The sequence below is a fragment of the Scomber japonicus genome, chromosome 4 (assembly GCF_027409825.1).
Source record: "Scomber japonicus isolate fScoJap1 chromosome 4, fScoJap1.pri, whole genome shotgun sequence".
In the NCBI taxonomy this organism is placed as follows: domain Eukaryota; kingdom Metazoa; phylum Chordata; class Actinopteri; order Scombriformes; family Scombridae; genus Scomber; species Scomber japonicus.
Window position 1 is genome coordinate 5343554 of NC_070581.1, and position 144179 is coordinate 5487732.

The 144179-nt window shown below is 38.5% G+C and overlaps 4 protein-coding genes across 4 annotated transcripts; 1 reads left to right on the forward strand and 3 right to left on the reverse strand.

The window, feature by feature from the left end:
• The first annotated feature begins 10435 nt into the window (after nucleotides 1–10435).
• Nucleotides 10436–54087, forward strand: plagl2 (pleiomorphic adenoma gene-like 2). Its single transcript, XM_053318146.1, is given in 5 exon segments — nucleotides 10436–10707; nucleotides 50070–50843; nucleotides 52234–52979; nucleotides 53087–53115; nucleotides 53117–54087. Coding segments are annotated over 4 exon segments (1725 nt in total). The 5' UTR covers nucleotides 10436–10707; nucleotides 50070–50496; the 3' UTR covers nucleotides 53720–54087.
• Nucleotides 54088–67601: 13514 nt separating this feature from the next.
• Nucleotides 67602–79149, reverse strand: tm9sf4 (transmembrane 9 superfamily protein member 4). Its single transcript, XM_053318143.1, has 18 exons — nucleotides 79044–79149; nucleotides 77837–77936; nucleotides 77545–77701; nucleotides 77315–77459; nucleotides 77097–77220; nucleotides 76903–77024; nucleotides 75513–75624; nucleotides 75327–75397; nucleotides 74807–74939; nucleotides 73867–73948; nucleotides 73670–73745; nucleotides 73472–73555; nucleotides 71858–72033; nucleotides 71706–71769; nucleotides 71373–71492; nucleotides 70201–70290; nucleotides 68015–69189; nucleotides 67602–67954 (listed from the first exon to the last, which is right to left on the reverse strand). The coding sequence occupies exons 3-17, from the start codon at nucleotides 77649–77651 to the stop codon at nucleotides 69040–69042; spliced, it is 1656 nt and encodes a 551-aa protein (XP_053174118.1). The 5' UTR covers nucleotides 77652–77701; nucleotides 77837–77936; nucleotides 79044–79149; the 3' UTR covers nucleotides 67602–67954; nucleotides 68015–69039.
• Nucleotides 79150–87353: 8204 nt separating this feature from the next.
• On the reverse strand, nucleotides 87354–112082 carry hck (HCK proto-oncogene, Src family tyrosine kinase). The gene is made up of 13 exons (XM_053318142.1): nucleotides 111838–112082; nucleotides 102537–102676; nucleotides 99979–100012; nucleotides 99351–99444; nucleotides 99014–99109; nucleotides 98614–98717; nucleotides 96691–96840; nucleotides 92198–92350; nucleotides 91933–92115; nucleotides 91169–91245; nucleotides 89240–89393; nucleotides 88731–88862; nucleotides 87354–87706 (listed from the first exon to the last, which is right to left on the reverse strand). The coding sequence occupies exons 2-13, from the start codon at nucleotides 102666–102668 to the stop codon at nucleotides 87504–87506; spliced, it is 1512 nt and encodes a 503-aa protein (XP_053174117.1). The 5' UTR covers nucleotides 102669–102676; nucleotides 111838–112082; the 3' UTR covers nucleotides 87354–87503.
• A 5178-nt stretch (nucleotides 112083–117260) lies between these two features.
• Nucleotides 117261–126295, reverse strand: rbbp8l (retinoblastoma binding protein 8-like). The gene is given in 13 exon segments (XM_053317308.1): nucleotides 117261–117295; nucleotides 118535–118679; nucleotides 120217–120281; nucleotides 120379–121244; nucleotides 121952–122031; nucleotides 122528–122589; nucleotides 122681–122855; nucleotides 123056–123058; nucleotides 123109–123179; nucleotides 123343–123455; nucleotides 123953–124048; nucleotides 126089–126131; nucleotides 126229–126295. Coding segments are annotated over 13 exon segments (1821 nt in total).
• Nucleotides 126296–144179: the final 17884 nt, after the last annotated feature.

Consider the following 144179-nt stretch of genomic DNA (forward strand, 5'->3'; position numbering starts at 1 on the left):
GAATGATGTAAATGTATTAAATGGTAAATGGACTGTATTTATATAGCACTTTTCTAGTCGTTATGACGACTCAAAGCGCTTTTACATTGCATCTCATTCACCCATTCACACACATTCATACACTGATGACAGGGGCTACGATGCAGGGTGCCAACCTGCTCATCAGGAGGAAACTAACCATTCATTCACATTCATACACCGTTGGCACAGCAACGGGAGCAATTTGGGGTTAAGCATCTTGCCCAAGGACACATGGATATGTGGACTGGAGGAGCTGGGAATCAAACTGCCAATCTTCCAATTGGTGGATGACCGCTCTACCTCCTGAACCACAGCCGCCTGTGTGTTTGATTATGGTTATTCCCATAAAAAGTTCAATTTTATATTGTTCAAACATTCAACTGTAGGAACAAGAAGAAAAACATATTTCTGAGACGGTAGGGCTTTAACTATTTCTCTATGTCAATATTGTAATAGTGATTAAATAAGCTGTGATTAAAGTTATAGTGAGGGTGCTATTTACTGGAAGTTATTGGAAGTTATAATCAATGTGTTGATAATTCGGTCAAGGATATGTAAACAGGCAACTTTTTGTTTACAACTTTGTCATCTTAAGTGATGATAACATGTCAGTGTTGTGTTCACAGCTGCCCCCGATCAGTTACTACAGATTGAAGCCTCACGCTCATCAGGACTGCGTGGGTGCGGTTTGATCTCCTTTCATTCAGCCCCACATTGTGTTCATAATAACCAATCAGAAATAATGAGCGACAGATCTGTCCTGTGGATGTGATTTCCGAGAAGTTTCACATTAATCAGAAGAATATGTAAGTCAGCTATAACAAAGACTTGCACAGCTATGTCAATCTCATACACGCATACTACTGCTTTTCTTTTCACTATTTATAAAGGATGTTGCAAGTTTGGTAGCTAGTTATGTAGGAAGATGATTCATTAACATACAAATCTCTGATCAGTTGACTGTTTCTCTCTTCATTGGCCACACACACACACACACAGACACACACTGTCACCTTTTCTTACTGAGCTTCCTAATTTTATACCAATGACAGGACAAAACAGTAAAATAACCCAAACTGTTCTAACTTTGTCAGAAAATGCTAGGTTCATCACTAATAGACAGAATTTGAAACTAATTGAAAAAATAGATCTCCTTTAAGGTTTGAATAACCATAACTAAAATAATCCTATAATAAGTTATACAGGGATACAAACGCTGCATTTGAATTCTAAACCTTCATGAAGACATTATTGATTTCTACACAAACACTCTTTCAAATCATGCGAGTCATTTTATGACTTTTCATCAGTGTTTCAATTCAAACTGAGACACACACAGTTGAAAAACTTGACACAACTTAAGTAAAATGAGGATGTGAGAACAAAAGTTCTTTTTTTTTTGACTGTAGAGTGTTACATTTGTTTTCTGCAACCTGGCAGCAGGAAAACAACTCTTACTACTGCCTCATAAGTTCATTACGATTAAGGCTTTTAATTAAATGCATTATACACACTTTAATGAAACTGATGTTATATGTACTTGAGACACTGAACTAACCAAAAGATGAGTAATGATGGATGTTAGGACGCACTAAAAACACAATCAGCGAATGACTGAAACATCCTATCGTTTGCTTATTCTCTCCTGGTGGTCGGACAAAGTACACATCCCAAAAAAAGAGGGGGAAAAAAGCATTTAAACCTTCCTGCTTTTCCTCAGATTCCCTAGAAATCAGATGGACCCAATCAGCACTTTGTCTAGTGATACGAGGATCTCCCAGAGCTCTCTGTCATTATGCGCTTCTTCATTAGATGCTCACATGTGCGCTCAACATGCCCAAACCCAATGTACTGGGTAGGCATGGCAACATGTGGAACTTTTGGGTGCGGTCTCCCCAAAAACCTTTTGTTACTTTTATTTCAAATCTTGCCGACTTGCTCTGCCAGCACCCGCCTTGTTTTGGCTGAATCGGCTGATAATGGCTTAAATATGTGACGTTTAACATATCATTATCTACTGTGTGAGAGGCTGAGTGACACCTCTGATGAGATCTGGGTGTAATTTGTTGTTCGTTATGACTCCAAAGGCGGCGCAATCAACAGCAGGGATAGTGATGATCAGGATCTAACAGATAACATGTGCTCTAAACACACAGAGAATTAGGGACTTTTTTTTTCAGTTTCATTTCTCTGTGTTTAGCTTGTTTTCTACTCTCCTTTTTTTTTGCTACTGAGAGGATAGTTAATCCCTCCACATCCTCCAGTTCAGCCAACCCAGTCTAACGTATTCTCTCTTTGTGTTCAATCACTCTCGTTTTTCTTTTCTTTTCTTTTTTCTTTTTTCTTCTTCTTCGATGCTCGACAGCTGGCTGCTCTTTCCCTCTTTTTCCTGTGTCGTTTCGCTTATGTGTCTGCTCCTCCCCCCATCCCTTGAACACACACTGTTTTTCATTGTTAGAGATGACAGCAATGATAACAATGCAAAAGAACCACAACTCACACACACACACACACACACACACACACACACACACACACACACACACACAGGCCCCGGAGTATGAGAAACGAGAGCAGAAAGAGAAAGAGAGAGAGAGAGAGAGACTTCCTTCAGGTGAACAGATGATATGGATCACAACAAGAGACTGAAACATAAAGTTGTGCACAAACTTGAAGTTGTAGTAAATATGAAAGTGAACCAACAGTTGTTAACATATAGGATAAGATACCTTTAGTTGTGTATGTATCTCTGACTCACTGTCCTGTGTTCTAACAATTTCATTTCCCTTTTTGAAGCTATAAGTTCCTCACACACACACACACACACACACACACACACACACACACACGCTCCACTTTGAGAAGCTGCAGAGGAAGATGTTGACGTTTGCACATCATTATAACATCTACATATGCATGTGTGTCACTCGCATAACCCCCCCCACCCCCCTTCCCTCCCTCCTTCACCCCCCTTCCCCTCCATCCCCCATTTTTCCCCCCCTTCTCCGTTCTTAACCTTTTTTTTCCTCTTTCTTACTCGCTGCTGATGCAGAATAACAGGCCTATCACGCTCTGCCTGTGGCCTTTCAGAAGAGGGAAATAAGGTAGTCAACCTCAAACAACCCGCCTCCTGTTGACCTTTCTGTGTTGTTACTGACAACCTTGCTTTCAATTGTGGAGCTGGAGGCTGCCGCTATAGTCTGCCTCTGGTGTCACTTAGATTCAGCATGCAAAGAAACACGTTAAGTTAATGCTGTGTTCTAAAAATGCTTGATTCTAACATAAAAATAATGTTAAAATAGTTCATGTGGCGCAATACAATTTGATCCCTTTAAATGTTTCGTTTTAGGCATGATGAGATGTGCCAAACTAACCAAACTCTGTTCACAAAATGCTTATTTTTATCTCTAGTTTTCCTCTTGCTCTGCCTTTCTAATCATCTTAAAAACTCATCCAACATAAATGCAACATCTTATTTCTGCTTTGAAGATGTATCTAGATTTAGTGTTACGAAAAGTGGAGAAAACTACAAACTAAGTAACTAAACTCTGCTGACAAAATGCTGCCTTTTATTTTTTATTTTTAGTCATCCTCCTCAGTCAGCCCACGCAGGAACTCTGTTTGGCAGCAGTGCAATGCCTTAGTGACGCAGATTAAAACTGAATCGAACATAAAAGTAACAAGTAGGTAATAAAAAACTCATTTTGGCTACGGAAATGTATTTAGATTTAGTCTCAAACTGTAACAAAACTCTGGAGAAAAAAAGCCTTGTTTTGTGTCTAGTTTCAACCTTAGGGAACAGTGTGTCAATGTGGATAATAACTGAATCTCATTTCTGTTTTAAAGATTTTTATTTATTTATTTAGAGGTATTTAGAAAACTTGCCAAAACTAACTTAACTCTAGATTAGTTGTCCTCCTCAGCTATAGGCCAGAATCCCTCTTTAATGGATTCAATCTAAAAGTAAGATGTAGTTAACAAAACTCATTTTGCCTGCAAAGATTTATACAGATTTAATGCTATTAATACAACTATCCAAAACCATAAGGAAACTTTACAAAAAACCCATTTTTATTTCTAGTCCTCTCATATGGATCCAACATTTGACAACAGTGTATCAATGTAGATAATAACTGAATCTAACACATAGGCTTAGTAACAAATCTCAAATTATTGTTTTTAATTTAGAGCTATTTAGACACTTGTGAAATCTAACGAAATTCTGCTGTGTACTAACCTAAGAATAACAAGTCAGTAACAAAACTCATTTTTTAGCTGTGAACATTTATTTGGATTCAGAGGTGTTAATAAAACTATCCAAAACTGTAACAAAAAAATGCCTCTGCTTAGTTCTAGTTTTCCTCTCATAAAGGAAACATTTGGGAACAGTGTGTCAGTGTGAATAATAACCGAATCTTACATATATACATAACTCTCATTTCTGCTCTGGAGATGTATTTAAATTTAGAGGTATGTAAAAACTTGTCAAAACAAATTCAACTCTGAGCTAATTTTGGCTGTGAACATTTATTTGGTTTCATAAAACTATTTAAAACTACAACAAAAAATGCCTCTTTTTTATTTCTAGCATCCTCTATTTGGACAACAGTGACTTGATGTGAATAATAATTGAATGCAACATAAAAAAACCAAACTGTGTTGACAACATGTTTTACTTTTGGTTTTCCTCTCAGCCAGGATCCCCCTTTTTTTCTTTCTTTTTTTTGGCAGCTGTGTGCCTGTGTGACGTAGAGGTGCAGCAGGACTTGATGTTCCACCCATCCTCCTTATCAACCTGCTGCAGACCTGTGATGCGGGGCTGGCTGAGACCCGATACCCCCCCACCTCATCACAGGAGCGCCGGTCCCAGCTGAGACACACAGTCCCACCTCGAACCCAGAAGTTATCACACGCCAGATGCTCAGTGGTGACATCATAAGCACAGGAAGTGATCACACGCCAAGAGCCACGCCACTGTCTTCCAGGTATTTGTGTGTTGTGTAACATTTGTGTTTTGAGTGATAATCACATTGATTTTAAGGGTGTGAAAGTTGAACACTCATGGTTGAATAATTTCTAGATACTAAAAAAAAAAAAAAAAAAAAAAAACACATAAAAAGAGTATATTTACACCCCCAAAAATCAACTCTTAAAGGGCTAGTTCACAAATATTCAAGGCTGTCTTAAAAAAATGAAATAATCTTTAAAACGTTAGTGTTTTTAGTACCAAAGTTCCTCTTTTTGTTACTATACTTCCACCACAGCTCAACAGAGAAACACTAAGAGGGAATTAGATGCTAAATGTGTCAGATATCACTTGATATGACTCAGACTGCTGAAGCTGAATAGAAGCTGATCATCTACTTTTAAATGACTGTGTGGACACATTGTGGATTTTGTCCTCCGTCATTTAACACTGAAAGCACATTTAACCGTCATATACTGTTCCTTATCTGACCTTCACCCTCATAATTAGCCACATTTCAGAACCACAAGTCCATAAAAGGACCTTATCAGTAACAGATCAGATTCAGAGAGCAGAGAGATTTTATTCTTTAGTTTTTATTCTTTTTGTTTATGGAGGTCCTAGTATTAGTGTTTTTTTTTTTTAAATAAATAAGAATCAAGTACTCTACAAAAATGTGTATCAGCTGCACAAAAATGGTTTTAAAAAGTTGAAATATTTCCAATTCTGTATATTCTGGGTCACACTGGGATAAGTCAAAAAGAATAAAAGTGTTTAGGGTGTCTTACCACTCTAAAATGTAACCCTGAACAGTACAAGGCTTAAAGGGGAAAACTTCTTTCACTGCTCATCTGGACACCTGACTGTCAATCTTTCCTTTCTCATCCTAGGAACCAAATGTAGTCTCATCCTACAACTCAGGCTCATTAAAACATCTATAATAAAAAACATTTTTTAAAAGCTGACCCAAACAAAACCCAGCATGAAAATCACATATGTCCACACCAGGCGTCAGTGCCTCATCTGTGTGTGTGCCACTGACTGGTCTCTCTCGCTCTCTCTCTCTCTCTTTGTGTCCCCTTCACCCCCACCCCGACCCCCCCAAAACCTTTCTAAGCTGTTTATCGCCGAACTCTGCTAATGTAAACCGCCCATCTGTTTTAAACAAAACACATAAAAAAACACACACACACACACACACACACACACAGTCATTTCCCACCACACTATACACCCCGAAAAAGAAGAGATTGCTGGGTATTCTGGTGGCAAGGAAATACACTCCAGATGTGAACAAATTATCCCTCGTACTAATTGCCATTGTGTTCGCTGATGCTGATTTTGGATCACTTAGGTTTGTGTAGATGGGGCGGAGGGAGCGCACGCCAGATTGTGTGTGTGTGTGTGTGTGTGTGTGAGATGATGATGATGATGATGATGATGATGATGATGATGGTGTTAAAAGAAGAAGTAAAAGGGGAAAAGGTGAATTGGGATGACACTAAAAGAACTATCATGGATCTAACTACTGTGCACAGCCATAAGCAGACAGCTGTTTCTCCTCAATGGCTGATGAAGGCTTTATTTAAGGGAGCCCATCACTTTCTTCTGTCCTGTCATCAGAACTTCAGAAAGGCTGGCTTCCTTGTCCCTGGCAGTGCATCTAATCAGGACTGATTAGGTGTGTGGTATCCAGAGACATGCAGGGGAGTGGCCGCCATGCTGTTGTGCTTTGGGTTTCTGCCATCGCTTCCTATAGGCGTTTCGGTGCCACGGCATGATGTGGCGTTTCATAAGATAGTTAAAAATCACTCCGCCGCTCACCCGAAAATAACAGACAACCACACAGCTGTAATCAACCTGACTGCGGTGGCAGCGACCACACTGCAATCCAAATAAACAAACAAGGGCATAATGAAAGAAAGTCTCTCTTCTTTATGCTGGGAAGTCACTGCACCTCATCCATCTTCAACCTTCCTGTCTCGCTATCATCTATTCTGAGTCCACTTACTGTTTATTTTACAGCATCCTCAGATGAAAGGTTGCAATGAGAAAAAGAGCAGAACCAGAGAGTGATGACTTCCTACATACTTATCATAGCATTAAAAATGTCCTGATATCCATCCATAATTGTTTTTATGATTAAACGATTAAAGGCTTCATATAGAATATCAGAATATAGTATTTCACAGTGTAAAGTGATGTCTTTAAATGCCTTATTTTGTCCGACCAATGGTCCAAAACTCAAAGATATTCAGTTTATTATGATTAAAAATAGAGTTCTCTGATTGAAGAAGCTGATATCAGATAATACATTGCGTTTTTTAACAGTATAATTACTTGAATAAACCATTCATTGACTATCAAAATAGTTGCAGATGAACATGTATTGATTCTAATCATAGTATAACTGTATTAATGACAATGTAATAATGCAATGCAGGCCTCAGTCAACAGCTCCAGTAAACTGACAGGACTGAGAAGTGAAGAAGCTTTTTCATATTTTATTATATTATATAAAACTTGATCACTCTTAACTTCTCTGTGATGTCATATCTTGTCACATGATCATTTTCTATAAAAAAAAAAACTATCAGACACCCAACTTCATCTCCTTCTTTTGATTTCCTCTTAATTTCTTAATTTATTTCTAGATAAATAATTATTTCTTTTGATTTTCTAACATTCAAAAAGTTTTAAATTGTTCATTTGTTTTCCTTTAAAACTAGTTTGATGTCACAACCTTCATATTGGTAGTTTTCAGAGATGATCTGCTACAAAAGATTAAAAAGGTATCAGTAATGAACTTGTGATGTGTTAATATATGCATCAAATATTAGTCTTAATTCTGATTGGAAATGCATTGACATAATTTGCAGCAGTTGAATGAAATGTTTGAGAAGCTTTCCTGTTATAAAGTATAAAGTCTCATATTCAGATGTCTTTTACCTGAATGAGTAATGATGGTTTATTTCTTTAAAATTACATCATGATGTCATTTGAACATTTTATCCTGGGCCTGTTCATCAAGCTACACTTTCCAACTTGAAACATTTCATTGTAAACAGCTGATTCATTCTTTTAATAATTAAGACTTGTTATAGAACATTAAAGAAGGTGCCTTTATAGATCTAATTTTGATGAGTAAGTCACTTACAAAAAAAAAGGTTTTGTAAGCAAACAATTAATCTAACTGTTTATATTCATAATTTCCCACGTTTCATGTGTTTAATCTGAAATTATTGCCATTTTTCATTCGGGATACTTTCATAAATTATTTTTTACTTGAAGATAAAAACTTGATTGACTTTTTAAAGCGCAATCATGATCATAAACGCCTCCCTGCTCTTCATGAACCAATTATGACTTTATGAAGTTTAAATGCTTTAACACTCGAGCTAATGAAGTCTCATTCATTTTCTGCGCATCATATTTTTCATTGGAGTTATTTTGCATTTAAACCGCACTGCGACTTCACAATAAACCCTCACATTTAAAACTAAAGTCCGACCAGTGCAGGATGAAAATAATACCTGTAGATTTTACCTCTCAAATGATGACTGTCCTCACACTTTGATGTGTGTTTAATTCGCAGCTTGTTTGATATAAAGCTTCTCTATCATCTCCACACATTGTGTTCACCACTGTGCAGCGACAGGTAAAGCCTGACGTGCTTTTAGAGGCATTTCCCGTGAACAACAGGCATTTTCTATCCCCGCTTCTCTTTATTGAACACGCCAAAAGGCTTTTGGTGCTTTCACGCTCGGTCGGAAAAGTCGCAATTATGAGATCAGGAGTGATTACCAAGCGAAGTATTAATAAATATAAGCGGATTTCTGCATTGTACACTGCTGAATCTTTATTTTGAAATCAGGCATCAGCTAAATTATTACTTTTTAAACTCAGTTTTGATGATAATTCAATTAAAACACCTAAAATCCTGGCGCTCTAGTTCTATGCATGATTCAGGTTATTTATAAATGAGTCAACATGCACATAAATAAATATGTGTTGTTAATGTCCATCAGAGTGTAACATTTGAATGCACAGACAGGATGTATTGTTTTTATATCTGCATCATTATAACATATGCGCAGACGAGCAGCCCTTGAAGGCAGCATTATTGAAGACTCTTGCTCCCCCACCCCCCATACTCACTCTCTGCACAAACACGTTCACCCTGCGGGCTTGGTGGGGCTGTTTGAAGCCTGTGGAGGGGCTGGGAAGAGGTGCCGGGGGGTTAGGGTGATGAGGAAACGAGTTGATGTGCCCTGGAAGTAATTCTTTCACCCCCCCCCCCCTCCCCTCCTCTCCTACACCCCCCCCCCCCCTCCTCCCCAACCCCACTACCCCATCCCCTCTACAAAATACGCAAGGTGGGAGAAATGGGACCACCACCACCACTAGCACCGGCAGCCTTTAACACGTGGGGGGACCCGGGACGAGCATCCACATTCCTGCCGATGGGCTGAAAAAAATCCTGCTTTTTTTTTTTTCATCTCTTCTTCTCCATGTTGTCACTTGCTGACGCTTAAAAAAAACAGTATGACATTTAAGAAATAATTAAAAAATAATAGAAGGCATGATTCAAGGAAACGTTTTATATTATGTTATTAAGATGTATTTTTTGATGATTTAAAGGTTGATATTTTTTGTTTATTTTTTGATGATTTTTTAAAATTAAGTAATTTTTATATGCATAGGAAAAAACTCCAATGTAACCCAAATAAACGCGAGTGTAAGGAAGTGATAAATGATGACACATTTTGTTACTATGAGAATGAATTTCCCCCCGTTTTTCTAAAAGTTTATAAAGTTGTGATGACGCATGCAAGGCTGATTCCTGATGAGATGAAACGTTTCTTTGGTTTTTTGGTAAGTGAGTCAGTTAGTATTTCAAATGAAAGAATCCTCTCAAGTTACAACTAGAACAACCCATAAGTTTAAACAGTTATTAATATGAAATAACTGTAGTCTAGATGTTTTCTAGTTTCCATTCGGTTTCAAGGACAAATAATAATAGTTCAACTCGGGTTAAAACTAACGAAAATAATCCAGTACGAATTTAACCGAAGTGACGCGATTTTATTTTGTAGGGTTGCGATCATTTCATATTTAATAACTGCAATATAACTTAAAAGTAGTAAGAAGTATTTTAAGATTAAGTTTGGATACAGGCAACACTATGAAATGTATTTTCATAGTAGGTATTATTAGATGGTAATATGTCATGTGTCAAGCTTTGGCTCTCTTACAGCAAATATTTATTATTATGATATTTAAATATAGTTTTTATGAGATGAAATAATAGAATGCGTGTGCAGGTGTATGAAATGAATCAGTTGCTTGTGACTGGGAGGACTGGATACTAAAAAAAAACAAAAAAAACCCAAAAAACAAAAAACAGTAAGCTGTCCCTGGTTGGAAAAAAAAAAAAAAAAAAAAAGTTTGTGAAAGTGGCCTGACGTCACACTCCCACAATGCTTACCGCCCCATAACTCCGCTGCAGCCTGAGGAGAGCCAGACACACTCTCAGGCCCCGAATTTAGAAAAATTATTGAAAAAAATCGGGAAAAATAATAAAAGGACAGATCGAAGGGAGAAAAGAGCGGAGAGCGGTGGCGTGGGTTCTCCCACGGTGGGTTTCTGGTCCGGTCCGGGATGGAAGGTTACCGGGGCTCCATGTGAAATTGACTAATGCGGTGCTGGAAACTTTTTTGGTGGGTAAACTGCTCGTTTTTTTCTCTCCTGTAAGACCTCATAATGTGGCTGCACGTCCTCATGTGTGCATGTGTGCCTTTTTAAATCGCCTTTAGGAGCTTTCTATGAAACTGTGTGCTCCTGCTCACTGACACATCGATGTGCGCAACAGTTGAATTGTTATGAACGTGTTGTTACTATCGCGCAATCGGACTTTGCGTAATTTTGCGTATTTTTTTTCCTCTTTTTTTGCGGGCGCGTGGAAGGATTTTGAGGGGTATTTAATTTTTAATGAGTCGATCGCCTCCTCTCACTCCCGAGGCTTTTTTTTCCTATTTTTTCCCCCTGCTCGATAAATATGTAGCTAATGCGAGTGTGTGAAGTTGTTAAACACGGTGCACTTTGTCCAGCGGCCCCCTCGCTGTTGACGTTTTTGATGTTCTTTGCAAACTTTCAAGCGATATGACGAGTTTTGGAAGCAATTTCCGAATATTTATCAAGTGTGGCATGCTACTGCAGAGGAGAGGGAAATAGAGGGAAGGTCCCACGGTGTGTGTTAGTCTACCAAAGAAAAAAAAAAAAAAAAAAAAAAAAGTTGCTGTTAATATGGAAGCTGTGCATCATACACTTAGATTGTTTAAATGAGGCGTTTTTATGATTGATACTGCTGAATGTGGCAACACCTTGAAGCCATCGCTGCTGACTGCATGTGCATTTGTCTCCTGTTGTTTAGTTATCTTACTAATGTGATGTTTGTGGCTGATCGGATGTTTTGTGTGTGTGTGTGAGTGAGAGAGAGAGAGAGAGAGAGAGAGCGAGCGAGAGAGCTTTTCCTTGGAAGCGGGTAAATAACAACCCCAAGACCCCCACCAAAACGGGGGGGTTGGGGTCAGAATGTGGGGGTTCGGTTTATGCACTTGTTATTGATAGCTGACTTGGCTGCAGGGACTTTTTTTAAAAAAAAACACATGTATAGTCAGTCTGGACTGTGGAAATAAACTCAAAACACAAGTTATGAAGTTACAAAAACTAACACAATATCAGCATAACAAACTGTAAAAAAAAACAAAAAAAACTGCTTCAACTTGGACTAATCATGAGTTTGCTGTTTGTGTACTTTCACTATAATATTCCTGTAATATCCAGATGTTATTATCTAAATGAATACAAGCATATTATAGTTTCCCTGTTAAACATAGAGCACACACTCTGAATGCACTCAGTGATGTTTGGATGTTGTCATTACATCAGCTTTAAGCGGACATCCTGTGGTTGTACAGGAGCTACACATGTACATATAGATCTCCACAACCTGACAGAAGAGACTCCACCTGTGCTGGGCTGATGGTAGAAATGATGTCCAACATTAGCACCACCTGTCATTCCACTGGTGTACATTTTGTGAGATGTTGAAGTAAGAAAATCTTGTTACATGCCTGGTTCGAACATATAAATAGGGCGATTATCTAATTATCTGAATCATTTGTGAGGATAAAAGAGATGATTTGTGTACATAAAAAGAAGTAAATCATCACCTGAAGGCTGCAGTTATTAATACAGCTCCACCACTAAAACTAACTACTACTTAAAGCCTTTAAAGTTCCTCACTACCTCCAAAATATTGATGTTAAAGTTGCCTAATGTGGAGATTAGATAATAGTGTGTAAAGTGAGTTTAGGTGGGTTGTTCCAGCCGCTTCACCCCTGCAGCGACCACCACCATCACCACCACCACCACCACACAATTACTGCTGCAGCAGGTCAAAGACGAGCATGTTCCATCAAGGCCTCCAGGCTACATAATAAGGAAATGGAAGTGAGTTTGTCACGAGACAATGCTTTTGTTGCTTGCCAGTCGCCAGTGGTGCAAGTTGAGACCCATGTGTCGATGATGTGTTGATACTCTCTCGCTTCTAAGGGCCGCTGCGAAGGAGCGACGGGGCCGCTCTCCACCGGGGGGGGGGGGGGGGTTCGGCTTCACATTTGGAGCATTAAAGCGAGGTTGTTGTTGTTATTGTGGTGCACCTGTTTTTGGCTTTTTTTTTTAGATGCAGTGACAGACCTACATAGCTTGTCTAATTTGTATTAATAGTCCTGTCAAGCTATAAAAGATCAGAGGTGAATTATGAACTCTATGTGAGCTATAATTGGTGGAAAAAAATCTATAAAAGAACTTTAAAAAAAACAAACAATCCATACATATGATTTCTTTTAACCTCTCACAAACTTTCATCATTCATCCTTTATCTGTTTGTGATTACGCACAGAATTAAAATCACACAGTGCCGCCTCCTTTGCTTATAAATATTTCTTTTTCACAGTCATAAACCGCTGATGATTTGTGTTATTTCGGTGCCCGAGCATTCTTCGCTGCTCTGCTGTCCAAAATATTTTCTGTCGGCTCCACTCAGCCAGCTTCTTCTCATTAACTTCCATGCATTGCCTTACATTACTTCCATGCCCCTGTGGTTGGAGGCAGCACGTTTCATGTTTGCCTTTGTGATTGAGTGAATGTGTTTGCCCGTGAGAGCTCGTGCACATGACCGTTTTGGGAGATGTGCGCTCAGATGCATGTGTGTGTCTGTGTGTGTGTGTGTGTGTGTGTGTGTGTGTGTGTGTGTGTGTTTTTGGGAGCGTGCGTGGTAGATGCGAGCGTGCACGCGTGAGCCTGGTGTGAGCTTGTATATGTGTGTAAGACAGAGAGAGAGAGTGAGCGAGAAAGAGAGAGAGAGCTGTTTTGGGGCTGGAGGGAGGTCTTCTCTCTTCTGAAAATCCCCCACAATTCTTTGCACCTCTGTGGGCAGCAGCGGCAGTGGTGGTGGTGGTGGTGGCAGCAGAGACGGTGGCGGCAGCAGCAGCAACAGCAGGCTGATTTCCATGAGAAAAGAGCATCAGTTGGGTTAATGGGAGGGACAGCCCTCTGAGGGGACAAATGGTAGTTAATAACCAGGGAAGAATCGGAAAAGCTCTGATCCCTTTCTTTGTACTTCTTCACCTTCTACAGACAGGGATGGGATGGGTTGGAGAGGAGGGGGGGGGGTTTGCAGAGGAGATGGGTGAGGGAACAAGGGACACTGGGTTCATGCTCTAATGGATGTTTTTTTGCTGAAGGGCTACAAGAAGATTGTACTATTTATTATTTTCTTAGGACAGCGGGAGAAAAAAAACGGGCGAGCTGAGAGCCTGAGAACGAGGGGAACGGAGCGCAGGACATTGCAGAGGGAGGCAGCAAATATATATGTGTGTGTGTGTACGCGAGGGCTGCAAGTTTGTGTATTTGTGCTTTGTGTGTAGTCACGAGTGTTTACATGCATGTGTGTTCAGCTTCATGGGGACGAGGAGGCAAAGATTTATTTATTTATTTATTGGTGAAAATGTGAGGTTTCACACAGTAGCCGGTCATTCTGTTTACCCTAAGAGAGGGCTGGATTCATAAACTGTTTGTGTGGGATGGAAGTGTGAGAGAAGTTAGGCAAGGATACTGAGATTTGAACAGCAACATTTCAACATCCAGCCTTTACAAAAATGACTATGATTTGTCATCAAACCTTGGGATGGACCAAAATGTGTCATCAGTATTGAAACAAGTATTGAAAACTGTCAAAAACAGAAAGCAGGTATAGAACGTCAGATTTGTAGTCTTGTTTACTCAGATAGTTACTCTTTTAAATAATATTTGATGTAGCTGAAGTTCTTGTTTGATATTTACCATCCTTTGCGAGTTCTTTTGTGAAATGAAAAAATGAGTTTTGTAGACATTTCTTCTAATTAATCATAGTAAATGATCAGAAAGTATTGCTTTGGTGCCAGTACCAAATTTCGAATATCAAAAGATTCCTCTGATATCCAGCTCTATTCCCTCATAGATTGGTTTATTCAATTGTGAGGCTACATGTACCTAAGGAGTTAACATGGATAGATGTTGATTTGTAATTGAAGTAATTTTCATATATATTATAACTGTTTTAGAGTATTGTATACACTTCTAGTATACTGCTGTTCAAAATGTGTCTGTTTGTAGCTTGGCCTGTGGTGTTACCGCTTCAAAGCATAGAAAACTTAATACTGTTGATGTGGGGTGTGAATGAGTACCAACATGAATGAACCATAACATTCTATTATACACAGATGTTAAGTATTGTAATCGTGAGTCAAGTAAACTAAAAGCTGCATTTAATACATAACAGAGAGCTTTTGAAAAATTGAGCGTCCTAAAATAAAGTGGATCAATCCTATTAGATGGTAATTTATGCCCTTTCTCCTTTTCCTTGGAGTATTTTGAATTTTGATAGGTCATTAAGCTCTTTGAAATGTGTAATTACAAAGTTGAACTTATTAAAGGTAAATGTTGCGTATTTAACTGAATGTTTAAATCATAGGAGGAAGTAGTAGTCTCTCAGAGTGTTTGAAGGTTGCTTATTAGTGCTTTAGAGCGTAACCAGCCATGAAACAATAAAAGAATTAGTGTATTTCTGTCATTCATGGGCTTTTTCTCTCTCAGAGAAAGCTTTCCATCGCTGTCTTTTCTCACCAGCACTGTCTCTGTCGCTTATTCTCAATTCATTCGCTTGCTCTCTCTCTTTTTCTCATTTTTTTTAAAACAAGTCTATACTGTTATCAAATGAAGAGAGGTGTCCTCCCTTGTATCTTTAATGGCAGGGTTGTACAGTTGACATGCAGTCGAAGAGCCCAGAAGGCTCACTGACTCACTGCTTGTTTATTCAGAGTGTATTATTATTGATGTCCACATTTCACGAAATTTGACACTGCACTTCCTCGGGTCCCCAGCAATACAATTGCCAAGTGTAAAGTAGATCAAATGAACGAGTCTTGAGATGAAAAAGACCCGCATACATACAGATGGAGAGAGTTTCCTTGCCTTATAGTTAGAAATGTGCGCTGCCCATTCAAAATGTGCCTGTTTGGAACATACAATTTCTCAAGAACCATGTATGTATGTATCAACTGACTAGCATATCAATTAAAATGATGAGGAAGTAATAAATTAAAGGGTAAGTAGTTCTGCAGTAAGTCCTACATTCCAAGTTTTGTTCACAGTCTACAGTACAATTGTAGAGCTTAAATCTTAAAAGTTTTTCAAGTCATTAACACTGCGGATGTAATTCCAACTCTGACCATAATGTGGATTTCAATGGCGCTGTCCTTATTTCTGCTTGTTGTTTGTCTGCAAATTAGCATTGTTTATAATGACAAAATACTTCACACTGCCCTTTCTTGGGTCCCCAGTAATACATCTGGCAGCTATGAAGTAGCTCAGATGAAAGGTTTTTGAGATATGTGAGGGACATACATACATCCATTCATACATACAGAAAGACAGATGTTGATTCCATGCTTTAAATAGAGATATGCTATCAACAAATTTGTTGTTTCACAAAAAGCAAAACTATGCAACTTCTAATAACAAATTATTAGTTGAATTCATTTGCAATAAAACAAACTCCAGCTCAGTTCAGTACACCCAGGGGTTTTTGCTACATTCTCACCTTACAGCTCACGGTAAGCACGAAAAACCACTGCGTAACTGGCACTAACGAATCAGTTAGCTGAAACTATGACTCTTCTTAACTTGTGTTACTGTCACACTATATTTAAGCATTTACAATTATCCCAATATTTCTAAATTATAAGTTGAATTTCTCATTAATTGCACTCAGGTTTTTCTGCTACTTTCTTAAGTGGCCGGGTATAACCTCTAGCATAAGGTGGCTAATGTTGGGTGGGTCGTGTCTAGATGGCAATCCTAGATTTTGTGAGGCTTCAAAATATTCTTGTCTTGCCAAGTTTGATGTACATCAGCATTTGTAAGATGACAATGGTGTGACAGCGCTGGGGTCAATTGCTGGTTAGATTTAGGCAGAAAAACCACTATTGGTTAAAGTTGCTACTTCCTTAAAGTTAGACAACCTTTGTTGTCATGGGAACAGTAAACACCACAACAATAGTAGTGACAGTTTTTTAAAAGGTGTGGTTGAAAGCGTGAAACAGTTGGAGAGGGGAAGTGAATAGTGGGCTCCTGCAGCAAAGTCCCATCATTTTACTTTATGCAAGTTAGGTACAAATCTTATGAGAGTTTTGTAAATGTAGGGGTCCCAACTAGACATGACTGAATTACTGACTGAGTGATTTTAGGACTCGTTAGCATGAAAGTTCACTCTTAATTTTGGAAATGTTATTTGACCATTAACTTGAGGCCCAAAACTATCTTTTTCAGTTGCATCTCCCAGTCTCAGCAGAAATCTATCTCTATATGGAAATCTATATCTGTTTCATTTGAAAGTTAGCCATTAGCTTGTAATGAAGGGAAAGGAAAGGCAACACAGTTTCATTGTTTCCATCTACATAACAGCTGATCATACTATGCTATACTCAACATTTTCATGTCACTCCTTCACATTAAATTAACTGTTTTGTTTTGTGTAAAGGATGAAGTGTGCTTGCTGCAAAAACACACATAAAACATCACTCTACCTTCTTTATTGCAAATACTGCTCTATGTACATTTACTACATTTAGTTGGCAGCCATGACAGAGAGAAGAATGATGCTTTACTGTGTAATAGACTGATTGAAAACAGACATATGCATGTGCAGTGCAGCATACATACACATACTCACATACACAAAAATATTTACAAGGCTAATTAAAGTAAAAAAAAAAAGAACCTTCACATTTTCATTTTTTATTATGCATAGGCACAAAAGTTAATAATACAGGCACACATGCTCTCATTTACTCACACTCTCGCAGAGGCTTTTTGGACCAGCGCACATTCTGACGGGTCCTGCAGTATGCCGGTCAGAAATAGTAAGAGGATGCTAGATGCTTGAACCACATACTGCCACTTTTCCTTGTGGATCTTTTTCTAGGAAGAGTGGGGCAGCTGTGGCTTTTCAGAACCTAGATCCATCCATCAACCAGCACCCATGGTTTACACCACACAACACACACAACACGCACACACCCTCTTTCCTCTCTCTCTTTTCGCTTCCCCTCCTCCCTCCTCCCTCCATTTCCATGTATCTTAATTTCTTTCCGACTTCTCTTTTCTTCTCTCTCTCACACTCCAGTCCATCCATCCCTCTATGTTTTGCCCTTCATCCATCCTTCTCTCCCAGACTGAGTTTACAGCCCCCAGGCCACTTCCGCCAGGCTGTCTGCAACAGATTTATTAATAGGCTTTTCTCTCTCAGCAGTAAACACAGCATTGGTTTAGGGGGTCGTCTCTCAGACACTAGACTTGTGCTTAACCTTAGGCACTGACTGACTTGGGAATAGAGGAAAGTATGTTGGTTTCTGAGATGATCCACAGCCGATTAAGTCGTAACGGGAATGCTGGAAACAAACACATGTAGGAAACAGAAATGACATGGAGTTGAAGAGCTAATAGGATTTATAGATTTGGTGATTTTTCAGGTTTGAACCTGGTGACACGAGAAGACGGGGTGCCATGTCACAAAGGTCATTTGGTGGATTTGATTACATACCCGCCATGCAGTGTTGACCTCGTCTGTAATATACCTCAGTAATTGACAAAACAGTTTTGCCGCATGGCCCACTCGGTAGCTGATCGGGAGCTTTCGATCATATCACATGATTTTCATCAGCAGATGGAGCTTCTGGGTTTTAATGGAATTATAGATGCTCAAATTTCCATTTTTTTCTGAGCACTTTAAGGACTCAGCTTACAAATTGAGATTTAAAAACCTTGAAAACTGACAAAACAATCGTAATCACCCCCTTTAGTTACTGTTGATTTTAGTAAGACAAAATCAGGCTATTTATTTGCCTGTTGTTATAGAATGAGAACGCTTTTAAATCTCGTATCTACGCTGTTGATAGCTATGGTGCTGTGCTAAAAGACTGAGGCTGAAGCTTCTTGTTTAGCTGCATGTTTAGCCTTTGGTTAGGGTTATGTTGTTATGTTGTTGTGTTAAGAGCTTTTAGGTTGAGCACTAACCATTGTGTTTGGTGAAAGCACCTCAAGTAACATTAGCTGTGTATGCTGGAGCATAAAATGACCCAACACCAATAAAAAGCAGGATACAGCAGCTAACGTTACCGTAAACTGTGATATAGTATTGTGAAGTTTTTAACTTTGAACTCACAAAATGGCCTTGGAAGTGTTAGCTTTAGGTGTTAAGCTACTTAGCTGGGCATACTAATATTTGTAGCTTAAATTAGAGCAGATAAACACACTGTTTAAGCCAGCCTTTAAGTTTTTGCTCTTATATTTTTGGTTTTGAAAGGCCAATTATTTATATATAAAGTATGGCTCTTTCTATAGCCCCATATATGCTAATTGAGCATGTGGAGATATCTAAAGCTTTACATTAGCTTCAGTATTAGTGTTGCTAAACTGTGGTTGATTGTGTGATACAGTAGAAAAGTCCAGAATCACCATTAAATAGACTTTATGTTTCCAAGGTCTACCTCAGTAATAGTTCTAAATTAAAAATTTCAGCTAAAGGAGAAACCATTTGCAGACTTTCTACCGTGATTTGGAAAGTCAATGTGATAAAATCCAAATTAAAACAAAATATGATTATCCAGTCTTGATATGATTTCATGTAGAAATAAACTTGCTGTCATTCCCTGTACAGGAATTTTGTTGAACTGTCCCAGCTCACACGATCATTCCCAACGATGGAAATCCTTCAAGTTGATTCATGTCCAAGTAGAGGGAAAATGAAAGCATTTTCAAATAGAACCTCTGTGTCAGTGTTTGCCAAGTTGATTTTAAGTGAGCCCTTTAAGAAGTAGTAGAGCAACTGGTCAAGTATCTGCAACACCAGCCAAATGAAACATGATCTCCACCTCCACTGGCCTGTCACCATGCTGGATTGAATGGTCAGAAAAAAGGACAGTACATACCTTGAACTATATACTGACATCCTCGTGGTTTAGTATAGGTGAAGCGTGTATCAGGCCGTAGATATAGAAGATTACACTTTTGAGGAATGACTATATGTTGATTTAATGATTGTGGAGATTGATGTTGAATTGAAGGCTTTTTGTTAAGAATTGTGTGTCAGGATTGGATTTACTCCTAAAGAATGAAAGCAGGATAAATGTTTGATGAGATAGTTTTCGCAAAATTTAGGAGTACATTAAACTGGTTTAAAAAAGAACTATTTCCCTGTTTTTAGTGCTGTTTTGTGTATAGAACAGGATAGCTTATAAGTTATTCTTTCTGCTTGTATACAGCTTCTTAACTTTGCCTTTAGGGCTGAAACTTGTAATTGTTTTCATTATTGATTGATCTATTGATAGTTTTTTCAATTATAGAAACGATCATTTAGTGTATAAAATGTAAGATAATAGAGAAAAACACTGATCAGTGCCTCAAAGATATCCAGTTTACAGTTTACAGTAAAATAAAATACTGAAAAGCAGCAAATCCTCTAATTGGAGAAGCTGGAATCTACAAAAAAATTGTTCTTAAATAATGCTTTTAATGATTTAACTGAAGATTGGGTGTTTCAGCTGCAATGTAGGGCTGAACAATATTGGACAAATATATATATTATAAATATATATACATATATCAAAATGATTATGGTGTGATGTTTGCAGGGAACTGTACCGAACAAAGATGGGCTTTTTTTGTTTGTAGAATATGAAGTGTAGGCCTGAACATCTCTGCAGCACCACAATATTTCATTTCCAATAGTATTTGGTTACACATTTCACTTTTAACAAATATTGTGGCTCATGTGATTTGAAAATTGCAGTAGGCCATATTGTGATTTCAATATAATTTTGATGAACTGTTCAGCCCTAATCTAATTTATTATTATGTATTATTTATATTATGTATTATGAACTATTCTGTTCTTGTCAATCAAAGCTTATAGGCACATATGCTGCATATAATCACCCTCACAGGAAGAAATAAAATTGTATTGAATATAATTGAATATTGTAATTGAAGTTTATAATTCATAAAGTGAAATAAAACAGCAATTCTCAGAAAACATTTTCAAGCCTATGTGACAGTGAACTAGAGCATATGTAGGCAGATGTTTTGATGCTACAGCTTGCGGTAGAGACAGTTTCACAGGAAGCTGTGTCATACAGAGAACTTTGACTGATTCAAATGGAACATGATCATGTGACTAAGACTGCAGCTACTGGTTATTTTCACCATAGATTCATCTGCTGATTGCTTTCTCATTTAATGGATTAATCATTTTGTCTTTTAAAAAATATTTCAAAATAAAACGAAAGCCCAAGTTGATGTATGAAGATTGTTTAAATAATTGTTAGTACTGCAAAATAAAAAGTGAGTTAGTTAATCTATAGATAATAAATTGCTGACAATTATGATGCATTAATTGTTGAATCCAGGTATGAAAATACCAAAGCAGGGTGGTTTAATCTCCCTAATAATTATAATTGACTTTTCTTAAATGTTTAAATGCTATTTATAGAATCCTTTAGACTCTGAGAATTCATAAAACATCTTCACAATGTGTAATAAAGATTATTAGTTGCAGCTTTAATCAAATATATGTTTAATAGTCTGGTTGACAAGGTGACAGAAAACCTTTCCTGTTTTTATACTAGACATAAATCTTTCTGGCAGTTGGATCTTAGCAGGTGACAATTTTGGACTCTTTTTCTAAATGTTGGAAAGTCGAGATCAAGCACGAGAACTGGGATTCTCAAATCTCTGTACTCTAAAGTTGTAATTTATGTCTTTTCATTTCCTCTCTGTTACCACAAAACTGTATCCAGATTTAGTCTCAATTCAGGGTTTTTTTTTTGTTGGCCTTTAAGCAGCAATGTTTTCTTGTTTGTAACTAGGGAAGAGATTTGTTAAAACTGTCAAAAAAAGTGTCAAAAAAGAGCAAGAACCCCTACACTCAATCTGCATAATAAAAATGTATTAATAGAGGTGTTGTGCTGGTGGAACACACTGGTACACATGCAGAAAAAGGGCCGATGCATGTCAAAGTGTTGTTGAGATTTAACACGTGACTCAGCACAGAGCTATGTGTGTGTGTGTGTGTGTGTGTGTGTGTGTGTTTCACCGGTACAGTAATAGCTAGAATATGGACCCGGAGATGCCGATTTATGAGTCAGCGAATGAGATGAAACCTGATCCATGTGGAGAGAAAGAGACTCATACACACACACATACACACACACACACGCACGCACACAAATACAGTAGATGACTGCGGTGCTGAAGTTAAAAAAAAAGGGAGCGGGGTAAAAGCGGGAGAAAGCAGAGTGTAGCCTCAGTGTCTGATGACACATCCCTTCTTCCTTCCTCTGAAGTGATTTTTAATAACGCGTCCGTCACCCCGCCCTGCTCAACAATCCTCTACTCACCAAATAATGCCAAGCAAAACCTCCAACTCTCTTGGTAGACAAAGAAATGTATCCGCAGCTCACACTGAGTGAAATGGACTGAGGAGGAGCAGGAACGATGGGGAGTTACAATTTGGTTTATATATATGGGGATGGATTTGAAAATGACTGAAAATGAGTTGACTGATTAATTGAATAATTGGCTTCTTGGTGCAGCTGTTCCAGTGAAACAGTGTCGTTTTTACCAATCAGTTCTCCTTTAAAGTGACAGAACATTACATTTGAGTTGAATTCATCCTCTGACTTGTTTGAGCTTCACTGTGCAGAATGATGCATGTGCAGAAACGTTTCTTTGTACTCACCTTCAATCTGATTGTACCTTTGGAGCATTATTTGTGACATCACTACTAGTTGGGAACAATCATGGTCAACTTATTGGCCTACAAGTGTGATGTGGGAACTTGAAGCCTTCAGTGCAAACACTGAAAATAGACTTAACAGTGAAGTAGGAGACATCTTGTGTCCAGCTGTTAAACTTATGAAATTAGAAATATTCACATATTGATTTATTCTAGATTTATCAACAAGGTAGAAGGAGTAGATGTCATTTAAATAAGAATTTCTAACTAGCTAAATTCATTTTTTAATGAAAAAAACCCATTAGAAATCGTGTTTTATTTATTATTACACATTTGTTTTAGGGACTGTATCTTACATACAAGATATTCCTGCTTACAGCGTATCACATTATTCACAATCACTATCAACAATGATAGCTTTAGTTTGTCCTACCTAATTTTAAGTTGTCTATCTAACGCCACAAATTTAAACCCATGTTGTGTTTGAACTTTCACTAACTTCCCCATGCGTATGAAAACCACTGAGCTTCCTAAAAGCTGTATTAATAGACACAGATTAACATACATGGTGAGCAATTTCATGTATTAGTAAAAGGACAGAATATTAAACAACAATATAATATGAAGTTAATACAAGTAAAATGTCCTTTTCAGCTTCTCTACAAAAACAAAAAAGTCTACTTTTTCTACACTGATTTTGATTGGTGTATATTCTCATTTCTCATTCAGGCAAATCCTATTATAATTTAGATCCACTGGATTATCATTCTGATAAGTAATACAATTAATATGTAGATATCACATGTGTAGGTTAGTTTTGTATCTTTTTTAAAAGTGTAATTTTAATGTCCACTTAATCCACTTGGAGCCTTCAGTTGTGTCTCCTGGCCTTCATCAGCTAGTGGAGTTTTTTTTTTTTTTTTTTTTAGCAGAAATGACTCAAATGAGCTGATTTCTGCTTTCAGTGTTTCAGTCTTTGTGTTTTATATCATTGTACTGGATTTATTTTGTGTTTGGTGACTAGTATTTGGACAAAATATGACCTCACAAGACAAAAGCTTAGGATTCTAGTTTCTTTACATATATTTATTTATTTCTTATATATGACATTAAATAAATTAAGTGTAACTTTATTATATTTTCCAATTCCAGGAGAGCTTAGTGTGCTTAGCTGGACTGATTAGCACCACAGAGCTCTTTTTCTTTATCCTTTATCACCTGTTAGCTTCTTTGGTGTCGTCACTTGTTTATCAACCTACATCCACCCTCTGCTCCTCTCCCCCTCCTTGCCCACCCTTTAAAGCTGTGTTTTGATCAGTTGCTGAGCTCCTCACCCCCCCACCCCCCACCCCTGCACTGCATCCCCACCCCTCCATCTCCCCTCTTTTCTCAAGCATACTTCTCTTTCTCATTATTTCCTTCAAGTATACTCCTCTGTGCCATTCTTTTCTCCCAGCTTTGAATTTTCTCCCTTCCCTTCTCCACTCTCCCTCTCTCTCTCTCTCTTTTTCTCTATCTGTCTCTCTCTCTCTGCCCCCCCCCCCCTCCCACAGCCACTTACCAAATTTAACCCCTCACCCACTCCAATGCATTCCATCAGCTTCATAAACACACACGTGGTACCAAACATGTAACGGTACTTCCTCCTCTCTCCTCCTCTTTCCTCACATCTCTGCATCTATTCTCTCTCTCTCTCTCTCTCTCCCTCTCTCTCTTTCCGTCTTTCCGTCTTTCCGCCCAAAGTCTCGGTGAACAACAACAACAAGTTGGAAAAATGAAAGTGGGGTGACAACTGCGAGTCCCCTTTCTGCGTCCCCTCCAGGGCCAGTGTGAAGTTTTCAGTTTGATTGAAGGCCTCTTTTCTGTGGTGTGCGGTGTGAAAGCTGTCCTAATTGAATGATAAAGTGCCCCGAGATGGAGTCCAGTGAATAGCCAACAATGGCCAGCCTGTGTGTGGTAGAGGGATTTTGGTTCACATCCAGCCTCTGCCTCTCTACTCCGAGAGGGGGCCTATTATAACACTCTCTGCTGGACTCGGTCACGTGACGCTGCCTCACTCCCTGCTACTCACCCCCCTCCTACCCCTTCTGCCTCCCCCTCCTCCCCTCCCCCTGTGTGGCCTGGCCAATCCAGTCACATCATTGCCCTCCTCTTCTCTCTGCAGGTTTGGTTGGATGGTCTCGTTTTTCCAGCGAATGACTTTTAGTAGCGGCTATCTGTGTGTGTGTTTGTGTGTGTGTGTGTGTGTGTGTGTGCATATGTATCTATTAAGTCAAAATGCTCTCAGTACTATTGAGTCCATCCACTGCTCTCTAGACACCACAGGGACATGGGAAGATGTACAAAAATTATAAGAAAAGAAACATTTCTGAAGTTTTAAATGTAAAATAAATCAGCAGGTTTCAAATCAAATCTGTGAAAGAATCTATGTTTACCTTTTTAGTTTCTGACCAATAAAAATTAAGCATTGCGCACTTCCTGGTTACAGAGAATTGAGCTGTGTTTTTTTTCTCCACAGGTTGTTTCATTGGAATAGTTTTTAGAGGTGTGAAGAAGTTGAAGTAATCAATATTTAAGAAAAAATGAAAAAGAAAATGTTATACAAGTGCATTTGCAGCCCTTTGAAAATTGTGTGTGTGGTTTCATGCAACATGTATTTGTATGGATAGATAGATGTACTTTATGCATCCCAAACTGGTAGATTCTTGTGTAACAGCAGGTTATCCAGGCATTGCGGGACATTCATATCTGTAGTAAAATAAACACAACAAATAACAACAATAAAATAAAATAGCTCAAGTGTGCAAAGAATTTTTCAAAGTGCAACAAGGTAGAGTAGGAGTAAAAAGATATGCAAATTCAACATGTGCAAAGTTATTGAAGTAGAAAAACAGGGTGGAGTTGGGCTGAGACAAACCTGAGAGAGCTTTTGAGTCTTCTGTTAGAGTGAGGTGTTGTAGGTGTTGTAGGTGTTGTGCAATGTTCAGCTGATCCAGTCTTTTATAGAAATTGCTCTGGTGTGTCCAGTAGGTGGTGGAGAGGGTGGTCAGGTTCAGCGTCTTCTTCTCCACTACAATTTCAAAGGTGTCTGGTTGGCAGCCAACTGTGAAGCCGACCTTCTTAATCCGTTCATAAAGTCTGTTGGTATTGCTGGCTCCAATTCTGCCTCCCCAGCAGACAACAGCAGAGTTCACTTTAGTGGCCACAGCAGACTGGTGGGAGATTATCAACATCTTTCAACATCAGGATCTCAGCTTCCTCAGGAAACACAGTCTGCTCATCCTCTTCTTATATACAGCTTTGATTTTGCTTCCGGTCCAGTCTGTTGTCAATGTGGACGCCCAGGTACTTGCGTTCCTCCACCAACATCCTCTCCTAGAATACACAGGGGTTGTGTTGCAGTCCTCTTCCTTCTGAAGCTGATCACCATCTCTCTGGTCTTGACCACGTTCAGAAGCAGATGACTTCTTGCAGACCGAACACCCAACCAGTACAGAGTCATCATCAGAGAACTTTAAAAAGTGGCACGACTTTAAAACTTCAGAGGGTCCAGCAATGATTTCTACCTGTGGTCTCACTTGGGCCAGTGCCAACCTCTCAGCACTTTTAATGACATGAGATGTGAGGACAACTGGTCAATAGTGGTTGAGGCTAGATCATCGTCTTCTCGGAAACAAGAACCAGCCAAGATAACTTTCACAGCACTGGTACCTTCTCCTGGTTCAGTAGGAGGTTGAAGAAGTATCGCAGGTCCTCAGAGCCCAGCCGATACCGTCAAAGTCTGCAGTTAGGTGTCTCTGTTAGGTGGGGAGGGGTTTGGGACCAAGGAGTTTGGCACCAACAGGGACTGAAAGGGTGAAAGCGTTGGGGGCATTGGGGTGTGTGGTGAAGGAGACAGCTGAGGACCGTGAACTGAACCAGTTGCAGAAGGGGTTCAGGGGTTCATTTTCCCCTTTCAGGCTGCCGACTGGTTCTGGTTCCTTCATTGCAGTCTACATATCCCAGCTGTCTTGCTAGAGTTTGGCTTCTAGCTTCCTGCTGTAGCAGTCCTTGCAATCTTTCATCTTCACCCTCACCTTCATGCTATACACTCTTCAGTTCTTCCCTGATCTGAAAGCTTTCTTCTTCTTTTTAAGATGTACTTTCAGGTCACTGTTGATCCAGGGCTTAGAGTGTTCACAGAATTTGATGTATTCTGTGATGCAGTCTCTCCTCCCTGTGTGGCTCACAAAGCACATCCCTGTCTGTAGACTCAACGAGGTCCTGCAGTGCCTCATTAGCCTCCTGAGTACGCCTCCTCACAGTCCTTGTGGATACAGGCTGCCGTTGGACAAGAAGAGCATAAGCCCCATTTCCAACTAAAGTTCCAGGTACTTTGGAACTAATCTCAGGGACTAAACTTGGAACAGTAAAATCCCTGTAGTGCAGTCCTGTTTGCATTTACACCACATTTGAGAAGCCAGGTATATCATGCATATTAGACCCATGTGAATTTTAAAAATAATGATATTAACATACAATGAAACAACAACACAGACTTGTCATGTTCTTTGTATTTACTGCTGAATTAGTTGGATGTAATGCATGAATGAGAAGGTAAAATGCAGAGTAGGAAAGTGAAACAGAAACTAAGAGCGTCTGTCTCCAAAATAAATCATCCGATGAGAGTTTGATGGTTATATATGTCTGCTTTAGAACGTAACTGCTGTGAAATATTTCAGTTATTCTCTGGCTTTGCTCTCTCTATTGTTGTTCCTTCTCCTTGATCGACCACTGGCCATGCTATCTCTCTGTCTTGCTTGTGCTCTATCTCTTTTTTCTCTTGTTCCTTTCTAAAATGAGTCGAGAAGCTGACAACAATGCCTTACTTTAGTTTTAACACGAACAAGAAATGTCCTCCCATTGTACCTAACATGGCCCTAAATTGATACTAGAGTATTTCCTTGTTTAATGAATACAGAAAAGCCTAACCCTAGTACTAACCCCTGAGTGGGGACTTTTTAGGGAGTAAAAACATTTACCAGAAACTTCTTTAGAGCTTGGTCACTCTGGTGGAAACACAGGTAGTGGTTCCTCTAAATGTTCTTAGTACCTGGGGAAAGTTTCTGAGATTGAAACATGGCTATGCTTTGGTGTGATCACATCTGCCGAAGGGGGGCTGATGTGTAGACAGCAATAACAATGGCGGACTAGAACTCCCTTTTGCAAGTAATAAGGATGCATAGGTGACGTATAGGTGCAAAGTATGAGAGGAGCGGATCCCAAAGGACAGAATGGAATGGAGATCCATACAAATAGCGGCCACACCTGATTTATCACCGCAGACTGACCACTGCAACAGAGGAAAACGCGTCTGAAATTTCACATCTGAGCAAAGCAGGAGTCAAATCTGCAGCACTATTTTATCAGGCTCAGAGAGAGAGAGAGAGAGAAACTGTAGAAACTGTGAGTGAGACACAGACAGAGAGAGAGGAACGCAAAGTAAAAGATGTATTATAAAACTGTACTGGAGCTCTCCACTCAGCACCAAAGCCTCTTACATTTCAGAACATTTGACTTTCTTTTTCCTGTCCAATGTGATATGAATAAAGCAGCCTTGAATATATATGTGTATATATATTTGAATTTTAAACATTTTATTATTAATCTCTTACATTGATCTTTGTAACTCAAAGTCCAGAAACCTTTCCAGATGTGTGCAACACACATCAAAACAGCCTGGCATTAGATGGTTCCTAGTTGACCCTCATGCAAATCAGATGTAACTGGGCTAATTTACATCTGTAGTTTTAGTAAAAGTAAAAATTGCAAAGATGTAAACTTGTTTTCACCTGTTGGTTATTTGAAACTTCAGTTTTACAAATATCTGCCGTGATTTTTTTTTTCTTGCATATTCTTTCTTCAGTCATCTTCAGTAACCTCTAAAAATAAGAGATATGTTTACTTCATATAAGATGGGTTCAATAGAGGTGTGATGTGTTGCATATTAAGACAGTAGTCTGTCAAGTTTGATTTAAGAATGAACCCAAAAGGCAACTTAAGAACTCTTTGAATCTCTTGGATCAGTCAGTGCTGATTTAACAGGATTCATCTGCTGCTTGGTTGTTGTTCTGAAGAAGTAAAGATGGAAGGTTGATCTCCCATCCTTCCCAGCTAGATGGCAGTATGGCTACCAAGTATCCAATCAATACTTGTAGTGATTTATAACAAGGGTCATTCTTACAGTATGTTCATGATATAGCAGTGGTTTACCGAGCAGTTGGGTGGGTGGGTTTTAGTCCTGGCAGGGAGTGGTGCATAGTAGGCACAGAGGGGGCCGAAGATGGGTGTGTAACGAGGAGCAGCGGTACGGATGCTGGACAATCTGTTAACTATTTTACCCTCCATCTGAAACCTAAACCTTTCTCTGAGAAGGACGGACCACCCTCTGGCATCCCAGTCATTCAAATGAGTGTGTGTTTTTATCTCTGGGGGCTGGAAGAAAGGAGGAAGGGAAGCACTGTGTTAAAATGTGTTAATGAATAACTCCTGAGCTCAACACTCCTTCTGCAGGGACTCCCCGTCAATTCTTTCTCAATACTCCCTCCCAACAAAAACCTCCTTTCTTTCATTCCTTCTTTCTTTCTTTCCACAGTATGTGTTACACCTGTTAGGTTTGCTCTCATCTTATTTGCGTTCTTGCTGAGAATTAGAAGAAAAGATCAATAATATAGCATGTTTGTAGTTATACAGCCAGCAACCATTTAGCTTATCTTAGCTTAAAGATTGGAAGCAATAGGAAACACCTAACCTCTGTCCACATGTTTTTACATTTACGCAAACAAGATAAAGCGTGTTAATGAGTTAGCTTTAAAGGTGGATTTTGTTAGCTTTGGGCATAACCAGGGTAAATTTTCTCCCCCTGTTTCCCGTCGTCATGGTAAACTAAGCTAACCGGACGTTGCTTCATATTTATTGATCTTTTCATCTAATTAACATGTAAGCACTAAGTATTGGATAAGTGAAACATTTTTATTTTATTGTGTTTGTACTTCAGCATCTTGGATTTGCAATATTGTAGTAACTCTGAGATTATAAATGAAAGTGCAGATGTTTAGCTTTAGTTTGGCAGTGTTTATAGCCACATCAGATACCCCTCGTAAGAATCATACCCCCCCCCCCCACCCCCCCTCAATTTAAAGGGGACAAGTTCAAAAAAACTACAATAATCATTATGTTTAATATTTGGTTGTAAATCATTTGCAGTGTATGGCTAACATCTTGCTTTGTTTACTGGGTTGCTGATGACACTTATATTTTTGCTTTGTATTTTTGCTGTTGTAGTTCTGTCTTTATAGTACTCTTCTATCTACACCCACAGTATATCCTGGAGACTGTTTCTAATCTGTCGCTGACAGTTGTCAAGTTATTTACCCATCTACATATTGTTCTGTCGTCCTTTATGCTTGTCCTCCATTGTGAGATTTTTTGCGGTTGCTGATCCCGCTGTTGTTTCTTAAAATATACCAAGCAGTTTGGTTTGACTTCAATGTTTCAGATTTTTTTTGGTTTCTCAGCCATGTAATGGTCTGCATTACTGACACTGAAAACTATTTAGGTCCTACATTGAAAAATATCAAAACACTCAACAAAAAATTCTAGTGTCACATTAAAAACCTTTTACTGGTTTTACCAATCATCCATTACAGGATTTATACATGCTTAAACTGTATAATTACCAATGGGAGACATGACTTTTGTCTTTAATCGCACAAGCTGTCCTTAATCAACTGGTGTGAAGTTAGGATTGTGTCCCTGAAAGTGACACACACTCACACGCACTACGCTTCATTTTGACTCAATCTGACACACATCGGCCTTCTGCCTGAAATTCTCACTTGAGCACAAATATCTTGTAATTGTTTTTGGACTCTTTAAAAAAAAATGTAATTATGTATTCACATCTTCAGTAGGAACAGATGGGCTTGGTGCTGAGTGCAACAGACTAAATACTGAGAGACAGATAAACATATGATTGGTTTCAGTCTTTTAATAGGATTTGTGACAGTAAGAAAACTGCAGAATATCTTCGGCCTTATCCTTTCAAAGTAAGAGTTTGCATTGCATTGTCGTGTGCTGGCATACAAAACCAACACAAGGGGAAAAAACCTGTCACCGTCAAATAATTAGAGACTCTCCAAAAGAAACACTTTTTATTTTCCACAATTCTACATCTTGGTCACGTATTAATTATATTTATACAAAACAGCCAACCATTTTAATAGTTGTATCTTCTTTACTATAAAGATTTAGTGCTTTTCTTAGTTTTCTGTGATAGTAATTGAAATTTGTTGGCATTTTCTAGCAAAACAAACTGTATGAACCAGCAGCTATTAGGGCTGTGGGAAAATACAATGGCCATAATTCATTCTTCACTGACATTTACAGTTAAACAAGTTGATCAGGAAGATAATGGACACATAAATCAGAATGATAATTGTTAGTTGCAGCCCTAATAGATACCTGTACAGCAGCCTCAGGGATACATATTGTTCACATACTCTAGGCTATATTTTTGGAGCCTCCACTTCCCTTGTGTCTCAGACTAAGTGGCAACAACATAAAAGAATAGTTCCAAATTACATACTGTAAGTTGCTAATTCAAAAGTAACAAGAGAGGCTGAAAGATGAAACTTTTTCCTCTTTGTACTTGAACTCAATTGCCCCCACACGTACATCTTCTCACTTTTTCTGCCTCTTTCGCTCTGTTCCTGTCAGCTGCTTTCTTTCTCTTTCCATCTCACCCGTGTTATGTTGTGTTCTCTCTCTCTCTCTCTCTCTCTCTCTCTCTCTCTCTCTTTGTCTCTCTCTCTGTCTCTCTGCATGGCTGTCATCCGCCTGAAGGTGCCTGCAGCCTCCGATTCTCAGAATGTGATCAAGTTTCAAAAAAATTCAAGGAATGCAAACTGCCCACTGCCCATTTTTCAAGGCCCTGTTTATGCAAGAATGTTATTTTTACAAGTCTCTACCTTTAACCCCCCACCACCTCCACACCCCCCCTCCTTACAAACACACACACACACACACACACACACACACACACACACACACACACACTGCTTTCCTCAGTTCCCCTACCATTACCCTGAACATCCTTTAAAAATACACATGGAAAATGGCTAGGAAGGGAGTGTGGGTGGTGGTGGGGTGGGGTGGGGGCAGTCACCTAACAAGAAACAAAACAGAGGAAAATTAGCAATAGAATGCAAGGGGGTAAAGAAAGGAGGGAAAAAAAGTGGAAAAGGCTGTGTGGATCTATTGAAACCTGTAGATTTCTGTAAACAAAAGCCCGTCGAACAATGCCTGTTGTTTTAAGCGGAGCTGACGTTGCCAAACTTAGAGATTGTTTGTTGCTGACCCCATCTGAATCAGAGAGTGCCAGTGGCAGCCGGGGGAAACAAAAGTGTCCCAACGGCTGGATGGAATGGCTCAGACCACAGCCTGCATGTGTTTCAATCAGAGGCACGAAATAATCTCTGTGTTGGAATCTGTGTATCAGTCCTCTTATAGACACATTGTTTGTTTTTTTATAGCTTTAAGACACTCAGTGACTATTGTATTTGACAGTATTGATCTCAATTTTTATTCAGTATGCAGAAGAATGGAATGATTCCTTCACATCCAGATTTATGTAAAGTGCCAACGTTCACTGACAATACAGAAAGTAGAGCAGAAATGATTTGTTGAATAATCACTTAGTCAACAGACAGAAAACTAACTGGCAATGATTTCAATCATTTATTAGCTGTTTTAGTTATTTTTCAAGGAAATGCTGAACTTTAGCTGCTTTCTTTGTCTTATGAGATGGTAAACTAAATATACGGAAGACAAAATAAGCCACAGTAACAAGTTACCTCGCCTCTTGGAAATTGTGTGAAAAATGATACATTGAGAAAATATAAAATGAATCAATAATGGAATAATAATAATGAAATAATAATAATTTTAATAATATAATAATAACTTTATTTATATAACACATTTCATACATAAAATGCAGCTTAAAGTGCTTTATATTTGAAGCAGTAAAACAAGCGCAAACAAATACAGCAAGTTAAAACCAACAGCATAAGTTAAAAAATACATTCAAATAAATAAGAAGGGATCAAAGTTAAATAGTTTTTTTTATATTAATCTTAGTAAGTGGTAGACAGATGTGTAGCACAGACTTTTGTGCAGGGGACTGGAGTTTACATCCTATCACAGACCTGTAATTAACATTTTCCCTTTGAGTAACTAACCTTAACCAAGTGTTTCAGTTTTGTAACCCTAACCATGCATTAACTATAGTTTATTGGCCATAACCACATTTTTTCTATCATTTTGATCATACAGTAGTTGCCATACACATATATTGGAGGAAATGAGACTTCTAAAAATGTTGAACATAAAAAAGATTGAGATTGAATATAATCTGGGGTTGTAGAGTCATTCGATATGGAAGTTTCTGTGTGGTGACAGGGTTGAATTCATAGCATTAAACAGAGACTCAACCATGGCAAATGCAGACCTACTGACTTCAAACTTCTCCACTATTATTATGGCACCAACCTAGATGTGCAGCTAGTACAATCGTAAAACAAACTGGATAAACTGTGGTTCCATCTTGAAATGAACTGAAAATCTAATTTCACATATTTATTGAGCTATATACACCAGTACAGTTCATCAGTTTGATGTTACATTATAACATATTACATAGATCCAGGACATTCCTAAGAATTCTTTAGTATGACTTTGGTATCGTTTTCAAAATAAATGAAACTGCAGCTAACTAAAAAATGGGAGAGCAACAACACAGAGGTTTGGTTCATTGGTGGCTCCACATTGCTTGTAGGTGTGAATGTGAGATGAATGGTTGTCTGCCTCGGTACTTTACGTTGGCCTTTTGATTGACCTGTCCATGGTATACCTGGACTATTGTCCAATGTCGGCTCAGATTGGGTCCAGCTCCCTTGCGAACCTAGAGGATAAACAGCAAAGAAAAATGGGTGGATGGATTTTCAAGTTCAACAATATAGTCCTCTGTGAGCAGTTTATTTTCAAGCTCTGTTATATTGTGTTGATGAGCGTCTTATTTAACCACCTGAGGCCTGTACTACGAAGCTGGATTTTCTCTTATCGAGGTAACTTCAGGGTTAACCCTGGGTTTTCCGTACTACGAAGCTGGTTCACTTCTTACCGGGGTAAATCACCATGGTAACTTATGCTGAACGGCTAACCTGCTCCGGAGCAGGTTATGTTCTGGATAAGAGATCAATGAGTACAAAAGCACCACCTCCTGACCAATCAGCTCTCTTAGAAAATGACCTGCCCATTCTTAGAAGATCCTGTCAACACTGGTGCGCGGGAGGAGCGCTTAGGAGAGAATGAGTTTTTAGGGAATGCAATTTTTTAATTGGCCAAAATATATATTAAAAAAACAATCCTTGAGGCACATGAGGGATATTATTCTGTATATTATACAGTTGGTTTGACATCCTGAGATCAAAGTGTCAGGGAGCATAATAACTGTATTTATTTATTGTAATTGTAAAAAATTGACGAAAATATATATTTGTAAAATAATCCTTGTGGCACATGAGGGATATTAGTCTGTATGTTATACAGTTGGTTTGACATCATTCACTCAAATGGTTGAAACGCATAATAGGTTTGTATTTTGAATGTTGAATATTAAACTAACTTAATGTCTCTTATGAAAGGAAGGGCACTGAGGAAGCGATCTGCCCCAAACGTCTGTGCCGTAATAAAGTGACATTGAGTGATCAGAGTACTGTCCGTTTATATTGTCTGATAAATTAATATTGTATGATCTCATGAATTTACACATTAACAGAGTCTGCAATTTTCTGCCAGCATTCCTTCCTGGCTTTTGCTGCAGCAACAGTGTTGCTTTTGGCCTGGATGATGTTTGAATTCTTCATATTGTTGAAGAATAATTGTCTGCTCCTCCATGGTAAAGTAGGCTGCTCTGCAGGGTTTCTGCATGTTTGTGATTGGTCAGATACTGCAAACACCTCCCCTTTATGTGAGCGTGAAGTGATCCAGATTGGAAAACCCTGGGTTCAATTACCGAGTTGATAACCAGCTTCGTAGTACCGCTTATCCTGGACTGCGAATGTCTGGGTAAATCAACCCAGGTAACGGAGAGATATCCTGGGTATGTTAATCCAGCTTCGTAGTACAGGCCTCTGCTCATGCATACTGCCTGTTAGCGTTTCAGTTTTTTATCCAGAGCGTCAACTCTTCATACCACTGATTACTGAGGTGTGTTGGTAGCGGTTTGGAGATGTAGAAGCTTGTATATCTTGTTTTCTAAATCATCAAACCTTCTTTTTGTCCCAGCTGGCATGTCAGCCTTTAACGTTAGGCATTAGCCATTTTTAGCTTAGCCATTTTTTTATTAGATTGATAGTTGTGATTGGCCCAAACCGGACTAGGTGGTGTTGAAAAGATTTGTCTGGTTTCCATGGTAGCACTTTCCTATAGCTGCTGTGTGTTGTGTAGTATGTTTTAGCCTCTTTTAGCCAATTGTTTTGGTTTTACAAGCTGGTAAACATAGTGGAGTATGTAGCAGCTGAAGAGCTAGATATTTCTTCTGGAGTTGGTGGAGACCAAAACAAAGCTTAAAGGAGGGTGAATATCTTATACTTAAATGGATGTTTGGCTGGAAGCATGACTCACAATGAATGTTAATGTCAATGCGCTAGAAAAAAATGGAAACCAATGGAAAGAAGCAGTTTGGGCATAAGGAAATATATCACATTTAAAGTGAACTGATCCATGGCCCTTGTTATCTATCCATCCTCAGATTAGTGTGTGAACAATCTTGACTTAGTGTTTCCACCTTTGTGTGTGTGTGTGTGTTAATTGGGTTCCAGCTGTGATAACTTGAGTTAATGATATTGAATGCTGGTTCTTTCTAAATGAGCACATGAGTGAAAACAGGGGGAGTGTTTACAGTTTTGGGGAATGGGCCTGTCTTTTGGTAGATGGCGTCAAGATTTGGAGTATATAGCTAACAGGACCAGTTATAGTGTGTAAGTGACTTTTTAGTTCTTTTTTTTAAAGTGTAGGTGGTAGTATTTAGTCTAATCTACTCTAGTTTGTTGAGAGATATGTTCATAATAACAGGTTTTCTGATGTTGGACTTATTATTACATCAGAAATAAATCTCTTATGGGTATAAGTTAGAAGGCAGCGGTTGTAAAAAGAGTGCATGTTTGCAGTGTCCGCAAAGGTTCTGCTCTTTTCACATGACGGAGAGACATAGAGAGAGAGAGAGGAAGCAAGAGAGAGAGAGAGAGAGAGAGGGAGGGAGGGCGATTGGCGTGACGCCCGCTGGCACTGTGCCCACATCTCCGGCTGCTGTGGAGCTCCGTGTCATGGCCAGGACTCCCTGCCAGAAGGGCTTTCCCCAGAATCACCCCTGCACACACACACACACACACACATACAAACACACACACATGCACTCACTGACTCCTTCACACACACAAAAAAAAACACATGCGCACACTTGCCGTACACCCAGTCAGGCTGCCCATGTGTTTAGTGTCAACATTTTGATAAAGCTCTGCCAAGCAAACAGTATATCCTGTGCTAATGGTCTTAATGGTCTGACTTGGCAGTTTTTCTGCTGCTTACCAATAAAGAGAATGAAGTGTTGCTTTAACTGCTTTTAATGTAAACATAATAAATATCCGAAGGCCTACAGGCGTTTTTAGGGAACAGATGCACTCCGTTAGTGTGACCGGTTAAAATATCACTTATCGTTTTTAAAAAGCAAAACATTTCTGTCAATTGGAGAAGTTTTTGACTTCATGTTAGAATAATTTATATCTTTTTATATAACATAGAGCACGGTCTATATGTTTAGTTGCTATAATTCCCGTTATCTGGTTTTCATTTGTTATTGTGTGTTCTTTTCTTCTTTTGTTTTAGTGTAAGCCCATTTGGGCTGGACACTTCTGGTGCAAGACACCTTAATAAAAAAATCAATCAATCAAATCAATCATACAGTATCTCACAGAAGTGAGTACACCCCTCACATTTTTGCAAATATTTTATTATATCTTTTCATGGGACAACACTATAGAAATGAAACTTTGATACAATTTAACAGTAAATCTATAAGCTATACAAGCTGTACATGCATATCAAAGTTTCATTTCTATAGTGTAGTCCCATGAAAAGATATAATAAAATATTTGCAAAAAAGTGAGGGGTGTACTCACTTTTGTGAGATACTGTATATAATATATCATTTATATAAACATGAAGACTTTCTTGTTACATGTATGCTCTACCTACAGTGGTGAAAATGAACCGTGCTGTACTTGTAAAGAATGTAACAGTAGAGATATATTTTCAGGGTATTATACACTAATAGAAACATACTCCTGAATATTCCATTTCTGCCAAGTGTGTTCCACTAGATGCCACTAAATTCTACACACTGGACTTTTTAAAGACATGTTTTAGATGTATATCAATATATATATAGGCTACTCTACTTAGAATAATTATTTTTGTCTAATATGGTCTTTCCAAAAAAGTCATTCAAATATCTCATGAAAATCCTTAAAATTACATTTACTCCCTCTATCTCCGTCATTAAATATTCTAGAATATATGAATATGCAAAGTTCATTGTAATTGTATGAACATTGGAGGCGTCAGGTTCCTACATCACACTTATGGAAGTTAAATACTGGACCACAATTGGCTCCTAACTAGTTGTGATGTCACAAATCATGCTTGTAGGTACACACCTTAAACTGTACTTTTTAAGTGAGAACAGTTCTTCAGCAGATGAACCAGAAAACACTTTTCTAGTTTCAAACAGCACATATGTCATCCTTCACAGTGAAGTTTAAACAACTGTAGGAACAAAAACACTACTTTACTACTTTTGAGTGGAGGAGGACTTTAAGTGTAGTTTTTAAGGTTGTTGTACTTTTACCCAAGTCAAATTCTGAATGCATTTCACAAGTAACTGTAATATTGTAACTTCTGTAACTAACTACTACCTTAAAAAGATCATTTCACATTTGTGTTGAAATGTTTCACATATGAACTAAAATGTCATTGTCATTTGTTGATGACGTGTAGCTTACAGTTAACATGATCAGACATAGTTTTAAAAATGTGATAAAATCATGTAGTCAGCTTTACATGCAAACTTTTACATGTGAAAAATTACAATCTCACATGTGAACTGAATCAATAACATTATAATTTAATATACGACAATTTAAATATATATATTTTAAATCATCATATGCATGCAAACCAATACATGTGACTTTTTTTTTGGACAATTTTACATGTGAACTAAAACATCACTCATAAAAAACCGTGACTTGGTAAACTCATGTTTGTGAATAATTTAATAAAAATACATTTGTAAGATACATGTACATGCAAGCAGAACAAATGCATAAATGTTACACACACATACACATGCGCACACACACACACACACACACACACACACACACACACACACACACACACACATCCTTCCTCATTGTTTCTCAGAGAATGCTCAGGCTCACATGTTGATAGGTGGTTAGTACAACAACCCCCAACTGTTCTCTGCACAAATTAGCATTGAGAAATACATCCAGCCCTGTTGCTCTTTGTTTGTGGAGCCAGTTAATTTTCTAATTAGTCTCCACCAAACCCCAACCATCGTTAACTCACGCATGTGTGTTACCCAGATGTCTCTCTCTCTGATCCAATGGCACCAGCCTGGGCTCAGAGAGAGAGAGTGAGAGAGAGAGAGAGAGAGAGAGAGAGAGAGATATTGATGATAATAATGACAGTTGTGTTGTCGATGATGATGATGATGATGATGATGATGACTATCACTATTATCTACTAACATGACATTACGCTTTGATGTGGGGATATGTGTGCCAGCTTTACACACACACACACACACACGCTGGAAGACTTGAAACTTGGACTGCTTATTTTGATAGGTGCTTCCCCAAAACGCGTGCCGTCTGTGGCGACCGCAGCAGGAGACGGAGGAAGGGAATCGACTAGAGAAAAGAGGGAAAAGATGAGGCTCCCTTAACGAGCGCGAGGCTGATTTCGGGGTGTTTGGACTGGCAAGCACGGGGGCAGAGAGATGAGGGAGGAGCGAGGGATGGAGGGTTGAGGAGATGAAGGAGTAGAGGAGGAGGAGGAGGAAGTCAGAACAAGTGTGAGATGAAAGAGGATTCAGTAAAACAATAGGACGTTATTATATGTATTTTTAGGGAGTTAAATTGATGTATTTCATGGCTAATTATCAACAGCAGAAATGAGTGACCGTTTAGTGATTTAAGACGGCCATCTTTTTATAACATCCAGCAGCCTGTTATGTTTGTCTTCCAGTGGGAAAGTGGAAACTAGGCTAATTGCTAGTTCGCCTCGCTCACTAATGTTTACACTGAATCCCACCAGAAGTTGCTTTTCAACTGTGTCTGAGTCATTGGCAGCTCCCCGCAAACACTCGGAAAGTCAACCCAGCTGCTAGGGGGCGCTATATGTCCTCATTCATTAGCATTTCAGTGCCATTTAAGGTTTTCGTCTTTTTTCGTGCTGTTAAATGTTACATCTGACTTTGTGCAGGCTTGTGAGTTCATGTAGGAAGTATAGGCAAAGACTTGTTTATGTGTCTTTTTGTGGACTTGTGTGTGTGTGTGTGTGTGTGTGTGTCTGAGAATGTGCATGACCCGCAGTCACACTAACAGACACATTCCCAGTGTCAAATAGGCAGCGTGGACTCAGTGTCACCCCCCCAACAACCTGGCTGACCCCTACATCCTCCTCACCAGCTCACCACAGCACACACACACACACACACACACACACACACACACACACACACACACACACACACACTGGGCTGGATATGTTAGCAGAGCCTTAGGACAGAATACAATAGTTAATGTGTCTCCAGCATACCTTCAGTGTTTTTTTATGTCACAGTACAAACATTAGTGTGTATAAGACTAACAAGCCTTTAGCAACACTGTCAATTTGTTCCTCTGTTCTGCTGCAAGATGAATGATCGATGCTTATTGGCTGTGACTTCACAATCTGTATAGATCATGTTGTTTTGGTGATTTGAAGTTTAGCCCGAAGCATTACTACTTCTTTGCACTGGATGATCTGTTGATAAAATGTTCCTTATTTCTCATGATAACTACAGTTCTTGTCAGTCAGGTAGTCAGTTATGTGTCATGTTATTTAATGTGTCATGCACATATTAGTGGTCAGCCCACATGGAACCAGAAATACAGTAGCAATGGTGATACATGTGCCAGCCACGAACATAGCTACTTACATAGCATTTTCATTGAGCATAAAATAGAATAAAAACAGCAAGAAAGATACAAAATCTAAATAGTGCAAACACTGGTTGGTGGATTGATATTGCAAAATGTGACACAGTGCAATGGAAACAGATTTAAATGTCCACAATGTGTTGTTTTATAGTGTGAAGTAGGGCTGGGCAATTCATCGAAAAATAATAGAAACCGCATTTAGAAACTCTAATTGACTTAATCTTGCTCATGTCAATTAATGGTGGTGTTCACTGTTGCCATGACAATAAAGGTTGCATATCTTTAAGGAATTTGAAAACTTGTCTCCAGTGATCCTTTGAACCCAAACCATGATCTTTACATCGTTCTAATCAAGTAAACTAGACATTAACCACAGCTTCACACCTTAAAACATCTTTATTTTCACTCCCTAAAGATACTCATGTGCCAAAATATCACAAAATATGGTGTGAATGCAGCAGTGTAAAATATAAAACAAAAAGAAACTGTAAATACATAATTGTTCATCAAGGGTGGAGACAATCGTTCATTAATTGTAATCAAGGTTAAAAGTTCAATTAATCGTGATTTAGAGTTTTGCCATAATCTCCTAGCTCTAGTTTGAGGTATGGCTGTTATTGTTTATTTGTCATATTTTCATTCTTCTGAAATAGTTCAAAGACCTCTGATTGGACAGTTAAAGCAATCAGCTGTTTGTCTTGATATTAACATAACAGCAATGGATAAAAACCTGCATTCATTCTCATTTTTCTTTTATTGACATTGATTTAAATTCAGGCAAGGAAAGGCAACTCAGTGTGCTTTACATAAAAACTAAATGATTAAACTGTAACAATTGGAAACATTAAAACATACTTAATTATAATAAAAAGAAAACAAAGTATAGGAAAATAGAAAGAAAGAAAACAAAGACTAAAGTTAGACTAAAATAGAGCATAAAATATGAGAGGGTAGGATAAAATAATGATTTACAACAACCATAAATGAGGATTTCACTAAAAGATGAACCCTTAAATCAACATATAATACACTGGTTCACACAAAATATCCCAGTTAAACATCACAAATCTCTTCTAAAGTCAAATAAGAAAAGATAAGGTAGAGAAGAGATATTCCTTTATTTGTCACACAGTGGGGAAATGTACAGTGTTACAGCAGAAAGTGGATAGTAAAAAATAGAAGGAGCATCAATATAAAGAAATAAATAAGTAAGTACACAAGCAATAGTAACATTATGTACAAAAGTAATATAGGTGTTGTCAGAATGATGATATACCTGAATCTGATATTGATATTTCTTAATCTTATTATGTTCCTAAGCATTATTGCTGCCTTTAGTTTGTAGGTTATCATCACAGTGTCAGTTAAGGGAAGCTGAGCTCTTTTTTCACTGGCTCAGAACAGCAGGGTGAAGTCAGGAGAAGGAGGCAGCGCAGCAGTGAAGGTGTTCCATGGTGACAGTTAGATGAGCCCTGCCCCCCCCCCCCCCTTCTCCCCCCACTCAGACCACAGCCTGGGCTATCTTTAGCCAGGACACCAGGGCAGCCACGCTTCACTGTACGGCCACATCCCGACCCGATGCGGCCAGGACTAACTGCCGGGACGGGTGAGGGTTTTTGGCGTAGCAGGGCCAAGCTGATGCAGGGGAGGGGGGGGGGGGGGGGGGGGGGTGACTCTTCCTCTCACCCTCCTCCACCCACCCCCCATGTTCAGAGCTGCACCCTGGGTCAGAAAAACACAAGCAGGAGAGGAACTGAAACCTGGGGCGAGGAGGTGGTGGGAGGAAGGATGGAGTGACAGAGACACAGAGAGAGAGAGAGAGAGGTTGAACACTGTTGAAATAGTGAAAGGGTTTGAGCTGTGTTTTAGTGTGCAGACCTCTCACTCTGCACCATATTTAATGCTTTTTTTCTCATTCTAAAATCAGATTTCAGTTGACAGATCTTTAACTCAATATGGAATCTATTATATTAGCTAAATATGAATATTATTGGTCTCTATCAACATGTGATTAGTTAAAGGTGTTTCTTTGTGGACAGATCAGATCCTATTATAGAAGAATAGTCTGCTAAACTCCTGATAGTGACCTGGAAACAAACACTAACAGACAGAGTTAGGGGTTTGAGAGGGATGGATTTATGTGATGCACCTTTCACCCGATCAAACTGAATTACTGTGGAAGCTAAAATGTTGCTCTGGATTCATACATGGCTTCCTGGTGGTCGCTGTTTCCTGTATCACTTAACTGTCAACTTGTCTTCATTTTCTATTTGAATTTTTTGATCTTGATTTTTGTTTTTTTGGGATCAATGGTCTATAAAACATCAGTAAATAATAAAAAGAACAGCTGTTAATATGGCTCAGAGATGATTAGTTCTGTCTAAATCCAAAGATTTGTAAAACAAAAAGCTAATTCTTACATTTGAGTGTTGTGATGGATTCTCAAAATTGTTGTCAATTATCTGTCTTGGAGTGGTGGAAGAAGTATTCAAATTTACTTCAGCAAAAGTACCAATACAAAGTAAACATTCTCAATTACAAGTAAAATCCTGCATGAAAGATCCTACTTCAGCAGAAGTACATAAGTATTATCAGAAACATGTACTTAAAAGTAAAAGTACTGCAGTATTATGAGTGATGTAGTATGCAGTATTACAGTAAAAGTACTGCAGTATTATGAGTGATGTAGTATGCAGTATTACAGTAAAAGTACTGCAGTATTATGAGTGATGTAGTATGCAGTATTACAGTAAAAGTAGTGATATATTATTATATATGACATCATTAGATTATTAATAGTGAAGCATCAGTGTTAGTGCAGCATGTTACTGTTGTAGCTGCTGGAGGTGGAGCTAGTTTATACTACTTTATATACAGTTAGCTAGTTTACACTACTTTATATACAGTTAGCTAGTTTACACTACTTTATATACAGTTAACTAGTTTACACTACTTTATGTACAGTTAGCTAGTTTATACTACTTTATATACAGTTAGCTAGTTTATACTACTTTACATACAGTTAGCTAGTTTAAACTACTTTATATACAGTTAGCTAGTTTACACTACTTTATATACAGTTAGCTAGTTTACACTACTTTATATACAGTTAGCTAGTTTAAACTACTTTATATACAGTTAGCTAGTTTATACTACTTTATATACAGTTAGCTAGTTTATACTACTTTATATACAGTTAGCTAGTTTATACTACTTTATATACAGTTAGCTAGTTTACACTACTTTATATACAGTTAGCTAGTTTATACTACTTTATATACAGTTAGCTAGTTTAGTCCAGTGGTTCCCAACCTAGGGGTGGGGCCCCTCCAAAGGGTCAGCAGATAGGACTTTTTCTCTAATCTTTTCATTTTTGCTGAAATATTGGATCATTTGAACATTTATTGAAATGAAAGCATGTGAGAAGTTTAGAGGGAAAAATCAGTATTTGGTGGAGCTGTTAACAACTCATAGACATCTGAAATGTGAGCCGACTACACAGTGCTTTTTGGTTTCATCTTTAACAATATGTTGTATTTTAAAAGCTTCTTATATTATCCATTGTGTCAAATCTTCATGTGAAAAGTAACTAAAGCTGTAAGTAAAAAGTAAAAGTAAAAAGTACAATATTTCCCTCTGAGATGTAGAAAGTAGCATCACATGGAAATACTACAGTAAAGAACTTAAATACAGTACTTAGTTTATTTACTCATTTGCTCTAAATGCTTTCCTCTCCAAAAAAAAAAATGCTCACAATGATAACACGGTTTATCGTGCAGGTTAAGTATGATGAAGTAAATTGTGAGTTAATGTAGCAGAAAAAGTTTCATGTTTCAAATCTGCTGCAAATGTTTCTCTGACTTGTTGCATAGCAGTGAGCTGATGGCGGCCATGCTGCCTTCATCCTGCTGGTCAATGTGTTTAGTAAAGCATGACCTGCCAACCCCCAACCCCCTCCACCCCCTGCCCTCCTTTCCCACTCTCTCTCTCTCTCTCTCTCTCTCTGGAGTCACTTGACTGGTGCAAAGACCCCTGACTTCACCACTGCAAATGAGTCTCATTTTTCCCTCCCTTTTTTTCGTCATCCTTTTATCCTTTATCCCTCTGCGGTTTACCTCGCTTCTGTCCCGCACTAAACTACCCCACCCCCACCCCCAACCCCCCTCTTCACTCTCCGTTCCCCTGGTGTCCCTATCTTTGACTCGCTGGTTTTACTGGAACTTTCTCCCACACTAATCTAACTGCTTCTATCACTCCTTCTTTCCGTTCGAAGAACACTCCCTCTCTCCAGGTCCATCTTAAAATCTTAAATGTGCAAATTTTTTATGTTTAACATGCCAGAAATGAGATAGTTATATTATTTGAATTAATGTTATCATTTAAAATGATGCTGCTGTTGTGCTAAATATACTTCATATGTATTTTTAAGCTTTTTCAATGATAGAAACATGATGAAATCCCGTCAGGTGTATGCCAACAATTTATTTTCTTCTTTTTTTGTGTGATGATTATGTAAAACAGCTGATGCCAAAAAACAAAGTAAACGTCACCTTATATAAAAACTAAGAAATAATCGCCACACTTATCTATTAAAAATGATCTTTAATGCTTTCCATACATGACATTGAACGTCTCTTCAGCGTTTTAACTCATATGTTTGTGCAACATGTTCATCCCCCCAGAGCACTCCCCCCCCCCCGTCAAAGACTGCGGCTGTTGTCACCTAAGCTCCGGATGGTGAACTCACTTTCTATATTTAGGGTGTACATATAGTTTGGTCAGGAGGCTTCTGTTGCCGCAGGGTCCTGCCATCCAAACGGTTCCTGCAGCTGAGGCCGTTAAGTCTTGGTCTGGTCTGGCCCGGCCCAGTTTGGCCTCCGCCAGCTTCCATCAGCACCACAAAAAGCATCCGACGACTTCTTTAAAATTTATTTTTAACCCTCGAACCCCCCTCTCTCACATGTTACCCTGCGTTGCCGTGGCGAGGCGTGGAAGGGGTTAATACCAGTCACTCAGCATGCGGGAGCCGTAGCAGGCGGGCAGGCAGGCAGTGCAGAGGCTGACCTCTGACCCCGCAGGAAAGGAATGTGGAAGCTCTTTCATCCAGGACAGAAACCAAAGACACCCGGGCGGTTGGAAAAAGCGGCGGTTCAATTCTGCTTTCAGCGTTTTTTGATTAGGGGAAGTAAGCAAGAGGTTCCATGTGAAATGTGCCGTGGAGTATTTGTCGTAGAGGCGTCAGCCATTTTGGAATGAAGTTCCATCCTGCACTTGCGTGTTTTGTTACTTTGTGATCGCTGGAGTGAGGGTGAAGTGTGATTAGTGGTTGGAAATGGCTGCAGTTGGGCTGTTTGTGCTGGTGGAGCTCTGACCTGTAACCCACGACTACCAACACACTGTATGTTTGTAGTTATGTTATAAACACTCACATTACTTCAACTATTATCACAATAGAATTAACAGCAGTACTTATATAAAGACCCTTTAAACGAGAGGATATGAAGTACTTTTTCAATAACTCCATGTTATAGTGTTATAGTTCATTTCTGTCTTTTATATCATTTAGAAATGAAGCAGGATCAGTGAGTGTTGTTTATTGACTGTGGTCATCCAGTAAACAAGCAGAGGTCTCTCATCTAATAGGACAGCTGTGAATATTCATACAAAGAAAAATATTCACATAAATAGGAGTTCTGTCCTATTCTGTCAACTCCAGTTTCCACCATGAGCGGAAAAAGTCTGATCAACATCACCGAAAACTTAACAGCGAGCATTTTGTTGTCCCGTATCACCTGATGAAGACAGAAATTCCAAGCATGTGTAGCCAGCATCCAATTTCTCTTCTTCCTCTTCTTCAAAGTGGCGAGGAGAAGAATGTGGCTACTTTTACATGTTGTGCAGACCGCTGGGAAAGATACGATAGAGAGAAGAGAGTCCATTTTCACTTTTTAAGTACTGGAACACGAATAGAAATTGTGGATTTTTTAAAGGATTAAGTGGAATTTAAAGCTGATTTAATAGAAATACAAATATTAACAATTCTATTTGGCTCTTGAAACAAAACGATGTTTTAATAACTGACCATTACCGGTAATCATTTTAGTGAAACATGTTTTGAGTAATTGCACTTCTTACCCTTCAGTTTTATTAGCAATACATGGAGGCCTTTCATCTGAATCCTTAACCTTTACATACTGTTTATATTCTACACCCTTGCAGTATGTTTGACCCAGTCTAAGAATCCCCTCATAAAAAGTGTTGTACCACATTTTAAGCACAGGTCTATTTAGAATGTATCATTAGCTGATCTGACTGATCAATAAATGTGATTAAACCTTGATTCATGTTTCAGAGAGCAGAGAGAGTGTATTATTTAACTTTTACACCACTAAACATCTGCTATCACACAATATCATGTCCTATTTGACCTAAGACATGAAAATATAACATAGCAATAATGATGTAAATGTATTTAATGTAAAGGTAAAATGAGCAGAACTTTATGGAAGTCATCAGTCTTCACTGCTACATCATAAAAATACATCCTTATTAAAACTATTAACTATTCATTTCACTAAAACACATGTCAACAGATACGGCTCAAATGTGACCCAGCACAGCCTCAATGGACAAACATTTGAGTAAAATAACATTTGGGGTGTTTTTACAGCTGTCAAATGTCAAACAGTATGTAAGAATTAAATATATCTGTATTTATGACACTTTATGATCTCAGGTCCGTTATAGCATCAGTATGTTATCAGTATAATACCGTATAAATGAGTTATTGAAGATGTTCACCGTTCACCTCGTGCAGACATCTTTCTGTGAGACCAGCGTTTGAACATCTGGAGCTCATACTGTATATCACAGTGGATCGTAGCTACAGACTGATGCTGATGGATTTACTGTACAAACAACAGAGAGGGTTGACAGTCAGTGAGTGAGCCATGTGGAGCAGGAGCATGCGAGGGGAAAGCTCAGCCACATTTTCATTGGTTGATTGATGCATATTGAGGAACATGCAGAAGTGTTCCTTTAGATAGAAGAAACATGTCAAAAAACTACTGTGTCAAATCTTCATCTGAAAAATAACTAAAGCTGTCAAATAAATGTAGTAGAGTAGAAAGTACAATATTTCCCTCTGAGATGTAGTACGTAGCATCACATGGAAATACTACAATAAAGTACAAGTACCTCAAAATTGTAGCTACTTAAGTACAGTAGAGTAAATGTACTCAGTTACTTTCCATCATTGCTAACTAATCTAAACCTTAACTAACCTTTGTGATCTTGATACTTTGTCTTTGCTCGGTGAAAGGTAGAAAATAACAGGTATAAATGTAGTTTTGACTTTTCAAAGTTTGTAAAAGGAAAAACCGAAGTGCTGGGGTCTAAATGTGGCTAATTTTTAGCTGAACGTTTTTTCTATTCCTCTTCATGATTGGATTTAAATACTGTGTCGTTTAGCTATTTTGGAAATCAACCGAAGATATCAGTTAATTTACAAAATGAACAGAGAAAGCTAGGGAGAAAAAACGTTCACTTGATGTAGCTCTCTTGTGTAGGTTAGCTATTAAGTTAGCTATTACGTTAGCTGTTAAGTTTGCTATTAAGTTAGCTGTTAAGTTAGCTATTACGTTAGCTATTAAGTTAGCTGTTAAGTTATCTGCTATTAGTAGTTAGCTGTTAATTTGCAATGTTTACATGCTGTTTGACAGGAATTATACATTTCTATGTCAGTAACCTCATTTTTTTGTATGGTAAAATATATGTCAAATATAGTAAGCTACTGTACTGCAATATTTTGCCATTGATAAAAACATGATTTTGGAAAGGAAAACGTGTTTTTAGCAGGTACAAGTGATTTATGAGGAATGATTAGAAGAAATGATAGTTATGTGCAGTATGTGTATATTCATATTATAAATGTCTGCTGCACTGAAGACATGTAGCTGTAGGAAAAGCACAGGTGTAAATAATAAAAATTAATGTTAGCTGAATTCCTTTTAGCTGCTTCAGTTTCAGAGTTCACTGTCACATTTTTTATGACTTACTGTGACCCTGGAATAGAACAGACAACTCCGAATGTCACAGTGTAATATAAATATAAAAGCTTTTCAATGAAAATGTGAACACAATTACTCTTTTTTTTAAATTGTTTTGCAGATTGTAGTTAATTAAAATACTTACATTCTATTATGAATATCAGTATTTCACATTAAAAGTCAGGTACAAGCCAATCAATGTATTTGTCCCAGTATGAAACTTGCTTTCAGGAATTAACACCACTCTCAAACATACAATATAAGTTATTAGCTTTAAAATGACATATAAAGCACAGTAGCATTGTTGGGCCAGGTGGTATTTGTTAAATCAAATAAGTGTAATATGTATTTTATATGATATTTCAAAATGTGCTGTATTGAATATGAATAAAGAGGCATTTAGTGTGGTGTAATGGTCAGAGATGGAGGGTAACTGAGTTTATAGGGTTTTGTATACATAACACAAGCATATAGATACTGCATAGGTCATTTAGGTTTGCTCATTTGATTGTTCAGACCTGAGGGCATCCGTGTGGGAACTCAGCGCTCCACATGATCTGTCATAGTGTGTCCTTTGTGTTGGAGCTCTATATGGTTTATTTCTATAACTTGACGGTGGTGTGGATTCTCTTCATTGTACTGTATCTGACTGTCTGTGTGCGCGCGCCTTTGTGAGTGCGTTTGAGCATGCCGGGGAGGGTGTGTACATGATGTTGCATTCGGCGTGACCAGAACTGTGTGTGTGTTGTATGTGCTGTTGTGTGTGTGTGTGTTTGTGTGTGTGTGTGTGTGTATGTGTGTGTGTGTGTGTGTATGTGTGTGTGTGTGTGTGTGTGTGGAGGAGAGAGGCAGGGCGACACGGCATGGTTCAGGCCAGGAATGTGCGATGTGGGTAGGCTGTACAATAGAGCCGGGCTCCCTGAGGGTGGTCAATGGGACGGGTGTCACCCCCCTGCACCCTCCCCGCTGGGTGATGACCACCACACAACGCTACAGCTGTCAGGTCCTCTTAACCACCACTGTAAACACACATACATTATGAGAACAAACACACATGTATGCAGAAGTACACACTTTGACAATCGTGGACATGCATGTGTATTACATGAACACACACACACACATATGAAACTCATATATAGATGTTTTCACCACATGTACAAACCAGTGGATACTTCAATGTATATGTCTGTGTGTAAACATGTAAATATAAGAAGCATCTCACAGCTTCTTCCTGCATTTCTTAACTCATTGACCTCTCACACAGAAAGGATGCCATTACATTTGGAGTTATGTGTTTGTGTGTGTGTCTGTGTGTGTGTCTGTGCATTCTGTCACATATACCCACATGTGTTTGTGGTACTTATACGCACTCTGGGTTCACGTGACTGACTCGGAGCCGCGCTGACATTCAGTGTTGTGTCCGCTCAACCTTGGACTTAGCTGGTGTGTTAGTGAGCAGGGGTCGCTGAGGTCATTCAGGGTAAATAAGGGAAGAGGGCGAGTTCAAGCACAAGTTAAAGTAGTTCCTGCTATATTTTCATTAAAGGATTTTAAACTCTGAGCTAATTTTTCAAGGTTTCGGGGGGGTGACAGTTTTCACTGCTGTTGTCGGGAATTTGTTGATTTAGGGTGACAGGTAGTTCTAGGAAGGCCTGAGTTTGTGGTGTAAACACCCCCCCCCCCCCATCATCCGCCCACCCAACTCTCCTCCCTCTACCCTGGGGGTTGTGTGTGTTTCTGTGTTTTCCCAAGGATTACTGGAGCCTTATCCAGTTTCATAACAAGTACATACATGTACACACGTCCACACACACATACACAAGGCTGGCTTTGTGCAGCATGCTGTCACCTGAAGACATGTATGATGAGGGATGAGGCTGGATGATTATGCTTAGTCTTCAACATGAAGGATCTTACAAAGGAAAGTGGTGCTATGCTGTTTCTGCAACTCAGAATCATCATTCACATAACAGTTTTTTTTGCCAATCAACTGCTGTCATATCAGTCAGACTTGTTGGTCAGCGCCCCCTAGTGACCTCACAGGAAACTTGCTTTTGAAGTGGAATTTGCAAATGACACATTATGATTCAAGTCAAGCCAGTTGAATTATGGGTTGTGGATGTTTCATTTTCAATTTGGGGTTTGGGGTTATTTGTGTACATTATTGCATTGTCTTACGAAGCACAATGGAGTCACATTTATGTCAACTTACCTTCATGTGTCTAATGTCTGCTCTCTCCTTGCAGGACAGTAAAGATGCAGAGCAGTATTTCCCACTCACCGCCAACCATAGCTGTTGGGACTGGGTGAGGAGGTGGAGAGATAAAGAGAGAGAAGGAGAGGAGCGACTGAAGCAGAGAGTGAGAGACGGAAAGTGCAACATATGTGAAGAAGTACAAGTTGGATTTTAATAAACAGGTAAAAAAACAAAAAAAAATGAAGTGTTCAACGTCGCTTAAAAAACTTTTGAACAGTTTGAAATAAAGTTTTTGTATCTCACCACAGACTTTGGTTCACCTCGATGTGTCTGCTCAACCACTGGCCCTTCCTGTGAGTTGTTGGTCACCTTCTTATTTTGACAAACCCCCCCTGCCCCCGCCACTTTCCACGTTGAGCCTGCAAGGCAGGGGAGCCACGAGTGGATTTTCATGGCAGCGGCACTCTAGGGCTGCCATGGCAGCTGCTGCCGCCGATGCCTCACACCGTATTACCGCACTGACGCCGGAGGAAGAGGGACGACGGACTGCCGCCAAGCTGTTTGGAAGCGCCGCCCCGCTACCACGGACAGAGAGAGAGAGAGAGCGAGAGAAGGGGAAAGAGAGAGAGAGGGAGAGGGAAGAAGAAGGAGGAGCAGAAGAGGTAGGGAGAGTGAGCGGGAACGAGTGTTTGGTGTGCGGGGCCCTGTTCGCCTCACAGGAGAAGCTCCGGCTCCACGCCTTGAGTCACACAGGAGAGAAACCCTTCCACTGCTCGCAGCCACACTGTCCCAAGGCCTTCAGCTCCAAATACAAACTCTTCAGGTACTGAGCATTAATCATGTTACTCAGTTCAGATCCTTTAAATACAACATAGGTTATTCTCAAAATTCTCTTTAAATAATCTCTAATCTGTATTCTAATAATGGATCACATGAGCCATGATGAACCCACCTCTGCATCTCCCCTCAGCTCTATGAAGCTTTTTAGCATCTTCAGCTCATTGTTTTGGTTTTATGGTCCCCAACTTTACTATTTTGGTTTAGTCTCACTGCTCTCATAGTGTTATTTTTGGCCACAGCAGGCAGTAGTTTCCAGCCAAAAAGCTCAGAAAACCCCACTATACACTATCTGCTCAGCAACAAACAGTAAACAGACACAGTCAGTGACTAGCTGGTGAACATTGTGGAGCATTTAACAGCTAAAAAGCCAGATATTTCCCTAAGGAGTTGGTAGAGCAAAAACTGAGCTAAAAGAGAGTGAATATTGGACTTACATTCATCAATTGGCCAAAAACACAACTCCAAATGTGCTCCCAGTTGCTTTGTGTCTGAAGTAAACCTATCAGCTATATCAGCTTGTAAGTATATGTCATTGTGTTCACAGCTTGTTGTATTGCCCTGAAGTGGCCAAAAATGAATGCTTATGTTGCTCTGTGTGTCCTGTAAACAAGTAACTGTTTGCTAACACATTAACCAGCTTTATAAGGTGATAAAATGTCAATCTTGTTTCACCCAAATGGTAAAAAAATGACTCGGACTAATTAATATATGAGGATTTTTGGTATGTGGTTCAAAAACCCATTAAATGCAACTGACTAGGGCTGGGTATCATTTAAAAATTCGATACAAGTACCAATCCAAGTACCCTTAAATTGATACTGATACTAACTGAGTACTTCATTTAATACCCATCACACATTTAGTGCACTTGCTTTTATCTGGTGTAACAGGTGTAGTGTAGCCACACTTTACAGTGTTTAGGTGGCATCTTAAATGTGCTTACTCAAATTCACCACGACTTCACCACCACAGGCGGGTTGTAGCTGCTGTGGCCAATCACGTCGCATTAAGAAGAATGCTTGTGTTGATTGGCTGTGAACAAGTCCATACAAATAGTCATATTTTCTAACTCTGGGTGTAAAAAGGATTGATTGCAGGTATCGTTGGACACAGATGTTTCGATACTACTTGGTATCAATTTTCTTTGGACGATACTTTAAATCAAGTACTGATACACAGCCCTACTACTGACTGTAAACTACTCCTACTCATTTATGTGTATATGAACACAAGGAGTTTGAGAGGAAGGAATTCATGTCTCATGTTAGCATGCGTCGTACTGACAAACCAATTAACAAATCTGACAATGATACAAGGAATGTGTCATAAAAACTCTTCCGTTCACACTCTTTCTCTCACATTTTCCTTTGCAGGCATATGGCCACACACTCTCCACAGAAGACCCATCAGTGCTCATTCTGTGAGAAAATGTTCCACCGCAAAGACCACCTGAAGAACCACCTGCAGACCCATGACCCCAACAAGGAGGCCTTCAAGTGTGAAGAGTGTGGGAAGCACTACAACACCAAGCTGGGATATAAGCGCCACGTGGCCATGCACTCTGCCACGGCGGGGGATCTCACCTGTAAAGTGTGCATGCAGAGCTACGAGAGCACGCCTATTCTCCTGGAGCACCTCAAGAGCCACTCGGGGAAGTCCTCTGGAGGAGCCAAGGAGAAGAAGCACCCGTGCGACCACTGCGACCGCCGTTTCTACACACGGAAGGATGTGAGACGACACATGGTGGTCCACACGGGCCGAAAGGACTTCCTGTGCCAGTACTGTGCCCAGCGCTTTGGCAGGAAGGACCACCTGACCCGCCATGTGAAGAAGAGCCACTCACAGGAGCTGCTGAAGATCAAGACGGAGCCTCCTGACATGCTAGGTCTTTTAGCTTCGGGGTCACCACCTTGCTCTGTGAAGGAGGAGCTTAGCCCCATGATGTGTGGCATGGGTCCCAACAAAGACCCCATGATGGGTAAACCCTTCCCCAGTGGTGCCCCTTTTCCCATGGGCATGTACAACCCCCACCACCTTCAGGCCATGTCTAATTCTGGGGTGGGTCATCCACACCCGTCCCTGATGCCCAGCTCCCTGTCTGCAGCTATGGGCATGGGCTGTCACATGGAATCCCCTGGACCTATCCACCCACACTCCCATCACCACCACCACCACCACCACCATCACCACCACCACCATTCCCCTCCGCTGCCCCCGCACCACCAGCCTCCGGCTCCCCAGCAGCAGCACCAGCCCCAGCAAGCCCCCAAATACCAGCTGGGATCTACCTCATACCTGCTGGACAAGCCCTTGAAAGTGGAGATGGAGAGCTTCCTCATGGATCTGCAGAGCGGCTTGCCAGGCCCAGTTCCCTCTGTGGAGCCCCACGCTGCTGCTTCGCCCCCCAAGGATGGACTGGAGCCCACCTCGGGCCTGGCGGATGAGCTTTGTGGGGATCACCTCCTGTCCAAGAGCCCTGCGGTGATCGCTGAGTCTCTGTGTGCTGCTAACATGGACTTCTCCCACCTGCTGGGCTTCCTCCCCCTCAACCTGCCTCCCTACAGCGCCCCCATGAGCACGGGAGGACTGGTGATGGGCTACCCCTCATCCGCAACCCCCTCCTCTTCTTCCTCCTCATCTTCCTCATCTCTCCACGCTGCCGAGCCCCATGCCGCAGCAGTCGCCGCGGCAGCAGCTGCCGTCGCCACGGCACCTCTTACCTCTTTGCAACCGCAACCTCAGGAGCAGCAGAGCTCCAGCGGGGGTCTGGGCCTTGGACCCCTGCACCCCCTCCCACCAGTGTTCAGCTCCAGCCTTAGTACCACCACACTGCCTCGCTTCCACCAGGCCTTCCAGTGAGAGAGCCAGCCCCTCGGCCCAGCCTCAGCTCAGCCTGGATATTTCGGGCTGCGGTTCTTTACAGGGCCTGATCAAACAGTTGGAGAATTAGATTAAATAAATACACAAATGAACACATTGAAGCCTTAAATGAAAGCGCACAAAAGCTTTTGATTGAGCCTTAAAAGGAAGTTAAAACCCCTTTGAGCAAAAGGAAAAGGTGAGAAAAGAAGTTGAAACAGCTTTTATTTGGGCTTTCTTTCCTCTATCCTATAGTTATAATGATGTATTAACCCATCTTTTTTTTTTTTTTTAAATTTCCATTTACCCTTTTTATCCCCCCTTCCATTCCCTATTTAGTAGTATAGAGGGCAGGATCAGTAGGCCAAAAGGCGTGGTACTGCATACTTTCTAAAGTAATAATATGAAAAAAAAAAATCAAAGATACATTTTTTTAGTGAAGATTATCTGTCTTGTTGTGACCCAGAAAAAAATATAGTTTGAAGTGGATATTTTGTTTTACTTTTATTTTTTCTTTTCCAAATGTAAGAAAGTGATAGAATGCGTCTCATCTTGAGTTTTCGACCCACCCCCTCCCCCCACCCTCTGATAACCCAACCTGTCGTCATTAGTGATGGAGAGGAGAGAGAGACCAGTGAAGGAATGAAGAGAGAGTGAGTTAACTCTAAAAAAATTCCTTCTCTTAGGCGGCTGGGCCAGAGCCACAAAAAGCAAAAGCGACCCCTGCGTTTAAAAAACAAAGAAGTGCTCTTTTATTCATATAAGAAAAGCTAAAAAAAAATTAAGTTGGATATCCCCTTTTATTTTCTTATCAGCTGTAACTGATGTGCTCCTAGAGTTAGGTCAGTTTTAATGAGAATAAATGATAAAACACTCTTATCAGGACTGATTAGAGTCACACAAACATGGCCGAAGAAAGAAAGAAATGTGAAAAACGATGTAATATCACAAAACCTTTCCACAAGAGAAGCACTTTTTTGTTTTCTTTTTTAGCAGAAGGCACTTCACCTTTTAAGAACCTCCTCCAGAAACATTGAATTTTCTTCCCTTTTTGAAGGTTTTCACGGCTTTCTCCTAACTCACCGCTCCTCCTAAGACCCACCTGGGTTTTTTTTTGTTTCCTTTCGCGAGGGACTCTCCTTCCTCCAATATGTTTTCCCTTCTAACAGTTATCCTTTAAAAAAACATAAAAAAGTTCCTGTGAGAATGATATATATTGCAGCTGCTTCTTCCGCTGCCTGACATATCTAAAAAAAATCTATATTTTTTGGAATGAAATACAAACACATCTTTTACGCAGTCTTTTTAAAAAAAAAGATGTATCATCATTAGTAATGATGAACCCTGACATATGTGAATGGCAAAAAAGAAAAAAACAAAAGATTTACAGTGACAAATGAGGAAAAAAAAATGTGTTAAAAGAATGTTATTGCAGTGTACGAAATATCTCAAAATGAATATTATAATTGCTTTTATCTCAGTAAGGTGTATTCTAGGTAGACGTATTAAAACTAAGTGATGATGTTTTTTTTTTGATGTCTGGCAGGTTTACATTTTTTGTGTATCTTGCATTTTTTTTGATCAAACAATGGATGAAGTATTAGCTTTTTCCCTTAAGCTTTCTCTGTCATATCCAATCTTTACCTTTACATGTACTTGAGTTTAGTATAGAGGAATCAGAACTGTGGATGGGAAATAGCTACAGCAGGCTGTTAGTGGCTTAATAATCATAATTAGGATTTGATAGATAGTTTGTGTCATAGGAATGCTGACATGGATAGCCATTATCCAGCTGAATACCCCCCCATCTCCCCAACTTCACCCTGCGCTGTGATGAAATCCCACACACCGATTTCAACTCAGAGCTCAGAGGTTTCCGACGTCTTGGGAGTCCTTCGGAAACCATTCACCACCAGCCTCTTTAAAAAAAAAACCTAAAAAAAAAAGAACCTGAGCCCAAAGTTAACCCTAAGCCTCAAAGCGAAATAGGTGCTTTTTATCTAATGTTCTGTCTGTGGCACGACCGACACAACCGGCATACGCGGGGGGCCGAGCTCCCGCAAAACATCTCATCATTCATTTTTGCGTCTAAGTGTTGTTCCGGTCATTAAGACCCCCGCCCGGCCACGTTGATTTAAAACCAACAAGAAAAAAAATAAAAAGAAGAAAAAACATAGTACGTAAAAATGACAAATAAAATACATATTGCTGCTTTTAGCTACGGTTGTGGATGGATAACAACTGTAGACCACTAGAAGATTTCAATTTTTACTTTTTTTTTTTTTTTGTTTGTTTCGTTTGGGCAAGATGGACAGTGAGCTGAAAACGTGCACAAACCGAACCGACAAAGTGTTCATCAGCCCCCCCCCCCCTACACACACCCTCCTTCCCTCCTCCTTACACCCAACCCCCCCCCCCCTCCTTCCTCCTCCTCCTCTCTCAGCTGCTTCATATAGAGTCAAAGGAAAAGGGTCTGAAAATACAGCGATATCCGGAAAAGAGACGTGGTCACTGAATTTTTTCCCGGTCTTTGACATTCAAAGTACGAGGGACAAAACATGACTGACCGCATGACTCGGGGTTGTCGCTTTTAGTCATATATTTGTTTTGTTTGTTGTCATATGATATATTATTTTCTGTTTGTATAAAACAGGACCTCGAAAAACAACACAACACATCACCTCATTTTTATTTTTTTATTTTTTCTTACCAAAACCTGGGGAGAAGAAACTACATTTTTGCACAATTGCTTGTTACAAAATGCTACAAGTGCTATACGCTTTTTTTTTTGATACTGTAGGATATGAAACCCCCCCCACCCTCACTCCCACCTCTCCATGATGATGAGCAGCCATTGGCGCCTGCGTGTTCGACAGGTGAATATTCCCCCATAAGAGGAGCAGATAAAGATTCAGCATCAGCACTGACGTAGAAAAAAAGTTTCCCTACAGTCTGACTGTATAATCACAACGTCATTGCTAAAATCTTAGATTTTATAATCCAAGTTCTGAACTAATTTGAAATATATTTTACTCTTATTAGTCTTTCCCCCTGGAAAGTCATTATTTTGATGATGACTCATAAAGTAGTTTGCATGATCAAATATATTGATCCTAAATTAATTAGCTGTCGACACCTTTGTGAGTATTTACAAGATATATTAATAATAAAAAAAAAACGAGATTCAAATTTGATCTTTATTATGAACTTACAAAAAAAAAAGGTAGTTTTTAAGAAAAACCCTCTTGGCTTAAGCCAAAATTTGTAGCAATCAAGTTGAGCATTTATATTTTTGTAACAGATATTCATTTAGTCCTTTAAAAAAAGAAAAGGTAAGGAAAAAGCTTTTGGCATGTATTCAGTTTGTCCTCCCTGGGTTTCTGTGAGCTAATCTGAATTCTAGCACTTTCAACCTTTAAAAAGAGAGTATTTTTTCTTTTAAAATTTCAGCTTATATGTTCATATGTTTTTAATTTTGTATTGATCCTGTATATGTATGTGCCATTAGTTTGATGTGTAGACTTTATCGACCTTTATGTATTTCTCTTCTCCAAAAGAATAACAGTATTTTTGATAGACTTTTCACTAATATCCTTCGACATAAGAGCCCCCTGCCCCTTCTCCTTTGAAACTTTTTTTTTTTTTGGTAACCAGCTTTGCCTTCTCTATCATAAATTTATCTAATCAAACTCTATAGCCGGGTGCTTGAAGAGAACAGCAACAGCATGTCTGTTATTGTGTGAGGTGGTGAAAAAAGAAATGTTAGTCATTAGTGTCAAAGCCACAACCTGCTATTGAAATGCTGTTGCAACAGGGATTCATCTGCATACCATGTGACTGAAAAACATGAAGTTAAAAGTGACCCCTAATAAAGCCCTTAAACCTCACTGAACTCATCCCCGCTAAAAGGAAAAACTTTACGCTGATATGAGTCAAACGTGTGAACAGTGCCATAGTATTGTAAAAATGACAGTGCTTGTTTAATTGACTATCAAACGTGGCTTTAAAATTCATGTAACTAAACAGAAGATTGAAGTGAAAAGGTCTGGATGTGTGGTCAGGTGGACAGATCTTATGCCTGTTGTACCAAAATAAAAAGCATCTCATGCTTAATCAAAATGTTGACTCACTAATGTTAAACTTATAAGACAGTAAGTCAGAATTATGACTCACCTAATCAAAAATTTCAGATGCTAAGTTGAAATGGTTTACTAAGTCAGAATCATGACTCAATAAGTTCAGAGATGCTAAGTCCAAACATTGAGCTACTATTTATTTCTTACTTTGTAAGTCATAACTTAAGATTGAGAAGATTGCACTTAAGACTTAAGATTGTGACTTAGTATCCCATCATTTTTATTTAACACAGTATCTCAAAATCTAAATTTACTTACTAGTATTTTTATTTTTAACATGCATTATTTTTCATCAATTGTTTTATTTTCCTGGCATGCTCGAGCTTCCGTAGCTCAGAGATAACACAAAATGCTGATCAACTCTGAAACACTTGATATATATATATATATATATATAGATATATATACCTCTTACCTCTGACAGTAATGTTGTTCTGTTCTTTGGCTCGGCTGTAGCTCCATTACCTCGACCTGCACCTACTAGGGATGCACTTATCCTCACCTTTTCCTCTTTACTAGTAGGTGCAGAACACAAACATTTTAAGGGAATTTGCTCATCAGTTTAAGCCTGAGAAAAACTGATTTGATTTTAATAATGCTCTCTTTCTCTCCCTCTCCCTCTCTCTTTTTTTTTTTGCTTTTACTAAGAAACTGGGTACTGTCTGATGCAGACAACATCCACATGTAGTTTTATATATTTCTAGCTTATTGTAAGTCTTGCATTCCAACCTCTTTGTGTATCTCGTTTAGTGACATAGCCCATTTTTATTTTTATCACTTGCTATTTCAGCCACCTCTGGAATAAAAAAGGTGAAAAAAAAGGTGAACGAAAATAGAATATTTGCATTCAACTACACTATTTTATATAGCATCAACTACAGGGAGAATTATATAAATGATGTGCTTCAGAGAAAGAAAGAAAATGAATGCTTTTTTTGTTACATATCTCACATGCAATCAGTTGCTGCAATGTAAAAGTGACAGATTTGTATATTGGTTGATCCAAAGAGATGATGAACACAACAACAGAACTATTGACTTATTGTACAGTACAGTGTATCTTTGAGTTGTCATGTGTTATGTTGAAATGATTAAAAGACAAACCAGTGGTTTCATACCTTCTTTGCATTATTTCTTTTCATTATTTTGTAATTTTTCGTTCTTTCTATTTTTACAAAATACAAAATCCACATCAAAAGAAAACAGCTGAAAACATCTTTTAGGCTGATTCTATGATTTCGGATCCAGTACTTTCCCACCAGAATTTGACTTTTGAACGTTTTGAAACCCTCATGTTTGAAAATGAAACTTCATTTTATGGGTTTTTTAATTTCCTTCTCAAGTTTCTTGGAGAGAACTTTATTATCTGGTAGAAGATATAAAGAAAACATTCTGAGATAGTTATTGTAGGTAAAGCTTAGTTAGCAAACTTAGCTAGTGTTGATTTTCAGAGGAATTTGAGTTTCTGTTCAATATAAATTGAACTTTCAATTCAAAACCTAACTGCAATTCCTGTGTGTATTTCAACATTTTCTACTATATTACATTAAAACACGTAGAACCTTTCTAACCAAGTTGGCCATTCATCAGGCACAACAACACTAAAGGCCTGATTTACTAAGGTCCCAAATAAAGGGTACTAAATTATGTGTGCAGTGCAATAGATTTCGTGTTTAGTTGCATGCGTTTTGCAGGTGATCTACTAAGAATAACTGCGTAAATGAAAACAGGTGCAACAGGGTTAACTAATATATTGAGTTATAACAAAAACAAATATTACCAGAAAAACCCACATATGGGAGAGTATTTGTTACAAAGTCAATGCTGTTACTAAAACCAAAAAAAATCCACACCTAAAATATTAACGCGGGTGGGAAAACATTTTTGCACACATTTTACACATGCAAACCTTTAGTAAATCAGGCCCCAAGTCTGCAGCCTTGCTAGCAGCTCTGTGTGGCTACAGCTAAATGACAAAGCTGCTAAATGCTAATGCTAACGTGATTCTTCCTGTTAAAGGGGAGTTTTTCCTTTCCGCTGTCTGTTTGCTCATAGGGGGAATGTTGGGTCCCTGTAAATGAAAGAGTATACAGTCATCATTTTAGTATAATAATTAGCGAAGGTGTTAAGTCATAAACTATATTGGAGACAGTCTAGAGCTGCTCTATGTGAAAGGTGCCCAGACATAACTTATGATTTGGCACTATATAAATAAAATTGATGGATTGGTATGGTTTACCATATTCATCTTTATATTGTTAGTGGTACTAACATTTGCTATTTAGCAAAGCTGATAATAGGATAGATGAAATTTAAGGGCTCAAGTTATTACAGTTCAGCTTGAGGGGGACATAAGATATGTCAAATTTAAAGGTAAGGTGCTTTTACTCTCAAACTATTTTACCACTTCCAAGACCCATTTCAGTTATCAAGTTACACCACTTCTGAAGCATGTGCGATGTTTTGTGAGTTTTCTAGTTCTAGTTTTCATGTTTACTAGTTTGAATGTGGGTGCAAAATCTGTGACTTTTTAAAGGCCTGTGTTCATAAAATGAAAATCTATGCACAATTAATCAAATATGATCAAACATGACTAAATTCAAACATCAAATACAATTAGCAGGAATGTAATGCTGTTTAAATATGTTCTCTCAACATAATGAGACAATGTTGATGTTGGAGGTTTGAGTAAAATAGGATTAAGATGAACTTGTAATCTATTATATAAAGAAAATATGACATTTTAATAAGCAGTCATCTGTCACTGCTGGTTATTGTTATTGTCATAGTTCAAAATAACTAACACCATGAACTGCCAGCAGTGTTCTCTGGTAGATGTGTGTTTTGTAATTAATGGAGTAAAACATGTACAAGTCATTAGTAGTGAAATGAAATGTGGCTCCATATTGGAGGGATGACAGACAGCGAGCTCTCATAATATCCTCCATCAAAATGACTTCAACCAACACATGAAGCTTTTCCACAGAGCTCCAGACCAGCAGCCTCAGCTGACTGTTCATACTGAATCCTAAAGCAACTATTTCACACCCAGTATCGCTTGGATTCATCAATGCGGACTGTAAGGTGTGACCTCAGAATAATTCATATTAAAATAACTTCTGTTTGCATGAATCTGGATGTGATCATTATCATATTAATAGTAATAGCAATGAAGGAAACTTAAGTGTAGTTTTGTGTATACCATGTCTACAAACTACAGGACAAAAATCATCTTCCTCTCTGCTAGCATCATTTCTTTCTTTTTTTTACTGATATAATGATGTTACTATTTCTGTTACATCATTCAAACAAATATGTCATAATGGAATCTTTATCAGTGAGATCTTCAGAAGCAAGATAGTGATTCAGCACAGACTCACAGGTAAACTGAGAAACATTGGTGTCTACAGAGGAGATCATCTGTCCACACTAAACAAATTGCTCTATCTGTTGCATCAACCGCAAAATCATCAGGCGTCATGGCAAGAAGAGAGAGCAGAGCCAGCAGGGTAATATATTCAAACCAGGAGACACTTGACACATTTTATTCACTGGTGCATACAATCATTTGTCACTTGTCACATCCAGTCAGATAAATGTCTTCATGTATGTCTCTGATCATGTTGCACAGGACTATCACAGAGGGATGGAGGACATGAGGAGACACATGGAGGGTGAGATGAAGTAGATGGAAGACAAGATGAAGACCATTGTAAAGCTCATGGTCCTGAAGGAGAGACAGACCTGGGCAAGTGAACCACAGTAGCTCCTCAATGAGAAGAGGATGCTACAGAGGAAGCTGTCTGACACTGAGGCAGCCATCGTGATGTTGGAGACAGACGTCAACAGCTCAAAGGAGATCAGCTCCATGAATCAGCAGCTCTCCTCTCTGAAGGAGAAACATGATTCATCCAGAATCCTCTTTAGAAGGGAGCTGCAGAAACAACGCCAGAGAGCCGAGGAGGAAATAAAAAAGAGAGATGAAGGGATCAAGTCTCTTCAGCAGAGGGTCCACACTCTGGAAGAGGACATAGAGAGGACAGCGGCCTCTGCTAATGAATCCAGCTGGCAGGATAATGTCAGGGATCTTGAGGTTCTCCTCTGTGACAAGGAGAAGGAGATCAGCAGGGCCTCTGAGAAACTTTGGCCCTGCTGAGTGAAACGCAGTCTGCTCTAGAACAGAACAAACTGACATGTGAAGCGCTCGCTGAAAAACTCCAACAGAAGCTGTCTGAGAGGAAGAGAAGACACCGACAGAAAGATTTTGGCAGAGATGGACGAGAAGTACTGGAAAGAACTCTCTGAAAAAGTAGAGAGCCAGAAACAGTTCTTTGAGAGAGAACAGGACTGGAGAAGGCAGCTCTCTGAGAAAAAGAGTTTCCAGAAGGAGCTTTCTGAGACGGTGGAGATGTCCAGAAAGGATCTCTCTGTCCTCACTGAGAGCTGGGAGAGGAGGGGACAGCTGTGGGACAAAGAAAAACGAGAGCTGGAGGAGACACTGCAGACCACAAAACCAGATGTGGATCCAGAAGGAGGCTGGGAGGAAGCAGGAGATCCAACGTCTGAAGGAAGAAAACCTCCACCTTCAGGTACGATGTCTCAGCTCATCTTTTACATTCTAACAACTTATTTCAGATAACTTGAGAGCTTTGAAAGTGAAATCTAAATGATGTTTTTCTCTTTTCAGGAGCTTCTCGAGGAGGAGGTTCAAGAAATAATGGCAACAGCTCTTTCCTCAACCCCATTCCCCTCTCTCCACCCCTCTACCCTTCATATCCTCACCTCCACCTTTACTCCTAACCACCCTCATGGCAATCCAGCCAATAGTTTTAAGATTTTTCACTCAAAACCACAAATTTCACCCTTATGGTGACACTAGATAAAAAGTCAGGTGATCATCAAAATCATTAAGACTCTGATTCTCTGGGTACCAGATATTTTATGACAATCCATCTAATAACTGTCTAGACTTAGGATCTCAGTGTTCTTAAAATCTTCTTGTGGCGATGCTTACACTCTGAGGTTTGATGTCTGAACTGGTTGAAAAAAACAACAGTCTGTGTGTCATTTCCCTCGAGTCCATTCATCCATCACATCCAGTTTAGGAGGGTTGAATTTCTTTTTTGGGGGGAGACTGATCGTCTTGATCTGAGCCAGAATGGTTTGACCAGACTCCACAAGCTCAAGCATTGTTCTCAGTTTCCCTCCATCGGCAGTCACCACATGACAGGATACATGATTAGAAAGAATGAGACTAAGCATTAGTAGTCTATGTGTACTGCTACAGTAGGGGTAGGTTATTATACGCTACTTACCAAAATGTCCGTGATTCTCACAAAATAGAGATCTGATTTTGGGAATTACCGTAAATTCCACCCCAAAATATCTTGGACCTGTGGTGGCTTGTGGTAGTTTCAAACCCTCATACAGGACCAGGGTCTGGATTATGTCTCAGAAGGCTGCATCAGTAGGCCTGCATACATAGCTGAGTGTCAAGACTGCCCTAATTATAGTACTATGGAGTTAAACCTATACTTACATCAACTGAGCTGACTCTTACACATACATTTACAGGATGCCAACTGTGCCGTAATTTCAGAATAGAAACTTTTTTGGCTTTTTGTAGAGTTTTATTCGGAGGAACCTGGAGTGCTTGTAAAAGGGATTTAAGGGGACCATGACGCCACAACACAGACTTCGTAATTTGATAATAGCCTTCCAGACACTGAATGTTTCAGAAACACAGAGAAACCAGGAGTTAACACCTTCACACACACACACACACGCACGCATCACATTTAAAGAGGTCCTCCTGTGATTAAATACAGAACGTCCACAAAAGTTCGGAGGCTTGCATACACATTTGAAATACTCAATATCACATTTTTGCTAGCCTGGTATTGTACACGCTCCTCCTCCAACCTCCAAACCCCTCACAGGCTTGAGTCTACACCCACGTTAGCTGCTATATGTTTGGAGCTAAATGCTAACATTAACATGTTAACATTCTTGCTAACGACTGTGTTAATATTATGCTAATGTTTAGCAGGTATAATGTTTACTGTTAGCACTAAACAATAAGACTAGCAAACAAATCTTAGGAGGATTGTTCTGACACCTCATTTCATGACAATCCATCCAGTAGATGTTGAGAAAATCACTCTAAAAACCACGATGTGAATCTCATGGTCGCTCTACAGGAAGAGTCAGGTGATCATGGAGGTCCATCCATCCACGGCCCGATCTACCGACCAACATTGCTGTCCCCCAGAGCCACGCTGGTACTGCTGAAACTTAAACGATCGCTTTCACTGAAACCTGTTGTTCTTGCTGTAATCATTCCTTTTGTTCATACTGACTATTAAAAATAGGGGTGTGACAATACATTTAGCTCATGAAATGAGACACCATATTGGGCCCACGAGATTGAGACGAGACAATTTTTAAGAAAACTTCCATGAGGAAATATATGACTGTTTTTTATTTGAAAGTCACAACATGCAAAATAACACAGGTGCATTTTGAAATGTTTTAACTAATCATCTTGTAATGAATGTCACTTCAGTTCTACTTTCTAAGTATGAATTAGCATACGCAGTATGATAAATGCAAGCACTGTAAAAGTTTTCCCCATAAAGATAGATATTTTATAGAGATACTTTTATAAATTAAATTAAAAATTATATTTCAACCACAAATACCAAAAAGTGAATTATAAAGACTAGAAACAATTGTAGTTATAAATATAAATGAAATAAAGAATCAAGTTATCACAAATTATAATATATTGCTAACAAAAAACACAGAAATAAAAGTTAATTGCACAAATCCTATATCACACTCATACACAACATATATATTGTGTTATAATTTGGTAGTGTGACTCATTTTACTTTTTGCATCATTAGGCTACCAGAGCTTGGCTAGATTCCCCCGCTCATGGCCGTAGCTACCATTGAGGACACCGGTCATGTCCTCTGTATTTTTTTCTTGAAGTTTTGTTTCATTGTGAAGTGAAAATACCATCAACGGACTGTCACGTGACACGTACTTGCAGATACCGCTGCCATGTCAAAACAAAAGTAGTTGGCTGTAGCCTTACTTAGATGTAGGGGCTGTAGTAAGGCTGTAGCCTCAGTTAGATGTAGACTAATCAGTTGTTGTGATATTATGAGTCATACACACATTGATCACATCAAAGTAAGTCTATAGCCTTATTTAGATGTAGACTAATGGATTACATTATATTGTATATAAGATGTGGACTTCTTTTTGACCCTGCTTGTCTCCTCATTTCCAAAATCCACAGTCCTGTATTTAAAAATTTATCTGAAGCTAAAAAGAAGCTTCAGTCGTCCAAATGGGTCAAATAAAGTCTTCTATGTTTCAACGTTAGTGTTTTTAGTGCCAAAGTCCCTGAAAGAAGCTGACTATGACATCTATTACACAAATGCAGTGGAATCAAAATTTTCATATTCAACTTGCCATCACTTTATTATTTTGTTATTGTACATTTTGTAATTGGACATCTTGTAAAAGAAACAAAGAAGAAGAAAAGTAACAGAAACAAGCTCCTTTTCAAAGTCATCATGAGCATCATGCTTTTGGCTAAAACGATGACGGGAATCATTACAGAGAGAGCGCCACAAACAGCGAAACGCAACGATACAAAGCTGTTTTTCTCTTTATGTACATTTGTAAACCTCTCATTCATTCATACATACGCACGCATGACTCGGGGCCGCTTAAAAGTCTTATCTATAAAAAAAATCCCCCCTGGCATGTGTGCATTTTAACAGCAGGAGAAGAGTGTCGCTCTGTCGTCACATGCGTCAGGGCTCAGTAACTCTTTAATGTAATACAGATGGGGGGTGGGGGCTGAGGGTAAAACACAGGAGACAGTAGAGTATCTGAGTAATGGTCAGTACATGAAGACGCTCATTTGAATTGAGGGAAATTCTCAAGCAGTTCGTCTAGTTTTGGTGGCACGAGAAATATGTGTTTTTGCTTGTCTTGCTCTCTCAAAGCAGATTATTAACAGCTTAATTAAGGTTGATTATGAGGCGAGCCGTGATGAAGAAGTGGGAGGATAAGTCACTCAATCAATCATTTTGCCCCTGGAGAATCAGGGTTCTTCTACTGTACTGTAGGTCCCTCTCTACACAGCCCTGCTTTACTTCTGTGCAAACAAAAAAAAAAGTCGCCTGCTAAAGACTGATGGGAGTAAAGCACCTCAATCCTTCATAAAAAAAAAATCAGTTTGATGGCAACCATAAAGCCTGCGATGAATGCCACTCCAAAGAAAAAAAAGAGAGTGCGCTTTAAACGCTGTGTGGGTTTAGTCATGTGGTTCAAAAAGCTCCTTTAATCATATGACAAGAAGAGCTTTGTCATACTTGATGAAATGTGTCTTTTCAGGTCTGTGCTGCTTGCTAGAACTCACTGCTTAAAACATTGTCTTTATATAAGGACTTTCAATCTGAAGTCCTAACATCCACTGTTAACTGTAATGCCATTATTTGATATTGTACTGCCAATACAGAGATCCAACAGCAGCAAAGACTGAGAACTGTGTAAATGTACAGCAGGTTTTGGCTTTTGTGGATTCAACTTATTTCAAAGAATAGTTTGTCATTTTGGGATATACATGTCTGTATGCTACATATGAAGCTATTGCTAGCCTGGCTGTAGAAAAGGTAATAAATTACTCCTATGAGCATCTCTAGAGCTCATTACTGAACACCTTATATCTTGTTTGCTTTAGTAGAATTGGTAGAAAAAGAAAAACGGTACGTTGTTTCATTGTGCCTGACTGCTTCTTAGACAAGAATCAAGTAAGTTGCTAAAATAACCAGCCGTAAAACCACGTCATTGTTTTTGTAGGGATTCAGCAAACAAGATGCGTGTTAATCAGCAAGTTTTAAAGGTGCTTGTAGGGAGATTTTGTTAGCTAGGCTAGCTGTCGTCTTCATGCTGGTGGTAGCTTCATATTTAGCATACAGACATGAGTGATATCGATCAAGAAGTCTAACTCTTAGCAAGGATGCATGTATTGCATGTCCCAGAAATGTCAAACTATTCCTTTAATGTCATGATTACGATGTATTTTGATGAAAACATATTGTGGAGTTCACACTGGTTGTCTTTTTAAAAAAAAGCCCTTAAAGGATCAGTGTGTAGGATTTAGTGACATCTAGTGGTGAGGTTGAAGATTGCAACTACATAAATACCCCTTCCTCAACTCATTTAAGAATGTAGGAGAACCTAGTGGCCCAGAAAATGACAAAAAACATTTTTAGAGCCAGTGTTTGATTTGTCCGTTCTGGGCTACTGTAGAAACATGGTGGTGCAACATGGCCGCCTTTGTAGAAGAGGACCTGCTCCCAATGTAGATATAAAGGACTCAATCTAAGGTAACTAGAGTCTTATTTTCAGGTGATACACAAAATTAAAACATACTTATGTACCATTTTTTGCCAAGCCCGTTTAGCTAGATGCCGCTAAATTCTACACACTGCACCTTTAACTCAAGCTGCTTGTCAAGCCACAATTATATATCAGGCTCCAGCCATGTTCTAAATGCATTTACAAAAATGTCCATACATGTACATACTGAACGTTCCAACATCCAGCTGATAAATCTAATGAAATACCAAAAAAAAATAATAATAATAATAATTCAACTGAAAAAAACCTGTAATGTGAGAATATGGATATCAGTCTACACAATATGGGCTGCACCGATCTAATAAGAACACTGTGGATTACATTTTAATGCTCTACATCTTTTGAGACCCGGGCGCTATCAAAGATGACATCTACCACCACCACCACCACCACCACCACCGGTAGACACATGTAGAGGTGAGCTTGCTGGCTTTCAGAAATTATTTGTCATACTGTACACAAAAAAGGTTTCATACATTAAGTTTCAAACTTTCAAAGAAACAACCAAAAATGGTCCTTTTTGATATGAACTTCACAAACCGTTACGTTGCACATCTTTCCATTAACTGCATAGTTCAGCAGGCGTTCACAGCACTGCTAAGGCTACACTGACGGCATGGTTAATAAACAGAATCATTTACTGCTGGAAAAGCTACACACACACACACACACACACACACACACACACACACACACACACACACACACACACACACACACACACACACACACACACACACACACACGTTGTGTTGTAGAGTTTCTAATACATTGTCATTTCTGTGCTGACTGTGTGGAGCTTCTCCTTCTCTCCAGCTCCAGCAGCTTCACCAACAGTCCATCGCTTCAGGGCAACGGGTTCACATCATTATTCAGAGCTGTTCTGGATCATTTAGAGCTAATGGAGCAATATTTTGACATTAACAGAGACCGTTGTTTTGGAAGGAGAAAAGTCATATTTTGATTACAGTTGTGGTTAACATGGTCACACCAGGACATGGAAACTGAAGTAAAAAATAATAGAACAATTTAATTGATCCTTTCTTGTGTTACAATGTGGAGCTTCCCAGCATAATTCCATCCATATCAGTTAACACAACAAAACTGAACACCATAACCACAGTTAGACTCCCCGATCCTTCCCTGATCTGTAAAGTCTCTGTAATGAAAGAAATGTGACATTTGAAAACAGAGACGATGGAAAGAGTAAAGACAATTTATGTAAGGAAATCAGATGAAAAAAGAAAAATGAAACTCCCGAGAGATGATCAAAAAGTAAATTAAGTCCAAGATAAATCTCGTGAAGACGAGAAATGCAAACCTGGATAAGTTAGACTCAAAACACAAATGAAAAGACAAAAAAAAAAATGTGCAGAAACCATCGTAAGACAAGCTTTGGCCCGCTGTGTTGTAATGAAGGTAAAACAGCAGAAGACATTAACTGTCCCAGCAGAGGAAAACTCCCTCTGTGTCTCTGTCCTGGTAAGAGGAGGGAGGGGAGGGGGGAGGGGAAGGAGAGAGGCGAGGGGGGAGAGAGACCGTTTGCTGTTCTTCCCCATGAGGCCAGTGGGTGGGGCTGATGCGCCGTACAAAACACCCCTCTTGTCCCCTCGACACACAAGTCAGTGCTTGTTGGACATAAAGAATAAAAAATATATATATTAAAAAAAAATAAAACAAAAACGGAACGTGACGAAAAAAACCCAAAAAAACGACAGGAACAGCAGCGACAGCGACTCAGTCGATTTTGACCGCGGCGTAGATTTTCCTGATGAACATGTAAGCGGCGTAGAAACCGATTGTGCCTGTTAGCAGCCAGAAGGAGAGGACCATCAGAGCCGTGTAGCCAAAGTACAAGAGGGAGGGGATGAACTCCACGATGTCCAGCTGCACAGAGACACACACAACACAGGAATCACTGCTGTATACTGTGGATTTAAAGGAAACTCCTCCCTCACTTTGAGTCCCTTTCAGAAGTGGAATATGTAACACTTTGTACTTTAAAAGTGAAGCTTGGGGAGTGAGCTGGTCAGCTGATCTGACTATCACTATTAAGAATCTCAACAACTTCAAACCCTCTTCATGAATATATTTGTTTTTCTTCAGATGGATTGATGCTCTCATCTTTCATCAGATTTAGGCGGTGTGTACTTACGAGCAGGATTTGTGACATCATAACTAGTTGGAAAAAAGTCATGTGACCACACACACTGAGAACTTTTCAGCAGTTAAACTTTAGGAACACATTCATAGATTCTGGGTTTGTCGGAGAGGGATATGGACAAAATGTAATTTTAAGGATTTATAACCAATGAAACATGTCAGTCACAAATGATGATGATGATTATTTTAAGAGTATTTTTTAATCTTAAAACTACTACTACTACTACTACTACTACTACTACTACTACTACTACTACTACTACTAATTGCTTTTCATTTCTTTGTGTAAAATAGATCATTAGTAAGAGATACAGTTATTACAGCACTCTTGATTATGAATGGCTATCACATTTCCATGAATGAGTCAAACTTCAAAGCCACTGGACCCTACATTTCCCATAATGCAAGTCAACCACATCCTTTATTAGATCTGATAAACAGTGCAGCTCTATCAAACTCCAACCCCACCTCCTAAATCTGAAACCCAACTTAAAATAGCTGTGATGACATCATCAGGGTTATTTAAGTTGTCCATTTCCAACTGTTTATAACTGCCATCACTAATTATGTCATTCCAGGAGTGCTATAAAGACATGGTATGTATCACTGGAATAAACATCATCCCTGCTGGTCTATAATAATGTCTAATTAAAAAACACTCAATTCTGTAGTTGCTGATTTTGTCTGCAGTGAAAGTTTGTTGTGGACACTTGAGACAGTCTCAGAGCTTTTTACCTTATTGATAAAGTAGAAGACAGCGTAAATGAGAACATAGAACGCTGAGCCTCCTGATACCAGGAAAGTTCTCCACCACCACCGGTAGTCCTGTTGGTGAGGAGAGACAGAAAACACAGAGCATGAGAGTCAGTGTGTGTGTGTGTGTGTGTGTGTGTGTGTGTATGTGTGTAGAGCCACTCCAGATAAGGCTCAGGTAGGACGCTTTCATTTTTAGGTTTTGAAACTACAGTTACCATAATGCTTTGGGTGGATATGGGACGGCAGTACGGACCTCACGTGTTTTATCTTTTAACTTGTTGTCTACACAGGAAGTGAGAATGTGTCATGGCATGTGATATTTGAATCATCAAAAGCTGAAGTGTGAGTGTGGCTGTTGAAAATGTGCTGATACAACACTTCCTTCAGACTGACAGTGCAGGCAGCGTGCATGTAGCTGTGGAAAGGTTTGACTGGGTTACTTTTACTGGAGGAAAAGCAAAAACATTTGATGATAATGAATCAACATCTCAAGTTAGAGGGAGCAAATTTAATCACAGACACATTACAGCTATTCTAGGTCTACATACTGTACTGTGCAAAGATTCTAGGCACTTTAGATGAGAGCTCTCATATCCTGACAATGATATCTATCCTGATATATCACACATTTCAATTTAATGAACTGAACTTCTGGGGTTTGTATTGCTCTTACACTAACATAATGAGTGTAGCTGTCATCACCTGGTTCACTGTGACACAGAGGGATCAACCATAGAGAGTAGAGGAGAGCAGTAAGACCATAAATGACATCTAAATACAGCAGAGACTCTCACACTGAGCTGAAACGGGCACATACACACCTTTAGTAAATAACATCTATAAACAGTCTCTGCTGTCATTTATAGTCACCGTCTCTCTCTTCTCTCCTCTTTGTCAGAGCGGACGGGGCTGAGCTCTCAGTGCAATAAAAGCATTGCAAGTTAAAAGCCAAGAGGAAGAATGTATCAATGTAATCTACACAGAAGACGAACAGACTCCAAATGATTAAAAATGATTTGCTGCACAACAAAATAAAAGTCACATGATATATATCATCATATTGCACAGCCTCTACTATAGATGTTTAGCTTCTTATCCATTAGTACAACACTGATTGAGAGGGTTGTTGTTCGAGCCTGAACAACGCTTACCTCTGCACAGAGCTGGAAGTAAACCATGACGATGCTGATCTGAGAGCAGGAGACCACCAAGATGATGAAGACCAGAAACAGGAAGCCAAACAGGTAATAGAACTGATTCTCCCAGATGGCCTGTAGGTGGTGACATACAATTAAGTTTTTTTAAATGGGATTATATGAGGTAGTTTTTCATAGTAAGTGTATAAACTTAAACGGTGCTGAACCATATTTACAGTAGGTTATACACTGATTATGGACATATGACAGAAAATATACACACAAACAATTGTACGGACAGTAGAAGTTGTTTGACATGGAATTAAAAATAAATGTAGTTGTACTCACACTGAAAATGAAGAATAGCTCAATGAACATGGCACCAAATGGCAGGATCCCAGCCATCAGGATTCTGATAGAAAAAGAAAAGAAAACATTGTGTTCAAATCCTCCATCGCAGCTAATCGACCAGCGGTGTGTAGGACTGATCGGACACTCACCCTACGAACTTGTTCATGTACCAGCGCTGCTCGGGGACCTGCCGAGGGATCTGGTTGGTGCGTACGGGGTTGTCGTATGGCTGTTTGCGGAAACCGAAGTAATAGCCCAGGTAGACCAGCGGCATGGAGATACCAAACCACATACACAGCAGGGCTAGCATCGTTGTGAAGGGAACCTGAAAACAACAAGAGAGAGAGAGAGAGAGAGAGAGAGAGAGAGAGAGAGAGAGAGAGAGAGAGAGAGAGAGAGAGAGAGAGAGAGAGAGAGAGAGAGAGAGAGAGAGAGAGAGAGAGAGAGAGAGAGTAGTCAGGAGATGAAGCAAGATGTTGAATATATATATATATATATATATATATATATATATACATATATATATATATATATATATATATATATATATATATATATATATTTTCTTTTCTTTTTTTTCCCTCTCTTTATACTTTCCTGAGTCTAGCTGTTGTCCTCTGCTCAAAGCTCATTGGTTCTTACTAACAGTGTGGCTCTATGATATGTTCTTATTTGTTTGAAGCAATGGAAGAAGATATATCATGCTTTGGAAACACATACTCTAAAATCCTTTAATCCTTGAATCTTGAAGATGTTAGTGGATCCATTCATTTTTGGTTGTTTGCCTTTTCAGGGGATTTACTGACAATAATAAAAACATAGAATTCCCCCAAACTTATCCATCATTCCCTTGTTAAACATGTTCAAACTGCTTTATAGACTTTGATTTAAAAAAAAAATTAAAACAAAGTGACACAATTGGCCTGTTACAGCTGTTACATAAAGTGTTTCTGTGTGATCCACAACATTAAATGTAAAACTTTTTTTTAAAGCCACGTGCAGAATGCAATGTAATCTCTTACTCATCATCATTATTCATTCAGAGAAAGACTGAAAACAAATAGAGACTATAAGGCCTATGATTATTTACTAGTTGTTTGTTTACTACTATTAGTAAATGTTGTGAATTTTATTTTGAAGGTTTGCTTCCATTTCCTGTTCTCTGCTGTCTTTCACAGATGATATAAGTTGTAATATTACATTATAAAACAGGTTCATGTTGCATGATAACACAGTTCTCTGTGTGTATTCAGGACATTATATTGCCTCGATGATGCTAAGTGTGTTTCATATTTCATTATCACAAGAGTGATTAATGCAACAGACTTTATTTTACAATGTTTAACTGTTTAGTTAATGCTGGTTATCAGTAACAACTAACAGAGATGATGTATCTGTTTGTTCTTTATTACATGGAAATATATACTACATGTACTGCTATTATTCTGCCAGTAAAGGAGTTGAACTAAACAGACTCCTCTGTGTTCTCTGAGTGTGTCAACCAGACATTTGCATCATATGTTTATATACCAACACTTCCTGGTATATAAGGAAATAAAACAAACAAATGCTAAAATTGAAATGTATTCATAATGAACTGGTGGGCTCCTGGTTACTGTAGCTGCAGCAGTAACATTGTTTCTAATGAAAAACACTTTTTAATACCTTCTTTTTTTGAGGGAAATGAATTCAGTTCTTTTTAAAAAGGTTTTTCTAGACCTGCAGACATCCTGGCCTACATGCATGTGGATGATGACACTCACCGCCCCAGAGGAGTGTTCTCCCCAGATGAAACAGTTGAGGATGAAGCAGATACCGAAAACCACTGCAGGATACAGGGTTGCTGTCTGCAGGGGAGACAAAAGAAATACCACCTGAAAACTGGCTGATCAAAGTACAAATATGCTACATGCATTCCTTTATGCTGAGTGAATATACTAACAACATTTTTTATTACTCACACAAAAGGCTCCTTTCTTCCACCGATGGCCTTTCAGTGTGCGGTACAGTCTGCCGGCGAAGTAACCACCAAATACACTGCAGGAGAAAAACACATACACACAGGAATAAACAGAGGAACAGTAAAGAAAACAGTACAACACAGTATGTGAACATGCTAGCTCTTACTGAGGATCAGAGAGATGAGTTTAGATCTTACCCCATAAACATGAACAGGAAGCATGAAGTGGTCATCAAGGCTCCTCTGCTGGAAGGAGACAACATGCCCAACATGGCAACAACTACACACACACACACACACACACACACACACACACACACACACACACACACACACACACACACACACACACACACACACACACACACACACTTAAATTATTAGAGGATTATGAAAGTGTCATGTGAACAGCTGATGCAGTATAAAGTAATGAATATCAAAGTAATGTTACTGTGTTCCAAATGTGAGATCATCTATCATCATTCTGTAGTTTAGGTTGATCAGCAAAGCACAAAGGAGACACAGTGGAGGCAATCTGAAGCAGATGCTTCAACTGAGTACATCACAGATATTCAGTGTATATAATCAGTTTCACATAGAGCTGCTGTGGTTGCTGCATTGCCGTGGTAACGCAATCATGTCTTCAAGCTGATCATAGCTTCACTGCAGAGTGAGCGGCTCAAGTGATGAGGCATTTTCTGCATATTGTAATTCATTGATATTCACTAGTCAAACTTTTTACACATTGTGCAGAAATGTATATATATAAATAAAACATCTAATTAACTTAAAATATTTGTTTACTGCACTGATACCAGATACACAGATTTTAGCAAGTTGTGCGACTAAAACATTTATGATGGAATCTAGTATTTTTCCCTTTTTTTCTTTCTTATTAGGAAAGTGCAGAGTAAGAAACAATCAAACAGCAGCTTCTAAGGAGCAGATGATATAAGCTGTTTTTAATTCAACATTCATTCCCAGAAACATGGCAGGACTAAATGAAATGATTGTGAGGAAGGATACTCTGTCACTCTGTAAGTCATAGTTAAAGTTAGGCTACATCTATTTATATTTCAATGTGTCAGATGTGATCAACATTTAAATATAACTATCAAATGAAAGGACTCAGACTCACAGATGACAATGAGGATCATACAGAAGAGCTGAATCCCTGAGCCCAGCAGGGAGCTGAGGATCATGGGATACTGAGGCGGCCTGAAGACATCTCCGTGGACGTTCTTCCATCCCGACTCCTCCATGGTGTCCTCCTGGTTGAATTGGAGAGAAAAATCTGGTCAAGTGCCTCCAGTAAACTGATCTATTACACATTAAGAAGCTACAGCTGATTCCAGTAAGACTAAAACCAGCTGATTTGTTGTTGAATTATCAGGTTCTTTGATAGAAATCCTGTTTTAGTGTTTTCTTCATTATTTCATTTCAATTCGCTGCCAGCCAATCAGCTTATTTTGCCACAGTTTTCATCATCTATTGGATGAGAAATTTGGCATATTTTCAGTTTTATTTCATTTTCAGCATCTTGTTTTTCTCTCAGTGGGGGAGTTGCAAGTTAAACTAAATTCAAATGTATTCAAAGCATTTATATATAACTGTCCCTGTAAGATAGAAGAAGAAGAGTAAATACTATATGTTCTTACAATGTCGTCCTCTCTGTTGTAGTTAGCAATGTCCTTTCTTAAAGTCCTGATAATGATCATACTGAGGATACCTGAGAGACAACGAGCAGGGAAAGAGAAGGATGTCAGTCATATATATGTCATATTACATTGATATGCATGTGTAAGAGATTGAGCTGAGCACCATGTGTCAATGATCAAACATACCAGACAGGAAGAAGACCACCACCACAGAGTTAACGATGGAGAACCAGTGAATCTGAACGTCGCTCATGGTCAGGTAAGTGTCCCATCGAGACGCCCACTTCACCTCGCTCTCCTGTTCACGGGACACAAGAGGCTCTGTGTCATTCATGTACATTTATTTATCTAGATTTGTTCAAACAGCTGGGACTGAGTTTGACATCAGTATTTCAGTATAAATAAGAATCAAAAAGAACAAAGCATGAGCATTTGTTTTGGTCTGATGCTGATGAGGGAGTAACACATTTACAATTGATATATTGGCTGATAATCTCACAGAATATGTACATGAACACACTTTTTATTTCAAATGTGGTTACCAAACACTTGTGACAAAGATAAGTAACAGAGACACGATATTGTACAGTTTAAGAATAAACTTTGTAAAATGGCATAGGTGCACTGAAACAGTAAACATCACCATGAATTTAATATGTATATATCAAACTTGAATTAGGAAAAATGATTAAAAATACTTAAAATGCTGCCGATATATCTTTAAAAAAAATGGCACATATTGGATAGCATCAACACCAATACAGATATATCTGTGATAAGCCAATATCGGCCAATAATATTGATTGAGTGATATATCGGTCAGGCTCTATTTATAACATGTAATATATGCACAATGCATTTAAAAAGTGTATGATATCATTAGTAAGGATGAATTACTAACTGAATGGACAGCAGGTAAACTTTGAAGATAGCACTGAACACTGATAGCTGTAGCCTAATTATTCATGTTAAGAGCAAAAGCATCATAGTACAGGTAAGAGTGAGTGTGTGTGTGTGTGTGTAACTGCAGATTGTGTAAGGAGAGGGACTAAAGTGCTGTTGACATGAACACCCAAAGTTAAGTCAATGACTTAAGTGGGTTACTAACTTTACATCATCACTCTGTTAATGATGTTGGTATTTTGTGAAATAAAAGGCGTAGGAGGAGAGGATTAGTGTGTAAGTACTAAACTCTATGGCTGTTACCTCAGGAGGGGGGGGGGGGGGGAGACAGAAACTGAACTTATATTACAGCATAGAGTTTTGTAACTATAGCAGTGTTTTCTTACCAACTAGCGTTACTGAGTTGAGGTTAATGATTATAATACAATTGTTTAGATAATTTCATGAGCAAAAATGAACTAGTTCCAGTTTCTCAAAGTGAATATTTTCTGGTTTTCTTTTTCTTCCATGATAATAAACTGTATTATGAGTGTTGGTTGGTTGGACTATTTTAAGATTGGCATTCTGTAGATCCAACGATTAAGCAATAATTGAACACAGCCACTTTGGTGGTTTTAGCACTGATTCAGGGTTACAAAGTGTTATGACTGATTCCACATGAGCAGTCACTGACCTCCCAGTGAACAGAGTAGGTGAAGAGGACCTCATTCTCCCTGCTGGGATCAATCTCCTGAGCAGCAGAGCCGCTGGCCTCAGGCAACGTGCAGGTCTTGTCTTTTTCCACAGCCTTTAAATCTGACAGTAAACACAGAGTGAGTACCAGCATAGAGACAACCACAAACTCCTCAAGAGTGTGTTGATACTTACCCTCTACTTTCACACTTTGGGGTACGACCTCGAATCGCACCACTCTGTAGTCGTGGAGTTCTCCCTGCTCCAGCTTCTCCCTGTGGAAGTACAGGATGAAGGACAAGTGGTTGTGCAGGTAGAACTGGGAGGGAGAGAAAAGAGGAAGACAAAGATTAGAACGCTTCAACGCTTCCAAAACCATAAATGCTTTCATGATGGGAGGTGTGATCCTTTACCTTGTTGTTGTCGACGAAGCCCAGTCTGTAGCCGTGTTCAAACTGGATATCTTTGACCGTGTCCTTCCTCTGCTCCTCCTCTCCTCCTGCCTCTCTGTAAGGACTCAACTCCAATCTGGTGGCGACTGGCAGGTTATCTGCAATCCTGAGAGTCACAGCCAGATGTTAGGTTAGTTTTGGATTTTAGGAAAAATTTAAGAAAAAAAAAAAAAGCAGGAAGTGATGCTCACAGGTGAACATAATACTCCTCCTGTATTCGCTCAGCAACCAGCTTGCTCTCTTCTATGCTGAGCTTTTTCTTGTTGCACACCATCTCACATTTCCTGTCCTTGTTCATCTCCACATTGTAGAGAGTATTCACGATACGGTCCCCACGCAGCACCTCACCTGCACAACAAATATAGCAAAATACACACTTTATAATTAATATTCCATAGTTTTTTCTGATTAGGATGAGGAGATATTTAGAGGAGGTTTCCAGACCACGATCCACACGTCAGGAGTAAAGAAGAAGACACTTACCCAGGTTCTCTCCCTTGTAGAAGACAGAATCTGGCCTACAGAAAGGCAGGGAGTAGTATTCATAAGGAAGCTGGGTTCGGGAGCTGGTCAACTTCACAGCCTGTAAAAACAAACACTGTGACTGAGTGACTGTCTCAGCAACCTGGTCTGTTTAACTCTGGAAAACGTTCTAACCGTGATCATCAGGAGCAGTGTTTATACCAGAGTCTCTACCTGTCAGCTACCTCTGTGAAACGATCCCTATGAAGTGCAGGGTTCCACTCATGGCTGCCCTAAAAGCTGCTAAGCTGCTGTTTCATACTTAACCTGTGCCAGTTTGTTTGGGCTGCTATGTTCTCACTCTGGTCTGCTCTGAAATCCACATTTTGGAGCTGGTCTTGGTCCAGACCAGAGCTCCAGAGTTCCAGCAGTTTGACTCTGGTTTGTGGTGTGTTTGTGGTGTGAAAGCAAAAAAAAACGTCCACAGGATGAATTGAAAAGGCTTTCACTACTTCCAAAAAGTCAAAGTAATGATGTCGTGTCCTGGCTAGACTCTGAAACCCAGTTCAATTTCTTACTCAGTGTTTATTTCACTGGTCTTTAGGAGAAATTTAAACATATTCATGGAGTCTACTTTCTTAAATTCTAAGACAAATCAGCTTCACTACAGCACTTGCTATCAGAATGTGTCAAGCTTAGATGTTGGGCTTATAGGACATTCTGTTTCTCAGGCCACAAAACAGTGAACAAACAATATTTAAATGTGTCTAAACAGTGCACTTCCTATGCTGGATTTTTGGTTTTGTTTTTTTTAAATTACTACAAATGTTAATGGGATTTTGAATGAGATTTTTTTTACTCCTGAGCTCTGGTTTTACTTTGGCCTGTCCATTAAATCCATCATATGATCATGGAAACTGTCGAGTCATCTGCATAAGTGAGCTATTTTATGATGTCGGCATAATATTTTGGTAACTGACGTAAAATATAAGTACATATATAAGAGTGTGGAGATTTTCCCTCATCTATAACAAAGAGTTCAAACAGAAGTGTGCTGTGCTGACCTTGACTTTCTACTATCCAATCACCTGTCAGAAACTAAAAAGGCAAAAATGTATCAGTTTTCTTTCCTTTGTCTAAATGAAACTGGTGTGAAAGCAAGGTGATACCTGTGTTTTTTGGTGAAGGAAGTGGACACCTACATGATAAAATGCAACCGTGTTCTTACCTTAATATCTACTGTTTCACTCTCATGGAAGTCTCGAGGAGCCACTCCGGGAACGTAGAAGGGCCGCACCACAGGCAACAAGGACAAGAGCAGCAAGGCCCACCACGTCTCCTGCAACACACACACACACACACACACACACACACACACACAAAAGTTGGTACAGCTATCCTTGCTAGGACATTGCATTGACCTCCTTCATTGCGGACAGGCTAAGTCAAACCCATCCATAACCATGCCTAACCCTAGGAAACACACACACACACACACACACACACACACACACACACACCTATTTACTTTAGACTCATACTAAACTGCAACTGATTTATAACAGAGGTGCTGTCCTGCCAGCTGTATGAGAGAGAGAAGAAGCAGAGTGTGCGGCTTGGCTTTGAACAGATACCTTCAGGCAGAACAAACCTCACACTAAATCCTAAACTACACACTATTCTCTTCTATAATGTCACTAAATACACACGACTGTGTCAAAGTTTATTAATGACAGGTTTACGCCCCAACTGCAGCGAAAAAACACAAAAAAAGTATAGTTAACTTTTAGGAGGAAGTTTAAGATGAAATGAAAATGAAAGAAAAAATAACATTCTAGTGACTCAGGAACATAATCAGGACTTTCACTATGTTGGGTTGTACACATTTCCCGGGGCCAACAAAAAGGGACTAGATTATCTTCATTATCAATGAATAGGTTAGTTATTTTTCTTAATGAACTGATTAGTTGTTTTGTCTATAAAATGTGTGTGAAGATTCTCAGTCATCGTGTTCATGATATTTAGAAACGTGCTAAATGAAAAGCAGCTGTGTGTGGATGCTGACGGAGCTACAGGGCTGCAGGGCTGAGGTCGGAGCACAACTGCTGTCCAGGTGATTCAGCAGCAGAAGCTTTACTGGCAGAGCTCCAGAAGAGAAACCCTCACATGACAGCCAGGCTAGTGTTTGCCAGAAGGGGAGTGTGGGAGACCGAGTTCTCCGCATGCCTCGGCTTACAGAGAATCCCCGACGTAAAGATGAAGCAACACGCAAACTGTGCTTGATTGCGATAGCGTTGATGTAATTGAGTTGAAAGCAGACTTTAATGGACATGTGCGGGGTTAAATGTCTTTATAATCTGCTGGGTCTCAGCTTTTAACACACACAGTTTATTCTCAGTGCTGAAATGTTACTCTGGCTTTACACTAGCTTTACACTAGCTATGGAGAAATCTACATTTATCCACCATTCATTCACTGATCCCTTGTGTGCCTTCTTTTATATTTGTGTAACTAATGCAGTGCCTGTTCAGAATGGGCTGATTGCTTCCTGCTGCTACTTCAATACATAGAAAAATGAATAGAGTTGATGTGAGGTGTGAAGGAGTATAAGGACTAGGGCTGGGCAATAAATTGAAATTATATGGATATCGCAATATGAGACTAGATATCGTAATATCGTGATATGTCATCAGCGTTGTCTTATCCTGGTTTTAAATGATGCATTACAGTAAAATATGTGATTTTCTGAACTTACCAGACTGTTCTAGCTGTTCTGTTATTTACCTTTTACATGCTTTGTCATTATATCCACATTACTGATGATTATTTATCAAAGATTTCATAGTGTAAATATTTTGTGAAAGCATCAACAGTCATCTCTACAATATTGTTGTAATATGGATATGGAGGTATTTGGTCTAAAATATCGTGATATTTGATTTTGTCCATATCGCCCAGCTCTAATAAGGACTATTCTAGAACATTCTATTATACACAAAATGATATAGGCTAAGTGTTCTAATAGTAAATACATGTCCTTTCTTATTTCAATGCATTTAAAACAATGATAATGTGGATTTTATAATTGATGCCTTCAGTTCAGATTTCAATAGGTATGTTTGCTCTGGAGATTGGTGTTTTGTCTGTAGTGGTGCTCTACAGTCGCCACTTCTCACAATATATGAGACAAACAGGTTTTGAAGAGCCTGTTAAAATATTTGTTCTATTTCACACACCTAACTTGACTCATGTGTAGCTGCTGCTCTGCTAAACACTATATAGCTTCTGTTTTATCGCCGTCTACATTTCTCTCTTTAGAGCACTTTTCTCTGACTCCAGTCACACCTTGTTTTCTAGTCTCATCTTCCCAGAGTCAGTCAGCATGTCAAATTGCACATAACTCATAAAAAAGGTACTCCCCTTTTTCCCCCCCAGCAATGCAACCGCCCTTTAATTGGACGAACAGTTCAAGAGGTACGTGAAGCAGATGCATACAGAGATTCCTTCCTTTAGTAGATAGATACAAACATTATATATGTCCATAACTAACACATAACAACTAAATCTAAAGGAAATAAATGGCCAAAATCAGCTGTCAGGTAAAAGAAAATATTCACATACACAGTAAACTCAGCTCTACTAGCATGTCATGTTGGACACTGTCCTCAGTCACAGTTCTTTACACCTTCCAAACATTCTACATTCATTCAACACCACACAAAGCTCTGTCCCATTTGATAATAGGCTTAATTTTGCAAATCCTGCTTCTTACATTTTCTGAACAAGTGCAACTTTGATCTTTTTTTTTTTAAATAATTGAACTTGGATTGGATCCCAACAGGACTACTGTAACTCTCTGCATTATTGTGTCTGAGTCAGTACAACTGATCCAAACTATCCAAACAGCTGGAATACTATAACCTCAATGTCAGCATCTCTACATTGTTTGCATGTATGTTTAAGACATTAATGATCACTTATAAAAGGCATGCATGGCACAATGGCTCCTGACTACATATCAGGATCAGGCAAGTTAGCTTTTCATCTTCATTTCAATCTCTCCTCAAAAGATATATTGATGTTATTCTTATTACATAGTCTTTATTACTTGTGTTTTGCTGCACTTTACAAATTCCACACAGATTATCTTGTGTGCAGAAAACAACATCATCTTTCCTGTGTCTTGTAGTAAAAGGCTTGTTGAAGCAGTTTTTAAGTCAGTCCAGGACTATGGTGATGTCATTTATAAACACGATCTTCAACCCTCAAACCTCTTAATTCACTCTGCCTTAAGATTTATTTCCGGAGATGTTTATGGGTTTTTTCAATAAATGCCTTATAGAAAAATCACTGCATTGCCTTCCTGAACTGCTCTGTCACTCAGATGAACTTCACCAATTTCACTTTACTGACTGGCTTTGATTTCATGTTCCACGAGTTCGGTCTAAACATGGAAGAACTGCTTTTAACTTCAGCACACCTGGCACGTGGAACAAGAGGCAGCACCTCCTTAAAATAAACACACTTCATCATCATTTGGACATATTAAAAATGTAATCTTTAATCTAGTTGTAATTGCTTTGTATAATTGTATTTTATTTAATGTATTTATTATTTTTTCTCTTTGACTTTATTTTGTTTTCTATTGTTTTCCCTGTCTGTCTTTGTAATTGTCTCTATGTCATGTTAATGAGGGACACCCTAGTATAAATAAAGGTTTACTACTACTATTACTACATGTTTTGATTCTATGTCTTTAGTGCAGCACTATGTAACTGGACTCTGCTATATACAGGGTTCACACACATTTTTACCAATGAATTTTCTAAACTTTTCCATAACTATTCTATAATATTTTACCCAATTTCCATGACTTTGAATTTAAGTGGTTTAACAAAGGGAATTTTTAACAGTGTAGATCTCATTTCCTGTATTCTATTGCCTTTTAACAAGTGTTTTGACACTTAGATCTCACTAAATGACACACAATGTACATTTTATAATTACATCCAGAGGAAGCGTTTGGCCCCAGATCACAAATTAGAAGATATTACCTGTATATATAAAGTTCTTCTTCTTATTTGTATCATTATTATTATTATTATTATTATTATTATTATTATTATTATTATTGTGAACCAGCTAGGGTGTCTACTAATACTGATTCGAAAAGGGGGGGGGGGGGGGGGGGGGGGTATTTGAGGAAATAGTGATTTAGTCTTTAAGAGACATGATGTTATTAGAATACTTAAGTGTCATTTTCTGTTGTTAAAAGTCTCAGTATGATTATGAATTATCAATACTAGGAAGCATTAAATAATGATGGAGTCCCAGGTGAGAGTTACGGTATGGCAGTGACGGAAGTTAGCAAGCATGACTTGACTTCCACACCACACACACTAAGTTACTTTATCAGACAGCAGCAGCACAGACAAAAAAACAACAATGACAGTTTTTAAGTAAGTTACGTAGTGTTTATGTGTTGTGCTGCTGTCATCCTGACATCTTACACAGCTGGAAACTGATGCTGCCTGACAGAGCTGCTAACCGCTAACCGCTACACCAAAGTTCTGCTAGCTGATTTCTCTTGGCTGTACATTAAATGACAGTCTAACAACGGAGTAAGTCGTCATTTGATCTCCGCTAGCACACCCTAATAAACCAGAGAAACGGCACAAATCAGTTTTACGAGCCACAGCTCACCGACAATCAAGCTAGGTGTATGGAAGCTAACTACTAGGCAGTTAGCCAGATCGTCAACATTCATAAAAAGCAGCTAACTCCACTAACACGGGAGCTGGTTAACGTTAAAATGCTGTTTATCGAATAATGTAGACATCTGCTCTACTGAGGTTACAGCACTGTGCCTGACTTCACATGGAAATGATAATATGAGCGATGTGTAGTTTGAGGAAAAAGAGTTCGATTCTCCACTCACCATCGCCGCGGCCGCCATTTTGAATACGTGTCATTCGTGACGTCAGTAAAATACAGTGTGTGTTTCAATTAATCCATATCTGTAGCCTATATTTGACATTTTGAAATGTCGCACTACTTATTAACTGAGTGAAATAATGAATTCTACCATGATAACGGGAACGACTGCTAACATAAACTAATAATTTATCAGTTTAAGAAAATGTCTATGGTGTTTTATCCCACCTTGTTTAACTAGCATACTGTCGTTCTGAATGACTAGCATTAGCGTCACCTTCATTCATAAAAGTTCTTCAAACTTATATAAACTAATAGTTTATAGGTTTAAGAAAGTGTTTATGGTGTTTTATCCCCCTGTCTTTGCTATAGTATGAATTGAAGTATGAAGTTCACTTATTGTTTAATTAGCATATACTATTGTCTTAAATGACTAGCATTAGCGTCACCTTCATTCATAAAAGTTGCTTTAACTTACTCACATTTTCAAAATATTATTTTTTATTTGACACCCAGAAATGTCACACTACTTAGTAACTGAGTAAAATAATGACTTCCACAATGATAACAGGAACGACTGCTAATATAAACTAATAGTTTACAGGTTTAAGAAAATGTTCATGGTGTTTTATCCCCCTGTCTTGGCTATAGTATGAATTTTGTAAGTTCACTTATTGTTTAACTAGCATATACTATTGTCTTAAATGACTAGCATTAGCGTCACCTTCATTCATAAAAGTTCCTCAAACTTGAAACTAATAGTTTATAGGTTTAAGTAAGTGTTTATGGTATTTTATCCCACCTGTCTTTGCTATAGTATGAATTTTGTAAGTTCACTTATTGTTTAATTAGCATATACTATTGTCTTAAATGACTAGCATTAGCTTCACCTTCATTCATAAAAGTTGCTTTAACTTAACTTACTCACATTTTCAAAATATTATTTTTTATTTGACACCCAGAAATGTCACATTACTTAGTAACTGAGTAAAAGAATGACTTCCATAATGATAACATACGACTTCTAATATAAACTAATAGTTTACAGGTTTAAGAAAATGTTTATGGTGTTTTATCCCTGTCTCTGCTATAGTATGAAGTTGCTTTAACTTAACTCACTCACATTTTCAAAATATTCTTTTTTATTTGATACCCAGAAATGTTGCACTAGGCTACTTAATAACCCAGTAAAAAAGATAACTTCCATAATGATAACAGGAGCAACTGCTAATATAAACTAATAGTTTACAGGATTATGAAAGTGTGAATGGTGTTTTATCCCACCTGTATTTGGTACAATGTGACTTTTGGAAGTCCACTTGTTTAACTAGCATATACTATCGTTCTAAATGATTAGCATTACCTCCACCTTCATCCATGAAAGTTCCTTTAACTTAATTTACCCACATTATCAAAATACATATTATATATTTTTATTAATATTTCTTGCTCTGTACACAGTTTGGATATGTTTCTAAAACCTTTTTATTCGAAAATTTTTACCACAGTTGCATTCAACCAAGCATCTAACAAAATATGCAATATGTTTTTATAATGATACAACAAAAAGCACAACAATATTTGTATCCCTTGATTCTATATTGCGCATCACCTCTATATATAAGCATTTCATAGCAATTTTTTTTAGATATTGATGCTCACAGTTCTTTCTCAGTGGATGATACCAAATCTGTCACATGAAATCTTAAATACAAGACAATATTTCCATCGACAAATTTGGAATTTTGGTCTATAAAACACATTGTGGAACCATGTGAATCAAAGTAGTGAATATGGAATTATTAATTATAAATTTATCAATATTTCAGTGAAAATCATAACATACTAATGTGGACATAATGCTATTGCATCATTAATTTCCCCCATGTCACCCACATACTATCATTTCAATAACAACTGATTGTGCAAGAACTATTTAGCTATTTCCAGCAATGTGAGAAACACATTAAAACAATGTAGAATAAAAATAGCAGAATCTTGAGTCCTGCCTTAAAAAAACTGGAAAAAGCTTCCACTTTTTTGTGAAAGATGATTACATTTGAGATACAATAATGTTCAGACCATTACTATTTGCACAAATAAATTAATTTTCCAAAAAGGAAAAATGAAGGCCAAAAGATGTGAAAATCTCCATGCATTCCTTTTCCCAAACAAAGGCTAAATATCTGTCTAAGAATCAACAACCATTATCAGTTAAGTAAATTACTAGCATTTCTTTGTGTACACTTGTGTGTGTTTATATATATATACAGAGCATATAGAATAGAAAAGAAATGAAAGCAACACCAAAAAACAACCACTCCATAAGGCACAAAGATCGGGCAATGCTCAAAAAAGCCACAGCATAATGGAAAATATATTTGAAATATAAATAGAATGATTTAAGCATACATCTTGCACGTTCCACCTCCACAGTACCTGCTTTCCTTTCACAATGGAACACTTCATACAGACAAGTGGAATTGGACAGTTTTGCTTGCTTGCTGAATTGGTGATAGAAACACAGTATTATCAGAGCCTTCACATATTTCACTGTGAACATTTGTTGTGGTTACAGCTTCCTTTGATAGATGCACAATGTGTGCTGGAGCACAACAACTCAACCCATCCTTTTCCATGTGACTGCTTTCAGGTGGCCTACTATTATTTGTCTGTGAGGATGGCCATCTATGTTTATTCTTGCATAAAAATGAATTTTTTGTATGAGACAGTCATGCTTATATGTACAGTATTGCCTGCTCCATCCTTGTCATGTACAAGACCTCTGAAGGATTTAGGGACTGTACAAAAGTTATACTCTGGGTCAGGGCAGAAAAATGGGAGGGAATTGTTTTTTCTTTTTATTTAGGATAGTATAGTCAGATTTGTTTTGTTTTTTTTAATTTCAGTCTTCCCTTTTAAATTCATTAGTAGCATCCCAGTCTTGCTATCCTTGGTCTTGACAGCATCATGGCTAATCCACCCAAACCCTTACCCATCTGCACCTATAAGGCACAGCAATGCACCTGACCTGTTACCCACAATTATCTTTAGACAGATATACTGTTGTGTGTTTATAAAATGATGATACAGTGACCCACAAAATATGCACAATCTTTAGTATAACAAAAAGAGTACAGTAAAAGTAAAAATAAATTACATGAAGTATTTTTTGTGCGTCACTTTTAAGACGCTGCTGATACTAACACACATATATCTGTATATCTGTCTGGTGATTTGCAAGACAGCTGTAGCCATATTAGCCTATGACCAAACCTTTAGAATATCATCGGACATTTGTTTTTCTGTAAACTAAGTATGAGGTAGGATTGTATTTTTTGTAATATCAAAAATAGTAATAATAATTGTTTTTATTGTATTTGCATATGGCTTTTCTTAATCTCAACTGTGGTTATGTTACTTTGAGTATCCTAATTCAAAGGGCCTAGCTTCTTAAAAAAAATATATATATATATACGGTTCAACCCTTCCCCAATAATTTGTGTACAGTCCCTTGTTAGTATACAGTATATGTGAGCAAGTTAGACAGAAAGACAGACAAAGAGAGACCATGTGTCTGTGTGTGTGTGTGTGTGTGTGTGTGTGTGTGTGTGTGTGTGTGTGTGTGTGTGTGTGAACTGCACCATTACTTTTTTGAAACTGGACTTGCTGCTATATATGAAAAGGACAGAATTGTTATTCTACAAAATGTGAATAAACTGTGTAAAAAATCTGTCTGTGGAAGGTGGAAGTCTCAAGGCTGCTGCTGATACTGGCTCTCTGTGGCTGTGTAGAAGTCCTCCAGGACACTCTGCAGGTAATCGAAGGTGGGGCGGTCCTCTGGCTTGTTCTTCCAGCACTCCAACATGATTTCATAGAGTTCCGTGGGGCAGCTGTCCAGGCGTTGCATTCGGTAGCCCTTCTCCAGAGAACGGATCACTTCTGGGTTGGTCATACCTAGAAACAAGTGCAAGTCATTGTGTTAAAAAAAAGCTGTTGAACCACAACCTTTTAATGGCTCATATGGTGACATAAGATGAGTTCTGCTGGCACGCAAGCACTTTGGCTCTCTAGGTATGGTAATGTCTGTCGGTTCACTGCTTCCACATTAAAATATGTCAAGAGCTATTAAACAGAACCATGCCATGAAACTTGGTGCAGACACTCATGGCCCCTAGAAGATAAAGCCTACTAACTTTGGTGACCCTATTACATTTCCACTAGTCACCAGTAGGTTGACTTTTTTGTTTTTTATTGAAATGTCTCAATAAGCACTAATTGGATTGGCATGAAATTTGGTCCAGGTATTCATTTTGCCAACATGATCAATGCGACCAACTCTGGTGATCCCCTGACTTTTCATTTAGCACTACCAGCAGGTCAAAGTTTTAATTTATCCAGTATCCAATCAAGTAGACAACATCTACTTGATTGGATACTGGATAAATTGGCACTCAAAATGTTATACAGACATTGGTTCGCAGACTGTGTTACTATGGTGATCCTCCCATCCTGACCTTTCCTTTGGCGCCATCATGAGGTTGACATTTGTGGTTTTGAGTGAAATGACTCAATGATAGACTGTCATGACATCTGGTAGTAATATTAATTTCATTACTTTTCACGTCAAAATTTGTATTTGTCAAATACTTTGGTTTATAACAAAATACCTGCAGGACTAATGCCATTCCCATCTGTTTCAGCTGTGCATTATGTTTAGTGCTAATCCGTTAATTAGCATGCCACCTACAATGTGTGCCTTTGTAAATTGTTTCTATACTGCATCTAACTTCTCTGATGTCTCAAATTTACAAGTCTACCATTTTTGGAGGGTCACTTTAAACTGAGGGCAATAGAACTGAAGGGAAGTGAGTGGAAGTTGAGTTGTAGAAATAGTGCAAAAGTGCAAAATCCCTGCCCTTCAGAGTGAATGTGAATGTGGCTAATACTGCATCAACTTTGAAATGAGTGCATCCCTTACCTGGGTATGGTGTGCGTCCATAGCTGATAATTTCTGTCAGCAAGATGCCAAAGGACCAGACATCTGATTTAATGGTGAAAGAGCCATAGTTGATGGCTTCAGGGGCCGTCCACTTGATGGGGAACTTAGCTCCTGGTTAATGAGGAATATTGAAAAAGTAGTCAGATTTAAACATTACTTGGCTCCTAATGACACTGCAGCAAAATTCCCTGCTCATCACACATCCTCTCAAAGTCTATATCTTACTTTTAATGGGGTAATAATCATTTTTCGGGGTGTAAAGCCACATCAGACACTAATTACTGTACATGTCTGGAGGGGATCTTTAAAATACAATTATTCATAGTAAAATAATTATGAAAATGAAAATGTAACATTGTTGTACAGTGAGTAATTTCCACCGAACTGATGACACATTGATTGCTCCCATTTCAGCACTTCTCAGTCATCAGTTCCCCTGATGACACCTGGCTATACAAACTTGTGACAGTGAATAAATCTCATCGCACCTTCCCTGGCTGTGTACTCGTTGTCTTCGATGATGCGAGCCAGGCCAAAGTCAGCAATTTTGCACACTAAAGCCTTGTTGACCAGGATGTTGGCGGCTCTCAGGTCTCTGTGGATGTAGTTCCTCTGCTCAATGTATGCCATGCCCTCTGCAATCTACAAACAAATCCATGTAAAAGAGTCAAAACATGGTTCCAAATAATAGCTGTCAATGGCAACAATATAAAACACAACAGCCTTGCAAGCAACATTTCCTTGTTCTGTTTCTTTTAGTAAATGGATTGACTATTTATCTGCTGGTTTTGTGTTCCATTTACTAATAGTAGCTGTCCATGGCAATGATACAATAAAAACAGTCTGAAACAGGATGCTGCTGTGCTAGCATCATTTCCTTACTGCTCTGTTTCTTTTAGTAAATGGATTGGCAATTTCTCTGTTGGTTTTGTGTTCCATTTACAAATGCCATTCCATACATATGACCTGGAATTAGTCCTTGTGTTTTTAGCGTTTACTGTTTCATGTGCACTTTCTCCCTTTAGCAACCTTTGTATTAGCGCCAGATAAGACCAATCTCTCTCACTATCTGATGAATCATTTAACATAACAAAAATCTGTTATGGTAGGGTTGAATCAAAACAGGCAGATCTAACCTTCCTCCTCTTCCTTTCCCTGTCTGTTGTTTGTGTTAGATTCAAAGTAACTCTTGCAACAAAGCGCTAACGCCCCCTCCCACTCCCACACAAACACGTTCATGTTCGTGTCAAGCAAGCTTTCCGCAAGGGGAGCTGATTGGTCATAGCTCAACACAAGCCAGCCTGTGCCACAAGCATGCATATGAAAGGCAGGAATTTTAATTTGCAGATATAAATACGATGAGGAATGATGTTGCAAATTTTAAAATTGCATCACCCATATGCAATGAGTGATACAACTTTTTAAAGCAGCTGCAAAAAGCAACATTTTTTTCATTTTATAGCAGCTTTTCTTTCTGTGTTTTTGGAATTCATCCTCTTGGGACAGTCACACTCCCTCTGGAATTAATCCAGCAGACTGTGATGATCCCCTGACATTTCCTCCATGTCAGGTTTATCTAGTACAATATCAAAACATCAACTGTGTAGAACTTTGAACTACACTGACCTCTATGAAAGGTGCTATATAAATAAGATTGATTGATTGATGTGAAAAATGTATTTGAGTTTCAGTCAGAATTCTGACTTTTTTCACATGTGGCCCTCTTCCTCAGAGGACTCAGTCCATACAGTGTAAACCCTATTTCCCCATTTCCCTCACATTGCTGTCTGTGTCTACAGCTGCTATTACTGTTCCTATTCAAGAGTTGGCACAAGTTGGCTTGGATCTGCATGGGGCGAAACTCACAAGGGCCTTGCCTCTGCAGCTGCATTATATTGGCTGGATCAGGTTTACAGATCTTGACACTGTGTTTCCTTATGCAGGAATTTAGCTATTGTTCAATATTATTTCACTCTGGATAAAGTTTTAGTATTTTTCTGGCAATTAATACTGTCTGTTATTCTCTGAAACACCATACACACGCACACAAAGAATTCAGTTCTTGGTTTACTGGTGTAGACAGTCAGGCATGCAAAAACAAAGATAGAGTATCACCAATAGCTGCGGGTCAAACATACCAAACTGTCCATTATACCACTGGGTGATTTTAAAATGTTTTAAAGTAGAACTTACATAATACAATTTGCTTTGAAAACACTAGCCAATAAACAGAACAACAGACTGCTGACCTCAAGAAATGTGAGTGTGAAAATTCAAATAAGTCCCGAATGCTTGAGACAAACAAAAGATTCATTGAGATAAAACCCAAAGCAGTCAAACAACTAGAGGATCTGGTCTGGCAGGCTGTCATGTATGGAATAGAGGACTGGCACTAACTGCGACTGAACGAATCTCACCTGGGCAGAGAAGTCGATGAGCTTGGGGAGCTGGACACGGTTGCCCTCATCACTCTTTAGGAAGTCTAATAAACTACCTGTAGGCACATACACACAAAGATGGTAACCAACACATACTACATACAGTTCATGCTGACCATATGTTATAAAATATTTGTGACCTGGTGGTACAAAAATACACTCAGCATTAATAGACATGTATTAACAAAGGTTCAACCAATAGTTTTTATGTTATGCCAAATACATTTGAAGTCCATTGCCAATAGGGAGTGTACTGTAGGTAGACTCCTTGCTACTTTCTTAAATTGTATTTTTCTTATTTATTTATTTGTTGTTTAAATTTACAGCAGTGGTTCCCAAAATGTTTTATCTCAATACCCCCACAGATCTTTCAGATGAACTCAATTACGCTTCGTCAACACCTCCCGTAATGTTTCGTCTTTATCATTTATCCTTCACTTTCAGCTAACCACTTAGACGTCTCTGCTTGCTTTCTACCTAGTGACCTATGTAACCTGTGTCTACCTATGTAATCAAATTGTAATTTCACTTTTTTCTAATTAGCTAAGCTATTCCACTCTTTCTGTACCTTTCCATAACACCATGGCAACTGAAAAAGTACAAGTACCCCTGGTTGAGAACCACTAACTTACAGTAAGTAAGTTTTAGTGTAATTTGATGTAGACAAAAAACTGAGCATGTGACATTAACACGTGTTTCACTTGCATATGCATAGACATTCAGGAATGCATACAAACACATACCTTTCTCCATGAACTCAGTGATAATATAGATAGGCTCCTCCTTGGTGACTACAGCGTTGAGTCGGACCAGTTTGTCATGCTGTAGAGTCTTCATCAGGTTGGCTTCGGCCATGAAGGCTTCCACTGACATGCTGCCAGGCTTCATGGTCTTCACGGCTACCTTCGTGTGCTTATTGTATGTAGCTTAAAACGGAACAATAATTACAATTAAAATGAATTGCTGGCCTCCTATACCCATGCATAACCTGACTCAGATCTATCTTACCCATCCAGACTTCTCCGAATTGCCCGGCACCGAGCCTCCTCTCCAGTTTGAGTGATGATCTTGGGATTTCCCAGGCGTCTTTCTCCCACGGCTTCTCAGGTTTAGGACTCAGACATGCGCTGGTCAGAGCTTGGCAGAGGCCATCTCCCTGCTCTGTAATTAAATTAAATACATTTTTTTGTTGTAAATATTTGTTTTATTAACAGATATTCATTAGTACAACATATTTGTGGTGTACAACATCAAGCACTTCCAGCTTGTGCAATGGAAATTAAAAAACTAAAAATCTAAAATAACTGCTTTTCGAGTCTGTCCAAGGAAAAGAAAAAGAGCATGTATCTGTAAGAATATATGCCATCAGTTTCCATTAAAATAAAAACAAATGTGTATATATATACACATACATACATACACACGCATATACATACATACATACATACATACATACACACCTAAATAAATAAAAGACTACAAATAATTAAAATAAGTAAAATTAAAAATTAAATAAATAATAGTAATATGAAAGAAAGAGCAGACAGTAAGCAGGACATCTATAGTTCCAAACACAACAAGGATACATCACCAGGTATACGTGTAAATAGAACAATGATACCAGGCATAGGAAGTATTGTAACAATTAAAGTAACAAAACAACAACATTTTTTACAGTAGTTTTTCCCATCCCACCCCCCACCCTCCTCCCTTGTATGGTTATCAGTTTCCTTCCGTTTACATACCTATACAATCTGTTTACCCCTCTCCATACATTACATTCAATGAAGGAATTCTGATAAGATACTCCATGCACTACAGAGGGTTAAGTTGGAGTTGGTCCAGGAAAAGTCACATCACTGTGGTCAACTAAATCCAAAGAAGGTAGAATGTTGATAAAGGGGCTCCAAAGCAAGCTCATTTATCCAGTGTCTCAGTGATGGTGAATCTTCAGATTTCCAGTTGATGAGAATGCATTTTGTTGGCTGGCCAGTAAAATAAAATTCTCTTTTAAAGTAGTACACATTAATCAAGCTGGTGTCTCCCAGAATCCATCCATTCCTATCATCTTTGAAGTTAAATCAATTACACGTTTCCAAAATTCTTGTATGTATGTATGTATGTATGTATGTATATATATATATATATATATACACACACATACATATACATACACACAAAAAAGAGAGGGACACAGAGTGGGCTGGCTATAAGGGGTGGGGTGTCATGCACATGCAAACAGAGACAGTGAAAAACAGCTCTAAGTGTGACAACAGAGGAGCTGAGCCGCTTGCCAACCTGCGTGGAGAAATACGCTTCTGGTGTGAACTGAAGGGCTGTGGCACGCGTGAGAATTTCCAAGCGCGGCGCTTCCGCGCCCGGTGTGAACCAGGCGCGATAATAACCCTTCCCATAAATGTCTATAAAGGTAGCCTGTGCACAGCAGTCCCATTAGTTAGTATTACTCACTCTGCAGTTCTTTCAGAAAACTTTCTGCTTCGGCTGGAGTGGAGAAGAACTTGAAGGATTCCTGATGCTTAATGCGCAGCTGGGCTGCGTATATCATCGCGTACTCCACTTCTTTCTCTCGCAGCATCTTTTTCACACCAAGGAACTCGTCTCTCCTGCGCTGCAGGTCTGTCCTGACTTTGTCTTTGTCCCTGAAGTTCAGAAACTTGGCGATGAGAGGCCGCGATCTGTCCGATTTCTTCCCGACGCAGTGCGCTCTTTCCAGGGTAACAGGTGAGGAGAAGTTGCCACTGCCCAGGGTTTGCGGTATTAACCTTTCCATAAATGTTACAGCATCGCGACCTTCTGCTTGCTCAGGTACATTCAGGATCCTGGTGATCAGTTTCTCCATCTTGTTAACACGGTCGCGGGTGTCTTTAATATCGTCTTCATTAGCACTCACTCGTGTTTCCATTTCCTGGACCTCTTCCGACAATGTCAAGAGTGAAGATTCTATTTTTGTTAATGTAGCTTGTATGTCAGTTGTTTTCTTGTCAATATGTTCTGTTAGGTCCTCTTTGGTTTCTTTAATAGCATCCAGAAGTTTGTTCAGGAGTTTCTCTGTTTCGTTCTGCCCGTCCGCCATGTTGGGTGTGTGCAGGTAGAGAAGCCGTTGTAGTTTTCTGTCGTTCTTTATGCCGCGTTTTAGGAGAAGATCGTAGCTTGCCATGCAAAAGTGCTCAAAGTCTCTGTCTTTTGCATATAATCTTGAGTTATGAGAGCAGGATAAATGTAGCTATCGGGATCGACCACCGAGAGCTCACGAATACACGTCTACACCCATCCTGCATCCGGAAGTCTCATTAAATACGAGCCAATACTACACCATAGACTGTGTGGTCTACACCCGTCCTGCATCTGGAAGTCTATGGAAGTATTTCTGAGCCATCTGAGTTTGAATATGAATTTCTAAGATTGAGATTTTTCACTATCAAAATCAGACTTTGAATTTTAAAAACCATCAAATTTCTAACACTGATTCTTTTTTTTGCCACATTCTTTTCAATGTTGAAATAAATTCAATGTAAAAAAAATCGTTGTCTCAAAATAGTCCGTTTTTCAAAATTCAACATGTAAAGAAATTCAACACCCCTAAAAATTCAGTGTAAAAAAATCCAATTTCTAAAAAAAAAATCAGTCTAAAAAAATTCAACATCTCAAATAATTCAGTGTAAAAAAATTAAACGTCAAAAAATTCAGTGTAAAAAGAACCAGACTCAACATCCGGGTCACCAGGGAGAAGCAATCGATCCCTGTCTCAATTCAGCCAACGTCCAGCCAATAAATCCAGTTAATGTGCAACGTGTCGAGTAATATCTATTACTCAATTTTACACAACACAACACACACAAAGCACCATCACCTGCGTTTGTGGCCATGGCCTCACCGGTCTGTCCTACCAGAGCCAGTTTACTCTGGTCCTACCTGGGTGGGTGTCACATGACCAATGGAGCGTAACATGATTGGCTGGACGTTAGCTGAATTGAGACAGGGATCGATTGCTTCTCCCTGGTGACCCGGATGTTGAGTCCAGGCGGGGAGTTCCTGTCCTCTGAAAAGAAGCCAATGCGGAAGTAATTTAGAGCTGCATTCTATCAAAAGGCCACCAGGGGGCGATTGTTTTGTGTTCAAAAAGACTTCCGGCTCTATACAAGTCAATGGAGAATTCACCAACTTCTCACTTGATTTCTAACCTCAGTAAACGTTTTCAAAATGTGTTTATGGTCTCAATCGCTAGTTTAAAGCCTTCTTCAATGCAGTCTGGTGTTCATTTGTGAAATTTTGGCCTCTCTGATTTTATATTCGACGATAAAGCAGGCTAGGTGGCTACGTTGTGATTGACAGGTTGATTGATCAATGTCCTTGAGATCCAGCCCTCGCAACCAATCGCAGCCTCCCCGCTCCGCCGTTGGTCCCGCCCATACTTCCGTCCATGACTCCGTCTCATGCCCATATAAGTAGAATCCGTGTTCTTTTTTTCCCGGCATGCACCTGAAATTTTCAAGAAGGCGCTGCCTAGATTCAATACTATTGGCTTCCGAGCAGCAGTCCACAAACCAATGGGTGACGTCACGGATGTTACGTCCATTTCTTATATACAGTCTATGGTTGAGTCTGGTTCTTTTTAGACTGAATTTTTTTAGAAATTGAATTTTTGTTACACTGAATTTGTTTGAGATGTTGATTTTTTTTTTTACACTGGATTTTTTGGGGTGTTGAATTTCTTTACATGTTGAATTTTGAAAAACGGAATATTTTGAGACAACGATTTTTTTTTTACACTGGATTTATTTCAACATTGAAAAAATTAAGAGGCAAAAAAAATTTCAGTGCTAGAAATTTGATGGTTTTTAAAATGATTTTCATACTGAAAAATTTCAATCTTAGAAATTCATATTCAAACTCTAAGATTTGTTTCAAGTATCTTTATTGTGAAGCATCCATGAAAAGAAGCTGGACAAGGTGATATGCTTCTTTTCATGTACGAATGACATATCAAAACACTTAGGAAAAGTAACATCTAAATGAAATGGAGCTTTAACTTGATACAACAACTCTAATAAATAAAATTACAGTAAAATGAATAAAAGTGCCATAAATATAGGAGTACAATAGAATAGAAATTTTATAATTTTACCTTATTATAATTGGTGTCTGTTATTATAATATTTTTAATATCTGTGCTCTGTTTTCATTTTTTAAAATATCAACCATACATTTGACATAAATACCCACTATGATAATAACTCTGATAATGTTTCACATAGTTAAGGCATTAAAATTGGCCAGCAGAGGGTGCTGTGCATCTGTACAAGCAGCATGATTAATGGTGGCGCACCGACTGAACCAGAGGCGCTATTTACACCATTAAATAAGTACAAACGTGACAAAACTAATTTCACTTATATCTGCGTGAAGAAAGGAAATAATTCAACTACGACAGAAAACTGCTGAGAGGATGTACAATCATTCAGTGATTGCAGTGAACTCACTTTTGTAATGGCTGACCAGCTCCTGCAGGGTGGTGAAGGTGATGCGGGGAGAGATGTAGAATCCTCCGTTGTCCAATGTACGGATCTTATAATGTTTTACTGTGTCACCAGCAACAGCATCACTGTCCCGGACAGACAGAGAGTAGCTGCCTGTGGTTAAAGAGAAAGAAAGCAGTAGTGACAATGTGACCTGTGGGGGATTTTTGAAACGCTGATGCAAATCTTTCTTTCAGCGGACAATGGTAATTACTGATATTTTAATCTGATATATCATTTAAAAATCTTTTATCTGTGTGAATGTTTTTTTTCTCATTTGTCACAGTGACTTAGATTGTAAATAAAATATATTTGAAGAAGAAAGAAAAAATCCAGAAACGTACATGTACACATACGCACATATACATTTATTGAAAGTATATGTAAAGGAAAAGAAAAGAAAAAACAAAACAAAACTGTAGATGTTGATAAGATTCATCAATCTCAACTTTTTTGACTGCTTAAGCTTCAAAGCAAGCAATTCTTATGGCCTGTCATTATTTTCATATCATTTTTGACGTGTCCTTTGATATACAAATTGTGCCTTTGAAGAGAATACTCTTTACTTCACACGCCGATTTAACAGTCACAGATATTTCTCGTAACTGATTTGGAACTGAAGTAAAGTGTCGTCGACAGAGACGGGGGTGTAAGAACACACCATCTCCTCTTTTTGTTCTCACTTCTCTTATCTTCTTGAGTTGAAGAAGCCAAGGGGGTTGTCTCTTTTTTTCCATTTAGTAGATTTGATTAAACTTTGTCAGCATGAGTGCAAGCAAATACTACGCTATCATCTTGGAAATTTAGGAAATGACAGGTATGCTGTATTTTGAAGACATTCTTGTAAGGGTAGAGAAGTTTCTGGGACTGCTTGCAGATCAACATGGGACACTTAAAGGAGTAACCCAGGATGGTATCAATGGTATACATTTTTAAAGAATGGTCAAAATTAAAGCAAATGAGGATGAAATTTCCTGATTTAAGAAAAATAAATCTTTGATATGGGTCTATCTCTACCCAACCCTCCCTAGCTTCTAAATGTTAAGCCCAGATGTGTGAGATGTTATCAGGGTTACTTTTTCATACTGAAATACAAAGTACTTTTTAGTAGGAGTAAACTTCGTGTGTGTAATATATATGGCGTGACCTTTTAAGTTGATATGGCAAACTTGTTGGCAAGCAGTCATGGTGCAGCAATCGCATTCATTAGGAGTCTTGTGCCTGGCCACCTAAATCTTTATATCATGCAGTATCTGACTCTTTTTGTTGCTAAATGCTAACTTTGTCTGCTATTTGGTGTGTGGCAGATAGCATGTAGTGGCTTCATCAGAGGTTTTTTTGGTAAAAAATCAGCTCTCCCCTGTGTCTGGAAACTATGCTGATGACAGCGGCGACCACAATAAGTTAACAGATGTTAAGAAACCTGTTAAGTTTAGGGTGATAATGATCTGTTGTTTCATCATTAGCAGGGGCCGCTGTCAAATTACACACAGTCATCTCTTCTATTTTTAATCTGCACATTTTCTTTAGAGCAGCTTTGAAGGCAGATTATTAACATTACAAGTATTACATGTTTATTAACCCATGCATGTAGTACTTTCTGTACTTGCTATGCTACAGATGCACTACAGGACTTCATTAGCACCATATCAAAATGATGAACAAAATGTAATACTGATAGAGCAAAGCTAAGTCTAAGGCATGTTTATATGGTACATTTCATAAAGATAATTATGTTTTCTAATGCATGGTATATTTGAATATTTTTTAATATATTGCTTGATTACTGACTGTACATCACTCTACTGAGGCCTCTTCTGATACAAATAATACGACAAAATACACCAAAAGGACAAATAATGGTGTTTTTTAATGTGCTTTACTCACCCTTGGTGGTCTCACTGTCTCGGATCATGTAGGATCCCATTTTGTTCCCAGGGGCCAACAACTGCCTCTCAGCATCTTTCCTGCTCACGCCCTTGAAGAACCACCTAAACAACAGGAAACATCAGTTAGTACAAAAACCTCTCAACGGATCTCTCAGGACAAGACTTCATTTTCCATTTATGTTGTGTGCTGTGTTTCCTTATTCACCTTATTTGACTTTGTAAAAAAAAACAACCTACAAAGTGCCATTCAAGTATGATATATGATACAACTATTAATAGTAATGCAAATCCTAGTGTTATAAAGTTACTGCAACTGGTAATAGTATGTATGAGTATGTAGACTTATGGTAATCAATGAAATGATTGTAGTAATGTGGTTTCAGTGTGGGTGCACTTACTCTTCTGCCTCCAAAGTATCTTTGGCTACATAATTACTGGGGATGAAGCCTTCCTGACCTGAGCTGATTAACATAGCTCTCCACCACTCCCCCGATCTACACAGAGAGAGAGAGAAAGAGAGAGAGAGAGAGAGGAAGAGAGCGAGAGAGAAGAGTGTGATAAGGCAAAAAAGCTACACAAGTGTGAATATTTCTTATACAGATGTGAGAAACCACATGCTTGACTCGTCCAAAATCTAAATTTGGAGTTCACAAACACCTTTTTACTCTTGTAACTGAAGCAAACAAAAGAGTATGCATAATGCTTCTAAAATGTTGCCGTTGATGCTCTACTCACTCCTCTAAGATTCGGAGTTTATCTCCCTTCTTGAAGCCGAGGTCTCCGTCATGAATGGCCTCATAGTCATACAGTGCCATGGCAATGCTCTCACCTAGAAAAGAAAGAAGAGCAAAATGCCTTACAGAGAGTTTTCATGTTTGTTGTGCACATGACTAAATATCTCTTGCATGTTGGTTTTTTTAATGCACGCGCTGCATTTAGGTCTGAAGTGCATCTTTGTTGACGTGAGGTTGCTGACCAACTGACTTCCTTGTTTGCTTGATAATGATAGCAGTGTTCTTTTGAGCACTGGAGGCTTGTGTGGTGAGTGGGGCTATCGCTCTGTACCCACACACAGAATCTCCTTCCTCACTCTTGTGTCTGTTGTGTTGAGTTTTAGAGAGCGTTGCATTTTGTCTCATCAGTACTGACTTAGATAACGACTGTAAACACGTCTTCCTGGTATCCTGTTCGATGGTGGTGTTGACAGTATGACGTTGCTTGCAATCGGCTGACGTAACTGACCTCTGTGACTTCTACTTTAATATGAGATGCAGAATGAAGCTTAAAGGTTACAATAAATACAAACATGTGCTTAAAGGTTACAATAAATACTGTGTAGGTGTAAAGAAAGATTGTGACTCACCATCTGGCACGTTTGCATTGGATGGCATTTTACTCTGTGGGTAAAAAGACAAAGACAAATATGGTGGTATGAGGCAAAAATAAGAAGTCATTCCTATCACAAACAAATTAAAAACTCCATATTTGTTGACTTTAAATGAGGAAAAACAATGTTCTAAAAGCTACAATAATTAATTTTGGCCACTTGGGGGCAGTACAACAAACTAAATAAATAAATATTTTATCAACGTAAAAAGTTATTATGGTGAACGCATACAAATATACACATCCAGCACACATAGATCAACATTCAACTGAAGTCATGTTTCTGTTCCCCTGATAAATGTAAGCCATATATTCAGCCCCTTTTTAGCTATGTTTTGGGTCCCATCAACTCCTGTCTCTTTAGCTGCTAAATGCTAGAATTGCTTCACTAGCTAGTTGCTAAGTTTGTCTTTCTGCTGCTTGGAAGGTAGTATATAATAGGTTTATTATACTCCCCCTCCAAGAAAACATCTGCCTACTGCGTCTGGATACAGAGTTGGTGAGAGAGGTGATACAAAACAGTAAAATTGGAGCACTGTAAAAACCAAAACAATTAGCTGAAAGAGGCTAAAATGCTCCTTAAAGCTGAGCGGAAGTGTCGAGTTGGACGGTAATTATTTGTGGGTCCATCACTATAAGCACCCACGTTCACATTATACATATTTATTTTTTCTAGTGTTTAGTGAACCTTTAAAGTGGTTACGCAGCCTCAGCAAAGCAGGATTATTTTACCTTCGTCTGAAATGGCATATTATTAGATTATATTTCAATAATATACTCTATTTCACATTATAAAACAAAGATTATGTAATTAAAAGCACTTTATAGCTCATGTTTTGGACTGAAATTCGACTAGTATGCACAGATAACAAACTGGTAACATTTGAAAGGAAGGGAGGAAGGAAAGACTTAGTCATATCAACTTTGAAAATCAGGATGTGACAGTTATCTTCACTTTAAGTGTTTGGGTGCGCAGTGGTTTTGCTCTATTTTAGAAACAGTTTGTTTTCAGAAGTTTCAAAGGTATAATAAGACTGAGCTGTGTAGCTACTGCGCAGTCAAAAAGACTGCCTGTAAATTTAGACCTCTGTGAGATAGTAGAATACAATATATATGGGCTGAAGAATGAGTGTTGCCTAATAGTGAAGTTTTGATCAAACGTATCTTGCCTCAGTGCTCTGGCTATGCTGCTTCTGTCACTTCCTCTTTCTTCATTGAGGGTGAAAGACACATTACAGTCAGAACACAGGAAGCAGTGGCCAGAGGAACCACAAAGAGACAGCACACTGCTATTTTACCCATGGCAGATCAAAGTTTGGCCAGTATGCAAATACACAACAAGCTACAGGAACATTTTCAGAGCGAGCATCAGTCACACTTCTAACCTCTTTGTAAAGCACGGGGAAAGTAACTCCCACTGTGTCTTCGTCTCTATTTTGTAACTCTTCACACTTTTGCTTCTTCATTTCACACTGTTTTTCTTCCTTGTTCTTTACTTAAAGTCAGGGCATTGCAGGTGTGTCAGAACTAATTAAAGATACTATACTCAAAGTTCAACTAAAATCTAACTAAAAGTCATCGCTTTTTGCAGTCTAATGTGATGTCAGTATGTTTTTTTTAGTCATTATTAGTAGTTGTGTATAATTAAAAGGAAGAAAATAGGGGAAATATCAGGTTTGTCAGGGTGTGTCGGCGTCTGCTGTTGAGAATGAGAACAAGGGACGTCATGGGGCAGAAAGTGTTTCACTGGCAGCAGTATTGAAGAGTGAAGACCACAACATCATTTAAATGTACTGTAGTGTTATTTACAGGACGTAACATGTCCTGCTAGTTAGCTAACTAGCTCATAAACTGATGTAAGCAGTGAATCTTCGTTTGGCAGCTCATTCATCAAGCTAAAGTGTATGTTCATGATTTTAAGGTAGACAGGAAGGACACTTAATTTAAAAAGCTATCGTACTGTCTCTGCTGTCTGATTTGCTGTATGGCAACAAGTTCTTCCTCAACATGGACAGAGAACTAAAGTTATTCCAAAGAATTAGTGAAAAGACGTGCTGCACCATCATCAAACAGACAAATATGGACCTCAAAGGAAAATATATAACATTTGATTGCATGCGAACATGCAATTTAATGTGTTGAAGTTTAAGTTCTACTTTCTGTTCCCCTTTTTCTTTACTTGACTATTTCCATTTGATGCTACTTTATACTTCTACATCACTATTGTGTATATATAAGAGGAAATTACAAAATGTTTACTTCCTTACATGTATCCAACAGTTATATTTACATGTTACCTTCATGATTTTACTTATTTTACATGAACAAACATATAATAATGTTTATGCAATGCAATACAATACACTAAAGATGGCAGCAATGGTTTCCTTCCCCTTACGGAAAACCTATGTTTAGTTTTTGCACATTGTCACATTTGAGACCCAAAGGGCTGAAATTCTGCAGAATCTCCAAAAGCAATTTTTAAGAGGAAATATGTGAATGAATATTTCTCAATGTGATTACATTACTGCTTACAGCTTTGTTTCCAGAGTTTCCTGCAGTGGGGTCTTTGACATAGTGGGCCGTCTGTGCGCGGTTCTGTAGCTCATCGTTACCAGTCGCTTTGCCGAGAGGCTCCTGCTCCTTCTTCGAGCCCACACAGCCCATGGTGCTATCTGTAGGAAAGACAACAGAAGAAAAACAGCAAGACATGAAGGCTATGGAAGCCAGCAGGAAACTTCTATTGAGATATATAAATTAAATATTCAGGCTTTGTTGCCCTAATCAGACAGTGACTTAATGTATCTACATTAGTCAGAGAAAAGCAGAACATATTTATCCCACCCAAGTTTAGTACAGGATATGTAATAATAAGAGGAGATTTTAAGGTAAGAAAATATACATATAGCTTTCAATTATAAGGATATTTTACATGCATAACACCACATTCACAGTAAGTGCATGAACAGGAACTACTTGTTGCTGCTGGATGCACAAGTAGACTAATAGCTTAATAGCAATAGTACAATAGTAATAGCTTAACAATTGCTGGTTCTCAACCCAGAGGCCATTTTAAGTGGCATGCGGAAGGACATACATTTCCCATGATGCACTGTATATGTATTAGCCGTTTTCTCAAACCCCCAAGAACAGTTCCCAGGCCTTCAAGTCAGTTTGACACAGTGACCAAACTGGGTATGCTATTGGGCCCAAAAAGGGGTTTTCCCATAGGTTTACATTGTGAAAGAGATGTCTGTAATTTTTCTCAGCGACACAAAAACTCATTTCACTATCATAATTTGATCCATTTGGTCTGATCACATTTTGAAAATCCAGAAGAGCCACATGATTACATTGTTTTATCCACTTTCGAGATAGCTGGAGGGCTAAACCGGAAGTAGCCTGCTTAGCCAGCTGAAGCCACTAGTCTGCTGGCTCAATGATGCGAAAGCTATGCAGAAGAGTAAGAACCTTTTTTGGCTTCATGCACCACTGAGCACCTTTTCATAGGAATGAACAATGTATCTAGTTCTCTTTATACCTCCTTGTATTTGCTGCTGGCGTTGCTGTGGCAATAATGTCCAAAATTAAACTTGTCACATCAGTGGTAACCACCCATTAAAGCATTTGTAAACATGGTGAAACAGACACGTCGACTACATTAATTAGAGTTTTCTTACATTGAGGACAAAAGAGACCGTGAAAGTTTGCTTAGAATAGAGATCACAGCTTTCATTTTGACTTATTTAGCGACGATGTGTGACTTGCACAACTTGCTGATGTGTTAAAACAGTTAGACACATTATATATGTCTATGCAAGGAATGGGGGCAAAATATGATTGAATACTCAGCCATTCAGAAAAGAATATTGCATTGTAGGCAAATCATGCTTCCAAAAACAGGCCCAACAACTAAAGACCTGAGGCAAAAATACGCACAAGAAAACTGTCACATCTCACTTAACCGTAGGATCGTTTCAACAACTACTTCCCTGAGAAGCGTGGGGGTGATGACTGGGTATGCCATTTAAACCTGTTTAAAAAGCATTTAGCTGTCATTCCAGATAAGTCTGTCGCTATGTTTTCTTGAAATGAATTTGAGCACTTCAAACATTTGGGTAAAAATGTGGCTAGACCAGTTGAGAATCAGTTCACTTCTGAATTCTGCAAATTCTGTACCGGTGAAATATAATGCGTGAGACACTACCTAAGGTAGATACAAAACTACTGAATTATTAAAGGCATTAGAAGGTTAGTGATGACCCTCACTTTAATTTGAGGTTAAGTTTGTAAATGTAGGTACAGCAGACATAATCTGCCAATATTGACAGGAGATCAACATGACAGGTATCTTTACATATTAGTTCAATGATACTACAGAATAAATCCAAGCACGGTTTAATAATACATTTACCCCCTCTGACCTCAAGTTTAACCTCTCTTAACTGTTTGTAACATGTGAGTAGTAAGCTAGCAACAAGTCTACTCACAACAAGTAACAACAAGACTGAATTTCATACAAAACTGACGTCGGAAGATACCAACTCGACTCAGCTATCTCAGACTGTTACAGTCTCATATAAACTTCAGCTGAACTTCTGGTGGAATAGCTCCAGGGCCACTAAAGGAAGTAGGATTTTTAAGATTTATTAGGATTTATTTTTTGCCTTTATTTTGATAGTAACTGGCAGAGATGCCGAAAGGAAACAGGGAGAGAGAGGGGAATGACCTGCAGCATAGGTCAGATTCAAACCATGGAAACTGAGATTATGTGGCATCCACTCTAACCACTCGACCACCAGGACGCTCCAGGAAGTAGGAATTTGAGCACATCAGTATAGTATTAAGACAGACTCCCGAACCCACCCTAAAGCCTTTTTTTCTTTTACAACCTGAAATTAAGACCATACACCAGTTAAGGAATCACTGTCGAATAAAGCAAAGTCAAAAGATTTGGTAGCCATTTTTGAATGAATTTGAAAAAGGAACCACATGAACAGTCCATCATGTTCCATACTTTCTCATGTGCTCATCAGCTTTGGTTGGGCATAATGATCTGATTTAAGGCCCCATTCTTATCAATTCGTTAATCACTGTATCACCACAAAAGCTCCTATATTGCACACTTGTGGTAAAAGGACATTTCAATCATTCCTGTTCACTCGTAAGGTAGACGTAAGGTTTGATTTATGGTAATATGATTTGGGGCTTGGCTGCTTACAACACAAGGACAATGCTAACACTCCTTTTACCTGCTTGCTTTTACTCAATCGCTGAAATGTTATTTTCCTGTTAACTTGTGATTTTGGGTAATTGAACAAAAAAAGCTTGTCTAATCTAATCCTGCAAGCACTAGTTAGCTGCTTTACCTTTGGAATTATACTGCCACCTTGTAGTGCAAGCAAGCTATAGTTACTCTGCGAAATTTTAGTGACAGCCTCGTGTCTATCTACAGTTGCACATACACAAACACACACATGCACCCACACTTTTTGGTCCACGCACTTCTAAAAATGAATTTGGTGCCCACGTTCAGATCGGTACCATATCCTCCTCTGACCTCTAAGAGCCTTACTGACGCAAGTTAGCAACTTCTAGTCACTTGCATAAATGCGTCTGAAAGCTTTAACACATATTAACAGAGCTGAGACATTCTCTCTCTCAGCTGACTGTTACTGTATATCTCTAATATTGGGTGGAGAAGGCGTGAAAATGGCATATCACATGATGTTGTTAGATACTCTTCAGTATACGCAGAAGACTGAGAAGACAAAGACGCCTTATAGCTTACAGCCTGCCAGATGACCCAGACAGCATGACTTTTGGGATTATTAAAACTCTCTCCCTCCACATTGTTGTTGATTTCTCCCAACTTGATGCCAGCAACACAACAGCTTAGTCACTTAAAGGCCTTCCTCTCTACTTTGCCAGTAAAAGCATTTCTGCACAAGCCCTCTTATTCATCTGTAACTTCAAGGGAATGCTTTGCTTTTTTACAGTATCAGACTGTATCCGTGTATGTATTTACATGTAAATGTGTATGCAGTTATATGGAACAAAGTTTAACAGAAGTGAGAACAAAGAGGGAGTCTGTGATGGGAGATAGAAGCCGTTTTATTGCTCATCTCATCTCATCTCATCGAGAGAGAGAGAGGGTTGCACTGTGTAGTCTATCTCACTTCAGCTCAGAGAAACAGATCATGGCACATATGCTGAATGAAGGAAGTAATCTTTATCAGCAGGGCTAAACAGCAGGACTCTGTTACAATGCAAACAGATCTACTATGGCTGTAGAGGTCATGTCACCTTGAAAGAACCCTAAGTATCACAAAAGAGGACAATGATATTCTTCTGAGGATACACTTTTAAATTAGTGGCGCCAACACTCACAAAATGTTAATGTTTGGTGGTTGATTCTACAATTCACAATCTTTACTGTACATAATCACAATACCCTGTTGCCACTAATGTACAGTGGTAAGTGGAAAATGTTTCATTTGAGCATTTAGACACAGGAAGTTCCGGTGTTCTTAAGGGTAAAAGTAGTGACGTTCAAGTATTTGCTTCCTTTTTCTCTTTGTTCAAAACCTTGTTCCTCTTTCAATGCCTAATCAATTTTTTTTCTGTAGACTATTTAAAACTCTTCCAAATAAAAACAGTGAACAGCCATCGTGTAATATTTTTACTGAAACAAAATGGAGGTCAGCACGAGGCTGTTGGTAACACATTGCCCCAGTTTGGCTCTGTTAAAACGTAGCTGGCATTGATCCATCTTTGTTGTGTGCAAAGCAGTTAAATACATATCGAAGGCAATTTACTCTGCTCTCAGTGAGTGGAAACAAGACAAAAACATGTCTTCTCAAAATTGCCACAGTGAAACCTATTCCGACTCCATTGTGGTGACCAGCAAGCCACAGCTGTGAACTTAACGTAGATGAAAAGCGTCATAAAGCTAGATGCTGCTTCCCTGATGCACATACATACAAATTAGTAGATGTTTATTTACTGTAAAATTGATGCACATTATAGTACCAAGAAAAATATTACAATAAGTAAACTTAGATTTCTAGTAGTCTACATCTTTTAATCAGCAGATTTGGGAGACTAATGAAGCATACATTGATTTACTTCCACTTGATACCTGCACATCCTTATGTGTTCTGTTTTCTTGTGGTTTGAATGATGCACAGCACTTAATACCTGTTAAATTTGATATAGTTAGAGGTCCAGACATGCGTTTAGGCAGGGTTGGCACTAGTACAGAGTGTGCCGTACATTCTGGCAGTAATTCAATTCAATAGATATCAATTTGTTAACACAGTATCATTCTAATTCTTCAGAAGCTGTACGTTTCTACTCATAGTGGCTGTAAATGGAGTTAGAAATTTTGTTGACATTAACCTAAACATAGAAAATTATTTGTATGTCGGTTATGTTAGTTAGCATTATGAAACAGCTAGCCTAGCACTGTCTAATGTTAGCAAATTCTGCCTACTAACATCTAAAGTTCACTAATTACCATGTTATATCTCGTTAAACAGAAGACCAAGAAGTTATGGTTTTACATGCAGGAGTAGTTCTCTATACTGGGGCAGTAAACTTTGAATTCTCACAGATAAAACCCTCCTTTGCGCGTAAAGTGGAAATGCAACTAGCTTGTTATGCATTCATTGTGCTAAACAGCAGATTGGGAAAAGGGGCCTAAAACAACATAAGCTAGTATGTGCTTAATGGAGTAGCATAAAGAGATGACACATTGGTGTCTAGGGAAAAGGCATACAGAACACCAGAACATCACCAGTATAGACTGAGCTGATACTCCTTGCCACATGTCTGCGCTCTACAGAAAGAGATCATAACAGTTCACAGCATGTCACCACTGACGTTCGAGAAAAGTGGATGATCAGCAGGGTGGATGCTGCTCTTTCACTGAGGGAAGGCTCCTTTAAATGATACACGAAAATGGGTGCTTGAGTGCACAGAGCCCCATTAGAGCATAAATCCTGTGTGCAATTTAAAAAAAGACAAAACTTTACTCTCTGAAAGTAGTTTACATATCAAGACTCCATGTTTTTTTTTAAATGGATGGAAGACAGTAAAAGATTGTTTTTATGTACTTCAGCATTCTCCACCCCTTGCTGAAACACTTGTTGGGGGATATGAAAGATAAATCTGTGAAAAAAAAGCTTGTGCTTTGTCTATGCTGACAGTTTCAGTTCTGTGTTGGTTTTCCACTCTCTCGTGTTTGTTATCAGCCTCTTTTCAACCTTCAATCTTGAAAAAAGACTCATGAATCAAATAAACAATGGGGTTATATTGGTAACGCTTTATTTTAAGTCCTTCTATTTAATGTTCATGAGCAGTACTCAAACATTAACCTAATGGTTATTTTATAACATAGAGTGGTATACGAAAAATGTATAATACTGTGCGTTTATAAACGATTACAATGTTCTTATAGAATAGAATAGAAAGTCTGTATTGTCATTGTACAAAGCACATAGCTAGCTAAATCAAAGGGTTATACACAATTTATTAAATGTTTGCATACTGCTTATAAATGCTAATTAGGGTAAAGTAAAAAGTAAACATTATATTAAATTCAAATCAATTACTTTCAACTACTTTCAACTGTATTTTGTTCATCACCATAGACTCTATGGGATCACATTTAGTTAGTTTCAAAGTAATGTCCAAAGAAAGATCATGTCTAATGGTGGAAATCCCGGTTTAACGTCATCATCCAACACTGCCCACCAAATATCCACTCTGTTTTGAATCAATTCAAATCAACAGACTGACTATCCAACACAATATTTTTTAAAAACTCCCTGAGATTGTAATAGGATTAAAGTTGTAACCAGCAGAGTGTAATTTTATAATCTTTCTCATTTTGAGACTGGATACAACAGTGTCTTGTATTTGTTCAGATCATAAGAATAATGACAGGTGCAGATAACCCAGAGGCCACACTGAGCTTCAACATGGGTTGTTGCCACTGTGACCATAGGTGGTAATTACAAGAATCAGAACAGTACAATTTGAATATGCCTTAATTTCCCAATATTTTCTAGAGTTATCTGCTTTAATGACATAATCATGTTTATCTGTGGCATACTAACATATAGTATAACAGGTGCACAATTAGAAAATGAGTAATCAAGTCAGTGAATATCCTAATTTATGTCAGTTACACAACTTCTATCTAAAGTGCGCTATAGTTAGGCTTAGCCACCGCAAACTCATACCAGAATCAAATTAGGCTGTCGCAGCAAAATATCCTGAGTGCACTGACTTCAGTAATGGTGCATTTTATTGCTTATGAATTCAAATTTTCCATTTGAAAGAGGAATTGTGTTATTTCTTCTTTCAAAAATGGAATAGTCATGCTTTAACTGTACGAGAAAAGCACTTCACGGAAAGCAGTTTTTGTCAGCTACAGTTCAAAGGAAGGCGTAATGTCCCCATCACCTCTGAGAGGGAAGTAGTAAGTATGCATTTTTTAAAAAGGTCATAGATCATGTAGTACATTGTTTTATGTATTTTGTGATAATATCCAATTTTGACAAGTAAAAATACACAGAATTTTACACCGAATTTCAATTTAAGAAGAACAGATATGATGTTGCTGTCACTCCTGTAATAATCTAAGGTCAGCGTTCATATAAAAGCCCAGTTCAGAATGATCAAATTATATCCTGCCATGCAAATGAGCCCAACTGCAATCATCAGCCTGGGTGGCTGTTAATCTACCAGACTGCAGATAGGAAGCCACAATCAGCACAAGCTTGGTTTGGCCCCATAACCCAACAATGGGGCATAAACACGTCTAAATATATACTTTGATCTTATTGATGTATATTATTATATTGTTATTTACCCTAGTTATAAAAGTTGTGGCTGGACATGCAGCGAGCAGGTACCAGGACAGTTCAGAAGTCAATATATCCACACTGTATACCTGTTGTCCCCATAATCTAATTGAAGCTAACCACTTTGTATGTTGATGTCAGCATGCAGGATTCTAATACACTGTATTATACCACCACTGGGAGACAGCAATAATACATAAGTATTCTGTTATGAGGAATGATTCCCCCCCCAACCAGATGTAAATTTTGTGGGCTGTGAAAGGCTGCCAGGGTGTGTGTGTGTACCTGCTTGGGACTGCCTCAGGCCATAACAACATCACCTGGCAGCCTGGCACGCGACCAACAGGACATTATAGAGGGAAGAAGACAGAAAGACAGACAAAGAAGAAAGAAAGCTCCCCACTTTATATTCTTATTAAGTTACTTATCAACAGGAAATGGCAGGGGACTCTGGACTGCAGGATGTCCCCATTTCACACACATTCACACACACACACACACACACACACACACACACACACAAGGTAAGACTTGTAGCTCATACCAAAAAAATGATATTGCAGGTTGTATGAATTTCTATTTGAAATTCAGAAATTACATAACAGTTATAACTCTCTCTCTTGTCTTGTTTTGCCATCTTACTTGTAGTTTGTTGGAAAGTTGATACCAGTTTTGGTTTTTGTGCATTCATTGGCCGGTCCAGTACGTGCTAGCTTTACGGGGTTAGCCACCGACAAAAGAGGGGAAATTAGATGCTGAAAGAATCTGTAACTGACTACAGTTTTTTTACAGCAAAATCGAGCAAAATGCAGCATGCTATTCTTGCAATTTCTTATACAATTAGTTTTGACTGTAAAAATTTGAATTATTTTTCTTCCTCAAAGCAAGAAACACTCCGCCAACCAACCATATCATTCAAAAATCCCCTCAGAATTTGACTTGCAATTACAAAATTTGGGGTAAAAGTTGCTGAAGTGACAGCAGTAATACAAGCATGATAAAAGCTGTGGAATTTAACAGTGACCACCAGTATGTTGCAATACTGTAAATTCTCTCTAAAGGATGTGTAAAAGGTGCTTACACATACACATCTTCATGCTGTTTAAAATACATTTATGTCTGATGCAACATTTTTTTGAGCATATTGACAAATGACAAGGACGTGATCTGAAGCTTATCATATCTTACATATCTAAAACAGAAACTTAATGTGATGTGCAGACACTGGAGGATCACAGAGGAGAACAGAAACTAGTCTGCTGGTTTCTTACTTAGTCTAGATGGACAGTCTAAAAATACGTGACACACAAACACACACGCCTATTTGTATAGCTGTCTTAATGCGGACATTCTTTGACATAATTCATTCCCTAGCCTAACCTTAACCATCACAACTGAATGCATAACCTTAACTGTCACCCGATTCTAACATTAATCTTAAAACCAAGTGTTAACACTCAAACAGACCTTTGAAGGTGTGTCAGAAAGTGAGGACCCCAAAATGTCCCCACTTGCCTAAAATGTCCCCACTTCACTGTAAAAACTCAAAGTTCTCATAATGATAGCCATACAAGTACACACACACACACACACACACACACACACACACACACACACACAGCCAAAGCAAGACAATTGATCAACTTTCACCACTAAACCAACTTACCACTTTTCACACTTGTTCTGCAGTCTGATCTTGTAGATATATACAAATGATGAAAACTTTTATAGGCGTTGGTTCAACTATTAAAGGTGAAGTTCTCCTTTTTTAAGAGCACCCTGAGCATCCTTGTTCTAACACTGCATGAGTTCACGTAGCTTTACCGTTACATTTCCCCTTCACTTCATTGCCTCTGAGTATCATATCATATCATATCATATCATATATATCATGTATCATGTTTTTCAGAGTGTTTGGCTTCTGCTTTCCTCCAACGAGCAACATCGGATCAAAAGACACTTACCGCGTTTCAGCCAGTCACTTCGTCGATTCTTTCTGCGCTCGTAAAAATGATCTTCTAGAGTCTGGTGACCGTGTTAAGAATATTCCTCATTTCTTCCGTGTGGCTTCCATCCTTTTTTTATGGTGTCTTTTGTCTTGAGGAGTGAAGTTGACGATGGGGCTTGGGCGGCAGGGCGCAGCGCAATGGACTCGGACGAGGAAGTTTGAGCTGTGCGCATCTGACTGAGTTGATGAAAAGAGGAACAAGCTCTCAGCTGCCTCCACACCAATCCTACTCTTAGTTTCACTGGTTGAAATAGCCGGCTTATCGCTGCGCCCCCCCTCCCGCCTCCCTTCACCCCTCCTCCCAGCTGCAGTATCAATGGTACTTCAGTTGAACTGGAGGAAGAGGGAGATTGTGTGCCAAAACGCAGAATTTTAAAAAATCATCATATTTATTCCAGTAAAAGTAACTGTGGTTCAAATTAAGGCTTATACTCTAGCATCAAGTCATTTAAAGTTTTAAAATTGACATTTATCTGTCCAAAATGCCAAAAACATAAGAGGGGGGAGGCCTAAACTGCTCCTGGCAATGTTAGATGGATGAGTAGATGGACGGAGGGGAAATAATGGATGCCATGTATGGGTGGACAGATGTGAGGGACACATTTGCATGTTGTGCAGGACAGCTCATGTATTCAAATGATGGGTTGACAGCTATCATGCTCAATGCATCCTCTGGGCGGAGGCAGGCAGCAGAGGCGAGGCGTAGGCGGTTCATCCCCGAGGCCCACAGCAGCAGCTCAGCAATAACACATGAGAGAAAGCTCCTGGCTCTTCAACCGTAATCCTTAATCAACATTCAGGATTAGACATCAAGTCCCCCCCCCTCCCTGAAATCACCACAGTGATGGAGAGAGGGAGGGAGGGAGGGAGGGAGGGGAGGCATGTGGGTTTCAGGGGATGAGTATAAGAATGAAATGAATGAAATGAGAAAGAGTAGGAAAAAAAAGAAAGGTATAATGTAAGACTTTTAAAAAATACTAAGGGATAATACAAGATAAAAATGAAAAATCCAGCATGCGGGACAAAGAGAAGGAATTGGTGTTTAGCAGCTGTTCACGGCTGCAGATGACCTGACGTTGCCTTGGTGTGGGTGCAGCCACAATGAGCCTTTTACTTTGACATACAGGCAACAGTTTGTGGCCCTCTGTATTCAAACTTCAGGGGGAAATGAGTTCCTCATTTACCCGGCTGAAGATCCACAGATTATTTATTACACAGGGAATTGCATGCAGCACACCTGACAGACTGACTGCATCCAAATCCACTCACAGGTGAACTTTACTACTGCAGTCATTACACATGCAGTAGTTGCATTACACTGTGTCAACATTGAAATGAAATAGTTTATTTTTCATTCCTGTATGATATCATAATAATAACAATTTATTTTATTTGTAGCTTTGTTTTAAAAAGTGCTGTATAAAGTCCTTTACATGCTTCGACCAGGTTTTTTTTTTTAATGTAGGCCTTAAGTGAGGCAAATGGATTAAAAATAATAATTTAGAAATCAATAGTAGCCTACAAACAAGCTGAATAAAATACATAATAATAAAATAAGATAAAAACAATATGTTTGGATATGAAACCATGTAGGGCTGCAACTAAAAATGATTTTCCATTGACTATTCAGTTCCCAGAATCTGCATGGTGACATCCTAAAAATGTCTAATATTTTAGTTTAATCCAAAACCCAAACATATTCACTTTACTGTCATACAATCAGTAAATATTCATCTTTCCCCACTTTTTTGTTGTTGTTGCCATTTTTGCTTAAAAAATGATCAATTATCAAAATAGCTACAGATTCATATTCAGTTGATCAACAGTTAACCATTTTAGCTCCAAATCAGTGTGTTTTAGAATTAATAAAAAGACTTTCAAACAAAATATATGTTTAAAGAAGTGATTTTAATGATGACGCTGATACCGCTAGACTCAGATCTGTTGTAGACTATTTATTATTGAATTAAAAATGGTTGTGGTCTGTGTTGATCAGAAGTGGATGGAAGTAAATGCCCAAATAGGATAATAGAAAACCAAAACAAAGTCAGTTCTGTCTAGAACAGTTGAAGTTTCTATCTGTCACTGTCTGCGGTTTGAGAGGTGAAGCATCACCGGAGCAACCCGATTTGAACCTGATTTGAATTTTCAATAAAATATAATCAAATGCTCTTCTGTGTTGCAAACCTGTATGATATAAAATGTATAATATGAATCTGTTTTAAGGATTGGATTATTTTGCTACAACAGGCTAACCGTGTGGTTGACTTCCTGTAACAGTAACCATGGGACATTAAACCACGACAAACTTTGGATGGTTTCCACTGATTTCTACATCCCTGATCATCTCGCCACAACTGCTTTGCATAATGTCCTGAACAAAACTTCAGACATAATGTTGCTTCTGTTTCCCAGAACACTCATCATTATTCACAGAGGGTTATTCCTGTGTGTGTGTGTGTGTGTGTGTGTGTGTGTGTGTGTGTGTGTGTGTGTGTGGTAGCTCTTATATTTGCATAGACTATAAGAGCTGCAGAATCACAATCATGAGGCAACGTTCAAGAACGGAAATTTATTTCAGCATCAGAAATAGTGCATTCATACAACAAGTGTGGAAGAGTGTGTGGTGTTTAAAAAGCAAACTTATCTTTTCAGACAATTTAACAACACAGCTTTTAGAGTGATGGATGAGCATACTGTAAAAGCTAGAGCACAAGGGTACACTTACAGTAGCACAGTCAATCACACTTTAATTAACAGAGAGATGCGAATGGCAGGGAAAAGCTACTTTGTCCACTGACCATTGACAGTACTGTACATAATGGACTCAAATGGCATTAGAGAGACATGATAGAAAACAGAAGAAATCAATATTACAGCATTAGGGCTGCACAGGACTGACATGCAAAGTATAATAAAAAAAAAAGTGCACGCACAAGGAAAAATAACAAAGTTTATATTTAAATCACATCAAATTGAACTTTTCCTATTGATTGTGGTTTCCTCATTTAAAAAAAAAATTACACAAAAAAAGACCATACTGACTTTACAAGGCCGCATTATTAAACTAACTGCACTTCTTCCATCCACCCGGCTTAACACAAGCGTCACAGCTGCGAATGGAAAGTTAATACTTGCAAAATAAGTGCATTCTGAAAATGAAAAAGAGGAAGAGGAACATGTTTTTCTCTCTCTTTTTTTTTGTGTGTGTGTCTTTTTTGGTCATTTAAGACGGGGTGATGGGGGAGGGGAAGTAGGGACTTGTGACAAAAATAGCAGTCCAGTGACAGCAATGCCAGGAAAGTGAAATGTTACATGAACTGTATATGAAGTGTGATGATTACTGAAAAGGGAGAGTAAAGTTTTAGGGATATAGGTGACACCCAAAACACTGTTTGGTCTAGTTGGTTTTGCTCCAAAGCAGAGACAAAAAGAGAATCTAAACACAGTTTTGTTTGAGTTGGTAGTTATTTTTAATAGTGAGGTGATTTGTAATCGGATAGATAACATTCAAAAGTTGGTTATAGGCCATACAATAAAAAAAGTAAAGTTGTTCCAAAAGGAACAGATAACTGCTGTTGAAAGAGGAGGGCATGGCCGGATCTACCATATTGCCCAGGGGCCTTGGGGGTACTAATGCAGCCTTGGAGGATGGATGACGGTGGTGATGGTGGTAATACTAATCTCTCAACAGATATCACACTTTCATTTATTGGCCTGATTATAAGACAATATTTGAATCTGGAAGAGATCTAAAAAAATGGGGGTCAAGGAGAAGACTATGCCATGTTCACAAGATTAGATATTCTTTCTGAAAGGAGACAGTGTTGCATTATGGGTTGTTTGTAGCCTTAAAGGACCATTGTGTAGGATTTAGTGAAATCTAACACAAAGGTTGTAGATTGCAACCAAATGGATAACAATTCTTATTTTCAGGTGATTATACACTAACTAACTAACTAACTAACTAACTAACTAACTAATATGAGTAATATTATAGTATGTGTAGTGTTGAAGTATTGTGTGTAGGTTCGGGCACTTCTTGGACTTCACAGTGATCATATTTAGGGTGGCAAAAAAAAATGTTGCAAAAATGGGCTTGTACGTGTTGCAAAATGTGTGATTTTTTTTACAAGAGTGTGCTTCTGCCCTCCAGTAAACATTTGCAAGCTGCTAAATAGAATGCTAATGTGTGTTAACATATGTTATGTTTGATGTTGTCCTCATTTTACTGTCAGTGTTGTTATTGTTAGATTGGTTGTAGTGGCTCCATGGAGATGGGCGCAGGGTATTGGAATATTCAGATTTTATTTATCAGGTTTTGAGTTTTAATAGTTTTTGGAAAAACTATGTGGAGCAAGATGCTACATTTGAATATCCTGAAACTTACTGGAAAATGAATGTTCCCTCTAACAATCATCCACAGTTTAAGAACCATTCGAGCTGAACTAGATGCCACCATTGGGAACACTAATCTAAAACAAAAAGCAAACAAAACACAAATGCTTCCAAAAATAACTACCGTTTACTGAGAAGTTTCAGTGAACTGCATATCAAGTTTTTAGGAACTACAATAACTTTTAAAGGTTCCACTTTTAGCATTTCAACATCAGTAGACAGTTTAATTCATTTGGAGATATTTATAGATTAGTGCAGGCAAATAGGAAGCATTTACTGACTTCTGATTGTGTAACTTACGGGATCTGTTTCTGTTTGGTGTTAAATCCAACTAAATTGTAAAAGCAATATTAAAGTTTGTTGTAATCTGAAACCTCACCACTCGATACCACTAAATTCTACATACAAGTTCTTTAAAGAGAGGCTGCTTCACGGCATCAGATAGTGGACACTGTGTTCTGCTTTTCAACCAGTAACAAGCACAGAAGTAACAGAAATACTTCCAACCTATAAATACTCATTATTGTCTCCAACTTGTCTGAATTATCTTCATACTACTGTGAGCGCACAAGGCCAAGGCCTGATGTTTAAAAATGCTGATCTAATCAATATTTTATGTTGAAGTTGCTGCACTCATTTTTTTAAACTAACAATGATTAGATGACTACGTGTAATGTGAAAGGTGTTGCTCATCGTTCCAAACCCAAATAAAGTTATTGCCAACTCTGCAGTTCTTCTGAACTCTGAAGGCTTTTTAGCATCTTTTTTTGTTTTGGTTTTATGGCCCACATCTTCATCCACATCTTTACTGATTTGGTTCACATCATCCCTCTCATCAGTTTTGTTTCCAACTACAACAGAAAACTGTTTTGAGTTAAAAAGGTGTGTTAAACTAAAGGTATGATATCAGCCTACCAAACAGTGATAATATTTAGACCTATGTTTATCCTTGTCCTCTTTAGCTGGGGCTCTTCACAGTTCTCATTGTGATCTCGACCTTCCTCCCGGATGGATGTCTGTGAGGAAAGAAAAGCAAAATTGTTCCAAAATTACTTTTGGGGAGCAGACAGCGACATTAAGCTGAAAAGAAGAAAGCAGGGAGATGGGACAATAATTGAGATCATTTTCAAGACCTAATTGCGCTCTTCAAAATGCATTTGATTCATGATCAGGATTTTGGCTAATTAATGCATATGATATTTCTTGACTGGGTGCAGTAATACACAAACTTCTCTAAAACCACACATTGCTCAATTAGATTTTTATATGCACTCAACAGAGAAGATATAATGTGTTAATTAGTGAGCTTTAGAAACAAGCAAAACTTAAAAAAAACAGACAAAAAACAAGGCACATTGCTTTGCAGTCTTTCTACTTAGAGTTTCTTTCCTGAGCTCTCAGCTGTCAGGGAAACCACAGCTTATGTTTGACTGTGTTAGTATAATCTTTTATATCAGCATTTGCAGCGTGCACAACCTTAAATGTACTCTTGCAGTGTTTCATTACTGGGTACTTAATGAAAGAAGGAGTAAGTCTCCTGGAGCTCTCTCTTGATGACAGATTCTGTCAGAAAGAGCTGCAAGCTAGCAACAGCCTGGACAATGACACGTTGATTGATTGACACATACAGACAAATTGCATTGTGAAGTGTATTGTTTTTATTTGGATGGTTTTATGTAATGATGAATTGGACAGAACATGATAAACATCTACGTAAGGGCTGAAAACAAATGTAATATTATTATTATTGTCATTTTGGTGAAAATCAGGACAAGTTATTAGTAAATGTTGAAAACTGAGACATTTTACTGTTGTACAGATATTTTTGGGACTTAGGACACCCAGCTTGACACCATAACTACAGCATCAATTTACACAGACAAACATGAGCGTGGTATTGATCTTTTTATCAGACATGGAATATAAAACACTGGAATACGAAGCCTGGCACAGGCATTAATGTTCCTTGCGGCTTTATTCTGACATGACAGGTTCAACCTAGAAAGATTACTGTTATGACTTTTACATAAAAGTGACTTGGGCACTTACTTAGACATGAGAGTGACATATTAAATTGCCATCAGATTAATGTAAAGTCTTAAAACTGCTTAACTAATATCAAACTGTCTCTTAAATAGTATATGTGAGTCACATAATTCATAAAACTTTTAGAATGTGATTGGATTTGAAGATCAACCAGACCCAAGAAAGAAAGAAAGAAAGAAAGAGGACTGGAAACATGAGCTGATGCCTACTGTTTGTGTCAGAGTCTCTGTCGGTTTCTGTCTCCACAGATGCTCTCTTCCTCTTGTAGCCCCGGTTGCTCTCCTGCTCTGATTCATCCTCTTCCTCGTCCTGCTCGTATGAGCTGCTTCCTGATTCAGCTGCTGGCGTCAGTTTCTGTGATGAGACAGAGAAAGAAGCAAAAAGCATTTTTTTACTCCATGACTTAAAACTCACCTGTTAGTTCTCTAAGATGTATTACAGGTGACAGTTTTAGGACTCATCGTTATCATAGGCTTAGATAGAGGCTTACATAGAGGGTTAGGGTTAAGGTATAACTTATATATAAATGTAGGGTGGACATCACTTACCACTCCAAGACAAGAACACTCTTTTTTTAAATTTATGAAGTCATACCATACCATACCATACCATACCATACCATACCATACCATACCATACCATACCATACCATACCATACCCATTGACAAGAATGTATTACCTTGGAAATCTCTTATATAAATACAGAACTAGGAAAAATTAATTCACCTGCTATGCTTTTCATAGCTGGAATAATCTTCAGGATTCCATTAAGATAGTAAACTTTTTAAGCCTTGAACATTGTAAGATTCTGTTGGACAATGTATTATATAATGAATACTGTTTTTCTTAATGCGTCTGTGTAATTTTTCTTGTATTTGTCTTTTTCTTTGTGTTATTTTTTTTATTTTTTGTTACTTGTCTTGTGTTGTATATATGTTTGTTATAGGTTTGTTGGTTTTACACTTATATGACTTGTTTTGGTTGCATATTTGCAAGGCACCATTGTAAAATGGAGGTTATCTATCTAAATTTGTGCAACCTGGACACAGAAAACAGAAATGGTTAGATCCATTAACTGTGTTTTACATGGTTGCAGTACGTTTTGTTAAAGGACTTTCAATCAGTGATAAAACGCAGCTTGAGAGTGTGGGTTTTAGCTATCCTTTCTTATATAACTAGAAATATTTGTAGCATTTCCCTCATTAATACTTTTTTGTATTCCACCTGCTTTTTCAACATCCCCTTCAAAGTTTTTCGGGGCTAAGCCTCATATTCTGCCATGTATGTACTGTATGTGTGGCCCTACAACATGTGTAGTATCTACTCCGTCTTTGTCCTTTGGTATGTGAAACCTGGGGGCATCTCTTGGTGTCCTGATAGATTTGAAACAGATGTTGTGTTTAGGTCAAAGGTGACAAGTCAGGTCAGGTCTTTTTCTGAACTGACCAGTTATTTAGAAGGTATTTGATTTAGAAAGGAGAAACTATATAAGGGGGGAGCTACAGTTGAAGAAGGGAGAGAGATTCAGATTGAGACCAGGACTCTCTTAAGATTGGATGTTTGACACTGTTCTCTTTTGTAACAAAACCTTTAAAATATACAAGTGAGACGTGTCAACGGTGGTTTCCTTCTTCATCAACACATCAAGAATCTACCTATTATTAAAATACACTTCACGTGTAAACCACTCTTGCACCAATACCACTTTTAGTCTATAGATGTATAATGTCTAATGAGTCTATGAAAGGCAAGGGAAAATATTAAAGACCATTTTTTAAAAGGTAACTGAATTTAATGCTTTTTAGGATGTTTCAAGACTTATAGATAGGATGTGTAAGACACTTAATGCATCTTAAGTAAATGTTGAATTGACTTGTCTGTGTCTCTTACCTTGCCATTTGCTGATAAGGATTCTTGCTTTTGCAGAGCAGAATTCAGAGCCTCCAGCACGACTACTGTTAGAGAAACATGACATGACACGAGGGAGTGTAATTCACCTGCTCACAGTAAATGTACAGATTCCAATACGCATATAAATCAAAGTTTTTTTACCTGGACGTAACGATATGGTGAGGACAGGCACCTTCTTCCCGTTGTTTTGATCTGTCTTTCCATTCACCTCCTCTTTCTTTTCCTGCTTACTGATAACCTGTTGTGGCAAGATCATTGTACCATGACCAGTTACCTTGTGGTTTCGATCATTGGAAGGCTCTTTCTCTGTCTGTCTGACTGGTGATGTAGAGGAGGTTGAGCGGGTGGCGGCAGGTGAAGGTGATGACAATGGTACATATGGAGGAGGAGGTTTTGTCTTCACATTGTCAGGACTCATCTGTAGAATCTCTCGGACTAAGGGTGAATCATCTCTTGGTGTTTGGCCTGATTTTGACTTTCCTCGATCCGACAGGTCCAGAGGCCCATCACACGTCACTCTAAGCCGTTCTCCAGAGATCCCCTCAGCCTCAGATGGTGGGATTTCCTTTTTCTCCTTGGGTTTAGTTTGACTCCCCACGTTCTCTGACATATCCCTCAACCTGAACACCACAGTTGGCTCTTTAGCATGGGGTTGAGACTTACTCTGCTTGTGCCACTGAGACCCTGACCCCTGCCTTCGGGAGCTGGAATGGCTGGCGTGTTGGCTAGTCGGGATCAAGTTGGGAAAACGCAGCCGATTGTGTTTGGGAGAAGGTTGCATCGGTATACCTGCAGCAGCCACAGACAGCCAGTCGGAGGATTCAGATAAAGGCCAGGGGAGAGTAACTGGGCTGCTCTTGATTGGTTGAGGACGGCAGGGGACAGGGGCGTGGAGTACATGTCTACTGGGATTTGCTTCTCCACTGGCTGAGGAAGAAGAGTTCTTAAAGGGGAGAGCTTGAGCAGGAATGGAGGATCGCTGGTCTGGTCCTTCCATACTTTGAGATCTAAATTAGAAGAGACAGAAGCCAGACAGAGAAATGTTAAAATATGTCCACATAGGTCATGAGGCAAAGCAAGTTTATTTGTATAAAACCTTTCAGCAAGGCAACACAAAGCTAAAGACATTGTAAGATTAAAAAAGTTAAATAAAAAACTGAAATTGTGTAAGGATTAACCCTTACACAATTCCCCTCATAATTAATCTCCATACCAAATTCCTAAACCACAAATGTATTTATTTATTTTATTTTTCAATATAAATAATGAGTAATTAGTGGAGCATTCAGAGTGCAGAGAGAATGTATTCCTTGATTATGGAGAAAAATATCCATTTAATATTCAATTGAATTTTATTCATGTTGAATTTTTATATAATCTGATTCACTTTGGGAAAAGTAATTTCAGTCAAATGTCAGGCTAAAATAAATGTGATTAGTCTCTGAAATGTAAAAATGGGTCGAATTTGATCTGAACAGTATGTTAGTTTAAAAAAATTAGCAAAATTTGAAAAACCCCCCACTGTAGATAAAACAGCAACACATTAAAATTACAGTGGGTTTTTACATAGAGGGATGGTTTGACTTGTTTGACTTTTTTCGATTCTTTCTGAGAGTTACATGAGAGAATAAATACAACTCTCATGTCAAGTTTGTTTCTAAGCTACTATGATAGTCCCATACAGTGGCACGACACCCTGCTTCCTCTTTCTCACCTCCTGTCTCCAACACTGACTGCACTATGTTCTGCCTTCCAGGATGGTGGTGTGGTAATGGACACAGGCTGGCACACCTCCTGTGAGAGTGTAAAGGGAAGCGAGCAAAACAAATGACCATACTTCCATCATCATAAATGAACATAACATCCTTTTTTACTTTCTTGTCCAGAGTTAGATGTGAAGATTGACTTCCTTGTGGCTTAAAAATGAAACTACAGATTTTTGGTAGTGCCCTCTGTTTTTACACGAATCAAACAAAAATGACATAACTTTTTAATTAGAAGTTTTGGACTGTGGATATTTTGTTCTCTTTGGACTAAGATAGGATAACCAGTCCTCCTTGTTTGCATCATTTGTGCTTAACTAACCGTCTCCTGGCTCTGGCTTCATGTTTAACGGATGGCCATTAATCTCATCTAAATCTTGGCAAGAAAGAGAGTCAGAGTATTCTCCGCATATTCTTTAACATGCACCAGAGGGGATGTTAAAATTAAATGGATTGGATTGAATTTTTTATGACAATGTATAAAAAAGTCATTTCCAGCTGATATATAAGCCATTTTAGACACTTACAAAGTGATTGATCACTCCTCTCAGTTGTCTGTTTTCATTTTTCACTTCTGTTTGATCAAAAACTGAAAAACATGAACTCTTGTTAGAATGACAGTGTGACAATCGACAAGCAAAAAAAACCTTTTTCTCCAATCTCGTTTCATTCACCCTCACCTTCAGTCTTTTGTTCCACCTCAGTTTTCACTACAACATTGCCATCTGCTGGCTGGCCAGTGGCCCAGCTGGCTGTCTGAGCCATTAGGGCCAAAGGGTTACAGGAGGGTGAAGGGTCAGGGGAGACCTGTTTGACCTCTGTGATGGTGATGTTGCTGATGGGAGAGTGGCGACTCTTACCTTTCCTACACACACACACACACACACACACACACACACACACACACACACACACACACACACAGACACACACACACACAAATGTGTTGTTTTTTAAGGTTTGCATAGTTACTACTATTATTGCTACTAATAATGATAATAATGATAATAATAATAATAATAATTAAGATTTAAATGGACTCTTCCTAAAACGACACACTCTCACACAAATTTATAATCATAATAATTTATAATAAAACAACATATACTCACTCCAGTGCTGCTTTTAACTCATCTCTAAGTCTCTTGTTCTCCTTTTTCAGGCTGCTCACCTCTCCCGCTGCAACACAGATTAGTCATGATGTGCAAAGCAGATAAGGAAGAGAACATTTATGTTGACTTTTCTGTTTAGTTGTGATGATAAAAAAGATATGACACAAGATAAATGATAGATAGATGTTTGGATCACTGATTACAAAGACAGACATAGATAGATAGAATACCTAACATAGTGATGTGCTGGAGGCTCTGCATTTGTGAGAGTTCAAATTCCTGCTGTCTTCGCTTGGCCACCTCCTGAGTTACTGTACATCTGTCACATAGCCCGGCCCTCAGCCTGCACATGTGGCAGAAAAACAAACATCAGAAACAGATATTTCAACTATGACCACAAATCTTAATGTGTGCTATGGCCTCTTTGTGTTTCCTCAGATAGTGTTTCCCTGTTGGCTATGGTGGAAGTACTGTAACAAAAAGAGGAACTTTGGCACTAAAAAGACTGTAATGTTGAAACTACTAGATTTGACTCATTTGGACGGCTTCAGTTCAACTGTTAAATACATTTTTACGCAGAGGAAGGACTGTGGATTTTGTCCTCCATCACTTCCATTGAAAGCACATTTAAAGGAGATCTTTTAATAGTCAGTATGAACAAGAGGAATGATTACAGCTAGAAGAACCTCTTTCAGTGTTCATATGGACACCTGACCTCTTACAAATTATAAACTGAGATTATAAATTGAATTACACATTTCCATGTTGAGGCCACACACACTTAACATGCTTCAAATGTACAACAAAATGTGGAACAAAAATAGAACGTAACATCAGTACCTATTTTCCAGCGTCTTGATGTTCTCTGTGAGTAATCTCTGGTGTTCCTTCATCTGCTGGTTTCTGTTGAACAGCTCCTCCATTCGCTTTGTATCACTGTATCACACACACACACACACACACACACACAATAATTCCTTTGTCAAAACATTATGCCAGTAAGATAGTACGTCATTGATGATGTGACAACAGAGGAATATGTCTTCTGTGGGACATTCATTTGTAAAGAATGTGGTGTTGCTGGACAATCGGAGACAAATGTATTCCAACACTAGAAACACTTGCTTTAGATATCGTCTTTTTCCTTTTACGCTTAAAGCTGTTGCTGTATTTTCACACCATATTTCACTATCAATCCCCTCTGTTAATTAATATACCCATTATAATAAATGCATTGGTGTTGTCATATATTCAGGGTCTAGAAAATTGCGTGTTCGCAATATTACATCTTCTTTTTGAAATCATTGATGTATAAGAGAGCTGGGTACAGCATTGGTGGCAGGGGTTTGTTCATTTCTATCAAAGCTGCTCAGTGGTCCATGAAGCCAGCTAAGACAGCTATCATCCAATTCAGCCCTCTGGCCAACTTGAATGGGGATAAAACAATTCAATTGTGTGGCTCTTCAAGATTTTGAAAATATGATCAGACTGAATGGATCAAATTCTGAGAGTAAAATCATTTTACAGGGGCTGTGATGCACAACAAAGTATCCATTATTTTACATGGGCTCATTTTCCCATAGTTGTGTTTGGGGGGGAAAATGCTCTTTGGTTCCCTGTTGGACTCGGAAGTTCCACAGTTTGGCCACTAGGACTAGGGCTTGAGTAAAACCATGTCGTACTGTTGTTGGGTTGGCAGGTGTTTGTTGATAGTGAGTCTGTTAGAGTAGGTCAGCCCTAAAAGTTGGTTTAACCTACAGGAGTTTCTGAAGCCTTGTGTAGCATGTTTTTCTGGGTCCGTGCAACACTGGACAAATGAAAAATGGAGCCCGTTTTCTGTTTGCTTATGGCCACTTGGTCTGTGTACCCTTTGTATCTGTGTACCCTCCATCCAAAGCTGTGTTCAACTTGTTTCTACACAATAGAAAAAATATACAAGGCAATATTTCCTTTTTGTGTTTTTTTTGTGTTAATTAAAAAAAAAATCAAATTGGCAACTGGAATAGAAATTAAACCAAAACCAGAACAACTTGTTTTTCGCTTTTATTGTTATATCTACAATATATTATTTCCCCCTACTGCATCTGTGATGGTTAGATAGTTAGATGGATGGATGGATAGATGGACACATAGCACAGTAATGTCACTCCAGCAAAACTAAAAACTGTAGTTATGAACTAGTCTGCAGGGGAAATAGAAATCAACTTTTAGCTTCTGAAACATATTTTTTAGACAGCTCTGATGAAGCTAGAACTATCATCTGTGATCTACAGATGTGGCAGGTAGGGCCAGATAATATAGATAACAATAAAAGCAATAAACAAGTTGTTTTCTGGTTTGGAAGACAAAAACGGTAAAAGCATGTCGATTTTTGGCCTCAACCACTTCCATTGAAAGCTCATTTCAAGGAGATCTATTAATAGGCAGTACGAACAGGAAGAATGATTACAGCAAAAGAAATCTCTTTCAGTGCTCATATAGGTGCACGACTGTTGTTTTAAGACCAACTTCAAAAAATTGTGAACTAATCTTTTAACAAGCTAATTGATGTGGGACTGAGCCTAAGCAAGTGGAGCAATGTTTGGGTGTGATGCGATTTTTGGACTGACGCCTGAGGAATTTCAGATTGACTCATAGACTGTCTAGAATGAAGTGACAATGTCTCCAAAGTCCACCTTACACTATAACAAAAACAACCTGCTCATTTGTCAGTTGCTTCTCCACTGCTTCTTAGAAAAAACGAAACAAAGATCCTACGACTAAGTGCTTGATTGACCGACTTGTCACAACATGAGCTTCCCTACAAGCCGAACATGACGTGATCGAACGCGGGGCCAGGTGGAGGACCAGCATGCTTTGCTGAGAGATGTCAAGCCTGAACATGGCTCGAGCAGTGGCTCAACTTGTGCATCACTAAACCTGAATATCTAGTCAGCGTTTTCTAAACATGATTATCTGGAGACATTATCCACTCACCTGCCCTTCTTGTTGGACAGCTCATGGACTTTGGCCTGCCACCCTGGAAGTCAGAAAAAACACAACACACCCGCTTATGAAGATTTGCAAATTCTCTTGGACTCTATTAATTGCTGCTGTTTTTATTATTTCTTACTCACCGTCCACTTCTCGCTCGTGGGCCTCCCTCAGTTTAGGGAGTAGATCGCTGAAACTCGTACACTCCATTGTTATGGCGATCGCCTCTGCCCCTTGACAGACAGTCTGAATGTAGAACACAAGAGTGACACAGAGAGAACGGTTTTTGTATACTTTTTATACTGGATAAAAAGTTTAATTCACAATTCATAAGGTTCTGATAATCTGTATTGAATGTATTGCTTGTTTTGTGTTGCTTACTTAACTAGGACTCTCTGTATATTGGTGAAATTGCTCAGGAAGAAACTCGCAAAAATTCAACCAGGTAAAAGAAAAGAGCTTCTTAGTATTTTTCTAAATCTTGATTTTAGTTGTTTTGTTCTTCTTGGAACTTTAAAGGCAACATATAATACACACAGTTTATATTTTAAATTTGGGGGACTACTAGAAAATTCTTTGTATGTCTCATGCCTCTATTCATCCTCCATCTCAAATGTTCCATTTTAGCTCCTGTCTCTTTAAGAGAGCCCAGTTTGCTCTGATTGGCTGGCTCCTACAGGCCTGCGCAGACACTGCCCACCATCATCATGGGTGTGTTAATAGGGTATGGGTGTAGCTAATGACCCCCATAAGTTGCTAGTTAGCAATGCGACAAGATTTTTTGAAGTGAAAGGCGAAATCACTTAATTGCTATTGGTTGAAATAAACACAAACAAAATTATGTGTTAGTTATAAATATTGGGGTGGAAGGTGAGATGCAAGATTCCATATGTCATATATTGCGGGGGATGTGACTCCTGCTTCGTACCCCATAGTAATTACGCTCCTGGTCCTAGTGGCCAATCTCGGTACTGCAACAAATAAGTTCCTCTGTACACCAAACAGATTTCTTCTTAGTCTTAGTCTTTCTGTCATCAGTTCTATCTGCCTCATGTCAAACAAATCCCCAATTAGCCATTCATCATCTGTCTATTCATTCATAACAACAGGAGAAAGGCAAAGGACAAAACAAAGGTTTCAGCAGGACAAGCAGGTGAGTAAGTAGAGCATGAAGCTGTTTGTTTCTTACTGATCAGCGGTGACAGGTGAGTGTAGGAGGGTACAGCACTGTCTCACATAAAAATCAAAATATGTAACAGCTATTATGTGTACATTTTTTTTTGGCCTATTCTTTTCTACTGGCCTGTGTCCACCCACATTAGGAGGCTGTCATGTTTCTGTCTGCAAAAAAAAAAAAAAAGCCAAAAGGAGGCCATACCTGTTATTCTCAGTGGAAAATGTAATATTTCAAGATAGTTTTCATCATTAGAGCCATTATTGTTAAATATGTTTCATGCTGTGGATCAACATAGCAATTACACAATATGATGGGAGACTAGGTTGGACAATAAAACATGTAACAGATGCAATAGATGTATTCTTGGCCTTAAAGCAGCATTGATTCTACAAAGCAACACAGAACAGGTAATACACTGACTGCATCTGACGTCGAAGAATTGTGTGTCCAGCTGTATCTCAATGCCAAACTGATGAATTAAGAATTCCTTGTCTGGTCCCAGATAACAGGTGATTACAGTACAGGCAGGAGTAGGAAGCATAAACTTTGATACAGGAAAGCAGCAATGGGAACAATGTCATAAAGGATTCATTATGGACTACAAATTCTAGTTTAAAGCGGTTTACATCAGGCGTATCTCAATGGACTGACACATCCCAAGGTCTTCTAATCTTTACTGCCAGACAGTCAGGACCATCTCTCTCTCTCTCTCTCTCCCTCTCTCTCTCTCTCACTCACTCACTCACTCACTCACTCTCACTCTCACTCTCACTCTATCTTCAAAGGTTCAAGGAAAAAGATTGTTGATATATCACAAACAAATCACACCCCCTCCCTTCGTGCTCCAGTGCATCTATTTACTGATTCATTGATATGGTTAATACGTTCAGAATATATATGGGTCAATTTTTCTTTTTTTTGTGTGTGTGTGTTCATGTGGTTTAGTCAAATTTAAAGGGGTTAAAATTTTAAAATGAATGTATGAATAACCTGCACACATCCTTTTTTTATGGACTCAGCAAATATTTTTTTGAGAGAATATATTAGAAGATTATGACAAAAATGTATAAATGGTGTAACCATAAAAACTTTGTATCAAATAATTAAACTTGCATAATTATTAAATAAAGGTAATGGAATACAATGGTTCTAAATATTAAATTTAATCTGGGGAATTCAGGAGCATTCAGTCTTACTGTTGGTAAAAAATGGTGCAAATGTCATTTCAAATGACATAAAACCAACACAAATACAAATTTTACATTTTAAATAAACCTGATACTGCTTTTAAGACAATTTTTAAAGATACTTTTGAATTGCTCATCTTGCCAACACTTATTTGTCACTGACCAAAATACAGCTGCATATTTGGCCGATTTAAACAGCTGTTTGCTCACATTATGCTTCACTAAACGTGACAGAAACATACTTCAGTTAATAAAATAGAAGTGTATCTGTTCCATCAAAAAACAGCACTAATCCACCATTCAACAGCTGCTGGAGACGGGAGACTGTTCCAATGTTCCCCTTGTCCTGTGCACAAGCATGAACACTCCCTGTTGATGATTGGCTGTAATAGTGTTGTGTGGCTCACTGTAAGCCACTTTGTTAACTTGCACATTTACAGAACCAGTGCTGTGAATTGACCCTGAATTTGACAAAAAGTGTATTGGAGTAGAATCACTGACTCTACCTTTAATGCTAATTTTTGAGGTGATTTGAACAATGATTCAGTGGTTTTTAGATATTACACCTTTACACCCTGGAAATGAGCCAGAGTGCACAGGTATTGTGGCCTGAAGGCATTATTATACATCTGTTAACATACAGCACAGTGCACTTTGCTGGCACTGTACTTTCATAAGACGTCCCCGGTATTCAAATGGGAGAGCACATTTGGTTGTCATATCGAGGAAGATTGACACTGGCTAGACTGGTCCTTCCAGGTGTGGTGCTTGAGTTGACAGTTTGTGATTCAAATACATGAACAACTGTTACATTATACGCATGAGTACACTTCTATTATATATATGTACTCATATTACTTATTACAAAGTAACAGTATAAAATCATTTATTGATTGAAAGTCTTAATGTAAACAAGTGACTTTGTTGCCTTGCAAGCTGAATATTTAAATTTAGAGAATTTCCAGCTCTATGTATCTATTATGGGACTCGATTAGAGTAGCTTTGCATGATTTATTTATGACTTGTTTATCTCATACTGGCCCTTTGTGGCTTTTGTTTCTAACAGGCAGTCTTACCAACTTCTGTCTTTAAGGCCCCCCTCCTGTAGAAAACTCTGTTCTGATTGGCCAGCCTTCTGGAAGCCTGCCAAGAGGCTTTGAAATGACTAAATAACAGGAGACTTTTATTATGAAGAAATGAAATTAAATAAAATTTAAAAACAGTCAGGAATAATGCTGGGAGGAATAGTACAGGCAGAAACAGCCACAGTGATAATGATGTTTGATGAAGAGTTTCACACCTCCAACTGGTAAACTACTTATTTTACTTTGGCTTCGCTGTGTAATGAAAAAATACTCACAGCATGCCAGCTTGGGTTTTTTATTTACTTAACCTTTATTGTACCAGGAGAGACATTTAGAATGGTGTCTTATTTACACTGACAGCCTGGCAACTGACTTAATGTTAGCAGAAGACGGAACACTCATCCTGTGCAGATGATCATATAAAGAAATCTGTTACCAGCTGATTACAACTTTAACTGAAAGTAGAAAAAAATGTGGAGACACTTTAACATGAACATCCAACATTATAACATTATACATATGACTGAAAATAAGGAAAAGCATGATAGGCCCCCTGTTAATATGTATCACTTCTGCTCTCTGTGAATCTGATGGATAAAGAATCCCTCTCTGGTCAGTCTGGTATCAGAACACTCTCCTCACACTACAGGCACTATCAGTATTCAATAGTTGATATTAAATATCGATATTACTGTATGGAAAGAGCTTCACCCTTACATGATAATTGAAAAAGAGAGTCACAGTTGTTGAGAACAGCAATAGTTAAAAATACTGCATCACTGATGGATTCAATATTTACTTTTCTATTTAAGCCTTAGATGTCATATCATCATTAAATGTTATTAGAGAGCTAATTAAGGATATAAGGAGACTCCTCATCAACTTCAAATAGGCTATTTCATAGTGTTTCATGGTTTATTCAACTGATTTTATTTTCTAAGAGAGATAGTGATAGAAGTGATTTTCATACAGTAATCTTAGAAGAAAAACTTGTCTTGCTGCAGTGTTATGATTACTGACTAAAAAAAAAGTAATGCGGCTGTTTATTCAGACATGAGACTGACAGGTTCAATTACCAGTGTCTGCAGAGGCTGCCTAGTGTTTGCAGCATTCAGCTTCAGTCTCCCCATCAGTTTCTACACAGCTTGTGCAGAGGCATGGGCCCAACACACAATCATTGTAGTTACACATATACAACATAGGACCCGTTAATTATTACAGTTAATGAAAACTAAGACTAAAACTAAAACTATCAGTTAAAAAATAACTTAGTTAACTGAAATAAAAATAAAAATGATTCCGACTGCGTCCTGCTCAGTTTGACTTCTTGAGATAATGGGCTGCTTCCAGTAGGTGGCACCATAGCGGACGTCGGCTGCCGCATCACGCATAAGACGATGCTTGATGTGCAATCTATGATTCTCTAGAAAGATGTTGTTTCGGACCCAACAGCCCAATATGGGAATATTTTGACTCCAATGCTGCAGTGGATAAAAGTTAAAGTGTGGCGATGAAGAGCGATGGGAAGATTTATCGGATACAGCTAAAAGGGAAAAATCTCACTAATGTGAAAGTCCAGCTTGGAAGCTCACAGTCAGACACACAGTTAACCTTACCTCAGTGTCAGCTTTATTCCATCCTAATCAAGGCTTTCCTCCTAATACATGAAAAACTAAACTGAAAATACACAATCACTTGTTAAACTAACTCAAACTAAACTGAATAAAAACAAACAAACTAGAAAATAAAAACTAATGAAAACTATAATAACCCTGCATAGAACAACACACTTCAGGGCCTCATTCAACTGAATTTGCACCATTAAAGCTGCAATTTGCTTTCATTCATTTTGACACACTATACTTAGGAGGACACACAAATGTATCTGCAGTCTTCTAGTGACCATCTTCAGTGTGTAAGCAATGCTCTCGTATCCCTTTTTTGACATGGGCCGCTGGTTGCAGTTAGGCATGTAAAGCACTAGCCAAGATACATCTTATGTAGACGGCTGTATTGACTAAAATAGAAGTGTATCAAGTGTGTGAAACCCATAGCTTGACCCTTACATACTATTCAGGGTAACATTTGACCCATTTGTACATTTGAAAGCGGTACAGAAAAACACCACATACATTTCTTATAGCTGGACTTTCCCTTAATGTGACCCACAGTATGCAAAAAAGGAAATAAAATACATAATTTTAAAATTTGTATGCAGCTGATACATATTTTTATATGTGTTTTTTAAAGAAATATTAAAAATCAGTACTTAAACATGTTGTGTTCATTATATCCTATAACTGAATTGGTGCAGAGACTAATTATGAGTCAGAATATGAACAGTATATAAGGGTTAAACATTTTCTGAACACACAAGTCATGATATAAGACAACAACAATGAAAACAAGGTCATAAAAAGGGGCTTCCATGGCTCTGCCTAGCTATAAACAACAAACCAGAACCAGTTCTCAAAAAGGGTTAGGGTTAGGGTTAGGGTTAGAAAAAGCATGTTTGTGTCACCTTCACAGTCTCTTAATCCTTATTACCGCTATTCTTACATTTAAATATCACTAAATTCAACCACACACACATACACATTCACACACACACACACACACACATGCATGCACAGTCGCTTTAAAGCACTGAACAAATGCATTTAAATGCTATTTTCAGTTTTGATTCGTCAGAGTGCATCACAGTGTCTCTCTCGACATGTCAGGATATGTCAGACGAGTGGCTGTTCACATCACCTCAGCAGTGCAAGAAAAGACCTGTCTGCCTTTATATGCGTGCCTTCATATCTCTAAGATCATTATATGCACACACACACACACACACACACACACGCACACACAGAAAAGTATTATTTCTATGTCGTTACACAAATATGTAAGCCTGGATGCTACACGCCTATAGAGAAAGAGAGATGTACATTCTGTGTGTGTGTAGATAACAAACTGGCTGCACGTGTCACTGCTCCAGCTTTGACTGTAAAGCCTTTCTAAAACATCTCCCATCCACACTGGAAGCTTTTCTGTTTGACTTCAATCAGATGTGAGGATGTTTTTTGGATGTTCTGACCTCATTCTTAATATCAGCTGATTAAGCTAGAGTCACTGTCTGAGTTAGAAAAAAAACCCTGACTTTTCATTGACACCATGTCTGATGAATAATGTGTCACGTAGACCGGAATGACAATCACATTATTACATTATTAAGACATGTAAAAATGAAGACTATTCTATTCAGTCTATTACAATTGTTAGTGAGCTCCACCCTACACACACACACACACACACACACACACACACACACACACACACACACACACACACGCTCTTATAAATACATCTCCAAAGTCAACAATCTGAACCTCTAGGCATATATAAAAGTGGTTTGCAAGTCTTTCTACTGTGCATTGTGTTCGCTTAATTAAATCCATCTATTTAACTCTAAGCAAGCAGGTTTTATCAGTGGCTAACATTTATATAGACTTCACCCTTTATTATGTATTGTAAATGTGCCGGAGTGTATTTTATAATAACACAGTGTAAAGAAAGCATGGTAACTGACCCTAAAACTCCCACATACACACAGAGAGAGAGAGGGAGAGAGAGAGAGTGAGAGAGAGAGTCGGTAATGGGCACGATAAGGTCTGATAAGGCCATGAACATTTCCTGTATGCCAGTCTTTGCCCTCACTTCCAGCACCTACCCTACCCACCTGTCAGCCAATCTGCTGAGGCCTACACACAAGTCAGCACTTAATCAATGGGTAACTCACCTCATACAGCCAAAAGGTGGTGGTGGTGGTGATGGTGGTGGTGGTGAGGAGAAACTCTTGCCAGCCACACTACTTGCCTTCAGCCTTCAGGGATGGACTGAGTGATACAGAAGACGGAGGGAGAGTGAAATATACAGACAGACAGAGCGATAAAAGGAGAAAAAAAAGAAAGAGAGAAGAGAACAAGGTGAGGGAGAACGCCCCACACCCTCCCATCTCTCATCTCTCCACCCCAGAAAACCGGTCGGAGCAGTCGTCCCCTTGAGGAACACAAACACAGAGGCCTGGGCAAGTTCTTCCTTGATATTCCTGTTCTGCTGAAATCCCACATAACCGGCTCAACCGGCCCCATAAAGCCCTGAGAGGATAGAGGGACAAAACTAACTGAAAGAAAAATATATATAAAACAGTCCTATGCCAAGCCCTGCTAATGGTCCAACTGATCACAAATCAGAAGGTGAAGGGAAGGTGTTAAATGATTTTTATCTGATTATTAAGCAATATTTATAAATGGAGTTAAACTACTGCTATCATAAATCTTTGGAGCATGACAATGAGCCACTAAGCCACAAGCTTTAACCCTCACACACTTCATATTCAGACTCTTTCACAGTATCCCTTCATAATTAGTCTCTATCAAATTTCTGCACCACAAACAGTTTGTGAATACGTCATCGGTCACAGATAATAAGCAAGATTAAGCCTTAATGGAGCTTTTCACAGAGCTTATTATTCAGCTTTTACACTTCTTGTGTATGGAGAAAGAAGAATGTGACTAAATATAGGTTAAAAACTCTAAAAAAATAACATGTATCAGCTACAATCCAATGTTTAAAGGAGCAGTCATCAAATTTCAGCCTGAAAACAATAAGTATTTAGAGTGTATTTACTTCTTTTGATCAGCATGTGATGGCTAACCCAATCACCGAGCAACTGTATAGGTGTGTGACATAGAGGTGGGGTGTGTCCATTGTTCCAGTTTGCTATAAAGAAATTAAATCTTGAATGATGTGCGTAGGCAGTTTGTCTGTGTGTGAGAAAAGAGACAGGGAGCAGTGGACCGACTGACTGTCGTAATTCGATGGCAAACAACAGACAATGGCAACAGCGGGTGTATTGTCTCCGAAAGCGAAATGTGATGTAACACTTGATGTGGGAAAAAAGCCATTTCCTGATTCCTTGAGCTGGATTCCTCACGACCGGCTTAACTGGGCCGAGGGCAGCATCTTCATCGTCATCCTCATCTTGAAACTGCCGCTCCCTCTCAAGGCAGGTACCATAAAGATACTCACCTGCAGGAGGATTAACAGAGAATGGACATACAATAACATGTTTATGTGTTACGTGTTTCTATTGTCATAAAGCATGTCATGGTGTTAAAATGCATGGCGCTCATCTAATCCTGTAATGTTAACTTTAGAACTAATTGGCCACGAAGAAACGAATAGAAATCTATCTTTAATCTTTCAGCTTTACTTCCACCTCTATGTAGCTGCCCTCATATCTCTATACATAATAGAGCAGAGAGAGTGGGTTCTTCCAGGTTTTTTTTTTTGCATAAATATGGATCAAAAACTCAGCAATAATGTGTATCAGCTGCACAAAAAGTTGAAATAATTCCATATTTGTGTATTCTGGATCATATAAGGCAAAGTCATCGAATTTTGGGCTAAAAGAAAAAGTTTTTAAATTATATTTTTTCTTGTCTCAAATACAACACTGGGTCAAATTAGACAGTGTGTAAGGGTTAAATAAGCCCCAAAAGCTACGATGACCTGAAAGGATAGAAGTTTTACAATAGTCAGTCCAAATGAACACCCAAACAGGTTTTTCTTGCTGTTCATACTGACCACTAGAAGATTCTTCTATACTGTGCTAACAATTGAAGTGATGGGGAATTCCTTGTTCCTCCTTCTGTGTAAACATATTTAAAAGTTGATGTGAAGCTAATATGAAGCTTCAGCGTCCAAATGAGTCAAATCTTCATCTTCTATGTTTCAACGTTAAAGTGTTTTTAGTACCAAAGTCTTTTTGTTAATATACTTCCGCCACAGCTCAACAGGAAACACTAAGAGGGAATTTGATGCTAAAAAGACTGTAAATGTGTCAGATATCACTTGTTATGACTCAGACTGATGAAGCTCAATAGAAGCTGATCATCTACTTTTAAATGACTGTGTGGACACACTGTGGATACAGTCCTCCATCATTTACACTGATAATACATTTGAATCCTTTAATAGTCACTATGAACAGGAGTTTGTTGTTTTAAGACTAACTTAAAACATTATAACCTTGTAAAGCAATTCAGCCCTGACTCTAATCCTATTGCTACCTCCAGACCTGTTTCACTTCCTTTGTTTAGATGACAGGAATGCAACATGAGCATGAGAGGAATGATCTCATGACTGAAGTCTTTACACATTAATAGTTGCACGTTCTGTGTTTGCTATTCATAGCACATGTTGCATAGGACTGTCTGCTATTGTTTTGTGTGTGTCTTTGATAACTAGGTGTAGCTGAGCTCACTGACTCATTTGTGGCACCTGTGTGATGCTGTGTGCTGAGCATATTATTGCTATTCTCACTCGTTCAACTCATTGGTCCATCACTCAGCTTTTAGTTTCATCTTTTAGTTTTGTGTTTTGTTAATACAGTTTTTAACCTTTTTGATATCATAATCTGAACTCATATCCCTCGATCACAGACACACAAGAAGCACACATTTAAGGAGAGAGAGAGATAAGACGCGGTTGAGTCTCCTGGATTATGGAGACCCAGATCCAAGATGTCTGGAAGGAGGCACTGACAGCCAGAGGGAAAGAGAGAGTGAAGCAGATGAAAACAGAGAGAGAGAGAGAGAGAGAGAGAGAGAGAGAGAGAGAGAGAGAGAGAGAGAGAGAGAGAGAGCGAGAGAGAGGAAGCACAGCGTGGACACACATGGCTGTTAGAGAACAAACAAACAGGGTTGGGTTTGGGAGCAACATTCTTGTCAGCAGGACAGACATGGACTGTAATTACTAAGGCTTAATAGCAGGGGTGGATCTAGGAGTTGACAAGCTCTGGGGCTAAGTCCAGAGCACCCTGGGCACCCAGAGCATCCTGGGCACCCAGAGCCAGGGACTATTTTTTTGGATGGTACAGATGCACAGCTTGACTAAATTCGTACCTTCATGCCTTATAAAACATGAAATCCTCCATCAACTTTTCAAATGGTATTTTTCAGACAAGGTTACATATCAATTTTATAAAAACTTTAATCTGCAATATGGCTCTTTAAATGTTACTGCATTGTGTGAGTACTGCAAACATTAATAGTAGTAGAGGTGACTTGTTTCTTGTTTCTTGTTTCTGGCAGCTCTCTACATTTTCAGAGAGTTCTTTCCAGTACTTCTCGTCCATCTCTGCCAAAATCTTTCTGTTGGTGTCCTCTTTCTCTGAGAGCTCCTTCCTGAAACTCTCTTTCATGTTTGAGAGGTCTTTCTGGTAGGTCTCCTTCCTCTCAGACAGCTTCTGTTGGAGTTTTTTTTTAGCGAGCGCTTCACATGTCAGTTTGTTCTGTTCTAGAGCAGACTGCGTTTCACTCAGCAGGGCCAAAGTTTCTCAGAGGCCCTGCTGATCTCCTTCTCCTTGTCACAGAGGAGAACCTCAAGATCCCTGACATTATCCTGCCAGCTGGATTCATTAGCAGAGGCCGCTGTCCTCTCTATGTCCTCTTCCAGAGTGTGGACCCTCTGCTGAAGAGACTTGATCCCTTCATCTCTCTTTTTTATTTCCTCCTCGGCTCTCTGGCGTTGTTTCTGCAGCTCCCTTCTAAAGAGGATTCTGGATGAATCATGTTTCTCATTCAGAGGGGAGAGCTGCTGATTCATGGAGCTGATCTCCTTTGAGCTGTTGACGTCTGTCTCCAACATCACGATGGCTGCCTCAGTGTCAGACAGCTTCCTCTGTAGCATCCTCTTCTCATTGAGGAGCTACTGTGGTTCACTTGCCTAGGTCTGTCTCTCCTTCAGGACCTTGAGCTTTACAATGGTCTTCATCTTGTCTTCCATCTACTTCATCTCACCCTCCATGTGTCTCCTCATGTCCTCCATCCCTCTGTGATAGTCCTGTGCAACATGATCAGAGACATACATGAAGACATTTATCTGACTGGATGTGACAAATGATTTTATGATTCTATAAATCTAAAACAAATTGATAGAAGTGTGTTTATAGAAGTTTCAGACAGAATATGAAGCCATTAAAAACATGCAGAGTTTTGTATAGAAGTGCAGCAGTGAATAAAATATGTCAAGTGTCTCCTGGTTTGAACATCTTACTCTGCTGACTCTGCTTGAGGTCACACCTCAATGCAGAGTATTGCATTGATGAATCCAAGCAATACTTGTTGTGAAATGGTTGCTTCAGGATTCAGTATGAACAGTGAGCTGAGGCTGTTGGTCTGGAGCTCTGGATATGGAGCCACATTTCATTTCACTACTAATGACTTTACTCCATTAATTACAAAACACACATCTTTTGGACAAACACAACAGTGATCCCTCCATCCTCAGGGCTATAGGTATTGATCATGTACCACAAACTATATGGGGAGGCAATAGACTTAGACAACTTAACCAACGAGAGAGTTTTTGGATGTTCAAGTCAAAAGCAACCCTTTATCCGGGTCTCAATGATGATTTAGAGTATTGCCATTTTCTGTGAATACATGCATTTATTGTTTTCCATTGTTTGCTTATGTGTTTGATGTTTGATTTTCTTCTTCAATGGTGATTTCTACTCCCCTGGTGAGATACGAGGCCCCCTGCTGTTCACCTGTATTTTGTTTTTTGGTTACCCTGTGTGGTTCAGGCTTCCTTTGTCTGAGTCTGCCACTGGCTAATTGTTGATTGTCCACACCTGTTGGATGTCATTTGTTTTTTAACAAATTGTTGAACAATGACTTGTTACAGATTCATTTCTCACTTCCTGATGAAGGCTCCTTATCCGAAACGCGTAGAAGTACAGTTTTTAACATGTCCTGATGAGTGCCTTGGTGTCTTCCTATTTTCAAGCTTCATGTGTTGGCTGAAGTCATGATGGAGTATATTATGAGAGCTTGCTGTCTAGATCCACAGCTGAGCTGAGCTCATCCCTCCAATTACAAAACACACATCTACCAGAGGACACTGCTGGCAGTTCATGATGTTAGTTATTGTGAACTATAACAGTAACAAACATATGGGGCACATTGTGAGGTCTGGAGGTTAGAGAAGGCATTCAGCGTTCAGCATTACTTCCTTGGATGGCAAAAAGTTGAAAAGATGAATTTTAAGTTTGGATTTGAAGGACTCAATGGAGTCAGATGTCAGCTGGGAGATTATTCTAAGGGAAAGGGGCATGTCAGCAGCTCTCTGACTGCAGGGGCTGAGGTATGAGGGAACATGTCTATTGTGGATTTTACAATCATTACTAGCACCTAAAACTGTCACCTAGTGTGGATTTTGTATGAATGAAGAGAAGCTAAAATTGGTGTAATATGGCTGAATTTTGTGGGCCAAGTTAATGTCTTCTTCCAATCAAAATTGTGTTTTTCTAGTTGTTACATCAGTCTGAAGTTGTAGCTCTCAGATGATGTACCTTAAATTTCAGTTTAACACATGTACCTTTGAGCATGATTTGTAAACAACTAATTCAGAGCCAGTAATGGCCCAGCATACCAACTAAACAATGTGAAGCTTCTACATACACTAAGAACAGACTTCTCAGTGAAGTAGGAGACATCTTGTGGCCAGCAGTTCAACTTTTAAACTGAAAAATACTTTCATGTTCACAGATTTTGGATTTCACAGTGAGGGCAAATGAGTAAATGTAAATTTAAAGCATTTTAAAGCAGGCTTTTAAACTTTTTTGTGAGATATCATCATCTCAGACATGAATTATTTATTAAAAACATTTTTCTTGAAATATGTCTGGAAGGTATCTTTAAAATTTTACCAACAGAATTCTCAACCTTTAGTCCACTGACCTGACGTTTACAAAATGGATTTGACTTGAATGCCCTCACCTAATACTGTAATGTTTATTTTAATCCACTAGAGGGCCCAGTTGAACCTTGAAGCACATAGAGGATCAACAGGAGTGAGGAGAGCACAATATCTTTGAGGCCTTTCAGTTTATGATGACTTTGCCAGACTCCGCTAAGGCAGTGGTGGTAATGAGTGACTCCTCACTGAGGGAAGTCACATGTAGAAGGGTGAGGCAGTTTTGTGATTTGGGGAGGATGAGCAGGTGACCATGAGTTTAGTATTTGCAGGGGGATCCTGCAAGTATCACAGTTGTTTCTCTTCTTCAAATACTCATTCCTCCTTAGCATATCTCTTAGTCTTAAAGCTGAACACATTTAAGTTTAATGACATCTTAAAACAATAAAATAATGCATAATAATATCAGCATCACACCCAGCAGGTGCACAAAGTACACATTTTAATATTTCCATATAAGAACTTTCAGGAAGAATGTACAAATTGCATTACCACTTGTACATACAGTAGTTTGCTAAATGGAAAGTGCAATATTTATTTTCCATCTAGTCTTAGGTTGTGCAGTCATGAACTGATAGCAGAGAAGTGCTGTGCAATTCTGTTCAGCACAGCCAACCCAACAGAGACATGAGTAACATGAACAAACACAAAAGCTACAACAGCACAATCCTATCAGAATATGTGTGTATTTTACAGGGTGAGTCTGTCTCAAGAGCGTTCTGGTACTATAACACAGACCTGTCTGTGGCTCTATGAATGTGGGTGTGATAGTGTGTCAGTGTATTTGCCTGTCTGAGCTGACACATTCAGTTGAATCTGTTCTTGAAATTACTTTTTTTTCCTGACTTGGACATTGAATCAACTGTAAGAAACAAGAAAATGTAACATAATGCACATAATATACACATTACAGTACTCACACTTTTTTACCTTTTTAGTAAGAGCTCGCTAGTTTCCAGGTAGAAGGGTTAGGGTTAGGGTTAGGGTTAGGGTTAGATAGATAGGTTGCTGTGCTAGATGTGTGGATCATCCTGTTAAAACTTCCATGCTATAGAGGTAATATATTAGCTTTGTCACACCTGTGTGATAAAGCTAATGTGGGTAACACCTACACAGTTATTGTATTTACTATACAACTAACCTCTACCTAAAAATGTATATGTTTTATTTTAGTTTTTAAAATTGTATTTAATCTTTATTTAACCAGGAGAAGTCTCATTGAGATTACAAATCTCTTTTACGAGAGCATGACCAAGACAGACAGCGGCACAATTAACAGCGTACATAACAATATACGATGAAAACAAAGAATGAATTACAGAATCATAAAGTATCTTTCATACCAGCAGCCATCAAGATGTACAACACCACAGCTCCCAGTACCGCCCTCTCCCACTAACAAGACTGAGGCTGTCCTTACTGTTTAATACCAGGAACATTGCATACATAGTATATGTATGCAATGTAGTATACATAGTAGCATATATAGTATAAGGAATTTATGTATATTATAGATTTATATAATTAGATTATTTTAAAGATTGTTTATTATATATATAGTATAGTATGTAGTATATTTATCTTATCTTTTTTTATTTTATTTTCTATTACTTCACCATTACAAGGCTACTGCTTGTCAGTTTTGGATTTCCCCTTAGGGGGATCAATAAAGTTAAGTTTACCTTACCTTACCTTACCTTACTTTTCTGAAGGATGGAGATCCATAGGTAAGATGGAAGCAGACCATGAATAGCCTTATAAATAAGAATATGCCAATGATTGAGTCTATGGGGGGACAAGGCAGACCATCCAACCTGAGCATACAAAGAGCAATGGTGCAGCATGGACATAGACCAGCACAAACATAAAGGCGGCGGAAATTAGTCATTTTTTGTCTTCAAGGGAAAAGGAAACCTGTTTCTAAAATAAAGGCTCAATTTCAACTTAATTTTTTAACCGATTGCTTAATGTGAGGTGCAAAGAGAGAGAATCCTCAATTCCTAGATATTTGCATCGAGATACAGATTCAATCTCAGAGAAATGAAAAGTGGCGATGGATGGAAGGTTCTTTTTTTTCAATGCTTCTTTATTGATTTAATTGAAAACAAAGAAAACATATAACATCCCCCCATAACAGTCTAACACACAGTTCACATGCTTAAACCTTGTATGGGCACACCTACTACCACATATACATACACATACGCTCATATAAAACTATTTGTGCATTCATGCTTGCATCTATTAAGAGTGTGAGAAATAAGTATTCCAAAAATACTAATATATATATACAATACACATATGTAAACCCATACCTACACAAATACACACACAATTTTACATGTATACATATACATATACATATATAGATACATTCATACATATATATATATATATATTAATTTAGCATTAAAAACAACAACAATGACATAGAATTAAAAAAAGGAAAAATAAACAATAATAATTATGGAATGTTCAAGGTCTTGATTGTGCATTCACAGTTTTTTTTCCAGCATTGAAAACAAGTTTTAAATCACACAAGGTAGTTAACAAAGAACCTAGTTTGGTGAAGTGTCAGAGCACTAAATCACAATATCATCCGCATAAAAGTGAACATTCATGTTGGAAACACTTTGATCTAGACTGTTAATACATACAGTATAATGGAAAGGAGCTATCAGGACTGATCCCAGAGGTACACCCTTTGATACACAGAGCTAGAAGTGATACCTTCTGACCTATTGCCTGCACAAACTAGATCATTTTCAGAACAACAGTTTGTTCTGACAGTCCAAACACTGATAAGTCTTTGCTTCAATATTGCTTGATCCATAGTATCAAAAGCCTTAGATAAGTCAATGAAAAGGGCTGTACAGTGATGCATGTTGTTCTGTTGTGTTTTTTTCCGAGAGCCAGATTAAAAATTGGATAAGACATTATTAAGAGATAAGAACTCTTTCAGCTGTTCACTTACTGAGGATTTCAGAACCTTAACCAGGTCAGAAAATTGGAGCTTGACCTATAACTGTTTAGGACTGTAGGAGAGATTAAAAATATGTGTCAAAGGTGGTGCAAATATATCAGCTGATAGCTTTAGAGGGTAATGCTTGAAGTTATCAGGACCGACCAACTTTCTAGTGTCTAAAAGTTGGAAGGCTTTATGCACCTCTGGAACTGTAACTGGATTCAAACTAAAAGACTGACTTACTGTGATATTACCGTCAAAGCAAACATTAGGAGAATTCTCATGAATAACGCTGAGAGAGTCCAATAAGGAACAGAGGCAATGAAATAATAACAATTCAGCCTTATCAGAGCTTTTATGTGAGTCCTTAACAATGCACGGAGGAAGTTCTGTGCCATTTAGTATTTAATTGTCTTCCAAATTAGCTTTGGCTGTTCTAATTGTAACTGTGTGTGTATTGTGCAGTTGCCCGAAGAGCAGCCAGTCTGAATTAATACTCAGTAAAACCATCATAGAAGAATTTCCAGACAAGAAGGTCAAAGGCCTTCAAAAATCCTTGTTCCATATAATATTTTGTGTCACGTTTTACAATGATGTTTTGAATTGGTTTGGGTCATTTTTGTATTTCTAACTGTGGCAGCAACACAGTGGTCACTAATGTTATTTGTGAATACAGAAGCAGCTGTGTATTTATGAGGAACATGGTTAAGATAAGATCAATTAGACATTATTTCAAATTAGGTCAAGCAATCTGAGAGAGATTTATTGAGTTACAATGAGCAGATAATAAGATATTGGTTGAAGCCTGTTCCCGTTTAGATCTCCAATAATGACAATTCAATTAGAATTCAATCCCAACAGAAGCTGGATTAGAAGGTAGAAGTTGTCCTATAACAATCAATGACAGCAATATTGAGAATTTTAGAGACCTCAAGATCAAGAGCAAAACATTTTCATTGCTTACTGACTGATTTAAGTTTCAGATAAAAAGAATAGCATCACTTGAGTATGTCCAAACACAAATCATATCAATTTCAGCAATTAAACTATGTCTATTAAAATGATGAAACCGGTCACTCCAGCAGCAACAAAACAATGACACACCTCTGCTTCAATCACCAAAACAACCTTCTATCAGCTTACATATGCAGATTCAAAGGTTTTATGTCCCAAACAGACCAGGAGAAGCTCACCCATGCTTTCATCTCCGGTAGACTTCTGATTGAACTCCCCCCAAAAGAGCATTAAACAGCTGCAGCTACAAAGTAGTTGTTCTGCTTTTGGTCTACACACCACTGAATGGTTTAGGTCCAGAATACATGAATGACATGTTAGTAGAATATAAACCCAGTAGATCTACTGACTCAGGTCAGATAGTTGAGCCCAGAGTTCAAACTAAACATGGTGAAGCAACTTTTAGCTGTTATGCTGCCCACAACTGGAACAAACTACCAGCAGAACTGAAATCAGCTCCAAGTGTGAACACTTTTAAATCCAGGTTAAAAACATTTCTTTTCTCCTGTGCTTACGATTGAGCTCTTTTAAAGCACTTTACATTTGAATCTTTCATTTGCACTCTATGTCCTTTAAATTATTTTAAAGCAAGTCATTATTTTATGCTGCAAACTCATATTTGATGCTATATTTTAGTCTAGTATTTTTCTGTACTTTATTTTCTTTTTTATTATAATTAGGTTTTTCTTTTTTTAATTGTATGTTTTAATGTTTACAATTTTTACTGTTTAATCATCCATTGATATTTAGTTTTTATGTAACGCACATGGAGTTGTGTCTCTATATGAAATGTGCTATATAAATAAAACTGCCTTACCTTTCTTGAGTGATTCACTGGAGGATTCTTTCAACT

Excerpts from the sequence above, each read along its gene's own strand:
- tm9sf4 (XM_053318143.1), bottom strand. The coding sequence starts at position 77,651 with ATGAACAAGGACAGGAAATGTGAGATGGTGTGCAACAAGAAAAAGCTC. Across the intron at positions 77,460-77,544 it reads GAGGAGTATTATGTTCACCT|GATTGCAGATAACCTGCCAG; the intron begins GTGAGCATCACT and ends TGTGACTCTCAG. Across the intron at positions 70,291-71,372 it reads ACTTCCAGCTCTGTGCAGAG|GACTACCGGTGGTGGTGGAG; the intron begins GTAAGCGTTGTT and ends CCTCACCAACAG.
- hck (XM_053318142.1), bottom strand. The coding sequence starts at position 102,668 with ATGGGCTGTGTGGGCTCGAAGAAGGAGCAGGAGCCTCTCGGCAAAGCG. Across the intron at positions 92,116-92,197 it reads ATTCGGAGAAGTCTGGATGG|CTACATACAATAAGCACACG; the intron begins GTAAGATAGATC and ends TTCCGTTTTAAG. Across the intron at positions 91,246-91,932 it reads CACTGAGTTCATGGAGAAAG|GTAGTTTATTAGACTTCCTA; the intron begins GTATGTGTTTGT and ends ATGTGCCTACAG.